This window comes from Rhipicephalus microplus, chromosome 3 (assembly GCF_043290135.1).
Source record: "Rhipicephalus microplus isolate Deutch F79 chromosome 3, USDA_Rmic, whole genome shotgun sequence".
NCBI classification, from domain to species: domain Eukaryota; kingdom Metazoa; phylum Arthropoda; class Arachnida; order Ixodida; family Ixodidae; genus Rhipicephalus; species Rhipicephalus microplus.
The window spans coordinates 150,786,943-150,931,121 of record NC_134702.1 but is presented as its reverse complement, the minus strand read 5'-3'; the positions used below and the strand labels follow the sequence as shown (position 1 = coordinate 150,931,121).

Sequence of the window (144,179 nt, the reverse complement as noted above, 5' to 3'; positions counted from 1 at the left end):
ATGCGAACAAAAGAGCACTCTGTGCAAGAAAAAACAAAATATTCTTCTTTTGACAAGGCAGCAATACAACTACAAAAAAAGAAATCTTTTCACTGGCAAGAGCCCCAAGTGACATGATTCGCTTCAAGGTGTGCTGTGAAAAGTATGGCTGTTCGAATGCTAATACATCAAAGTTTATTCACTTTTGTCAAGTTTGCCAGAGAACATAAGCGCGTGCCTCATCCAGATCTCCAAGTCTCAAGTTAGGGCCACTTTAACATACGTAGTGTATACTAAGCACCGTACTCAATGACTGCACAAGCCCGGCCGTGCTGGTCTTGTAGTTGCAGCACTTGACTGCTAAGCTGAAGGACGCAGGATGGAAGCGGGGCTGTGGCGGCTGCATTTTCAATTGAGGTAAAAATGTTTGATGCCCATGTGCTTAGGTTTAGGTACACGTGTTTGAAATTTGCGGAGCTACTACGGCGTCTCTAATAATCACATCGGCATTTCGGGACGTTAAACGCTCGATGATGTTATCAATGACTGCACACATAGTGCTGCATCCAGAAAGACTCATACAGCAGGCATGCAATGTGTAGCTGCTTTTTGAGCAAAATAATACATATGAAAGTGTTGCTCGACGAAGCGCCTGCGATACTGGCTCACCACATCGGTAGAGTTTCTCATTCAACTACCGTACAAACCCGAACAATCCCCAGCAGGGAAAAAAACAAAAAACGAGGATCCGTGCTGTAGTGTATTACTCGCTCCCTGATCAAATGGCTTGAGCTTTGATATGACATTTGTTACCTGTACCGGAATCATCGCCTCAAATTGCGTTTTCATCAATGAAAAATAATGATTCAGATTAACGACCTTGTCTGCATGAGGTCAACCTTGGAACAGAGCGAATAATGCAAGTTTTCTATACACGGTTTATACCGATGTATAGGAACAGCGTCGTTAAACTTTGTACCCTGAATAGTGGGGTATTCACAGGTAAAGCTTGTCTCTTCTCTTTCCAATTAAAAATTACTTTACCTCACAGTTCTGCTTGTCCGCGATAGCTAATACCAGAACAGCAGGCGGGTAACCTTGAGGATGAAAGACTTTTTGGCACTAATATGAGCTCACAATCAGCAAATCAACAACACACCCTTCGACATGATCACGCCTGAATTATTCGTAATATTTGCATGTTTTTCTAGTTAGTAAATTTTCAAAATATTCGGAAATTTAATGATCGTTTGTATTCAGAACAAACCGGCCTCGAGTCTCTCACACCCACCTTATAAAATAAGCTATTATTTCTTTACAACGTTTAGCTTTTCCGCGATCAATAACAAATCTCGCGTCGCGTTTTGTTTTATAACGAATTAAAGAGGTGATTACACCTTGCAAGTACTTCGTATCCATCGTAACAAACAACCAAGTAACAGTTATGTCCAACAGTTTTAAATGGTCGTGGTGATAATAGAATGTCTTGACTCCCTCGCTTTTTTCATCGCTCGCGCGACATGGTCGCTTGACCGGAAGTTATCGGCATTTAGTACTTCGGCTCATCGTGACTTTTCACAATAGCTTCATCGCGGGATGGAATGCCGCGCGAGACCGAATCGACGCTCTCGTTCTTGCTGAAGCCACGGTGCAGGTGCATTGAAGCACGCAGCCGCGTTCTGGTCAGCGGCGCAGTGCTCTTATGCGCCGCGTCCCAGGGCATCGAGGGATCCTTCAGAATGGCGGCTATTTCCTCGCAGCCTCTGGAAGCACGACTGCTAATTGCACGGGCGCCAGTCACTCCCGCGTCGCTCTCCTTGGCCTCCGCCGTAGATTCCGGCACCATCTGCACAGCCACACTGGCCCCGAGTGCTAGAAGCATCATGGCGACGTTCATGAGTGGCATCGTCGCCTGCAACGGATATGGGGGAACATATATGGAAGAAGGGCTGAAGAGGGAGCAAAAGGGTAGAACGTTGGGCAAGTTGGTGTGGCATAGTTTTAACCAAATGGGACCGCGAAACAACAGGCATGCAGAAAGAACGAGCGACAACATGAGCGTAGAACTGGCGCTGCTCGCGTCACTCGTCCTAGCTGCGCCCTTGTTTTTTTTGGCACTGCCGTTCACTTAAAGAGAAGAAACATTACATCATCCAGCCAGTCTTGGCAAATGAACGTTTCGTGAAGCCAACAGTGTAGGCCCAACACGGTACCTTTTGCGTCATGATCACATAAAAAATGAGATTTGCAGTGATTTTGAGGTTGGTCGTCCTGTAGTGTTTTAATCGAAGCTTGCCTGTTCTGTCCAGTTCGGTCTGCTCACGGAGGCTGTTTGATCAGGAGTACCTTTTAACACTTACTTTAACACTTACTTTAACACTTACTTTAACACTTACTTTAACACCAACTTTAACACTTACCCTTAATTTCCTCTTCGTATGCTTAGCAGACAACTTCGGTACACGCCATTCTCACCTGCACCGACATGAGGGCAGTGGCGAAGACGGCGCCCACGCGTCCAGACGCGTAGGACACCGTGAGTCCCGTACTGCGAACCGCGGTGGGGAAAGCCTCGGCCGTGTACAGGTAGTTGGCGCTCGTGGCTACGGCCGTGACGGCCCGAGCGAACACCTTCAGCAACACGTGACGCAGCCATTCGTGATCAGCCGTTGCCGGCACCACCACGAGCAGCGCCGAGGCCTCGAACACCAGTGCGAGCAGTGCGATGAAGGTGCGTCGTTGACCGTACCGAAGCATGCCTGTTTGTAGTTCGTCCAAACAATCGGCAATTGTGTTAGAAAGACGGAGAAGTAAGGTGCGGAGGGGGTATGTGTTAGCCAAGTACACGTTCGGTTTGCTACCCTGCGCAGGAAGAACTGATAAACTGGCAAGGCAAAGAGATTAAAATGTAAAGAAAGAAACGCGGGCGTACTTGGAGGAGCACATCCCCTCTACAGGCGGTCGCAGAGACCTGTTGACGATTGAGAATTTGTTGCAAACTCTGGAACCTGAATGAGTTACCAAAGAAGTGGAGAGAAAAAAAAACTGAGATCGATAACGTACGCATTGCTTTAAGTGCGTTGAAAAGTCCGTCCGCAGTCCAAAGGCTGTCATCGCTTCAGTTGAACAAGAGCATGCCGACATGAATCCTCTGTAGTTCATCAGTAGCAGAGCATTGAACGCCTCGTTTGGAGGTCACAAGTTCGGTCCCTGCCGGCGGCAAGTTGTTTTTAAAGACGATCTTTCTTGGGGACCTTCCACGCAAAAACTTTGGTCTGTCTCTCTGTCTGTCTGTGCATTTATCTGTTTGTGCACGGTTACCGCGAACCGGGTCTCTAAACAGTACCAGCCGATACCTCAAACGGCGGACCCCATCTGCAGCGCCCACCAATATTGCTCTAGCTTTAGCGCTCATACTTTTGCAATTGTCAATTAAAAAGCCATTATATCGCACGTCTGGGGCACCATAACGACACGTATATATTTTGCATGTACGTGTTTTACTAGAAAAAGCATACATAAGTAATTCTAAGGACCGTAGCGCTTATCACGCTGCGCTGACCATGCAACGCTTGCACGAAGAAGCGAGTGTTTCCAACTCTTTGCTAAGACGACACGGTGGTGGCACCTACCCGTCGCCTTGCGTTCTACAACTTATCACCTCTGAGACGGGCGTGCACGCTCGTCTCAGGTCCACGTGCTTTGTTTTCCAAAAAGAACTGCCAGATGGCACTGATGTCTCACGTGTGACGTGACTTGATGCGCTCGTTCGCCTCCACTGCACGCTCGAGGCACTCTAACGCAGCGCCTCCGGAATACCATTCACCGATTTTCTTGAGCAGAACATCAAATGAATGCTTTGTTCACTCTCTCCACACACAAGACTATCGTCTTTCGACATTTGCAGATTACATGCAGATACGGGGTCAATTTTTTCTTTCACTTTTTTTTTCACAATTACTTCACAAATACTTCAAATAATATTCCTCATACTTTCCTTGGCATCGCTGTCTACTAGTTTTGTTCTCAATATTGTTGTCTCTGAAAAAGAGAACGAGTCCCTAAACTTACACTTCTTTCCTTCATTCATAGCGAGGGGTTAGTTATGGCCAACTTTACGCCTTCAGGCAGTAGGCGAGAGATTATGGATTTGCTGCCAGCTCGTAACAAGAGCAGTTGCTACGTTAGACCAACGCCCTTCGGCTGCGAACTACCGGGACTATTCATGGAGGCCACAATAGGAAAACAAGGAGGTGCTAAGCGACCCGCATCAACCTAATGACTAACGTATAAATGACGGCGTTTATTTCCATGGTGCGACGGATCGTCATTTAGTGCTCAGTCAAAAAAAAACTTGAAAATAAATTCACAAAAGGTACGTCTGTTCAAATCATAAAGCTAGTTTTTGGAGCGAACACATCTATTGCAAGCAATCTTGCGAGCGTCGTTCATAACGCACAAAATTGAATTTAGCCCTTGCTGTCGTAAAAATCATCGTTAAAAGTGGACGCCTCAGGGCTCGGAGACGATGTTAAACGTTTATTACCAGCATAGGTGCAGGCGGTAAGAGGAGCAAGCGCCACCACGTAAGCCACGTCGTCCCAGCGCAGCCACGCGTCCGGGCCTCCATCGATGTCCTGGTCCGCCAGCTGTATGCCGTAGTAGCAAAACATAACGGTGAACCAGGCCAAGAATACGCACATGGCGCGTCGGTCGGACAAGAACTCGGCCACCATGCCACTGCTGGTGGCCGTCTTCTTGACCGCATTTGGGGACGCTTCAGATGTCGTTGTGACCTGACGAACGATCGCGTGGCGCCTCATCTCGGTCTTGAGCTTTTTGAAGAATCGCGTCGCCTTTTCGACAGCGAGACTGTTGCGGCGTGCTGCCACAAGCAAGGCCTCCTCGGCACGCTTGAGTCGCCACGTCGCTAAGAGCCATGATGGGGACTCCTGAGTTGGGAAGTATTTATTTTCAGTTAGATTTAGAAATAGAGTTAAATATAAGTTGATTGATTGATTTGATTGATTTATGGGGTAAACGTCCCAAAACTACCATATGAATATGAGAGACGCCGTAGTGAAGAACTCTGGAAATTTGAACCAACTGGGGTTCTTTACCGTGCTCCCAAATCTGAGCACACGGGCCTAGAGCATTTCCGCCTCCATAGAAAATGCAGCCACCGCAGCCATGATTCGATTCCGCGACCTGTGGCTCAGCAGTGAGGTATCTTAGCCACTAGACCACCGCGGTGGGGAGTTAAATATATGTTGTGAAGATGGAAAAGCGAATACTGCCTCAAATGATAGTTCAGATTCGAACTTCAAAGCTTGTGCCAGGAAAGACGTGCATTAGGCTTAAATAACCCCGTCAGTAGATGGTACACAAAACCTTCGAATCGTACAGCCGAATGCGGCTCGCGCAGTGCTCTGCATCAACTATTTTAGATTATGTGGGAATCTGTGTTACCCGCGAATACAGGGTTAAAACTGTCCCTTTGCTCAAGGGCTCTACTTTGCTGAAAGATGCGCGTTAGCAATGCTAAAGCTGTATGTACGTGTGAGGGTCGTGCATTGCCGATTACCAAAAAACACGCACAGGGGGGCTCCCCGTTTATACAGGGTGAACCAGTGGCCCCCACTTAACCTAAGGCCTTGGGCACATTCATACGCACCCCCATTTAGATTTTGTGTTAATTCTGAAAGACAGCATGTGCGAACACGGACGCAGAAAAGAAGCCAAGAGACCCCAAACCACATCTTTCTTGTATCAGTGTGCGAACACACTGTCCTTGAGGCTGAATACTTGTCAACTATAGCTCAGTTTTTTCTAATTCTAAGCTTTTGCGTTGCCTGTCACGCAGTGGAGTTAAGAACGTTACTTGCACGGCATCTACACTAGCTGAAACTGAGAAGGGCTACCTTTTTCACGCGTATTTGGGGGGATGCTTTCAATTGAAAGAAATCTAACAGAGTTGGGGTGGACAACACCCAGTACAACAAAAACAGCTGCTGTTGCTCTGCTACACAGCGCAAAGCAGGAGATTAAAAATTATTCATGGCGCCATCTGGGCTCGAAGCACTGATCCCGAGAAGTAAACCTAGACAGGGTAAAAACATTGCATTAGCACTTTGTAACACTTAGACATTCCGGCTGCCAATGACTAAGCATTCACGAGTTGCAGTGTGTAGAGATGCGCAAAATATATTAATCTTTTCTTCGTAGGGGCAGGCCCAGGCTTTTTTTATACAGGTTTTACTCGCTCGCAGTTCTGTCAGTAGAGTCGGGAGGCACGTGCGCACCTCCAGCAGGTAGTGAGAGTACATGAGCGAGATGGTGGGCATCAGTAGTAGCAGTTCGGTTGCCTGCCAGCTGAACTGAGCATCGGCAACGAGCTCGAGAACCACCGGCGTCAGCATGATCCCTGTTGCGGTGGCCAGCAGCGCATACGCGACTCGCCTGTCGGGGGCCGTCACTTCGTAGAGCAGGATGAAGCTCAGCACCTGTGTGTCGAGGAACAAGAGTCGGAAACGAAGTTACAGAGAGGACAGCGTTACATTTGGTTCGTAATTCCTTTTCAGAATGTGGGCTTAATAGTGCTGACAGAACGTACATTTCAGAAACTGTAGAAACTAACTACGGTATCGCAAGAAATAAGAAAACCAAAACACCAAGGACACAATTGGACTGGAACCCGAGTCCACTGCGTGCCAACCCAGTATTCCACTACTGAGTCACGCCGGTGCGTAGAGCTCGCTTTTAAACTGGCCTCAGGAAGGTTTTATATCGAAAAAGGAATCGCTTTAATATTACTAATTAAGTGTTTTTGAACTTCAAAGGAACTGCTAGGCGTGATACATGGCGAGTTGCGTAGCGAGTGGGTCGTCCAATGCTCCGACTCATTAGAAACGTTGTTCTTATTCACATATAAACTGTAGCGCATACCCACTTCAGCCATAATTCTTCGTCGTCAGCCACTTCATAAAAAGTTGCCCAAGCTTCTTAGCACGTAGGTATCGAAAGCCACGCTTCTCCGAATGACGCAGGATAGCATAGTGGATGGTGGCCTACTACGCCAAAATTATGATTATTTATAGCGTAGTGGGTACCCAGTAAGTAGTAGCAGTTACCCAAAGAGTGACAAGAAAAGGCTCTGAAAAGCCGCTCTTTCTGCTAGCGCTGTGGACGTGTGCGCTTTCTGCGTAGGCCTGGTGTTTTTTTTCACCGTGTAGGCTCTTTGGTTTAAATTTTGGTTTATTGCATGCGTCAATATAAAAGAGCGAGTGATTTTAACTGACTTTGAGAATCCATCGTGCACATACTAGGCGGCGTGCTGCGCTATAATGTTTGGTTCACGTGTTTTCAGGAGCCTCAACTGCCCATCCGTAGCGTTTTTCGACCACGCCTAAAATGTATTGCAGAGCCCATTTTGAGGCAGCGTTGGTAACTATTTTCTTGGCGCCTTTACTGTCTTAACAAGCGTGTTCTAGGTGAGATTGTGATGATTTCGGTATTTGTTACGTGGTATGCGATGAAATTTCTCGTAGTGTCTGAAATTAGTTTTAATGACACGAACCGTTGTCCACCATGGGACACCGTGATGCACCAAATGCCTAGGCGTGTACCGCCGCCGCTTACAATTGGTTTATATACCTGCGCAGCGCTGCTCGTGGCGGACACCACCATCCTGGATAGCACGAAGACGACGAAGCTGTGGGTCGCGCTGCACACGATGGCGGCGAGTATGAGGATGCTCACGGAGCCTGTGATGACGGGTTTGCGGCCTGCGCGGTCCGAGAGCAGGCCCACCAAGGGCACGCACAGCATGGCGCCGGTCATGTACGCCGCTGAGGAGAGTTGGACCAGGCGGCGCTGCTGGCACACGAGGTCCCACTCGCTCACGATGCTGCTGTTGCGGAACTCTGTCGCATACTCCCAACTATCGCATTCAACCGGGTGTCGAATGTAGTCGACTTGGTGATCCTGTGCAGAGGTGACAGGGTCATATGCCATTTGTCTCACCAATGGTTCGCGTAGAAGGATTTCAATGACGTGATTGCTTGTGTTTTTTTTCCGGATTCTGTGTGGTGTGGGCACGTTTCTGTGATAAAAAACTTGGACTTGGTGTGTAAGTGTCCTGGTATGTATTTATGTAGAACCTTCTGTTTGTTACTTAATATGCGATGTAGACTGTTGTGCAAGAGGAAAAGCCGGCGCCACACATTGGCACCAACCTCTCTTTATGTAAATTTATTGAAAAAATAAAGTAGAACGTACTTCGTTTGACTGACATAATAAAGAGGTAAACATTAGGCAAGCACATGCACCCCAAAAACACGACATGGTAAAGCCCGTAAAAGTAGTTGCATACAGCGAATGCACAGCTGAGCTGCTGCTGTAAGCATATGAGATAGAACTACTTTAGACGATGGATTCAATAAAGTGGCATGAAAAATCCTTTCAGACAAAAATCAGATCAACAGGTTGTACATCACTATTTTTATTTGTAACAGGAGCGTTCGATATGTATGTATGTATGTATGTATGTATGTATGTATGTATGTATGTATGTATGTATGTATGTATGTATGTATGTATGTATGTATGTATGTATGTATGTATGTATGTATGTATGTATGTATGTATGTATGTATGTATGTATGTATGTATGTATGTATGTATGTATGTATGTATGTATGTATGTATGTATGTATGTATGTATGTATGTATGTATGTTATATTTAGCAACCTAGCTACCTACTTAAACTCAGTTCATCTAAGACAGGCCGAACAACACTAAAAGGCACCGCTCACCCCTGGCAGCGGTGGGTCATAGACAGTGCATCGGCTGAAACTTCCGTCTGGTTGGACAGGTATGGCGACGTTCATCCAGAGCTGGACGGGCATATCTGCATGGGCGGCAGGCCGGGCACACCAGTGGTCTATGGGGCGGGCGATGGCGCGGTAGGCTAGTGAATGACACAGCAGCACTACGATAGAGAGCAGGCTACACGCCATGATTCGCCGTTGAAAAGCGCCGTCACCCAAGATGGCGTAGAGGGCCTTCTCGACGGCCTCCTTGGTGTCTTCTGCACGGTGGACGCTGGTCAGCACGGGTCCGGACTCAGTCAGTGCCTCGGGGATGACCACGTTAGGGGCGATCTCCCAGGTCATCGCTCTCGTGTTGGTGTCAATGCATGGCTCATGCCCACAGCAGAGATGTGTAACATGTGAGAAGATGAGAACTAAAACATACAGTAAACGTGAAAGAGATACAAACACAGAAGAAGAACACGGTGGTCGCGCTGTCATATACTGGTATATAGCTGATAATGGATACTGATACTTAACATTCGGCACCGCCGAGCAGCATAAGCATTTGCGCGTTTCAGTAAACTGATGGTATTACGACTATAAATAGCCATAGGTTGCTCTCGAAAAGGTGCGAAGTGGGGATTGGTAGTACCACACTGACGTGGAAGCTAAATTGCGAGTTAGAAATGTGAGGAACGTTCCCCCAGAAAAAAATAGCTGCGGTTACATGGATGAAACTAGAAAGATAAACCACGTCATGGTTGCCGTGCTTTAGTTATTAGATATAAATATACCTGGTCAATAATCAACATTTTAAAGTAGGTGTGCGTGCAGCATGCTTATAGGTTCAACAACAGAACTAAATAGTAATTAGACGTGATCTATGAAATCAAACATTCACAAAAGCAATTGTCAGTAATGAAGGCGCCATCAAGTGCTTTCTTTAGGTCTCCTCAGTAGAAGGTTAGACCAATGGCAACGACATAAAACTGAGGATTCAGGCTTAAGTATATACTGCTTCAGCGGTTGAAGCGCTATGCCTGATGTGTCGTTCACCAAGTTCACCTCGCACCCGTGCGGGCGGCATTGTTCCAGTGTAGCCGTTCACGGAGAGGCTCTTCAACCCACGCTTTGGTACGCTCTACCGCGACTCTAAACAGGCCGCAACTTTGTAACTGCACACCGCATGTTTAATACTTAAGTTGCTATTAAAAGTGTGTAGTACCTCACATATGTGAGCATTTTGCCTTGGAAGTGTCAATATTTAGTAGAGTAGGCCTCAGTATTCTCAATAAATGCTTCCTACTTGTCACACCTGAAATGAAAAGGGTTGCTGAGTCCGCTATGAGGAGGCAGTCACCGAGCAGATTCCAAGGGCTGACAAATTAGCTAATAAAAACGCACCCGTATGCATAGACAATTCAAGTATAGGTCCTTTTAGTTCGCCAACGAACGCCGGCTATGGTCCAAAGACCGAGGTAGGAACAAAAGTCTACAAAGCCAACAAAATGTATTCGGAATGAAGGCAGTTCGAGAGAGAGAAATGCGAAAAAAAAGGGAAGGCAGGGAGGAAGGCAGCACAAGTATTCCGCGAAATTGCACGCTCAGCAGGAACTCCGACCTTACGTACTCACAATATCACTTATATGGTTAAAACAATAGAAACAAACTTACCAAACTACAAATGCAATCTCATGTATTACAACCTATTAAAGAACATATATCCCTACCTTAATGTTCACCAAACGTGTCCAGTTCACAATTCTTCGGACGTGTCTCCAATCTTTCTTTTTCACCAAACACTCAAACGAACTACAGCGTTGATCGTCAGCGGTCATTATCTTCGATCTAAATAGTGCTTGCGCGGCGTCATGATTCGATTCTTCAAGATCACCTGACCACAATAATAAAACCATTCGAAGAACAAAGTTCTTCTATAATAGTGAGTGAGAATCTCTAGGAGATTGAATGCTGGTTACCCGCCACCACTCTGAAGAACTCTGCACTTTGGTCTTTCTAGTGGCAGCCTAGCAAGTGATGCTTAGGCAGTCTGGATATATGGCAAATGTGCGCCCGGAATGTGTTGACAGTTATGTAGGTCGTAATCGGGTGGTCTTTGGGAATGGTAATAGTTTCGACCGTGTTAGCACACCTAGGCAAGCCCAAGCATGTGCGAAGAACTTGGCCTTGAATGCTTTGCAGGAGCCGGATGTTGGTTTTTCCGACATGGAGAAGCACGGGTGTGCTATACCGAAAATACCCCAAGAAGAGCGCTCTGTACAGTTAGAGCATGGCTGACATGGTGTTCCCCAAGTTTTACCGGCGAGAAATTTCATTAGATGGGTGATAGAGCTGAGCCTCTTCTTCAAGAGCGCGATGTGCCGGAGTGGTGCCTGCTAAGACTCCCTGTACACCTTGAATTCCCGGCGATAACCAAAAAAGCTAGCCTGTCATCTGCAGCCCTCAAGAAGATCTCACTGGACCTTTTGCATACATCATATGAAAACCAAACTCATATCTATACGGACTGTTCAGTCTCAGGAAGTTCGACGGGCGCTTTTGTGATTCCATCTCGATCAATCAGCTGTATGTATCCTAAAGAGTGTATAGAAAAGGCTCTCAAAAGCCGTTATTCTAGATTTCGCTGTGATTATGCTGCACATTCCCCGTGGGCTTGGCGTTTTTTGTACTGTTGCTTCTAATAAAAGTTCTGGTGTCAAAAATGTATAGTTAACTGAAACATATTTTTGTATTTTAATACCTCGTCTTGAAAAAAATCTTGGTTTTCATATTGATCGAGGTTGTGGTATTACATTGATACGTAAACAGCGTGATATATGTCTAAGTCACAAGGGGATAGTAACAAGCACTGAGCAGACTGCTGAAGGTTGTACGTGTTGCGCGTAACAGTGAATGTTGAATGGACAAGCAGCTAGTCTAACAGCAATTTCCGAGGCACACAGACACAGAGCTTGCAAATCAAGTAAGCTCTGCTACTCGTTGTGATAAGTTCTAAAAACTTGGTGTTTTTACGGATGCTGACGTTTTATCAAAGCTTGGGAAACAATGCAGTTCTGCCATAATACATTGAAATAGTGTTGCAAGAAGCATGACTTTGGTACTTATATGTCAATGGCCTAGCGTACTATCTATGGCAACAAAAACTTCAAAATCCAATCAAAATTTGTTCTGGGTCCTTTCTGATTGCAGTGTTGCGCATGTTAACATTGAGTGCCAAAAAATCTAAAAAGCGTTGACACCATAATTGCAAATGCTAATAATAAGTTAGCATACTCATAGTCAATTGACTCATGCAGATTGATTAAACCATGAGTATGAGAACGACCCTCTGAGTAATATTTCTGGAGCTTGAGTCCAAGTGAATCTGGATCATGAAAATATTAGGGAGCTTGAGTTCGGTTAAACTCATTCTGTTGAAGAAAAATTGAGTGAAGCATTCGGTTGAAGAAAATTCTTAGTCCAAGCACAAAATATATTTATTGAGCCCACCGTAACACATCCGACCAAAAGACATCCAACCAGAACTAATGCCACGAGAGCACACCACACCGGTGTGGTCTTCCCACCAGAACGCCTTCCATTAGAACACACCAGAATGGGTCAGCTTATCCACCGGAACACAGTAGACCAGGCTGATCAGATCACACCAGTGTGTTCTGATGTCCACACCTGAGCACATCAGAACACACCAAACACCCTCTAGGGGATTTTAAAGACGATAGTCTTTCTTAGGGACCTTGGACGCGAAAATTTTGGTCTGTCTGTCTGTCTGTCTGTCTGTCTGTCTGTCTGTCTGTCTGTCTGTCTGTCTGTCTGTTTGTCTGTCTGTCTGTCTGTCTGTCTGTCTGTCTGTCTGTCTGTCTGTCTGTCTGTCTGTCTGTCTATCTGTATGTACAATTGTCTGTTTGTCCACTCGTAATGGCACCGGGTACTTGAAACAGCCCACCCCATCTGCAGCGCCCACCAATATTGGTCTAGCTTTAGCGCTCATACTTTTGCAATTGTCAATTAAAAAGCCATTATTGCGCACATCTGGGGCACCATAACGACACGTATATATTTTGCATGTACGTGTTTTACTACAAAAAGCATACGTAAGTAATTTTGAGGACCGTAGCGTTTATCACGCTGCGCTCTCCATGCAACGCTTGCAAGAAAAGGGGAGTATTTACAACGCTTTGCTAAGACGAAACCGTGGTGGCACATACCCGCCGCCTTGCGCCCTACACCTTATCACCTCTGAAACGGGCGTGCACACCCATCTCAGAGCCACGCGCTTCGTTTTCCAAGAATATTGCCAGATGGCGTTCATGTCCCACGTGTGACGTGACTTGATGCGTTCGTTCGCCTCCGCTGCACGCTAGAGGCACTCTAACGCAGTGCCTTCAGAATACCATTGACCGATTTTCTTGCGCAGGACATGAAAAAAGAGACAGAGCCCACGTACCGTGGGAAGCGATGATATGCGAAGCGCGAATGAGAAATATTGATATGTCACCTTAAAATCAGTACAACGTTACCAGGTGGAGGTAAATGATACCGTACATGGCTTCCGTGTCATGATAATCATGTTTGAATGTGTCGTTTACCTTCACTATCTTTTCACGTCACGTGATACCAAATTTAGTACATGTGGAGCTAGCGAAACGGCCACGAGCACACTATGAGCGTGGTATGTTGTCGTGTTCTTACATGACGAGCGTCTAATGATTATCATGTTTGCACCAGTCATATATTTCGTCACACACTGACGTCCCGTAACACCAAATTTGGTTCATGTGGAGCTAACAAAACGGCCGCGAGCTCATCTTGAATGGCGCAATGTACTCCAATGTAGCGTTGACGCACGCGCACGCTGGGCACAGCGACGCTACGTTAGCAAAACGCGAGCACTCTATAGTCTGACGCCAGGCGTGACCAGCGTGCGTTGGCGCGGCCCAACGGCAACCGGCGCGAAGTACGACATGCTGCAATTCGCGCCGATGCGGTACCCAGACAACACTGCGTCTCCCTCTTTTCGTGACGGAGGGACGCCGGACGCGCTGAAACGCGCAAGCGTCAAAGCAATGCAGCGCGGCGCGCGCCTGCGAGTATATGGCAGGACCGGCGCCTGGCGTGGCAACGCCAGCGTGACGCGACAAAATGAATGCCGGCGAGCACGCGCACCGCGTCACGTCGAACTGTATTAGCGCCTTGACTGTGGCATGTAGTCATGTTCTCACATGATACGCATCTCATGATTATCATATTTGCACCAGTCACATACATTTGTCATCCATTGACGTCACGTAATACCAAATTTGGCATATATTAAGGTAGCGAAACGGTCGTGAGCGCAACATAAGTGTGGCATATAGTCATGTTGTTACATGACACGCATATCTTAATTATCATGTTTAGATGTGTCATTTACCTACGTCGTCCGCTTGCGTTGCGTAATACCAAGTTTGGTACTTGTGAAGCTAGCGAAACGGCCGCGAGTGTACCATGAGCGTAACATGTAGTCATGTAGTTACATGACACGCATCTCATGTTTATTATGTTTGAGCCAGTATCATACCTTCGTCATCTATTCCCAACCGGTAATACCAGATTTGGTGTATGTGAAGCTGGCGAAACGGCCGCCAGCGCATCATGAGCGTGGCATGTAGTCATGTTGTTACATGACAAGCATCTCATGATTATCATGTTTGCACCTGTCACATACCGTCGTCATCCATTCACGTGTCGTAATACCAAATTTGGTACATGTGACGCTAGAAAAACGGCCGCCAACGCTTCATGAGCGTGGCATGTAATCATGTCGTTCCATGACACATTTGTCATGATTATCATGTTTGCACAAGTCACATACCTTAGTCATCCATTCACGTACCGTAATACCAAATTTGGTATATGTGATGCTAGCGAAACGGCCGCGAGCGCATCGTGAGCGTGGCACGTAATCATGTTATTACATGACACGCATGTCATGATTTTCATGTTAGCGTCTGTTATTGCGTTCGCCATGCAATCATGTCATACCATACCAGTTTTGCTACATTCCATGCGAACAAAACCACCGAAAGAACTGCAGGACTATGAAATGTAAATCATGACATTTATGACACACATGTCATGAGTTTCATGTTATGACTAGTCACGTAGGTTCTTCATACAGTCATGTTATGACATACCAAGTTTGGTATCGATACCATTATCGAAATGGCCAGGAGAGGTAAAAGTCGTAGGTGGCTAGATAGATAGATAGATAGATAGATAGATAGATAGATAGATAGATAGATAGATAGATAGATAGATAGATATGCTCAAAGTCACCGAAGCTCGCTAAGAAGTGGTTCGCGTTTAATAAATGTTTTTTCACTCTCTCCACACGCAAGACTATCGTCTTTCGATGGCATTTGCAGATTAACATGCAGATACGGGGCCAATAATTTTCAACTGGAAAACCTTCAAGAAAAGTGAATATCCAGCGAGCTAGATAAGTGGGCGACCCAGAGGACTGCATCACTGAGTAGAAAGCGCTGCTTAACGCCCTGAAGTAAAATAAACGTCTCTGTAACGCCTCGCCAGTGAAGAAAGAAGAAATTACCGCGAAATGTAATAATTGTAACAAATGCTAGGCTTAATAGCAATGATTACGATGTATTTACAGATCACACCGTAGTGTGTACTAATTTCCACCCCGTGGCGTTCTTTAATATTCACCTAAGTCTACAGCCAAGTATGTTCTTTGGATTTGGGTGCACGTTAAAGAACCCCAGGTGGTCAAAATTTCCGGAGCCCTCCACTACGGCGTCTCTCATAATCAAATGGTGGTTTTGGGACGTTAAACCCCACAAATCAATCAAGTATGTTCTTTGAATTTCAGCCCCTTCAGATCGGCACCTTCGTGAGCGGAAATGAAATCCACGCCTTTCAACTACTTTGACTCATAAAATTCACCGTGGACTCCTTTGATAGGCACGGGCGTCAGCGTAAGCGAAAGCACTACTAACTGTTTAGGCGATATGATAGTCTGCATATGGCCCAACACTTGTTTCGGAGCACAAAATCTTTTTTTCTTTCTATCGTAACAACAACAGAGCGTGAACAAAAAGGGGTCACTAGGGCAATCGATAGCAGTAGAGTGCTGCAAGGGCTTGCCAGTTCCCGACGTTATCGTTGGCAGAAATGCATAGAATCCTAATGCGAATCAGTTTCCAAATGGCAGCATGTGTGACTTATCTGCGATGTACGTTCCAGTGAAAAGGGATAAAAAACAAAGAAACAAAAAGGAATCACTCAGACAATACCTGCATTACTTATCTCTTCTGAAGCCGTTAACGTCATCAGCATTAAATTCCGGCGATAAGTGGGAGTGTACTTATGGCAGGTGGGCTCCTAATTGTGCTTTACGCAGCCTATCATGTCATCATGAAAGAATTGCGCAATTGCTATTGTCACTAGGATATAAAGGCGTCCGAAGAAATATTGCAGTTAGGTAAAAAGCCTTCGATAAAATCTATACGCAGCAAAGAGAGGTCTCTTCTTTCAAACACCAGTTCATACTGTGCCTGAGTAGTCCGACGTACGGTAAGTGGAACTCAAACTAAAAAATTGGCATCCGTGATTGCCTTGTCCGCATTATTGTGGCTTGTTCACTGAGCTCTGAGACAGAATAGCTTAAGAAAGTATTTGTTATTTAGTGGTACAATAAATCTAGGGTGTACCAGCCTGTTATATATGTTTGTTTATGCATATGGCAGTTCATGCTAAATAAGAGCATTACTGTGCGATATGCTCTTTGCATAAGTGTAAATACAACAATGCACAGTCGTTTGGTTTGTTTCCACGCTAGCGCTGCTTTCTGGGTTATACTGAGTAATTTTGCTGCATACCTAATCACATGATTTCTTTTTGTCAAGCTTATCAGGAACTGCATTGCCACTTGCTACGTAAGTTCCCAAGTAAAGGAATCGCTTTCGTAATGTTTGGTTTCGAACTAGCACCCATGTGTGCTCTGTTGTTCATTATCGGTGCAGTATAGTGCTTTGCCCTATTTCAGTATGTCCACTATTTTGAGCGCAAATATCTTCAAAGGACAAACTTCCGGCATCACATGTAACAATATCTGAAGATGCACAGTTGATCTTTATTTGATCTTTAAGCTCAACGAATATGTCATGTACAATGGTTTTAGTAGTTCCAGACAGACTTGTGTATGTTCGGACAACTCACGCTGCATTCGGGGCATTACCGGCGCGCTGACAAGTATGGGTTGCCCGAGAAAGTCAGTTTATATGCAATTTTTAAATTAGAGTGTCAATTGAACTACCCAAGGAATTTCACAATTTCATCGACAAAATAATGCGTCAGAATCAACACAGCGAGATTCACTGCAGCTGCAGGGTGTGAAATCGATACTGTTGATCGACGGACACCATGAGATACGGAATGTTGGAACAATACTAGCGTTGTAGGATCTGTGGCTTCTTTTCCGATAACTTATTTGTATGTCCACCAGGATCAATGGGACAAGATGACCACTCAATATTTATTTGATACGGCGGCACCCAGATCGACATAGCGATTTACGGAAAGCACAAGAGCATGTGATGATAATTGCAAAGTGTTGGATGTTTTTCCTGTTGTCAGGAAGACCAGGTAATCTATTCACCCAGCTAGTGGCAGTATACTTGTAAGACGAATACCTTTTTAAAGGACGTCTTGTTGGTAAGAAATACTGATAGTGCAAGTCATGACACATTATAGTCTGCGAAGGTGTAAATGTGCAATAAGCTTATGTAAAATAGTTGTAAAAGATATAGCGACCAACATTTGCCCAGTGGTGACCTTTCTGGCACAATGAACTTTACTGAGGTCATATCAGTGGAGTGCGAAATTCAGATAAAGGTGTAAGAGAGAAGGAGAGAGAGAGAAAAAAATACAGAGAAAACGCAGAATAGTGAAAAAGAAATAGATGAATAGTCAGCTTGAGATTACACAGCACAGTCCCGCACTGTTCTTTCACCAGCGCTCGGGAATCGCGGTGGTCTTAAGAAGCACAAGAGAGCTTTCGTGGTCTTCCGCGTATGCGAGACCACCGGCCAAGGTTCCAGGACCTTCTTTTCTGAGAGTTGTCGTGAATCCAGGTGACGGAGCTTGGCTTCTATAGTACGTCGTTGAGATTGGTACGATGTGCAGTGGCATACAATGTGTTCAAGCGTTTCCTCGCAGGCACTGTTTTGCATGCTGCTCTGCCGGCCAATCGAATGAGACAGGAATACGCATTCGTAAATGCCACGCCCAACCACAGTGACAAAGCAAAGTTTCATGGTGTCGTCAGAGCTCGAATGGCAGAAGTAGCCGATTCGGGTGACTTGAATACAGGTGCGCGTTGGACAAACCCTGCGTATTCCATTGTGCAAGCGTGATACGATGAGCAAGTAGTGATTGTAGAAGCCACGCAGCGTCCATTTTCAAGGGTGGTATGGGCGTCCGCCGCTCTTGTTCATCAGCCGATCGAGCACCTTCATCCGCGCGGTCATTGCCGACAATTCTGCAATGACTCGGCAGTCAATGAAAAACAATATCGTGTCCATCTTCGGGCGCTTGGTGATAGTCGTGCTTTATCTGATACTCTCATCGCTCGTGTAATCCGTGCCCTAAAGCAAACCGTAGTGTCTGTAAGGCTGACCTCGAGTCACAAAAGATGGCCCGTTGATGATGTTGCCGCTGAAGACTGTACATGACCGCATCTTGAAGCACTGTGAGTTCTGCTGCTTTCGGCGTCTTGATATGAGAGATCTTATATTGTAGCGATACGTTACCAGATAAAACATTCGATGCTCCTGTAAAGCTGTTAGTATTAGTGGAGCCATCGGTGCAAGCATGCGTGTGGTCGAAGTAGATTTCGTCCAACAAACACAAAGTCAACTGCTTTAGGTCTAGTGATCACATACGTGCCTTCTTAACGATTCCAGGAACCAGTAAGCGCAGGTCAGGTTTATGGAGGCACCACAATGCAGATGCTGTATGCATCGCAGGTTGGAAGCCAGACGGTAATAAGTCCGTGTCGTTTCGTCTAAATATCGCAGAATGAAGAATTAGCATACTCCGCGATAGCAAACTTGCTTAAACTATGTGATTGAAACCTTGATAAAAGCTCAATGAGCGCTCTCAGCGTCTCAACAATGGTATACTTTGTGACCCGCTCTTCTTGTGTGATCGCGATAGTTTCAACAGTCGATCAGCATCTTAGAAGGCCAAGACATGTCTGAGGTGCTCAGGTCTGAACGCTCTGTAGTGCACAGATGTTAGTCTTGCACGTGTTGGACAGGGAAGAAAGGCTGTACCTGAGAATTCTGAGAAAGAGGGTTGTATGAAGCTGCAGCATTGAGCACATGGAGGGGCCCCATGATCTCACGGCAATGAACCTAAATACACTCTCAATGCCAATGAGCTTTTTCTTCAGATATGCGACATGCGGACTGCAGATTTGGTCATGGTCTACGATGGCACCTAGCAGTTATAGGCTGCTCCTATATACAATTCACTGGTCAATGTACACGGGGTAGAAGGACAACGGTTTGCGTGTAAACGCCCCCGCTGCACATTTGTTTTTGCGGTTGTAGTCAAATGTTGCTAACAAAGGTATGCCAGTTTCAATGTCGCCGCCTTCTGTATTCTTGTGCTGACTTGAGGCCGTGTCACGCCGGACGCCCAGATGCAGATATCATCAGCGTAAAGAGAAAATTTGGTCAAGACTTTGTCATGTAGCTAAGAATGATAAATGTATATGTTAAGAACCTGAAACACGTTTTGTACCTGTGCTCGTAAGAGAATACTTAAGGCAGTCCTGACCCGGAGTACATTGTTAGAGAGGCCGGCTGGCTAGTGACAAAAGCAATGAAAACAAACGTTTTGTGCTTTCGCCCTCATAACACCAATCAAAAAGGGCTAGCTTGAAGCTGCTGTTAATCGAAACGCCATACGTCAAGCTTGCACGTTATGCATATGCATTTTGACCTGTTCAGTGTCCCAGAGAAGCCTACAGTTTACCCACCAGCTGTGGAAAACTTGCTGTGGCTTATTTTTTTTATAGAAGAAATAGTTGTGCGCCCGATGGTTCCATTGTCAAAGTGCAAGTTACGTGCATTATGCTAAGGCTGATCTTATACATAGTGACAGGAGCATTATCAATAAAGCAGAAAACTGCCCCCCCCCCCCCTTCTCAGACTGAAGACTGTGAAATGATATTATGTCTCTTATATGAGATATTTAGTAAAAAAACTCACTGTTTCTTTTCTAAACGCACTGTTTTCGTGATAAACGTACATTTCATTTACAGCAAGAGAAATCTTCTGCAGCCCCTTCAGCAGCCCACAGGGCCACTGGAAAGATGAGCCCTGTCGCAGTAGTATTCGCTATCTTGGCCGTCGCCTGCTCCAACATGAAGGCGTCGGCATGGACCAATCCTGATGGCTGCGGCCAGACGCCTATAGCCCCACAGCTTGAAAACCGCGAAGACAGGGTGGTGGACGGCCAGGAAGCCGTGCCCGGCAGCTGGCCTTGGCACGCGGGACTCCACAGCAGCCCTTTCTTTGAGAGCTACTACTTTTGCGGTGGTACCCTCATTTCGGACCGTCACGTTGTCACCGCCGCCCACTGCCTCGAGTGAGTGTAGCTGATAGCTGAAACTTTAATTTATGGAGTTTTTGGCTCGGAACCATGATGAAAATTACAACATTAAACACGCCATATAAAACAACTTAGGAGTGTGGCAGTTTGGGCTAGTTGGTACGACATGACAATAGTTATAGCGCGAGAACAGAACGACGACAAAGAGTCGTGTCCTTCTTGTCGCTTTGTCGTCGTTCTGTTCTCGCGCTATTACTATCGTCAAGAGAAAACAAGCTGACAGACATGAATCCAGGATCGTTTATACGTGCCACAAGAATTTCATTGTTATAAATGATAATTGCTATAAATGGGTTGCACGAAAAAAAAAGTAGTACAGGTTAGGCTGTCGGGCAAAAACTATAACATCGGATTTCATAGACAACAGACACTAGTGACAAGAATGGCAAAGCTGCTGATTTTTCAGACATGTTCTTGAATTCGGATGCTTTCGTGGCCCCTCCAAGCCCCATAGAGCCAATGTATGACAATGTCTTTAGCTTGTGATGATGAAATTCTCCGAAGTGTGAACTTTTTACTGGTGTTGCATGTTTTAACAGAAGCCACCACTGCACCGACACCATAGTGTACTTGAATAGATTGCTTTGTCGTTAAGCCGCGGTACTACGCGGCGAAGCATAATGCAAGTCCGATGGGACGCTGGGGTACGTTGAAGTTGTGACTGAAGTTCCACAATTTGAGTTTCTCGGTTTTTCTTCGTTCTTTTGAAGGCTTTCGCGTTCAGTTGCCTTAAATAATGAACACCCAATAGCTGGTATCCATCGTTATAACAGATAATGACACACGCAGGCATTGTTGTAAACGGGTTATTTCACCACAGAGAACATGCAAAAGTTCACGGTGCAGTGGCTTCTTAGCATTATAAAATAAAAGACGTACTGTTAAAAGGACTATCGTTATAAGTGAGTCTGACTTAGTGCAATGTGGCCGGTAATACTATTACTCGTACCACTACCATTGCTGCTACTGCTACCACTACTGCTACCACAGCTACTGCTGCTGCAACTACTTCTACTGTGGTGAAACACAGTCACTGATCAAGTCTGATATGAATCTAGCGTTTCGAAAAGCTATAAGGGTTCCTTGCTTACTAAATCAGTTAGCAAGTAACCCATATTCGGTTGTTCCGAAACGTTGGATCATCACCAGACATGGTCAGTGACCGTGTTTCATCACATCCAATGCCTGACCAGACATACCTTCATCGAACTCTCTACTACTACTACTACTACTACTACTACTACTACTACTACTACTACTACTAATAATAATAATAATAATAATAATAATAATAATAATAATAATAATAATATTAATAATAATAATAATAATAATAATATAACAATTTTTAGTACGTTTATAAAATTTCCATGTCGTCCCTGTTAAATCTCATTCTCCTAGCCGAGGTATCGGCGTACAGACCCGTAGCTTTCCATTGAACATTCCGAGTATGGTCAGAGCCCCAGTCTTCCAAAGAAGACTGAGGCATTTATACCTCAAAGGCAGATGCACCAACATACCAACAATGCACAATGAACGTGCTCTGCAAAATGACTTCATGAGCCGGGCGACCTGTGATGCCGTGTTCGGAGTGTTGCCGAGTGTGCGATCTTTTCAGTTCCCGAGGCGATCACCTGCGGTGCTTCGGTCACCTAGAAAGGGCTTCTGTGCACTCCTTAAGTTGTATTTGGCTGTGCATTTGTGATTTTATAAAGGGTGCTTGAGCGCAGTGCTGAATGTAATTAAAATGACCTAGTGCGAAAAAAAAGACGACGTAGCCTTATGCACGGAAAAAAAAATCTCATTTCCCTTTTGAATGTTCTTGCAATCTGGTTGTCTTCAGTCTTTTCAGTGAAGGGCTTGATGCGCAGGTTAGGACAAGTACGGAAATGCGCTTTGTTCAAATCCACTTGAAAAAACTCTACATTTACAAACTTTACAAAGAAGTGTATACCTAAGGGTTTGTTTTTCCGTGTTTTGACACAATAATAATGAGATCTAACAGACAATAATGCCAAGGAATGTATAGGGGAAGTTGTTAGAATTAATGTATTTAAATAAGAAGAAAGAAAAGTCGGTGAAAAAATAACTGGCCGTGAGCAGGAATCGAACCTACGACCTTCGAATAACGCGTTCGATGTTCTACCACTGAGACATCACGGTGGCTATCCACGCAGCACCTTTATTGGGTTTATATGGGAATTTAAAACGTGAAAGTGTCAATCAGCGCCACCTGTAGCCATGGCGGCGGGTGTGGAACACTCTTTTTATGAGCCTGTATGGCGTCACATGGCACGTGAACCTATTACGAGCTGGCAGCTGACCAATAGTTCCTCGTATACAACCTAACGGCACCAAGTCTGCCGGTACGAGACCCTCGTTAATGAATAAGGGAAAGAAGTGTATACATAAGGTCTCGTTTTTCAGTGTTTTGACACCATATTAATCAGATCTAACAGCCAATAATGCCAAGGATTGTACAGGGGAAGGTATTAGCTTGAACAGCAAACTAAGTATTCTTGATATTAGGTGAATTGATAATTCTCTCCCTGGTCACGTGTTGCAGGCACCATGCAGCCGCAAACACATTTGTTCACGTGGGCTCACACAGTCGCAGCAGCCGTGACGTCACAGAGCAGTACGTGGGTGCCGAGCACCTCTGCATGCACGTTGATCCAGAGGTCAGTGAGTTTCTAGGAGGCGCATTCTATTAGAAGTTTTTTCGTGTGCGCAGTCTCTCTGATGATATGATGATAATCTGTTTTTTCTTCTGTTACCTCGACTGTTCCACTGTGCTGGATTGTACTGAATTCGCTAGCAAATATAGCTATTTCCAAAAATCATATTGATCCAGCTGAAGCCTGCAAGAACTAACTGTGCATATCACGTTGCTCTTGGCGCGTTGTCATGCTTTGGCATTAAGCTTCGACAGCCACGTCGTGCCTTAGTGCATCGGCATATGTGTGCAAAACGTTTTTCTGAACAGACTCGCACTGAGGTGAGGCCTCAGAGCGAGTCTGTGTGTTATCTGTATTATGATATTCAGTCTGTACTCTTCACTTCAACTCTATGGGCCTCTGACTGTGTTCTGTGTTTGCGGTCAGTTATGGGGCACCGTAAGTGGTTGATTATCAGGTCTTACCTTTGGAGGGGCGTATACCTTGATCCGCTAGGAATTCTTTATTGTGCTAGCAATTATATGGACACTCTCGGCTGGATTTAGCCGCTGGCGTCGGCGTCGATGCCATGCACCGTATATGTATACTTATTTGTATATATGAAAACGCAAGAAGAAAATAATATTTAGAAAAAACACTTCCGCGCACGGAATCGAACGTGGGACCTGAACGTCGTGAATGCGAGGCGTTGACCACTGAGCCACCGAGAGGGTTTTTTTTGCTTTATTGCCTGTTTACAGGCGCATACATCAAACCACAAGCAGAACAAAAACAAGCAGTAACAGTCCGACAGAAATTTAAAATTCCTTAAGTGCTGCCAAGGGCTCCACCCTCGACAACCACTCAGGTAAAATCTCCTGAGTTTTCTGCAGTTCAACATACTTGGCCATACATTCACGGAAATACATTCGTGCAGGCCGTGCATCCTGATCGCGATAGAAACCCGCCATACGGGCCCGCCATAAACAGTGAAGTCCGCACAGCATAATCGAATCAAAAGGCATTCCCTCTTCGTCCACTATTGGCAGAAATCTTATACCATATGAATTTAAAGGTAATTCTTTCTGTAACGTCCTTTGAAGTACATCCCAAAAATATACTCCCTCCCAACAATGTAAGAAAACATGGTCAATATTTTCCGGTTTTTTACAGATAAGGCAATTTGTCCCCCAAGGTAAGTAAAAACCATGGTCTGCTTGAAATGTCCTGACTGATAATGTACCTGTGTGCAGCTTGAAAAAGAAAGACTTCGCGCCAGGAGCCACTTGCATTCTCTTCACTCGTTTTAGCACATCCTTCCCTTCACCTCCAGCATACATTGCACGGTACAGCGGTTCAGGTAAAACAACATCGCATACATCTTTGTACAACTTCTTCCGAGTCACTGAAAACAAATATTCATTGGAAAATCTAACAGATAAAAACCGCACACTTAGAATAACCTCTTTAGGATACCCGCGCACAGCACCGGTCATGTCATTCGTGCTAACCACATATCCAGGTAAAGCCCGCATCAGTCTCATTTGGCACACTGTACGTAAGAAAGGGTCCCTTGTGTAGCGAAAAAAAATGAACCTATTTACGACTTGGCGTATGAAAAGATGTGTTAAATCAAGCCCTCCGTGTTTGACTTTTCGAAACAGATTACTTTGACTGCATCTCTCCCAGTTCGAAGCCCACACGAACACTGCGAAAATGCGATGGAACTTCTGTATGTTTGCCCTTGAACAATGCAATACTTGCATCACATACCAAAGTTTTGGGGCAAAGAAAAGGTTACAGACAGTCGCCCTAGCAAACACTGACAGATGATTACCGTTGCATCTATTAGCTTTCGTCCGGATTTCTTTCGCTTGTTCTTGCCAGTAGTTCTCATCATCTTTATAAAATTCCAGTGGCACCCCTAAGTACTTGACAGGTGTGGTCACCCATTTAACATTGGCAAAATAGTCTGGTTTTGACGACCACTCTCCATGCCAGAAACCCAGACACTTTCCCCAGTTTACTAGACTGCCAGTTGCCTTGCCGAACCTTTTAACCACACTGATGGTAGTAGTAACAATATCTTGATCTATACAACAAACAGCCACATCGCCGGCATATGCCAAAATTTTAACTTCGTATTCTTGTAATTTAAAGCCACGAATGCAACTGTTTTGAGCTATTGCTAAGCACAACGATTCTATATATAAACTGAAAAGTAGGGGACTCAGGGGACAGCCCTGACGGACAGAACGCTTTATGTTAATTGTATCTCCTAGCGTTTTATTGATTACCAGTCGGGTTGTGCAGTTCCGGTATGCCATAGATACTCCATTTCTGATTACAAAACCTACAAAACCAACGTTGACATGGTCAAGAATGGCAAGCAGAAGGTTGTGGGAAACACAATCAAAAGCTTTCTCGAGATCAATCTGTAGAATGGCTACCCCTACTTGATTGGCATCGCTACACTCAAGCACGCAGCGCATCTTGTGTATATTAGTCACAATGGAGCGTCCCATAATTCCGCATGTTTGGTGAGGCCCTACCAATTCTTTGATTACCCCTTGAAGTCGCCGTGCTAGTACTTTCATTAAAATTTTGTAATCACAATTAGTTAGTGATATCAGTCTATACGAAGAAACTAATTTTAACTTCTCCGAGTGTTCTGTCTTGGGTATCAAAACTGTATGTGCTTCACTAAAGGACCTAGGGAGGCCATTAAGTTTATAAGCTTGATTGAAGACGTCTGCAAGTACTTGGGATAATTCATTTTTGAACTCCTTATAAAACGAAGCACTAAGCCCGTCCGGCCCTGGAGATTTACCAGGATTCATTTTTTCTATAGCCCTTTCTACTTTCGTTGGCGTTATAGATAGCCCTAAAGCTCATTTGGTGTTATCTGACAACTTCGGCATTCTGCTAAGGAACTCCTGCTTAAATGCCTCTGAATCAATGGGCGTGGCAGCGAAGAGTCCTTCGTAGTGTTTGCCAAACGCTCGTCCTATGCTCTCATTGTCTAAAACTTCAATACCGTTGACTTCAATGGCATCTATATGATTTCGTCTGGCATGACTCTTCTCTAATCCAAGTGCTCGCTTTGTCGGGCGATCATCCACAGTCATTGATGTTGCTCTGGCTCGCACTAGCGCTCCGCGATAGCGTTCCTCCTCATATACCTCTATCCTCTGTTTGATACTCCGCAAATCGTCACCATATACTCCAGGTTTTTCACATTCAAGAGCTGTTAGTCTCTCAAGTGTTCGTCTAAGCTCTTTCTCATTCTTCTTAGATTCAAAAGATAAAACGCTAGATCTCTCTATTGCTTTTATATTGATTCGCTGCTTGAATAGCTCCCATTCTTCTCCTATTTTGTCTATACACTCTATGTTAATATTACTATTTCATTATTAACTGATGCGCCAAACGACTCATTCCTTAAGAGGTTAGAGTTCATTTTCCACTGTTCCCAAGAAAAGGCGTTCCTTTGTTTTTTTGACCCGATATTGCATTTTACAAGACAGTGATCGGAGAAGGAAACAGGGACAACATTATAACTGCTACACTGGGATATCGCATCTGCAGTAAGGTAAAGTCGATCCAATCGGGCATTACTTGTGCCTTGAAAGTGGGTATACTTCACATCTCGGGAGCTATGCAAACACTCCGCTACATCTACTAATTCGTGTTCAATAATCACCTGTGCCAGGACATCACTTCTTCTATCTTTAACATTGCGCCTGCTTGATCTATCACTTTCATTCAAGACTCAGTTGAAATCACCAACCAATAAGATTTTCCTACCGGTACACATATGTTGTCGTAACTTGGAAAAAAACCCCGATCTTTCCTGGCCAATAGTTGGAGCATAAACACATATAATTCGCCATTCAGTGTCACAATAAACAATATCACACCGTACTACTCGGCCTGAAGAGCAAGAAAAGACATTTTCTATGACTAATCCTGGCAGTTTTCTAACAAAAAGAACACATCCCCCTGATTTGCCTATGGCCTGGCTCACAGTGGCAAAATACCGTGATGTAAACTTAAGCACCATGCTCCTAGTGTCCTCCTCGCCTTCAACTTTCGTCTCCTGCACTGCAAGCACATCCAGACTTTCTTCCAATAACAACCGGTAGACTTGGCTTTGCTTCTTATTTGAAGCCAAGCCTCTAACAATCAGCGTGGCGAAGCTAAATGATAGTTGAGGCGCCATTACAACCATGTGGAGGAGTTAGGCCCGGAGCATGGCGCTTACCTTGCACGTCTAGCGCTACGCTAGACGCCTCCAGGACTGTCCGACCGCCCGGTTTCACTGCACAGTAGAACTGAATTGTTCACAGCTTTCTTGTCCGTGGTGCCACCAGCTCTTGCTCTCATGCTGGTGCGTCTGCCAGTCGGCGTCTTTGCCGGTGGTTCTTCCACGCTACTTGCACTGTTCTTGTCTCCCGTCTTCACAGGTTCTTCCAATGGTCTTTTAATGGCTGAAACGGCACCGCTGGGCCAAGAGACGCGGCTGGCGTTGCACGTGTTTCCGTCTATCTTCATGTCGAAACCATCACTACAGGAGGCACCATCGGCAACTTGGCCTTGCTTCGACACATGGGCAGACGCTCCGGCTACTTCACAGCCTGCGTCTGTCACTGCATTGTCAGCTGTCTTGGTCGATACAGCTGCAGAACCTGGTCGAGTGTCCACAGGTGCCGGTGTAGATTCGTCTACTGATGTTGCAGATGTGCAGTTCGAATTTTCTGCGACTTGATCTCCGCAACCTTCAGCCGCGTCCTCTGCTTCTGTCACGTCCATAATGTGTTCCGACGCATCTTCGGCCTCCGCTGACGCGGTCACTGCGGCGTACGAACGGATGCATTCCGCGTCCCCATGCCCGAAACGCCGGCAGCGAGAGCACCGAGGCACCTTACACTCGCGACGCACATGTCCTGTTCCGCTGCAACGCAGGCATTGCATAGGCCGACCTGGGGCTACCACTAAGGCTAATTCACCGGCTACTTGTATCTGATGAGGCAGGTCCTCGACTTTCATACCGCTTTTCAGCTTAATGAAAACAGTGCGGGTCGTCGAATTCTTCTCATTCACTCCTTCCACACGCCAGCGTTCCCGGGTCACTTCTGTAACTTTCCCGAACGCTGCCAACGCCGTGCGGACATCTTCGTCCGAAACGCCGTGTAACAGCCAGTGAAGCCGCAGCCTCACCTTCTGCTCCTGAGGGTCGATAACGAGGCAGCGACGTCCCTTGACCTGGAGTTCTTTCAGATCAGTCAACCTCTTCGTCGCCTCCTGGCTGGTAAAGGTGACGGCCCACACATGGTTGATCTGGTAGGCGCCCAATGCAATTACGTCGGGAAGCAGACGCTCCTTGTCCAGGGCATCTCGGAAATCTTCGACCTTGAAAGGCCTCACTCGAATATCACCGTGCAAAAACACTGTGTTCAAAACAATACGTCCTGTTGGCAGATTCGGCAAGATGATCTCATAATCCTTGTCACTTTCGTCAGTAATCCTGTTTCCGCGGCCACCAAGGACCGCCTTTGCCGCTCCACGGGAGCCCATGATTCCTGCATCTGACGCGTGCGAGTGCCGGCGAAAGAAACCTGAGCCACCGAGAGGTACCTGCTAGGACGATTAAATGGCAAGCTGTTTATATCTAGCAATTACAGCTGTTGGCAGGCGTCAAGGGAGAGGGGTGTGTGGGTGGGGACTATCGTGTTTTCAGCATTATCAGAAAGATGGCGCAGTTGCGGTTCTCATCTCTCACGCGTACTTTAGCTTGCTGAGATGAGGCGAGTGGACGATCTTTTGCGCGTCCTTATTCTCCCGGTGAGGAGGATCATACGTCTTGGCTGGCCTCGGGCTTCACTTGGAACGATTCTGTTGTGGCCACTGGGTACACAAAGATCACTGAAATTCTCGCACAGCCTCCGTTTGCGAAAAGGGCGCGCTTTTCAGACACAGCGAAGTAACAACTGAGACGCTTATTCGCGTTCATGTGTACCTGTGAGTACGTTTCGCGCGTCATTTTTGCGTGAGAAACGCGGGGAACGTTTCGATCTGCTTGCCATTCTGCGCATGACCTTCCAATTTGTTGCTATCGAGTTCATCGATTCGTATTTGCGGCAAAGCTGCGACGTTCTTATTTTTTGTTAGTCAGCCTCCACCAGACGTACGACTTGGGAACCGTCTGCTGGAGGGATCCAAGGGTGGTGAGACCGCATTGTCTTTCAGAAAAATGGTGCCAAGTATACAATATGGGTCAACCTTGGCTCTTTTTACTTTATCTAGGGCCGACATTGAATCCAGGGTATCGTGTGGTGGCCATCCTACCCTTCTTTTCTTCCAGATTAGGATCTCGTACGTTTCTCGGTTGAGAGACAGACCACAGCTGTGTGGGCACAGCTCACGCTTGTCGTACACTTGTTGTGTAATAAATCTGAAATTTAACATCCCGAAAACGACGCTGTAATTATGGGAGATGCCGTAATGAAAGTCCCTGGAAATTTTAACGTCTTGCGAATTTGCGATTCTTTAGGGTGCACCTAAATCTAAGTACACGAACATCAAAAATTTTTGTGTTCATCGAAAATGCAGTCACCGTAACCGGGATTTGATCCAGTGACTTTCTAATTCGTGGTAGAGCGCCATAACCACTACACAGCTTCGCCGGGGCAACGCTTCTTCATTACTGGGAAGTGCACAAGTTGATAAGACACAAATAAGGGAATAAGACAGCGCTCATCTTGTTTCCTCTTTTGTGTTTTATCAACTTCTGTGCTACCTAATGATGAATAAGTTCCAACTCGCTTGCCTATCAGTCAAACTCTTTTTGTAGGACATCTTGTTGTTCTCCAATAAATCATATGTAAGTGCACAATGTCAGCTCATCTGCTCATCTGCCGTGTCGATACCATTCATGGTGTTTAAGAGGAACACTCTCCTCATCGTTCTATCGAACACAATTGAAGGGATTGCAGAAACTCTTGGGTGTGTCTTTTCGCGGTAACTTGTTCACAGGTCCTGAGATTCCCCACGCCTATGGTGGGCGTTAGATCTGTCAAAACTTGAAGACATAGATGTACGTCCGGTGCCAGCAGCTGGTGTGAGCTTGCACCTTTTTAGCATCCCCTTCATTAAATGTGTAGTCCAGTGTACCTTTTCCGTCTAGTCCTGGACTAGCACTCTTATTGGTGATGTTGAGCCTAACAGTGACTGGTTGCCGAAGCGGCCCAATGCCATCTTTGGCCTACTGATGATGCCTCAAGTTCAACATAGTGCTCCGTAGGTGAACTCCTTCATCCACGTAGGAAGCGAGACGAGTGTCCACCATGTGTTCGAAGTGTTCTCCAGTACACGACACCACTGAGATAAACTATAAGATCAACAATTCTGTACTGCGGATAAATTAGGAATTGCGAATCTATGACAACCTAAATGGTTCTGATACGTTATTTGAATGTTACGACATTGAAGAGTAATGTGCGTCACGGTGAAATGTCTTCGACAATTCGAGGAATGCTCGGTGAGGTTATATGTTATCGTTACGATAAAATATAGCTCTGTGGCAAATTCAAATAAACAACTTTCCAACGAAAGACTCTTCTAAAAAGCGTGAGTAGTCAACACGCGGCACCTTGATGTCAGCGCACGCAGGTGAGTGTGCATCCGACAGCACAGGGGGACAAATATTTCCAGGCCGCAACAGGTGCCTAAAAGAGCTTCCATGTAAAATAATACAAGAAGACATTTCTGACACAAATTAATGTCAGTGCCATTTCAAGAAATGTACACCGTTTATAAAAAGCAGCATACTCGTGAAAGTAGATCATGCTTCGTTGTTTGATGAGGCATGAACAGCAGTAACCACGGGGTACATAAGGCCTGGTCGGCTATGACGGTGTGGCCACCGCTTGCGGTGAAGCAAGACCACTATACCCGGGGACAACTTTTTGTTGCAATGATGGCATAGCTAAAGGCGCGGAGCTACAGCACATGTAGTCCTCCGTGAAGAAGTCCGGCTCTACTCGCTTTTCCAATGCCAGCCATGTTAGAATAATACCACTGCATAAAATTTGCTACGTCTTCTTACACAGCTATCTGTGAGGGAAATTAAACACAAGCTTCTTCGGCGAGTCCTCAGAATAGCTGGAGGGCGAGGAGCTGTAACCTAAAAACGAAATTATCATGTTGTCTGCGAGGTGACCTAAAACTTGCGACATCTACAGACGTGCAAAAACGTGAAATGGCACTTCATGAAGCAAGACAAATAATATTATCTCTTTGGTTTGTGCAGCGTTTCTTTATAAACAGCACCCCTTGGACAATGAGGTAATGTTATTTTTCACTATGTTCGCGCGGGAAACACAGACGCATTTGTGGAACTATGTTCTTCTGTGGTGGGAAATGCCCACTATGCTTTTATAGCTTTCTTTTATTGCCACAGCCAGTTGTCCCCAAGTACAACCGAGCTGCAATCGGTGGTGTGACCTCGTCATATACCCGGCTTCAAGTAAATATTCCGCTAAGGAAATACATGCTATTGCTTCGGTCGAGTGCTAGAAAACTTACCCCTTTCTCTATATGAACCCGCAGAAGGACATTGGAATCGTCAAGCTTACCAGCAGCGTGAACTTTACGCACACAGTTCGGCCAGCATGCCTGCCTGAGCCCGGGTCCGAACTGGCTGACGGCACGACGCTATTCGTTACCGGCTGGGGACAGACTGACGGTGAGCGTCTCTTCACGTAGTTTGACGTTGCGAACGCCTCGATCTCACAAAGCGAGCCTTTCTAGAATAACGTTCTGCAGGTAAACGTGAACACACTACGTTCCCAGGGAAACAGTGGTAGTCGCCACGCACGTCATGTGACACTGTGGCACCATGTTATTCAGGCGCAGCTTTTTTGTGTCGCATATGTTTTCAGTGGTGGCGTTAAATGCAGCGGACTCTGCGCCTAGTAGCGCATATAAGGCTCATTCGTTTCACCCGCACTTCATGAAATGGTTCACAGAGGTGCTGCATGCCTACATTCGTTTCACGAGTTTGAAAAAGTGCAGGTGTCGCGCAAGGCAAGTTAACAAATCCCCTGCACCTTCTCGCGAGGTAGTGACAAATCTGTGCAGCCCAAGATTGCGGCATATGCAGCATATGACACAGTCGATTGCATTCGTGTCTGTTTTAGTGGCGTCCAATAAGTACAACAGTGAATATTTTCTGGTTGTTGCTCATGTGACGCAAGGCAAGCGCGGTCGTATTTTACGAATCACAACCTCCACAACCTGTGAGACAGCGGCCAGTATCACGGCTTACACAGCATCTGCGCCATTGTACTCGTCTCGGCATCTCTTTGCTGCTGCACTTGCTGAAACAAAACTTGCACGAAGATGGTACCCAGACAGCACCGCCATGAACCAGTTCAGAAAGTGCAGCGTGAATTGAATGGACTTATATATATGCCGTCCTTGAAAGTGCATTGGTCATATGTGCAGTTCTATGGGCCGTTTTCCAATAATCGATTCCACCTAGATCTAGGACCTGTCAGCAATCAGCCGTTTCTCGTTTCTCAGTCTTATCTTTCATTGAGATGACTAAATTCACGTTATCACGTTTAATCGTTACTTGGATATGAACAAATGCATGACCATTGTTGACTGCAGCGACCGAAGCATTGCGCTACTAAACACGTGATTCAGGGTCTGACACCCGCCATGGAGGAAGAAAAAGGTTAGGACAGAGCATTGCGCAATGCGATGGAAAGAAAGAAAAAAATGCAAGAAAGGAAAAACTGAAAGAAATAAAGAAGTAAGTCAGTACCATCACCCCCAAGGGAACCCTGATGGAATGCGAAGCAGCAGAATGCGCACGGCGTTGACCCGGTTGAAAGGGACGTTGACGCGCGTGTTGGAAGAATGGTTTGAAGCGAAACTTGGTGTTGCGTTTGTTCAAGTAAACGTTTGTTTGAAACTCAAAGACATGGAAGGCGGGTTGGGTTTCATGTATCGTTCATCGCAGATGAACGACCCGAAAGAGTGTTTTCACTTGACTTGTGATAGAGTGTTGCGGGTGGTGGAGAAGGTGAAGCGACAGAAAAGTGTGTTGCGAGTGGGGGGAGGATCCGGCAGCTGCGGGCGTTGCGGCGAGCGTGCTGCTAGTTAGAGAGAGAGAGTGACATCAGCGCGCCCCTGCGAGGGAAGTGTACATGGTGAGCGTGATGTCAACGCGCAGCTGCCATGTGACCTACTTGGCGCCACTCCAACAGCTGCGGTGAGAGGAGCGCGTTATGGCGTGTTCTTGCAGACGCACGTACGCGCGGGCTTGCACGCATGAGTCAAAGAGCTGCTTCACGTCTAAAAGTATACGTGAGGCAGGCCCACACCATTTCCCTATTCCCCTGCCAGTGTCCTCGTCTTATGTGAGCCTCTACAAGATATGATTTGGGGAGGGGGTGAGCACCTCTACGCCGTTACATTCACTGTTTGCCGTACTTGAGCCACACTTCTTTTGCAGAGACGGATCCGTCATCACGAGCGGAGAGGCTGCAGCAGTTAATGACCAAGAGCATCGCCAACGAGCGCTGTGCCAAGGAATTTCACGAAGTACCGGATTACCTTCTTTGCGGCTCTTACGACTACGGCACACCGTGTCAGGTGCGATAGTGCAGATTCCCATTACATGCAGTTATCCTTCACATGCATCTCCTTTTGTCTTGTTTTGATACTTCAAAAGTTTTGCCATAGTAAAAGCTGGAATTACAATAACACTGTAATGAATAAAGTTGTTAAACCAGTTTTCTTGAACGTAAGCGGGGTGGCACCTCCCCGTCAATCTGCCGGACCAATTTAAAGTAAAAGTTTTCCTGCTTCTAAACTCGAAAATAAAGTGTACATGCCTCTAGTCAAAAAGAAGGCTACCAAAGCCTACGGCAACCTAAAATGCAAAATGAGGTGTACTAGGTGGGTCGCGGCCGGCTCAATTATAGAAGCCGCTTTATAGTAGCGCCATAATTTTTTGAATAATTTCGTTCTAGGCTACATGACGCAGGTGGCACTAAGTTGCTAAGAAAATGTACTAAACACGTATCTTTCATGGAAACACTCAATCTTCACAAGGTCCTATCCGGAACGGCTGCTTTTTTTGCCAATACACACATTTTATGTATCTCGAACTCACACGAGACATTATTACGATTGAATTAGTTCATGCATTGAGTTTAGGCTTTTGTCTTCAATTTAGCGATGCAAAATTATTGAGTGGTGCAATGGCAGGCGCGATTGCTCAGAAAAAAAGGCCAGAGTCTGAGCTTTTTCAAATACTAAATGGTTCAGGTCTAAAATGAAAAAAAGAGCGATATTGCAGTATCTCCCACTAAAAGGAACCATGTGTGGATGCCCAGCTGAGGGCGCTAACGCTTACACGGGTGGTGGTACTGGCGATAAATTTCATCGCAGTGTTGCGCAGGAGAGAAACCCGGGGTTGCGCGAAACACGCCGTGATGAACCAGTGTTTCCTGCTGGAGCCTGACAATTGCTGCTAATGTGAAAGGACAGGAAGGCGACTCCGATTCCACACAGAGAACTGCCGTCCGCTTTCAGTCACTGCGCACGCTGAGAATTTGTATTCGAAAATGCATAGGAGACATCTCCCACCAGCACTGCCTTGGAGGTCCAGATCCAGTGGCCAGTGAACGGTTGTTTAGCTTGAGCAGTCGTTTTTTTTTTTCAATAGAAAAACTCGATAGTAGACGCTGCCTGCATTAACTCTGCGAGGTGAGAGAGGGGAAGGGGACGTGCATGCGCGATAACGCAATGAGTGCGTAAACGCCGCGGCGACGGATGCCTAGAAAACGAATAGGGGAGAGCGTGCGTAGGCTAGCAGACGCTGCCTGGCTGCCTGTGTCCGCGTCACTATGCGATGGAGGGTAGAGCGAAGGAGAGGAGAAAGCGGGAGGGCACTCGCATGCGGAATGGGGGTGTTACCGCCGCTGGGAGGGATGCCTAGAGAAGAAAGAGGGGGACGCGAGCGTAACACAGAGCAGAGGGCGAGGAGCGTGCGTGCGCAGTAATGGTGGTTACGCCACACATCGGATTGAGTTCGATAATAAATAGCTTTACATTTAAAGGTCTGTCTACACATTCTGTCGCTGCTCGCTGTTACTGGGGGCTCTGTCTGCAGCTGCAATACGCACCGATTCGGACGCTTCTCTTAGCTTTCACGAAACGAACTATACGGTTCCTTGTTGCACGAGAGTTTTTATTGCGATAACAAAATAAATGTCCTAATATATTCAAAATTTTTTGGCCATCAGTGGCCCTTGCACCACAAAGCACAATTCTTCATTATCATCATTATATTTCTCTGTAGAGTGAGCTGTTGTGACAAGAGAATTGACCACAACAAACTGCTATTTAGGCGGGGGTGGCAATACTGGAAATAATACGATTGTGAAGCTCCGTGCTTCGAGTGATGAATGTCTATAAATAATGTTATGTATGCTTAATCGTTTGTAACGATTGTTGCCTCTCTATTCTCCTACGTAGGGTGACAGCGGGGGACCACTTGTGCGCAAGGGTGATGACGGTGCCTGGGTTCTCGAAGGAATCGTCCACAAGGGTGGCCAGCTGTGCAAGTCCTTTCATCACAGGGCCATGCGCTACATTAAGGTCTCGCACTTTGTCAACTGGATTGACGATTACATGGAAGCCGATGCCGAGGGGCGCGCCGATAGTTTCTGTGACATGGCACCAAACTTTAAGCTTGACAGGGGTGTCGAATGATTGGTCGCGAAACATCAGAGATGAACCTCATACACGATCCAATGAAAGAAGATACATCACAGCTCGATGGAAATATCTTGGATTGCTGCAAAGACTGCATTTGTACATAACTAAACAGTCATTTCGTACACAGTTTTCTTGATTTGTTTGTCCGCTTAGCTTGAATACACGGTAGCATGTCACGAAAGGCATACTATACCAACATTCATGCACCTCAACACCATCTCTCTAACGTCTTGCCTGGGCAAACTGTTCGAGCATGTCATCCTGGCCCGCCTCCTAACCTATCTTGATGACCATGTCCTATATCCGGACTCCATGTTCCACTTTCGTCTGCACTTGTCGACCCAGGTTGTCATGCTCCAGATCTCCGGGAATGTCTTCCACCTATCTCACCGAAAACGCACTCGAGCTACCATGAGTATAAGCGTAGCAGTTGTGAGTTTGCAGTGGCTGTACATATTGTTGGTGTAGATGCTTCAATATCTAGTTTCATTTCAGATTTACGTACCCCCGCAGGGGCGCCTGTGAAAGCAGGCGTTTGGTGTGTAGCGACACCACGGACCCGAGCTAACGGGGGAGTTTTTACTCCCTTCCACGCCTAGCCGTGCGTGGCTTTGCCGTGTCCGGGGAAAAGGGGATCCTGGGGGTTGAGCCGACGCTGGGTGATTGGACCTTTAAGGCCCGCCGGCAGAGGCAACACACCCCTTTGGCCCCGGCTTCACATAGACGGCACCCCTGGGCTGACCCACCCAGGGGAAATCGGCAGTCGCCTTTTCCTATCTCTCTCTCCCTACATCTTCATCTTTCTTACTTATTTAGCTTTCCTCTCTACTTCTCTCTTCTGTTTACTTCCAATTTTCTCGGCAGCAAGGGTTAACCCTGTGCAAATAGCCTACCTTGGCATAGGCGCATTGGGTTATAGCAGAGTTGTACGGCTGACGTCTGCAAGCTTTCAGCATCCGCAAACTTGCAGCGTCCCCTCGTTGGGCTCCGTGGTGGGTGGCAGCCAACGCTGCTGAACAATATACAATTAGCATGCACAAACCATTCCCTTTACTTAGTGATCGTGCCTCCTCAGAGCGGGTATGCACCCAAGATATCAATTTTTTTACCCAGCCAAGACAAATCTTTCCTCATTACCACTTTATCCACTGCGAAAAACTAACAAGCAAGCCAGAACTGTATCCCCCTTCGTAGTGGCTAGGTGCTTAACCGAAACTCTCGGTGCTGGGTACAAGGTTACCAAAATGGCCAGCGGAGATCTATTCCTTGAGATACGTGACAAAGACCAATTCGATAAACTGAACACCCTCACAACGTTTGGAGACACACCCATCAGTATTAAGCCACACAGGTCAATGAACTCATCTCGCTGGGTCGTATCGGACGCAGATTTGCTTGACCAGACCGAAGCTGAACTTCTGGAAGGATGGAAGAGCCAGAACATGACAAACGTACAGCGTATTAAGATAAGAAGAGATCAAAAGAAAATACCAACCAAACACTTAATACTGACCTTTGCTTCGAGCGATTTGCCGGAAACCATTCAGACTGGGTATACAAAGACATCCGTGAGGCCACATATTCCCAACCCCCGCCGTTGCTTTCAATGTCAGAGATATGGCCACGGCTCGCAAAGCTGTAGTGGCCGGAAAACTTGCGCTCTGTGTGGAGTCGTGGGCCATGCGTCCGACAACTGCGAAGCACCTGCACACTGTGTGAACTGTGGCGCTAATCATGCCGCATACTCACGTTCCTGTTCTTTCTGGAAAAAAACAAAACGAGATCATCACTTTAAAGATAAAAGAAAACATTACATTTAAAGAAGCAAGAAAAAGAGTCTCGCCATTTTATGGCCCCACATATGCCGATGCGGCGCGCCAGGGGGAAGTGTCGCACCAGCCTTCGCCACTCCTTCGGCCTGCACAGAGCGAGCCATTGGCTGTGGCGCTTGCCCCCAAGGCGGCAGTAGTTGAGTCTACTCCGCCTACTATTGAACAGAGACCAGAGACTCCAGGGTCCCCGGGTCTCAAGGCCTCACCTCACCAGGCGAGGCCCAAGCTTCGAAAAACCAGCTCGCATGAGCGGGCATCCAGTGCCTCCGAGGAGGCAATGGATACGGCGGCACCCCTGGTGCCAAAAGAGCGGCGCGGCTCTCTGGAGCGCGCCAAGAGAACTAAAAAGCTCATAACAGGGCCTGATGATAGCCCTGCTACTTGAGCTCGACCTTTCAGCTTAAACAAGTCACTCCCTTAACGTACACACAGCACTTCTTTACTTCCAATATGGAAACACAAATTATACATTGGAACGTCAGAGGACTGCTTAAAAACCTCGACGACGTCCAAGAGCTTTCATACAAACACTCACCTCAAGTGCTGTGTGTACAGGAAACACACCTAAAATCCTCCAATACAAATTTTTTACGTGCTTACGTCATGTACCGAAAGGACCGAGATGATGCTGTAACGTCATTCGGTGGCGTAGCCATAATTATTAACCAAGGAGTAGCGTGTACACATTTACCACTCCAGAAATCCCTTGAGGCGCTGGCTGTTTGAGCGGTACTTTTAAACAAACTCGTCACCATCTGCTCTTTGTATGCACCTCCCCACCACCGTCTTGAAAGACGTGAATTCCAGTCTTTAATAGACGAACTGCCTGAACCTTATTTGCTTCTTGGGGACCTAAATGCACATAGTGGACTGTGGGGCGATTCTCGCTGTGATGCATGAGGTCGCCTCATTGAACTGTTTCTCTTCTCTTCCGGTGCCTGTTTGTTGAATAGGAAAGAGCCAACATACTATAACGTTGCCAAGAAAACTTACTCGTCTATCGACCTCAACATCGTATCACCTTCACTCCTACCCCTACTGAAATGGAAAATCATAAATAATCTATATAGAAGTGACCATTTTCCTGTAGTGTTGAGTTCAAAAACAACATATGAATGTCCTCTACATGTTCCCAAATGGCTGATAAACAAAGCAGACTGGGAACAGTTCCACAACACTACACGTTTGAGTTGGACAGACATATGTAGGTTAAACATACATGAAGCTGTGCAGTACTTCACAGCTTTTCTAACTGACGCAGCAGCCAAGTGCATACCGCAAACATCTGGAATGCCCGGCAAACGACACGTCTCATGGTGGAACACAGAGTGTCGTAATGCGCGAAACAAACAGAACAGGGCATGGAGGTTGCTTCGGAACTCACCAACAGCCGAAAATCTCGATACCTTCAAGAAAATAAAGTCCCAAGGCAGGAGAACGCGTCGGCAGGCCAGAAAAGAAAGCTGGCAGAAGTGTTTGTAAGGGATCAATTTATACACAAAGGAAGCTAAAGTCTGGAAAATGGTTGGTAGGATAGCAGGAAAACAAGTACACAGACTTGCACTCGTAAACACTCAGGGTGATACCTTGGAAGATCAGGCAAACTTTCTCGGTGCACACTTTGAACGGGTATCCAGCTCGTCCCACTAATCTGACACTTTCCAAAAGTACAGAACAAGAATAGAAAAGCAGAAACTCGAACACAAATCCACTAGATACGAGGTATATAACCAAGCTTTCAATCTAGCTGAGCTCCGAACATCTCTAAACTCCAGCAGTACTTCTGCCCCAGGTTGTGACCGTGTGGTGGATGAAATGTTAAAAAACCTACCAGACGAAACACGAAAAACCTTACTTTGTTTGTACAATACTATCTGTTTTTCTGGCACTATCCCTACCTCCTGGAAAGAGGTTATTATTATTCCCCTTTTGAAAGAGGGCAAGGACCCTTCTTTAGCTTGAAGTTATAGGCCTATTGCACTTACAAGCTGCTTGTGCAAAGTCTTCGAAAAAATTATAAACTGCCGACTTGTTATTATCCTTGAAAGAAACAATTTGCTCGACCCATTTTAGTGCAAGTTTCGAGAAAAGAGATCGACCACAGATCACCTTGTTCGTATCGAGGCACAGATCAGAGACGCCTTCGTCCACAAACAATATTTTCTCTATGTGTTCCGCGATATCGAAAAGGCTTATCATACAACATGACGTTTTGGAATTCCAAGAGACCTGTCCCACCTTGGCGTGCGCGGAAGAATGTTTCACATAATCGAAAGTTACCTGTCAAACCGGACATTCCGTGTCCGTGTGGGCAGTGTTCTCTCCCGAACATTTGTCCAGGAAACAGGCGTGCCACAAGGTGGTGTACTTAGTTGCACACTTTTTATTATCAAAATGAATTCCTTGCTTTTGTCCATCCCCCGCAATATGTTCTATTGTACATATGTCGACGACGTTCAGCTTGGCTTCAAGTCATGCAACTTGGCAATGTGTGAGCGGCAGGTTCAGCTGGGTTTAAACAAGGTCTCCAAATGAGCAGATAAAAACGGATTTCGACTTAACCCACAAAAAACACGTGTGTCTTGTTCTTTCGAAAGAGAGGCATGCACTCGGAACCTGGCATTCGACTGAACGGGCAACGTCTGTCTGTCAAAGCCGAGCATAAATTCTTAGGCTTAATCTTGGAGAATAAGTTGACCTTCGTACCGCACATCAAGTATTTAAAAACAAAATGTTTAAAAGCCATGAATGTTATAAAAGTGTTGTCACGTACTGCTTGGGGTAGTGATAGGCAATGCCTCATGAATCTGTATCGAAGCCTCATTCACACCCGCTTAGATTATGGGGCCGTTGTTTTTCAGTCTGCAACTCAAAGTGCTTTGAAGATGCTGTACCCCGTGCACCATTTGGGCATCCGCCTTTCTACGGGTGCTTTTCGCACCAGCCCTGTAGAAAGCCTTTACGTTGAGTCAAATGAATGGTCGCTTCATCTACAGAGAACTTACATGTCCTTTGTATGTTTTCTTAAGGTGAAAGCAGACAAGAAGCACCCCTCATACTGTACTATTAATGATCTGTCGAGCTCCATTCTGTTTCAAAACAGGCCTTCGATGAGGCAGCCCTTCTCAGTTCGCCTGAAGGGTCTAGCTGAAGAAACTGGAGTGTCACTTGAACACAGTTTAATGGCTCCTGTAGCATACTCGCCACCATGGCAGTGGCAAACTATAGAGTGTGATGTGTCTTTCCTAGAAGTTAGAAAACATGAACCTATAGCCCATATCCGAACACACTTTCTGGAACTTCAACAAAAATACACACGTCCTGAGTTCTTTACAGATGCCTCCAAGTCTAACTCCTCTGTGTCCTACGCTGCTGTCGTCCCATCCTTTTCGGATGCTGGCCCTCTACATCCAGGCACAAGTATCTTCACAGCGGAAGCTTACGCGATACTTGTGGCAGCTAAACACATCAAACAAATACAAATACAAAAAGCAGTAATTTATACAGACTCCCTCAGTGTGGTAACGGCTCTGCACAGTCTTAAAAAACAAAAAAACCTGTCCTTGTCTCACTTTACTCCATTTTGTGCACACTCTACACACTCAAACAACATGTTGTAGTGTGTTGGGTGCCAGGGCACCGTGAGATCCAAGGCAACGTGAGGGCGGATCAGCTCGCTGCATCCGTCCACAAAAGCACTGCCCCTACACCCATATTAATCCCGGCCGTTGATCTTAAGCCGTCTGTCAAACGAAACCCCAGGAACTACTGGCAGAGCAAGGGGGATACACACACACAAAATAAACTACACATTATTAAGCCACACCTTGGTCATTGGCTGCCAGTATCAAAATCGCGTCATACGGAGGTAATACTAACGAGACTCAGGATAAGACACACATACACGACACACACCTATCTTTTGTCCAGTGGCGATCCACCATTGTGTGACAGATGTGGTGAAGCATTAACAGTCTTTCACATGTTAATTCAGTGCAAACACTTAGAAACTCTAAGAAAACAGCATTTTCTATTACCCTACCGACAACATATACCTTTACACCCTGCAATGTTCGTTGGTAGGAAACCGCTTTTTAGTCATAAATCATTGTTAACGTTTCTAAAAGAAATTCATAATTTTCATATCATATACCCGGGCATTCCGTAGCACGACCTCTCCAGAGAGGTTTTTGCTGCGGTGGCTACACAGGAAAGCACTTGCCTCACGGCCCTTGGACGTGAGGCAAGTGCTGTTCTAAAAAGTATGTCAATCGTATGAACAAGTGAGGTACTTGTGCTAATGCCATACATGTCCACCATCGTTTTTCATTATCACCAACTTTTGTCGCCTACTCACACCACACACACCTTTCACGGCATGGTCATGATTTTATTACTTGTATGTTTTTACCCGCCTTACTGCGAGGAATTTTATAGCCCCTATACAGCCGCAAATCACAATCATTGTCCACATTCTTTGTCCCATGAACTGGCGCTCTTTGGCCATTAAATGGCCCTTGCACCAGAAAACACCATATACCATCCTCATCATCAGATTCACGTACTGTGAACCATCAATTTCTTTAGAGCGACTCTTACGTGACAGACGGAACGAGAGGCTTTTGCGTTGGACTGGCATACGAGCAACAAAAACAAAACAAAAAACTAAATGCAGTGACAATTACCGTCAAAACAAACAAACAAAAACATGATGCACCTGCTCTTCACATTTGTGAGACTCGTACCAGCTAGTTCGATGTGCTAATGTGTTATGATTGCTAGTGTATGCAGGCATTCAGTAAAATGAAAGTTTATCGCATCTTGCTATACCTTTTATAACGCGAAAGCGCTAAAGAGGCATGTCGCAAAAACTTTGCTCTCGGCATTGTCCACGAGCCAGGGTTGGGCAACGATCAAGGTCGTGCCTGCTGAATTTTGTGCAGCGCTCACGAGAAAGACGATGGACGGAAGAAGCGCATGAAATAGGCGCTGCTTTAAACTGATGTGATTTTGGGAAAAGCAAGAAGAAAAGAAAGATGTCCATCTAGGTGTATTGGCAGACTGGCTGTCGACTCAATGGTCGTGGGTTCGTTCACAGCAGTGGCGGTCGCTTTTTGGTGGAGGTGAAATAATAAGAGTTTTCTGTACTGTGCAATGCCAGTGCATGCTGAAGAACAAAAAAGGGTCGGAATGTTCGGAGCCCTCAATTACAGTGCCCCTCAGTCATATCATGGTTTTGGGAGGTCAGATAGTAATTATAAAGAGCTGAAGAAGGGCCCAGGCAATAATCACATCATGAAGAACCTCAACACCAGCACACTATTCATTAAAAATTGATAACTGCGCCCACACTGACAAACACTGATGTTTTCATGTCATCATCCACTAACATCGTAATACACCTCTGCATGTGCTCAGCAGGCAGTCACACTCTTTGTCCCATAATGAAACTCATGGTTGGTCTGTTTTTAGAATGTAGGGCGTTTGAATAATCCCGCGTGCTAGCTGCACTTGGATAAGGTAACGGTGCTCGTCAGATGTGTCTAACACCAATAGTATTTGCAATGGTCTGCGAAATGCGAAGACCTAGTATCTGTCAGTGAAGGCTTGTGTTCACTAAGCCTCATGGTGATGCACCTTTCATTATGGCCTAAAACGGCACGGCCGCAGGAACGGGCAGTCTGGTATACAACGCCTACAGCACTGTCAGCTAAGTCATGGGCGTGTCTCCCGTGATAGATACACAAACGGACAGATGGTTATCTCGCTGAGTCGGCATAGAAATTATAACGCATATAAAAAACCTACACATGCATCATGTAATGCGAGCAGTTGCGCTAGATTATGGGAAGTGACGCAAGGGAAAAGGTAGAATTCCACCAGACGTCATACCACTTGAAACTCACTGCGAGGGGACGGTCTAGAGGCTTAGCAACAAGAAAGCGCTGTGGCATAATTGATCACCATAATCAGCCACAGTGACAAAGAGAAAGGGAGCGATAAATGTAAAGGAAAGGCAGGGAAGTCAATCAAGCTTGAGTCGATTGGCTACCCTGAACTTGGGGGGAAAGTTAATAATATGAAGAAAAGAGATAGAGAGAAAGTAAGAAGAGTAAGAAAGGAATGGATAAATAGTCAGCTCGGGACCACACAGTACGGTCTCCCGTTGTTTTGTCACCAGCACTCGTGAAGTCTGGTGTTCCTCAAGAAGCACAAGAGAGCTTTCGTGGCTTCGCGCGTGTGCGATATCATTGGTCAAGGTCCCAGTATCTTCCTTTCTGTAAGTGGTTGTGAATCCAGGAGACAGAGCCTGACTTCCATAGCATGTCGTTCAGACCAACGTTGAACTAGTATGATGGGCAGTGGCATAGAATGTGTTCAAGCGTCTCTTCGCGGGCGCAGATGGTGCATGCCGCTCTGCTGGCCGTTAGGTGCGCGTATTGCCATATGGACGCGTATTGGCTACTTCAGTACTTCGCGAAACGATTTATGAATAACTTTACTTTAGCGTCCGCGGAAGCTCTGCGGATGCATTCTGCCAGAAATTTCTAATGACCACGTGCGTCCGCAGAAATGCTGTGGGCACCCAAGGGAAACTATAATTATGCCGTAGTGGCATCTTCACAACCTCACTTGCAGTATGGTTTATATAAAAGTATATAAGCAGTATAATATATAAAGCATCCTATGCATCACAATTATTCTCCACTTGTTCAGCGCGTGAGTGCCATCTTAGAGACCAGATCCATTCACATAGATCAGTGAGAGTGCTATGAAGGCCACCATGACGACGGCGCCAATGCACATCACTCGAATCTAGGTGTGCATAACGCTGATATTGTGGCAGTCATTCAGGCCAGTTGCCGTCTACTGAAGCGTTCGCGTTGTCGAAGGAAGAGCTGAAGCAAAAAGTGCCTTTGTCTTCGACTCGCTCCTAAAGTTGGAATTTGAAGGGCACTTATCTGCTTGGTTGTAGGAGGCGTCACGCACAACTGGGGTTCTTGTCGTGCCTGTTTCGCGGATTACTTCGGACATTTTAGGGCCGAAGCTCCTTATAGCGGCACCTGTTTGTCCCTCGTAGTCGTATTAGTAGTAGTGTGTAACCAGTCTTACATTTTGACCTCCATGGTGGTGCCAGTGGCAGATTTCTTCTGTGCGTTGTTGAACAATAAAAAATTGGCAGCGTGCGTGTTACCTATAAGCCGAATTCTACTGTCTCTCATTCCCCCTTAGCAGCCATTGGCATGTAAATTGAGCACTATCTGACAACAAAGGGTTGCTACGTTATACTCGCTGGGCGTAACCTCCTAGGTTTTAGACAGGTTTAGCGAGCATTGGGCAGCAGTGCCATGAATACAGTGAACTACACACTAAACGAAAATGACCTGAAATAACCTCAAAAACTGGGTAAACCATTTGTCCTCTAGCGCACTACATCTCCTGGGTTTTTTTTTTTACCACCTCCTATCGAGGTAAAAATTTATTCTCGTGCTAGCTGAGTTTTTGAACGTAGGGAGAGTAGTAATTATTTACCCCAGTGAGGTTTTGAGCGAGTATAGAGAGAGTAAAGTTTTACTGCCTTCACAAGGTTTTTGAGGTGATTTCTGGGAGTTATTTCTGGTGGTAAAAAATAAAAACTGACGGGTGCATTCGCCCAGAGTCGACTAATTTATTAAATAGCAGAATTGAATGAATTTATTAAACGGCTGAATTGGTGACACAGATTTACATACAGACAAACACGCACACACAACAAATGCAGAATAATACACCACTCGAACAGACTGCACGCGTTGCTCAACTACACTATGACAATCCGGTATATATAGGCACGACTTTTTGACCGGCTCTGTAGGACCGGTAGGAGAGCTCTTTTTTTGCATTGATTAGTAACAACGGTTGAAGCTGCAAGCGTAAACGTAAGGTGGGCTGCAGGGAACTAAATGTCACACCGACCTTTTATTATAAATCTACCCAATCTCAACTTTTTGAGTATCCGATAGTTACTTGGCACACCGGGCTCATGGCCCCACGCGTGTTAGCACTGCTGATCCACAAGTCCATAAAGTATACATAAGTACGCACAAACCATGGTGGCTCAATGATTTTCATTGAGCGACGGTGCACAAACACAGCAGCAGCACGTATTCATCACAACGGGCGTAGAGGAGCGGTGCACGCCTGCACACAAGCTTCTTATCGACGGCGTACTAGGCTTTTTCGAGCAGCATGGCTATCCGATGAAACACGGCTGGCGATCACAGAACACATATCCTCTGCGAATTTCGTCGTCATTTCAGACACCAATGAACACGTGACCGCTATCTTACGGGGACGGGGCGGTGTATGCATACTTCCAACGAAAGACCACTGTCCGGGTTTTCTACGTGCTCACCGGCAGCCGCTTGCTGGTTCTGTCTGCCTCGTATTGGCTTCGCGCTACATGTTTGAGAACAGTTGGTGCATGAGGTGGGCAATTCGAGCAGCACATTACTCACGCAGACATCACCTGCTGTGTAACAAGATATATGCGATGCTTCTTTCACCTGCCCCGGCGACACACTCCCACTGGTCACTGGCGGCCGCGGCTCGGTGCCGACGACAGAGTGAAGCATTTCGCTTATTGCTTCTCCAGTAGGCAAGCACGGACGATGACACCAGATTGGTTTTGTTACCACAGGCAGATATTCGCGATTCGGCTGGGAAGCGAGATATCCGCGACGTGCAGGTTCGGAGGCGCTCGGAAGCGCACTGTCGTTTGACGATGTAGGAAACACGTGAGATCCATCAGCCCAACCAGACACACAGATACCGAGCTTCTTGCACCGTCTGTCTCCAAGGCACCACTGCCGAGCAAAAGCCAACAATTTGCGAAAATATGCAGGACAACTTTCCACAGCAGGTTTTCTTTCTTTTTTTTCTTCTTTTAAGATCCCCCTGTCTTTTTTTTTTGTTCACAGAATGCTGTTCTCGCTTGTTGTGCTTATGCTGCCCCCAGTTCCAGTGAAAGTGCGCTGACTCGAGGTCAGTCCTGAGGCACGTCGGTGCCAAAAAAAAAAAAAGATCTGTGGTCCTCGCGTACCTTTAGGATTCACTGAGAGCGTCACTATGGGGGTATGGGGCAAAAGCCCCATACCCCCATACCCCCATGCCCCCCATACCCCAATGCAGCTGCACCTTGCAGTCACGTGGTAATAAACTCTGCAACGCAGGTTAAAAATCACGTGATAGAAAACTTCCTACGTGGTAAAACTGGATTTTGTCATCCTTTTACTACTTGCCTGAGAGGTGGTGGTAAAACTATGTCATGTACCATCTTTTACTCCTACACGAGGTAGTAATTTTAAACGCAAGAGAGTTTTCAGAGGTCATGAGCCGCAAAAACCCCAAGCTCAGATAGCTTTTGCTTACAGTGTAGTATATACCATGAACTCGACGTGGTTAAAGGTGGGAAGTAGACACGAAGCGCAAGCCGTAAGAAAGTGTGCGTGTGCCTCCTCTTGTTCAGTCCTTGGAATTTACGCTGGACGGCGGCGCTTCTATATGAGGAATATATGATGAAAAGATGCGAGATTCTGGTACTTGGAGTGTTGAATAGGTGGACGAACGGACACACAGACAGATGCATGGATGGACGCACGGATGGCTGCACGGACGCATGAGCGGATGCATGAACGAACGCAGAGATGGACCGACAGATGGATGTGCGGACGCACGAACAGATGCACGCACGGACGGGTGGATGGACGCGTGGGTGGCCACACAGACGCACGCATGGACGGACGGAAGCAAGAATGATTGGACGGACGAATGCTTCGCCCCACTCTTCATCATTCACTCCGTGGATATGCTGCCATTTTTATCAGCGGGGATCTTCTCTGCGTGTCTGTTTTTCTTCTGAGAACTTAGGCTTTTTACAGAAGCTACAATTGTTTCTTTGGTCAAGAAAATGGCACCACCACCATGATTGTTAACTGATTTCCTCGGTAGCGTAACTTCATCGTGACCATTTCGGAAATCGATGTATTCGTTAAAGCCTCTCACGTTTATGTTCTTGCTTCGGAAATGTCTATCCTGCAATACCAATTACATCTAGCTTCGGAGCACGATATGATGAGTAAGTGAAATACTCTTCTTAATAGACATCTGTTCGCAGGACGGAGATATGAATGCTCGAATACTGTCCATCTTGCTCTTCAACCGATGAAGGTCCTTGGAGAGTCCACTCCATTTTCGTGTTAATGGCGATCGACGCTCTCTCATTAGACACCAAACAGACTTCGCTGTTATTTGAAATTGTTTTCCACAGTCGGCCCGACCAAATCGGAAGACTTACTCCGAGTTTGAGGTGACGCTTGGGAAAACAGAGTTATCCACCAACGATTTACCTTCTGCAATGATGGTTTCGTGAAGTTTATTCGTCTTTGAAAATTCAATTATGTCGCCGTAGATGAAATTAATGACTAATGCGTCTATCTGTACTAATTGCGGCAGTAATTGCAGAAATCAAAATAATCATTTTTAACCAAAAAAAATAGCCAGTAGAGTCAAACGGGCAAATTAAAGTTCTTCCTACGAATAATAGTCTGCAGCCAAATTGAAAATATTGAAAGGCGACCACTGGCAATCACCGCCGAGTGATGAAATCTGGCTAATTTAGCTGATGAAACTGAAACTGACACACCAAATGGTGCATCTACCATACACTTTGAAAACGCCCTTGATGAAAAGGTAATTGTTTTGAATTGTGTAAAAGCTTAAGTATTCTTAATTTCTTAATTACGGCCATAACGTTTTTGTACATATCGGAAAATGGTTTCTGCCAATGTAAAGAAAACGCCGCCGGTAGCATACAAGCGCCTACTTTCTGTAATTTTTAAATAATATTGGACATATTTCTTGAAACGCCCTGTATACAACACATGGACCTAATACGGGCCTCACTCAGGCCAGGGCCCAAGCCGAGCCCGGTCCGGGCCCAGGAAGTGCTCTAACTCCTTCAACGCGTCGAAAAAGTCGCCACAAACGCGTTGGGCGTGCGAGAAAAATGCTCATTCTCAAAGCCGCTATCTTACGGTCGGTACGGTTTTTTTTTCTGTGCAATAATTTCCATTCCAGCAAATATTTAAAACCTCCCTAAATTAGTCACGCTCTTAAGGTGTCACGCCGCTTTTTTTTTTACTTTGGTCACTACAGTGATAGGCTTCGATGACCACAAGAACATGTTTATTCATCGAGAAATAAGAATGCACGTTAGTCGTCGGGATAAAGATGTCTCACCAGGCTTCAACGTGAATGAATTTGTGTTAAACGGCACTATAGCTGTCAGACACCAATTATATAACTTCTGTTATATCTATGTAGAATAAACACCAAATAACTTCTGTAACGAAATGTTTTCCTGTCGGGTTGTACCGACTGCTTTGAGAGAGGTATCAACCATGTTTTTTTCATTATTTTCAGCCTTGAACACACTTCCATTTATTTCAAACTCGCATAAAGTTCAAAGGCATCATACAGAACTCTGCAGTATCTATTAAGTACCTCAATTTAATTCGCCTTCGTCACCGCTGCGTTTTCTTGTGTTGGCATGTACCGTTATCTTTCAAAAATGTCATCCCGCATTTATTGCTGCTTAGAAAATCTACCTGTATAGTTGGTCCTTTATTCATTTTTCTTGGTGCTTACTTTATTCATTATTCTTGGTTGGTACTTTAGGAAGTGGTATTCTGTGGAAACGGTATTCTGTAAAATCTACTTAACCACCTGTCCAACGATAATAGGTTGCGTTTATCGCAGTCTCTCATCAGGCTTGGCAGCAATGCATTCCCTGTATCAATACCTGCACCTTCACGCTCTAGCAAGTAGACTCAAGCTGGTTGGCGATTTGAACCTTCCCGATATCGACTGGCTCACCATGTACCATCAATCACCCTCGTCCAATATTATTATTGATACTATGCTGACATTTAACTTCTCTCAAATTGTTAAAGAGCCCACACGTGTACAGGGGTGTTCTTCAAGTGTGCTTGATCTAATTTTTATTAGTGACCAACTTCCCGCTGATAAAGCCACCATTGAACTAATAGATGACATATCCGATCACAAGATAGTATCATGCTCGATTCTCTTACATGAGCGCATCAGGCATTCTAACTCAATTGTGTCTTATCTCAACTTCTGCAATGCTGATGACACTAGTATACTGGACCTCTTATCACACGAACTTCGTTAATTCCAGCGCCTTGCCGGTCATCCGGATATTGATATGGAAACCTTGTGACAGAAATTAAAAGAAATTGAATCGTAGTGCATATCTCACTACGTACCAACTAAAACAAAGAGGAAAAGACAGTTCAATCTTGGATAAATTGAAACATTATTCATGCAAAACGTGAAGTAAAGCGCCTGGGAAAGTCTTCAAAACAAACATCAAATGCCTAATTACTAAGAACCTTATGGAAGCCATTAGTTCCATGAAGTCTCAATTTAAAGCAGCCAAAAACTACTACTTTTCTTGCACTTCACCCAACTTTATAAATGATGCACCTCAGAAGTTTTGGAACTATTTAAATCCAAAAAAAAAGATAGCAAATTATATCCAGATGAAAGCAGAGAACGAGCTAATTTGTTCAATAACTACTTTCATACAGTATTCAACCCAGACAACGACGTCCCACCGCCCCTCGAAATTCATAGCGCCAACCCCTTTGAACCTGTCCGCTTAAGCGAAGCAGGTATATTTGACGTTTTGATAGAAACAAAGGTTAGGAAACAGCCAGGCCCTGATAATATACCGAATCAGTTTCTCATCTGTTACGCCGAATGGATAACGAAATATCTGTTCATTCTATTTAGCATGTCCCTAACAAAATGCTCACTTCCAAATGACTAGAAAGTGGCAAGAGTCATACCAATTCACAAATCGGGTAGTGACATTGACGTCGCTAATTATCCCCGATATCCTTGACAAGAACTACTTGAAAAATACTAGAGCACATTATTCTTAAGCATATTACTACTTACCTTGAAAAAGAGCACATTTTTTGGCCATTTCAGCACGGGTTTTGCAAAGGCCTATCTAATGTTGCGCAACTCACTGAATTTATACATGAGCTGTCATCGGCCATCGACCATCAAAAGCAGATCGACCTTATTTCACTCGACTTTTCAAAAACATTCAACTGGGATTCGCATCAAAAGTTAATAATTAAACTGCTGGCGACAATAGGCAAAGTACCAATCACAATATGGATTAGGGCATATCTGACTGAGCGAACACAGTTCGTAAAAATAAACCAGCAAACATCGGAGCTATCAAAAGTTACATCAGGTGTACCGCAGGGCAGCGTCTTAGCCCCTATTCATTCGTTATATTTATTAACAATTTGCCCCAGTCTATTAGAACGAACATCAAGCTTTTCGCTAACGATTGTATCATTTTCAAAGAAATTGACTCTCCTTCTGATCATATTGCCCTTAGCAATGCCCTATTATCAGTATCTAATTGGTGCACGAAATTGCAGATGACCCTAAACGCAAAAAAAATAAGCTTTGTTAAGAATATCACGCAAACAACTGCTATCATATTTTTACTACACTACTGACGACACACCGCTAACTTCCCTAAAACAGCATGAGTACCTAGGACTAGTAATTACTAATGATCTTAGATGGGAGGCGCATGTTTACTATGTTACATCTTCAGCCTTCAAAAGAGTTTTTTTTCATAGAAAGGCCACTACGTTCCGCACCACCTCAAACATAACATTTAGCCTATAAAACCTTAATCCGCCCATTATTAGAATACGCCAACTTAGTCTGGTTCCTGGCAATAAAGAACCTAACTAAAAAGCTAGAAGGGGTACAAAGAAAAGCGGTTAGATTTACCTATAATAAATACAGTTTGCTCAACTCACCCTGTGAACTAATTGCAAGAGCCGGGCTATTAGCATTATGAAATCGCGCTAAAGTCGCACGCCTAAAAATGCTTTTCCAACTTATTCATAAGCAGGTAAACATCGACAGCTCGAGATTCATATCTACTTCAGAAACCAGACAGTCACGCCATAAACATTCACTGACTTTACAGGAATACCGTTTGAGCACCAACTGCTTCAAGTATTCCTTCTTCCCACAGTCAATTAGAGAATGAAATAGATTGCCCGCTTGTCTTACTAATACTAAAGATTTGAATACTTTCTTAACTTTACTTGAAAACCACATTCTTGACACTCATAGCTGAAATGACGTTTTTTTCTGTGCTTCTTCTCTCGCTTGTACAGTTCTTGGTTGCTTTTTGAATATGTCAGTGTTATCAGTGGATTACGTAGTATAGTATTTTCGTGTATATCTGCCAGACAGAGGTTGTGCTGTTATACTCTTCATGTATCATCATAGAATATCTGTAGTCGCGCATTTTCGCATGTGTGTGCAAGAGTATCTATTGCGTATTTGGTGATATATGTATTTTTTGAGTATTTTATTTGCCCTCCTGCAATAGCCCCCGACTTGCAGTATGTGAAAATAAATAATATAAATAAATAAAAATAAATAAATAAATAAATAAATAAATAAAATAAAGCGTTTTACTTTATTAGTACAATCCACATTTTTTTTTCTGATCGTCTGTCTTGTGCCTCAAGACATTTTTGACATCTTGTCATGGCTGTGTGTTATTTGCTATTTATCATGTCTTGTGAATGCATACAAGTGTTCGTGTAATAATGCGAAGAATGAATAATTTTGCTTACTAACTACAGGAACTTCTATCCTACATACAGCAGATTCATTTATTCACTGAAGTAAATTTTCCTGAATCTTAACTTCTTTCGGATCGATTTAGCTTCCATACATTGCCCTGCCACGGTGGTCTAGTGGCTAAGGTACACGGCTGCTGGCCCCCCGGTCGTGGGTTCAAATCCCGGCTGCGGCGGCTGCATTTCCGATGGAGAAGGAAATGTTGTAGGCCCGTGTGCTCATATTTGGGTGCACGTTAAAGAGCCCCAGGTGGTCAAAATTTCTGGAGCCCTCCACTACGGCGTCTCTCATAATCATATGGTGGTTTTGGGGCGTAAAACCCCCCTTATCGATCAATCAATCAGCTTCTATACATTTCAGATGCAGGAAATGGGGACTGAAGAAAACAAAACGAGCGAGTGCTAGGAAGTTTGAAGGGCAGGATTTTAATTTAAAGTAATAGAAATACATAAAGAAAGACGTTATAGAAAGACATTATAACGTCACTACATCACACCACGACGTGTGCAGCACATTTTCACGTTTCTGAAGCTCCTGAGGTTATGATTGGCTCGACTATTACTACATCACTCGGTGCATAACTCGCGTCGTAGGACACAGGGGCGTAATTCCTTGGGGAGCTTAAGAAAGACATAGAATTTTGCCATCCCGTTATATTTTTATTCGGGCCATTATCTCTGGAATGGCCGGTGGAAAATTATGAACCTTTCCAGGCCGCAGATATTGATATCCGGTGAGGTGATTCCACGATGTGCTATCGGTACGTCGACACGATGCGGGAGCGTGTGTTTGCACGTGAGATAGGTATGACGCGTGCGAGCGCAAGTCAGGGTATTTCCCGATGGTGACAAAACTTAGACGTACAAAAGGCACACTTGAGTCGTTGCACATTGGGAAAAGCACCAGGGTGTGAGAGCTCTATTTATCATAGCGTTTATAAACAATAAACTAGCACGGAAACAGTATGTTAGAAACGTCCGCGTGCATTTTTGCACCGTTGAAAGGCCCACGTGCCCGAGTGAAGGAAGGAAGGCGGCGGGGGAAAGGAAGATAGCCGTGGCCTTAATTGAGTGATGACTTGTCCGTGAGAAGGACGTTAAAGAGTGATGATTGAACAAGGATACATCGGTAGTGCTAGCAAAAACGAAGAAACGTAATTGCTTACTTTTTGTATCCATATATAGCATTTCACCTCTATACTAAATCATTCGCAGCCAGGCTAACATTTCGAGTTTTTAATTGACGTTTATCTCCCCCCCCTCTCTCTCTCTCTCTGTAAGGCATTGAATGAAGGTTGTTATCCGCTTGGCCTCGAAGTGCAACCTTCTGCTCGACATGCATTTTCTATGGCTAATCAGTGGCGGGCCCGATAAGGATTCGCATTACTGCTTCGTTGCGTCGGCCGATGAAAGAAGACACACATTGTAGTTTTCGAGCAGCCGGCCTCGCACCCTGCAACCTCGTCGCTATATTTCCCCCCAGCCTATACCCACGCGTGCTGTATTCGAATAGTCTATAAGTGCTCCGCGAAGTTCCCGTCTGTAGAAGCATTGGGCTCGATCGCTGCTAGCATGACTGTGCGCTTTCGCGCCGTCGTTAGCCTAGCGGCGACACTCTGGGCTCTTGGGGAAGTTCGGGCTGCACCTACCCTCGAACAGTGTGGTCGGCCGTCCATCGATCCTCTGCTGCAAGGCGAAGACAGGATCCTAGGCGGCAACGAAGCGGCTCCTGGAAGCTGGCCCTGGCAGGCCGGCTTTCTGCTGCACCACAACCTGCCCCTCGAACGCCACTTCTGCGCAGGCGCTTTGATTGACAGGCGCCACGTTATCACTGCCTCGCACTGCGTGCGGTAAGCTTCCGAAAGCAGTATTACTGATTTGCGTCTCTAAGCGAAGTCGTACAAGAAACCTTAATATATGAACATGACAGACTAAAGCATTCGTGCGCTTGCACGTTTTCTTATTTTGTGGTGCCGCTTTGCATGTAAGATTGTGTTCTTCATTCGTTTTGTTAAAATCGTTCTTAACTAATCGCGAAAATGTGCCAATACTTATCTCATTTCTTTTTCTTTGCATTTTTGTGGGGGTCATGTGCATAAACTCTCACTTGTAGCAGTTTAGCCATCAGGCATTTTTTCGCTGCCGGAACCACCAGTTCGGAAATAATTTAGGGATCGTAATTCAGTGTGCATTCGCAATTGGAGAATTTAGAGTCCCTCGTGCTGCACGGCAATTTTTTATTCACCATAAGTTTATCCCGGAAAACCTAAACCACTGAAATTAAATAAAATTAGTTGTATATAATTTTCGCTTGTATAGTTATTACAAATGAACACCGAGAAGACCCATATAACCAGTCCAGATCAGCGAAACTTATTATTCATAATGTGTACTCAAGCAAATTGTGGTTGGAAGACTTACGTTGAGTCAACAGTGTCATCCCATTCTATTTTCTGCCTTATACAGTGGCACTTCTTGCGTTTCAGAAGGGTCAGTTACTGCTACCGCAAAAACTGCAGTTTCTTCGTGGCATTTCTTTAAACTAGGCTTTGCAAGAATTTTTGGGTGTAAATGTTTCCTCAATAGAGATTTCTCAATAAAAACGCTTCACTGTCGGGTATAAGATGCTATGCTTATGTTGCACAGAAGCAGCCTTTGACAATTGTGCGATAGGCACCCGTATACGCTTTTAGATAAATGGCCTATATGTGACCCTTATCATGGACGTAACGTGTCGATAAGAAATGCATTCTCCGGATGGGAAGGCATAAAAGACTGCCCTCTATTATATTCTGATAGTGGTGTCCTACTTCATCAATAATTCAGGCTAACACGGTTATTAACGACGATGTTGTGCTCGAATATATGCCCTTGAAGCTCTTTTTTTGTTTTTTTTATTTTTGTCAGACAGCGTAGGATGTAACGTAAGGCATATACATTCAAAGAAATTCAGAAAGGTGGATTCAAATTTGAAAGCGAAGTACTCACATTACATAGCAGATTCAGAAAGATGTATTCCAATTATCATCTCTTGTGAAGTCACAAGTACCGCATTTTATCAAAAACACATAGCGCGGTTATCTTTTTAAACCACCGCTGCTGCAATATGATGATGTGGCTTATACATGTTAATCAAAATTATGCTTAGCAGAATTTCTTAAAGACAAGGTCTCCGGAGGTCAATGAAGTTCGCTTTGTACGTGCGTTGTGCTGTCAGGAAAGAATGCAAGATGCATGATAGTGAGGCTTACGGGTATTCAATGAACATAATTTGCATAAACAAGGTTCTAAATTTTTCAGTAGAGGGCAGTCGCAATTCTGCATGCAATATCAATTTCATAGTTTGCGGGTTTGATCCCGATCGGGGCGGTCGCATTTCAATGGAATTCAATAGGTAGAGGCCCGTCTACTGCGTTGTCCGTGCCCGTTAAAAAACCCTAGATGGTCAAATTATCCGGAGCCGTCATGACGCGGCTCCTGTTTGGGGCATTAAATGCTACTGTGTAGCGTTTCCTCACTCAAGAGGGGGGCACGCCGTGAGTCCCACCCATTGACACACAATAGAGAGCGGAGGCACTGCGATAAACCTTGGCATCCTTCCTCTCTTGAAAGAGAACCCTGTGGACGCTTACGCATTTCACTACCAAACAGGGAAATAAAAGGGTGCGCGACAGGCTTTGCTCGTGTCGTCAGCCGTTCTGCGCAACATAACTTGTGTATTTCGCAGAGCTAAAGTGACTGGGGAGAAGTTGTCCACACTGTGCCGCCGCCACCACGCGGTATGCATCGATGCAATGCCACAGTGCGCAACAATGTAGGCTGGTGTATAGGTTGCTGAAAAAGCTCGCGCCCCTCTTTGTGGGGCTACCTGCGATGTGCAAAACTGGACGCTGCGGCCAGGCAGTAAGAAAGGAATTTAGTTCTTATTGGCTGCAGTATGCTCCGAGTCACCTCTTCAATGACGTCAATGTTACTCCACCTCCCCTTTAAAGAGTCAAAACTGAACTGCGAGAACGTTTCGACGAACTGTGTTCGCGTACATATAAACACATTCGTTGCGATGTTGAAAAGCGCGAAACTGGTTCGTCTGATTGGCCGTATTGTTAGACAAGGGGTGGATAAAATTCTGGTTATGCGACATCCTTATTATTCGCTTCACCTTGCCTGTAAAATAAAGAAAAAACACTAGAACACATTAAAAAAACGTCACTATTTTTTGATGAAAAAAAAGTGAACGCTTGGCCGTTCTTAGACATTCAGAAGTTACAGCGAGATGAAATATGGGCACAATAATATTATTACTGTGACAAACTTGTAGGTTACAGCGAAGTTAAACTCCGCAGTAAAGTGTCGAAATGGTATGAAGAGCAAGGAGGAGGGGCAGAAATAATGGAGCTACGCATTTTTATGTTTAGAACGTGCAACCACGAAGCTAGGCATTTTATTTCGAAGTATGTACGCCTCAGTGGCAAGGGCGCTCGACTGCTGACCGAGAAGTCGCTAGTTCAATCCAGGCCGTGGCGGTCACATTTTCGATGCAGGCAAAATGATGGAGGCCCATATACTGTGCGATGTAAGTACACGTTAAGGAACACCAGATGGTTAAAATTTGCTGAGCCCTCCGATACGGCGTCTCTCATAGCCTTTATGTGGTTATGGGACCTAAAACGCCGCATATTATCATTTTATTATTCTGAAGTATGAAAACGTTCGCTGCTTCTGAGGTAGAATGACACAAGCGTTGCCATTGAGCAAACACGACTGAGCAAAAGATATTGCACTGCTTTTCTCACCGAAATAGCGCGAGCTGCAACATTAACCATGCGCAGATCTGCCGATGTTGCGGAGGCAGCACAGTGAGTGACCAGTCATCTCGGCTAGCTTGTTCAGTGCCAGAGCTGCACAACTCTTGCCTTATAAAGTGCGTGTGCCGCGTAGTCTACATAAAACACTGTGCCTTATTTAGCGTGAATGCGTCATTGCTGCAATGAAATCAGTACAAAGCAGTATTCACTAAAAACTAAATTTGCTTTTACTTAGCCATCGGTAACACCGGGAAAGAACAAACTGTAAGAAATTTGGTACGCTCACTGATGGAACAGACCTTCTTGAGTAGTATGCACACAGCAAGTTAGTGACGTTGGGTTACTAGCCAGTGCCTAATGGGTTTATTTTGAGGTGGTTTTACTGAATTTAGTCGAAATAATGTGTAAAAAAAAGGCTAACGAGAAATCCACATGTTTACGTTTATGAGAAATTTGATAGATCTGCCTTTCTTCGAGCCCATTCATTTTCATCCAATTGGGATAACCTGATGTACGATATGTGACCGACCTAAGCAAAAAAAAAGATCTAGTGTCAAGAAACCGTAAGAAATGAAATAAAACATGAAAAATTCACAATAAAAAGTATAGAATGAATGGTTTCCAAGTTTAAAGACTATCATTGAAAAAAAAACTTTAGTGCGTCAGCCAGTATGCAAAAAAAGATTAAGAATTGCAACATTGCCTTCATTGCACCTAATTACAGTAATAGAATCATGCCCGAGTATTGTGTACTTCCCATGTTTAGTGTGCTGCCCTTAAGGAATCAAAATATTTAAATAGAAGTTCCCTGGATCCCGTACTTATGCTATCATATAGCGTAGGCTAAGAGAGAACCCAACGCACTGACCTACGTGAGCCGTGTTATACAAATGCATGTCACTATGACCCTGTAATAAAAAAAAATGAGCTCTCTAACGGAAGAGCAGATGATGCCCCTGAGTGCCTTCAATGTTTGTTTTTTTTTTTCATATGAAGGCTACGTATACTTGATCCGTATTCAGTTCCAGAAATTCATGTAGGTGGGATTCTTGAAGCATGCATATTTTGAAATATCCAGGGCATATTCGTTACCAAAATATTAAACATCAGTCGTAGATTCATCGACCTTTATGAACGTTGCCACACCGAGCATTAGATACCTATGGTTGAAACACTCTCAAATACTTTGTTGTAAGGTCTCCTCCGCCGTGTGATGTGCTTGTCGTTGTCTTATTGCCTGTCCTTCAACCACCGAATTTCGGGAACTCTTCGAACATTGCAACCATGTTTGTATCATTACGGCATTACCGAGTCGGCTCAACAAGTTTCATAGGTTGCTAAATAAGTGTCAATATAATTTTCTTGCGCACTCGAGTTTCAATTTTTCGGGCATTCCAGTCCCGGTGATACCAGTACGTTGTCAAGCTTTCCACATGCACCGCCATAAAGAACGTAACGAATGCAGAAACGTACGCGGTGACTCGAGAAGTGAAGAAATAACTAAAGACAAGCTCTCTCTGTTTCTGCATCACAGGTACTTCCCATCAGTGGTCCATCCACTGATTCGTATTCACCTGGGATCTCACCAAAGGGAAACCACCGACACAACAGAAGAGGTGTTTGCTATAGGGCACATCTGTGAGCACAGGGCTTCGTACAAGACATACGTAAGTGCACACTAACGCATCCCAGCATGGGGCGCGAAATTTGTACGCAGCTACTCAAGTGCTTTGTAACTGACGTTCTGTGAGGATGCATAACTCGACGTATTGGTGCCAAGACACTGGTAGGCAGACTGTGGTACGCGTATTTATCCGTGCCTCTCTTAGGGTGTTGTCGTAATCGCGCATTTTACCCCAGTGCAAGCTATATTCTGTTTTTATTTGAATAGGACATAAAGAAAGGAGTTGTTGTCACCGCTACTTGGCGACGGGTAAAACTTTTTTTCTTGATTGTTGAAAATGAAGAATTAACAAAACAAAATAGCATATGTACATATAGAGTCCTACATAGGTGGGTACACAAGTTCTCATATGGGCAGAACAAAAACGTAGCCGCCGCTCACTTCAAACTATATTTCGTGCAGTATAGTGGTAACAAACATTTCTTTTTTCGAGAAGACATTGCATGCAGCAATTTCATTACTTTTACGATTCATTTTAGATGGCTATTGGAGTATTATTTTATTCAACCAAATGTTCACTCGGGATCAAGCGTATGCAGTTCCTGTTCGAGTCGCCGTCTGTGTGAGTCGTGTTTCGGACAGTCGAGCAGCTGGTGATAGATATCCTCGTTGTCGTGGTCGCATGAACATGCTGATGATGTTGCACGCTGAATGCGAAATAGGAAGTGCTTGTGTAAGCAGTTCCGAGTTACTTAAGCGATGTTGTTGTTGTGGTGAGTGCGAATTGTTAGTCACGTTGAAGTTTAAGGCTTATTTCGACAGAGACACCTAGAAGGTATTGGCGTAGGTATAGGCAGGGTGTAAACATTTCGCGAAATAATTGCAATTTTGTGTCCATATATTCACTTTCCCTTAAAAACACACGCATGGGCATAAAAAGTAAATGGTGGCTTAATGTTCCTGAAAATAAAAATATTTATGCCTGTGCCCCTGCTGGCAAGTCTTCATGGCTGAAGCTTACGCCATCCCGATGAGAGACAAAGAACTACAACTATTCGCTTTAAGTAAGCAGTGGATAAAAGACTTCAGTTCATTCCACTCTGTGAAAGTAGGTGCTTAGTGCAGCTGAAGTAAACACAAATTTGTTTTGATGTTTGGTAAGGAATGTGTAAGCGTGCACGTTTATTGCCATTCTCGGCCTTAAGCAGACTGCTGTTTTAGGGCGGGATGGTCATGACATCTTTTCACTATCTTTCATGCACATTATTAGTGGCCACATAGTATGGTGAAACATATGCTTGAGATGAAAGATTCGTGACTGCTGGATTTTAACGGCGGAGCTGTTTAAGACCGAGTAAAATTTCTTGAGATCCGTCGCCCTCACCTTCTAGCCCAGCTGTGAGAGCGAACAAATCTTAAGATTACTGGGCCTGTTTTTTTTTGCCGTTACCACCGAAACCATGTTTCAGACACCGGAATAGTATGATTGTTGAACGTCCATTGGCACGATTTCTTTAGGTATAGCTATATTTCACGTCCAAATAATGAATAGAACTTACTGCCGGATTCACTGGTTTTCTTTTCTTCCATTACTGCATTCTTCAACGAGCTTCATAACTTTGCCTATAACGAGCCTTTCAACATTTTCAACCAACAATTATTGATTTCCCGCTGGGTTCACGACAAGTGCATTTGTGCTTTTGTGTTTTTTTTTCTCTTTTTTTTACTCTTTGCATATCTCTGAAGCAAGCAGTGGTATTGAAATCAGCTTGACATTTATATCGTGTGCATGTTTCTCACGGAACTGTATCTGACTGTTAATAGATTCATGTAATGACCCTTCCAGGTTTAACCGTATTAACAAACAAACAAACAAGCAATTGACAAACAAACAAGGCATGTGTAAAGCTAAGTTGGTGAGAGGGAACCCTATAGTAGTGACTTCGGCCAGGTAGGGGAAAGGTAGTGACGTGGAGAGGGTCCAATTGGGTAGAGGGATGGACAACACAGATGAAGCTGTGCCGGTATCGAATATAGGGGTATGAAAAAAATGGGCTCGCTGAAAACTACGCTCGAACTCCTGGGAATCTCGCCAATTCGTTATAAAATGTTCGACTATGACCGGATTACAACTGACGCCACCAGTTCAACTGCTTTGTCTGCCTTTGTGACGTTATGTCAGCTGAACCTGCGCACAATTTTTCTTGTGTGTAGAAGTCGCCATGTCAGCTTTATTTGTTGACGTACAGACTGCTTTTCTTTTACCGCCCCAAAAGCGGTGGCGCTTGTTTGAAGATGCAAACGTTTCATCGTCATCATCATCAGCCTGACTACGCCCACTGCAGGACAAAGGCCTCTTCAATGTTCCACCAATCAACTTGGTCATGTGCTTGCTGCTGCCACTTTATACACGCAAACCTCTTAATCTCATCTGCCAACTTTCTGTCTCACCTTCGTGCGTTTGCCTTCCCTGAGAATCCGGTCAGTTACCCTTAACGACCACCGGTTATCCCGCCTACGCGCTACGTGTCCGGCCCATGTCAATTTCTTTTTCTTGATTTCAACTATGATTTCCTTAACTCCGGTTTGTTCCCTGACCCACTTTGCTCTCTCCTTGTCTCTTAAAGTTACACTTATCATTTTCTATTCCATCCCTCGCTGCGTCGTTCTCAATTTTAAGCTCAACCCTCTTTGTAAGCCTCCAGGTTTCTGCTCCGTAGGTAAGTAATGGTAAGATGCAACAGTTATATACCTTCATCTTGAGGGATAGTGGTGATCTGCCAGTCATGATTTGAGAGTGCTTGTCAAAAGTGCTCCGCTCCATTTTTATTCTTCTAGTTACTCCAATCTCGTGGTTACACTTTGAGGTTATTGCCTCTTCTAAGTAGACATATTCCTTAACAACTTCCAGCGCCTCTCCACGTATCAACAGGTGCTCTTTTCTGCTGAGATTGTTGCACATTACTTTAGTTTTGAGCATATTAATTTGCAGACCTCCTGTTCTGCTTTCCGTGTCCAGTTCAGTAATCATGAACTGTAATTTGTCTCCTCAGTTACTCATCAAGGCAACGTCATTAGCGAATCATAGGTTACTGAGATACTCTCCACTAACTCGTATCCCTAACTCTTCCAAATATAGGGTCCTGAAAGCCTCTTGTAAACACGTGGTTAATAGCATTGGAAAGATCGTGTCTGCCTGCCTTACACCTTTCATTATTGGAATTCTTTTGCTTTCTTTATGAAGAACTATGGTGGCTGTGGATCCCCTGTAGATTTCTTCCAGTATGTTGATGTAGGGTTCTTCGATGCCTTGATTCAGTTGTGCCTGCATTACTGCTGATGTCTCGACTAAGTCAAACGCCTTCTCGTAATCTATAAAAGCTACGTATAGGAGTTGGTTCTATTCATCGCATTTATCTATTACCTGATTGATGGTAGGAATATGGTCTATTAAGGAGCAGCCGGTATGAAATCCTGCTTGGTCCTTTGGCTGATTGCACTCCAATATCGTCTTAGTTCTATTAGCTATTATTTTTTAAATAGTTCGTAGAGAACGGAGAGTAAGCTGATCGGCCTGTAATTTTTGAAGTCCTTGACGTCTCCTTTCTTATGGATTAAGATGATGTTGGCATTCTTCCAAGATTTTGGTATCCCCCCCCGTCAAGAGACACTTTGTATGTAAGGTGGTTTATTTTTCCGACACAATTTCTCTATCTTTCAGGAGGTCCGTTGTTACTTTACCCTCACCAGCGGTTTCGCCTCTTTGGATTTCTTCTAGGGCTTTCCTTACTTTTCCTGTTGTTGCTGGTAGGATGTCGAATTCTCTTGGATTGTTATAGTTTCTCCCAATGCCATCCTGGTTCTTTTGACTTCTGTAAAGCTCTCTGTAGAACTCCTCCGCCATCTTCACTATCCCATCCATATTGCTTGTGACATTGCTTTCCTTGTTTCTCAATGCATACATCTGATTTTTATCTACGCACAAGTCTGCCTTCACAGCTTTTAGGCTTCTGCCGCTTTTTACATCCTGCTGAATTCTTTCTATGTTAAACTCCTAATGTCGGCTACTTTACGCCTATTGGTTAACTTCGAAAGCTCCATTAGCTCTATTTGTCGGTTGAATTTGAGGCTTTATTAGTTTGTCGTCCCTTTATGAAAATTGTTTTGTCTCCTGAGATAGTTTTCAAGTTTCCCGTCTAGTGAATGAACCTCCAGCTTCAATTGCCCACTCTTTGATGGTACTGGTGATATTATTGTTCATTGCATCAACGCTAACACCGGTTATCTCATTTAGTGCATGAAATCAATTCTGAAGCAAAAGTTTGACTTCCTGTAGTTTTCTTATCACCACAAGTTCAATAGTTGGCTTCTTGCGTATCAGTTTTTGTCCTTGCTTTTTTTTTAAATCTAGGTGTATACGAGTTCTTACCATTCTATTTTCACTGCATCTAATCTTGCCAACTACTTCTACATCCTGTACAATGTCTCAGTGTGCACACGGAATGAAGTCAATTTCATCTTTAGTTTCGTCATTAGGACTTCGCAACGTCCACTTACGGCTAGCCCGTTTTCTGAAGACGGTGTTCATAATCTGTAAATTATTGGGTTCTGCAAACTCTACTTATAACTCCCCTCTGGCATTTCTAGAGCTAATGCCAATTTCCCCCACTGCACGGTCTCCGGCCTGTTTCTTGCCAACTTTGGCATTAAAGCCGCCCATAAGGATAGTGTACTGTGTCTTTACTTTATTAATGGCTGACTCTACATCTTCTAAAAGCGATCATCATGAACAAAGTGATCATCATGGCTCGATGTATAGGCGCATAGGCCTGTACCACCTTCAATTTATACCTTTTGTTAAACTTAATTATGATACTTGCACCCTCTCACTAATGCTGTAGCATTCTTCTATGTTGCCAGCGATATTCTTCTGTATGAGAAACCCCACTCCTTGTTTTCTTCTTTCAATTAATCCACTGAAGCATAGGACGTGTCCATTCTTCAGCAGTGTATAAGCCTCACTTGTCCTCCTAACTTCGCTTAGTCCTATTACATCCCATTTAACACCCTCTAATTCCTTGAATAGCACAGCTAGACTAGCCTCACTATATAGCGTTCTAGTGTTGAAGGTAGCCATGTTCAGATTCCAATGGTGGCCTGTCTGTACCCAGGGATTCTTAGCACCGTCCGCCGCGTCAAGGTCTGACTGCCGCCTTGTACAGTTGCTTCGCAGCTGCTGGGGACTGAGGGCCAAGGGTTAATTGCTGTGTTCATGGGAGGTTGTGGCCAGGTACTGCACCAGGGTGACCTATCCTGCTCTGGTGCGGGAGTGCATTACCAGTAGAAGTCGCCAGTAAGGTCGCACCCCATATCTCTTTTTTTCCTTCTTTTTTGAACGATTTCTTCCTCACTCATTTTATGTAGATATACAATTGGGAATGGTTCAACATCTTTATTCGAACTGAATTTTGTCATGGCATGCTCGGCTGCAGCGCTATCTCTAAGTAGATGGTCTGTTGCTCTTTATTAGCAATGTAGAAAACCACCTAACCGCCTATAAGATCTCAACTTCACCTGGCTCGTAGCTCGCTTCACCGTTTTTTCCTAGTTGTTTGAAAATATAATTTCTCTACAAAAATAAAAAAAACATCCTGTGTGCTTCCGAACTTCTGACCTTGAAAGCTTGTGCCAGATTGGTGCTTTGGATGACCCTCCTTCTCACGTGTTTGTTCTCTTTTAACTTCTTCGTGTCACGCTCGATATTGACATTGTGATATTGATATTGATATTGACATTTCAAGGTGTCCACACTGTCGGAGTTTTGCTGAGCGGTCGCACTCCTACTTGGATGTTTCATGTAAACTGACCAGTTGCGTGCTCCTGTTTTCCGACAAATCGGCTACTTCCATGTGATTCTTACATTGAGCGTAATAGTCGCGGGTGGTTGGAGTGCATGAAAATTAAACGCGGACAGTTTCTAGCTGCTAAAGAATAGACAGGCAATGCCTTTGAGGCTGTATGCTAATTTGCTGATGTTTAAGGGTAGTAAATAAAAAAACACTCTGGTAAATAGACATAGATGAAGACAGTGTCCCTGAAACGGGAGTCAGCTATACGTATTAGTAATTACATCAATGGTTAGCCTAATAACGTAAAATAATAAAGAAGGTAAGGAGCAAATTATTTTTAGTTCTGGACAAACATTTACCGGATGATTAATGCATATGTCAAAAATTTGCGGGTACTGATGCCGTGTTCCAGTCATTTGCATCTTAATGAATGATCTTTCGTTATTCGAGATATATCGTAGTAGGTATTCCGTTTTTATCTACACACTTGAGTACTCACTATTCCCTTGTAGCTGAGACGAAGCATTTAGCTGAGACACATGACAATGTGATTTCGTTGAATGGGCCACAAAACAATACTACTATCACTGCACTTCAGAATGCGTCTTTTAATGGTCAGTTACTTTCTTGTATAAACGCTAGAGGACGCGGAAAAGTAGATACGTAAGTGCCGAAATGAATGTGAAAATAATATTTTAAAGTGAACATGTTTTGTCTAGGACGGATGCCGGGGGCTTTTCACCACCGTTGAGTTAAGTCACTAAAATTAGGAGCATGATCGCCGAGTGTCAACGTATAATATGTATGGCGCAGAGGATAAAACTTTATTTTTATACGGGAGTCCGGGGTGAATCCCGGGGTTGACCTCTTGTAGAGCCTTGCTGGCCTGTTGGCTCGTCGGGCCTGCTTTAGGGTTGACCCACAGTATGCTCCCCATTGCCAGCTCAGAAAGCCGTGCCTTCCAAAATCAAGAGCATCCACTTGGCTTTTCTGCGCAGAACGACATCGCCATTATCAAGCTCGAAAAGGACGTTTCCTTGAACGAGTTTATCCAGCCAGTCTGCCTGCCAGAATACTCCCTAAATGACACCTTGCCCGAAAACACCGAGTTGTACGCTACAGGCTGGGGCAAAATTGACCGTGAGTACACAGCAAGGAGGTTTAACCTCCTTGAATTTTTTTAAACCTCCTTGACATACAGTCATGAAAACGTTATGCGTTGTACAGAACGGCATGCTTCATGGCAAATGTACATGCTTTACCTATTTACAGAGTCGTCAGAAAAATAGCAAAGCTGACTAAGCGACAATGTAGTTGATGTCTCACGTGCAAAGTTAATTCTTAGTTAGGCATCACAAATACGGCGTTACAACGTTTCGATACTCCTACTGAAGAAGGTTCCATAAACACGACACAATTTTGTTACCTTGTACATGCAATTATTAAAGGATTCTCAAACACTTTATCAGCATGGTCTTGAAAAACGCTGCCGATCCGTAGTCAATGATCCGGAGAACACGTGAACCAAGCAATATAACTGAGCAGGCAGCCTCAAGATTACAAATTCAGCCAAAAATCACTCACTCTTCTCAAATAATGATCCCATAATTCAAAACGACTGCGCCATCAGCCCAAAGTCAGAGGCTATCGGCTGATTTGAGTGCCGTGAGCTGCACTGCATGGTACCAAGGCAACCGCGGGATGCCGCGATGTTCCCACGCTCTCTCGCGAAGCCACGCGTTCGAAGGAAAAAAATAAAGTGGTTAAAGGCATGAAGCGTGCAGACAAATGAACGTAGATTCTTGCCCTCATCTCGTACCACCTTCCCCCTTCCCGAATACATATAGATTCCAACGGGCTCATTGATGCGGCGTAAGGAAAAGAACTAGAGGGCGAAGAAAGTCAGGGATGTAAACCAGTACAGAAAGACCGATATTCTATCTATACGCTGGCGAAAGAAATAGAGGAGTTTTGAATGTGGAAAAAGAGAGGGCAGAGGTGCTTGAAGCTTGTCAGAATGGCGGTATTATTTGACTGATTCTAAAATATTTTTTTGAGGAAGTCGATTATTGAAGCAGTATAATCGTTTATTATAGACGAATGGTGGTAGCCCGTTGAGTTGCTGCAGAAATCCTTTAAGGAGACTTTGCGGAAGTAGTTGTATTGTGCATGTAATTTATCAATTATTTTCTTTGTAATGATCTCACAGGAATGAAAAAAATATAGCATTGGCACGTGCAGCGTGTTAGTAAGCTTAATCTACTTAACCGTGCATGGTGCCTGCAGGAGACGAGGATGGGGACCTGGCCGACGTTCTGCGCCAGCTAGAGACACGGACATTGAGCACCGAAGAGTGCCAGAAGAGACTCACGGTCAAGCTGCTCGACACCTTAATCTGCACTGAGCACGTCATGGGCTCCACATGCCACGTAAGATTAACCCAGGATCTAAGAGTCATTGGTCCTCTTAGATTAATGGGGCATGACACTCTGATATAAAACTGCGTGGAAAACGTCAATATGTAAGCATCAAGAGTCGTGCTTTTGCACCTTTAAATGCTCCTGACAGAATTCTCCCGGTTTTTCGACATTCCCATTTAGTTTGTGTAAAAGGCCAGTTTCCCAGTTTTTGTATAAAGGCGAAATAAGACCATATAGCTTTCTCCAAGCTTCGTGTGACTGCATACATATTTAAACTGAAGTTGGCTCTGCATCTTATAGCTATAGACGCGTTGAGAAGCCACATACACGAATCATTCGTGCATGCTGTTCACTGCATGCCCGGCGGACAAGTGGCCGTCATATTTATCAAATATTTTTCAACGTCTGTAATCTCACATCACGTTTGAACGTTGTAGGGTGACAGCGGAGGGCCCCTGGTACGTCGAGACAAGAACGGCACGTGGTTCTTGGAAGGCGTCATCTCGGGCGGCCCGCGAGTGTGCGGTGACACGAAAACGCCCATGCGAGCGACGCGGGTGTCCCGCTTTGTGCGCTGGATCGAAGAGTACCGGCGACGCGACGCCGCAGGAACGCTCGAAGACTTCTGCAAACCCAAGGACGTCAAAACGTCGGCGGAACCATCCGCGTGAGATCTGCCATCTTCGCAAGTATTATTAAAGTGCATTTTCTCCTAAACACTGTTTCCAGAGTGGCTTACTGTCTTAGTTGTAGGTTTAATTGGTGACCGGATAATATAGTTAACCGTTACCATCACCCCAATTACGATGCAATGATAGTTATTTGATGCCTAGCATTGCAGCCTGGATACATGCATGTGGCACTTTGAAAAGAGAAACGTAGTCCCCTATATATAGGAGTGATCGAAGGAGTAATGCTATCTATTCTATGATATCGCACGATATAGTTTAAAATATAACAACACACTCAGTAGTAATGCCGCCAATGAACGTAGCGGACTGTGTAAGCTATTTCATTTTTGCTTTGCAGTTAACTTATTTTTAGGCAAGATTACTCAACCAACTGAGAAAAAATGTGTAGTGATAAATTTTGAAATCTATCTAGAAAACTTTGGATTATACAGCTTCAACCTAGTGCAACACTGCTGTGAGCGTGCAGGCAATAAAGCACAATTAAATCCTTCACACGCACTAGGGTAATTGTGTTAACAAAAAAAATGTTTCTCGCTTTCTGTATTCTGTATTAAAAACACTGGCCAATAAATCCCCTGCTCCCCCAGTTCCATGAATGTGTGTTGTACACGGTAAAACACATTTGTATTAATAATAACACATACATGGTCATTGTATCAATACGCAATAACGACAACTATGGTGGGAACAAGTAGCCTCTTTTCTAGTGCTATGGGAAACTTCTGGTACTTTTCTCTTTAGCGCTGGTGCACGTGCTCGGTGAATGGAACAAAAATATAAGGTGTTCAAAGTTAGGTTTTCATATGATTTTGCTTAAAATGGAGGTCCGAGAGCAGCATCAAAACAACCTTTGCAGATAACTTGTATCTACAAGGGGGACACAAAGCAAGACAATAAATATAGCGTTCAGTGGATCAAATAACTAAGGCTTCATGATTACCTTTTCAGTGACCGCAACGGCCGGGCATATTCGTATTGAAAAGTTGGAGGCAGTGACACTTCTACGCAGTAAAACTTGAAAGAATTCTCCTACCATGTCGATGATCCAAGATATCCAATGGCAAAATTTATTTCTGCTTTGCATGACTACGCACGAAACACAGGGAGAACTAGGGCGAAGCTCCTCCCCGATGGGCCGCAGCAGTTAAGTGCGTCATTTAGTGCAATAACGGGTCGAAGGCAAGGCAAACATGACAACGGTTGCCCTTTTACTACGGCCTCGCGATAGCAATGTAATGAGTGTTCGTCACATCGGGGAGGAGCATTGTGCCAATCTTCACCGCCTTGCATGCGTAATCAGGCACTGCAGAATTAAAATTTGCCATGGAACATCTCCGAGTGCATACATTCTAGAAAAGTTCTTCAACGTGGTACTGCGTAGAAGCGCAACTGCCTCCAATTTTTCAGTGTAATATGCCCGCTTCCCGGATTCACTGAAAGGTTGAATATTGAATTTTAGTTAATTGCGGCTGTGACAGTCAATATTATTGTCTCACTTTGTGGCCCCTTGAATGCATAAGCTATCTCCAAAGGTGGTTTTCAGGCTACTCCAAGTGCTGAATTTTACTAAAACGATATAGCCTAACTTTGAACACCCGATATATATAGATAAACAAAAGGCGCAAATGTCTCAGAAGGTAAATAGTCATTGAGGTACTGCACATCTAGTCATGCCAAATTAATTATAATTTCGCTGATATCGCTCTGGGTGCTCGAGAAACACGCATTTCGTCACAAATGTGCGAAATCATTTTTGTCGCTCAGTGAAAAAAGGCTACACGCGTCTGCAACTCTCAAGGGGTATTATAGAAGCACCATTCACCTTGGACCTATCAGCTATGATTTGACAGCTTCGTTGCGGCTAATTTGGCAATCAATAGAATTAGTGTTATAGAAGGCAAAGACATTGTGAACACTAGTGTTGTATTTTAGAATTTCACGCTGAAACTTGAGAAAGTGAATGCAAGAGTATTATATCATTGAAATTTGCTCTTGGCATTCTGTAAGGGACGGTTAACGTCAAGTGTAATTGTTATTTTCGCGCTGAAACCTCAGCCACTCAATATCACTTCGATATCATTGAATGTGCGCCTTAAATTAGGTTAATGATGGTTATCTTCTGGAGTTTTTTGTTAGATGACCCAACGCTTCAGCTCTCACGGTAGCATCCAATCGTTACATGCAAGTGCAGAGGGAAGTGCAACGAAGGTTTACCATATCTGTTAACTATTTACTGCTTTGATCAATTACGGGTTTAACAATAATAAGGAAGACAAGAGTACGTTTTCTGGCTAACATAGAAGCAGAATAATATTAACCAGAAACAGTAGGCAGTAGTATAACAACTTACGCGTCCTTCCTGTTCTCTAAATGCACGTTCAAAGTTCCCACACAAATGCACGTGACAAATGCTTTTGTTGTGTCAGCGCGCATCCTCGTCCGTCTGGCCTTGATCACCGCGATCTGTCAAATCCCGGCGGCATTGAAACATGTCAAAGGTCAAAAGGTGCACTCCTGAAAAATTTGACCGATGTCGTGTACAAAAAAGAAAAAAAATATGTAGAAATCATTCCCATTGGCCAATAACAAAAGTGACACTTACAAAAGTTTTGACGCGTCAGCGTCACCTGAACTGGAAAGGTCGCTGCTCCGGGGCCCGCAGCCTTAAATACCCTTTCCGCTTCGGCAGATCTAACCGCACGCTACTCTCACGAGCGGCGCAGACTCGGAAGTCAACGGCTCACTCACGCGTTGCACTGACACAGGCGCGGCCGGCGATCGGTTCGGTCGGCGATTAATTAAACGCGTCGATGCGCGCCGGGATGAGGGATGTGGCCGGCAGATCCGCGCGACACGTATTTGGGTCAATGCGCGCAATGGCGGCTCCTCGCGCTCCCGTTACGACGCTGCGGGAAGCGCGTCGTTTTGTGCACGTGTTGTTTCTTCGTTGGTGTCTACGTTAACTCATTCGCACGAACGACGCGCGAACAGATGAGACGAGTCCTTGGACAGCGCGGACGAGGTTAGGGCCGAGCCCATCGTGGGTGTCTGCTACGACGCAAGGTAAGTAAACTAACCTTCGGGCCTGTCGACCTTGTTAGCTACCTGGGACCCTTTAGTGCTTCGGCCATATAAAGGACACCAAGAACATGGAGGAACGAAGTGAAAATAAGAGGGCTCACTTCGCTTCTTTAGATGAAGTATTAATCTACTTGACGGTTAGTTTTTATTAGTATTGTATCAAGCTTATCAAAGACACCTAGAGGGTCTCTTATATAAGTACTTTGCACTCAAAGAAGTTGGTGAAGCGGTACTTTTGGATACCGAGTATTGCCGTCGGACAGAATGATAAATCAGAGGAAGCTGCTAACGGCACAAGTTATTCTTTCGTTGACCAACGCAGTGTCATTTGCACATAACCAGGAAAGAATAAAAAAAATGTTAGGTGGACTGTCCTTGATTGTGGTTTTTCTGTTCTGACAATAATTCTTTACGCACCTTAACCAAGCAACTTCAGCGGGTTTGTCTAAAGAAACCCGTGCTCTTCCGCGCACACAAGCTTCATCATATCGACGCCTTTCTTAGACGTCGTCACGCGCGTGTATAGTGACGACCCGTGACAATAATGACACTCTACCGCCTATGGCCTGGTTTGGCTTCGAAAACACTCTTTGGCCTTCCGTAACTGGAGGGAAGCTAGCGTCCTTTGAGACCGCGGCGACATAGTGGAGAACCATAGAATATGTTTGTCGTGGTTATTGTCTCTGTGGTTCACACAAGCTTTCGCTAATTGCGGATCGCCTCATTAGCGAACTGTTTTCCAAGAACACAACTCTGAAGTATTGCCCCGCAACAGGGTCATCATGACTGACATCGGTCAAGCCAAAATTGCATTTTTTCTACAACCAGTTCATCAAACTTCATACTCATCCCCTTTCTGTTTCGAGAACAGGGAAGGGGTACTGAACACGTGGCCCACGCACCTTTCGCTTGCGGCATGCGACGCGCGCTTGAAACTCTCCGTGTGAGATGTTCTAATAAATTTGGGACTGCTTGTGTTATTGATTTGTGGTTTCCGCAGTATTTTTCCAGCTGTTGTGAATAGAACGCTCCATTCACGTAAGCTACCCAGACGGGTATGGTCTTATAATGTTGTGGTCACCTTGTCTTGTAAGTGAACCACCAAACAGGAAGTGCAAACTTCGGAATCAGCGTAGATATGTATTGATTGTGAAGAACAGTATTGACATGTTTCTGGGTACTTGACCCATACATAAAAACTACTTAATATATAAAGTATGTGAAAAGCCTGGAAAGTTGCTACGTTATAGCAGGCAGCCATACTCTCCACCTCCTCCGCTTACCACTTCTCCACTATCCCGGACATTTGTGGTACTAAACTTCGTCACCATGGCTCGGTATAGCTGATGTGATTTTGAGACTCCTTTTCTTGATCACCAAACAAGACGCCCGAGTACAGGCGTAGATATAACCAATTTTCATATCTTATATTTTTTTCTCTTTATGAAATGAGCTGAGGACATTAACAATTGCAAGGTTGCTAGTCGCACTGTGAATGGTTTTCAACTTGAATTCATGCTGCATCTCCTGGTTGCAATTTACAAATTCGAAAGATGTAAACGCCAAATAATTTGTGTTGCATCTAGAAGTTGTGTATGTATTGATGATTTGTAGGGTTCAACGTCCCAAAACCACCATATGATTTTGAGAGACGCCGTAGCGGAGGGCTCCGAAAATTTCGACCACCTGTGGTTCTCTAACGTGCGCCCAAATCTGAGCACACGGGCCTACAACATTTCCGCCTCCATCGAAAATGCAGCCGCCGCAAAGTTGTGTATGTGAAAGGTGTATGTTGATCGTTTCTACAAACATATTTTTCTGCACATTTGAGATCTCTGTGTTTGCGACATTCACAGTTATGATGAAAAAAAGACAAATAAAAGGTTTGCAAGAGAGATGGGACGCACTGGCACTATTTTCGAGGAAATGTCAGGCTCGCGAAAGCTCGCCCATCTTTACGAAAAAAAATTGCCCGCAGCTTCCCTCGGGGGAACACTGAGGAGGATGCGGAGCATATAATTGGTTAACGGGGTGTTAAAGTGCGACTTACTTGGGTCGATGGCTAAATTGGTTAACGTGGTTGTGAAATGGGGTGTTAAATTGCGACTTACTTGGGTCGATGGCTAAATTGGTTAACGTGGTTGTAGGAGGGGGTGTTAAATGAGTGAACACGTACACACGTATGCGAAAGGACGGCGCTGGTCAAAGGGACGTCGATCATTGTGTTTGTGGATTCGTTGGAATTCATTTCACCGCGACCTTCGACGTCGACGCGCCGTACAAACCAACCGACGAGCGGCAACTGAGCGAGCGAGCGCCGACCTTGAGTATATATACAGCGCGACGGCGCATGCACTGTCAGCTGTTGAATATTCTCGAAGGAGAAGCGCGCGCGCGGCACAGATGGCGACGGCGCGACGGCGCATGCGCTGTCAGCTGTCGAATGTTCTCGAAGGAGAAGCGCGCGCGGCACAGATGGTGGGCGACGGCGCGACGGCGCATGCGCGCGCGTCAGCTGTCGAATGTTCGAGAAGCGGTGCGGACGGCGCGGACGGCGCGGACGGCGCACTACAAGGCGCGAGTATAAGATGCTTCCGCATCTAAAACACGCACTCATATCAATTAAACATGTTGTTGAACAGAATGACGCAGCACAGTTGTGAACTCAGAGCATGTGATTATTTAACAGCTTCGAAATTCAACATTTTCCCAACGGTCATAAGATGAAACTATTGTGTTTTTAAAGAACTAACTGATTCTTGAAAAATTAAGGAAAAATAATCAGCGCGTAAACTTGCTCACTGCACAATAGGATCCAGACGTCTCTAATTATTTCTTAATATGCTTGTAAAATCTTGTTGTGGCTGAGCATGCATCCAGAAACTTCTTGTATTCAGAAGCATCCTCAGCGCGTAGTTTGTAAATTGTGTGTGTAAATGATGCACTTTTTTTTCCCGCGTGGTACATTACGGAGTGTCCTATCAAATCATGTGTTTCCGTCGAAGCACCACTGATTTACTTCAATAGCTTTCAAACTAAATAATACTTGTGCACAACATTTCAACGGAATGAGCCGACCCGCCCAACTGAAGGGGTGCAGAAAGTAGCATAATGACGATAGGGTTGAGTGCGCCACCTCCAATGAATAGTGTCCCCGCAACTCCGTAAGCCTTTGTGGCGTTTAACTGGGACCGCTAATAGCTCTCCCATAGTAGAGCGAGTATATAGGGCTCTAAAGCTGACAGCTGTCCCACACAGAAAGAAAAAAGTTAAGAGCGGACACTCCAATACAGCCCGTTTGCCCAATTGACTCTAGTGCACCTGGTGGTTGGTGACAGTAACTGACCTGCGCTTCCTCTTTTGTTTTCATTGGCGTGAATTTTAGATTACTGTGCGCAACTGACGTTTGGCTATGGCGAATGTTAATAATTTAGGCCACTTTCTACAGCCCAAATGGCATGGATATTGTTTGCCGTTTTGATTTAGCGATTCCCTACTTTGTGTACCTCAAAATTGTTCGCGTGAATTGAAGTTATAACGTAATTTTTAGTTCGACTTAATTTTAATAGAAAGAGGTGCAGGTAATTACGTCCTTGACAGCTGGACGCTACAGGCGTCACAAAGCTTTCTGTGGTGCTTTTCCGATGCCTCCTTCTGCGGCGGACGACATAGAGCTCTTGGAAGCGTTGCTTGCAATCCTTGTTCGCTGTGTGCTGAGGCCCCTCGAAGAGGGCACACTTGGGCAAGCACTCGTGGTCTTCTTCAGGAAATGCGTTGCTGCATCCCCTGCAAATTATGTTCTTCGGGGCCAGGCACACGTTGGCGTGGTGACCCACCCAGCCACACACGTAGCAAAATTCCGTCTAGCGTCTGTAGAGCGTACAGCGAAGCAGGCTGGCGCCACCCATGACAAGATTCGTCACTTTGAGTCCATCAAACAGAACAGTGATTGTAGTAGCGTCCTTGATGCGTTTCACTTCGAGAGATTTCGGGTTCCTCGGCTGGACGATCAATTCACGCAGCTGGTTGTGGTCAAAGTTGAGGTCGACGTCCCGCAATATATCTGTTTGCATGTGTTACTCGGCGCCGCGAAAATCGAGTTGACATCATATTGGATGGACCGTACGAGTAAAGCTTCTTATCTCGCATAAGCACGGGCATTCTTATCCTTCAGCGTACTAACGACAACGATGTATCGAACCACGTTGGTGCAAACGATGTCCTCTTCCGTCTCGGTCGGAGCGAGGCGAGCAGCCATGGCGAGACCTGGGTCACCTTAATCTGGCTGATCTTCCGGACACCAATCCCACCCCTGGGGCGAACAATGATCCCAAAATGCTCTGTCGGTAGGTGGGGGAGCCTAGGGCCCGCGGTGAGGTGTTTCTTGACCAATCCGGCGGCGGGAGTGCGGGACACGCCGCGTCCGTTGCCGCGTTGTGTCGAACTTGCATCGACGCTGACTCCATGCTGGCTTTGTGACTTGCGCTTCGCAAAAGCCATTGTCTACCCGGATTCTAGGTACTCTTTGAGGGTGTTGTCCTCCCTCTCAACCGTCACTTGCATGGACTTATTTGGGAGTAGCGAGCACACGGTGCACCGTTCTAGAGTTAGGCCGACGCGTCAAACAACCTTGCCTGAGCGTCGGAATAAAAAGTCCCGAAAAATGACAAAATACCACCCGCCGGCACAAACTTGGTATCGGCGTGGTACTCTGAAAGAACTGCGTTCAGTAACGGGAAAGTTCACTGCAGATGAAACGCGTTTCCGATCGAAAACATTTATAGGAGCGAGAGCCGATTTTCGCGCGTCTGCGCTAGTCCACGTGTAGAAGCTGTTTATGGCAGGGCAGCTTAACAAAAATAACCACGCAAGGTGTGCAAACTAAATTGTTTTTATGTATAAAAACATGCCAAATATGGGCGTATAAATATTATTTTGTAAACGAACAATTTCGTTGGAAGGACGATAACTTTTCTTTTGTTTTACGCTCTTGCGTCCTTTGGTTTTTGATGAGAGCCCCAGATTGTTACGTAGTCATCAAGAACTTCCTTAGGTCAGATTTCGCGAAGTTCCCGCTCTTCACTTTTTTCTTTCTCTATGGCCATTCTTTAGTTGCGTGCATGCAGTTTTCAAAAGAGTTCATAATTTATTCTTAAGATATATAAAATGAGTTTGAAAATTTAACTGTTGAGTCCATCCCAGGACAGCTTATGGTCCGCCCATTGTACAGTGCGTATTGCACTCTAAGGCGTTTATATTTTAATTTAAACACGACATGTTCACAGAAGGGATGAATACTACGCTTTCAAAGAACCTTTTAATGTTATCAATGTTTCCGAAAGCACATACACCCACTTGCTTTGCTGGTGGACGTTGATGAGGATATGTAGGGTTGATTGACATAAAACTGGCATATGATTATGAGAGACGCCGAAGGGGAGGGCTCCCAAAATTTCGACAACCTGGGATTCTTTACCATGCACTCAAAATTGAGCACACGAATCTACAGCATATTTTTCTCCGTTGCATATGCAGCTGCCACAGGCAGGATTTGATCCCACGACCTGTGGATCTGCAGCCGACTACCTTATCCACTAGACCACGGCGGCAGGGTTTGGTGGTGTACGTGTAGTACGGTATAAGTGAAACGTAGGGACAGTTACACACGGCTATCCATATAGTAGTCTTTCATGGCTCTGAATAGCGCACTCCTCACTCTAAACGCCAATATACTGACGTCACCTCCGCGGTCTATGAGATGTCATTGTGTTCTTGGCGGGTGCTCGGTACAAAACACTTTGTGTGTAAAAGAAAAAAAAAGAACATTTGAACTGGAATGGGTCGTTATAGAGCGGCGTCATCATAGTTGGCGCAATCGACAGAGAAAACGTGGAAGAAAGAGAGCGAAAAAGAAACATGGTTGATTCCTCCGTCATAGGAATCCATATAGCACGAAAGTAAAACGTGTCCTTTCAGAAATAGGTGAGCGTTAAAATAGCTGAAAAAAATTGCACTTTCCTTTTGAAAATATGCCAAATTCGACGGATACTTTGCAACGATTCGTCCTGCAGACGCTTATCACGGCGACCATGGTCATTATCCATTAACCGCTGACCTAGAGCACTGTGGGAGAGAAAGTGGGAGATATAAAAGGTGCGTTTCTACAACCTTCACGAAATGTGACCCTGGTGCAATGGAGAGCTGGCGCTGCTGATGTCGCTGAACGAGTGGTCAAGTGCTTGGCTTCTGGTGATAGAACTTTTCCTTTTAAACCTCATTGTGTGCATTTCCGACGTAATTTTCGAAACGGAAATGCATCACCGATATCTTGGTGGATCGCAGCACAAAACACTTTCGTGTTTGTAGACAGACTGCCACAAATGGTTTTCCACCACGAGAACCGTCGAGCGCCCTGTTAGCTTCTGCATTGCCTCGTGCGTGTTCGTGGTTCTTGTGAGAGTCCGAGAGATCTCTCACGCTCGGGCACGAGAAAGTGGATTGAGTTGTGAGATTGGGTAGAATATGTGCGTCAGTCGTAGGAACAGTGTGTGTTGACCACCCAAGCACACACTTGGGGCGCTCTATAGTCCAACGGTGCGTTCGCATGACTCAGTGGTGGTGGAACATAGTGACGCCTCGTTCGCCGCTTTTCGTGGACTGGAATACCAAGAATTATACATTCGTATAGCCGCACCTTGAAACATGCGCATTTGCCCAACTCATTGTGGAAATCAGAACGACTATAAAGCTGAGCTCAGAATCAGGCAGCATCGTAATTGTTCATAATTTTTTGTTGCTTTAATCAACGAATTACCAAGATGCGCGATGCACAGCGTTACATGTCAGTATCAAAGATATATTAGTAACAATATATAGACATTTTTTTCATAAACTTTTGCTCTCGACGGAGCGAAAGTGCTATCGTCAAAATGAAAGCCGTTATAATGTTCTTTACTAACACTTCAATTTGAATATTACACTGTTATGCATATAAAGTTAATGTCTTGTAATAAATGTAACAATGGCCATATGCTTATTATTGAGACGCGAAGCACCTTGAGCATACTTTAAAGCAGAGGTTTCCTTTTAAATTGTGATTTTAATGATCTCCTTTATGTCGAGAAATCTGTTTGCCTCACATTGCTTTTCCATGCGAGACTGAAATTTCAACCAGTCCACTCTCTGAACGCTATCACGTATCTTAGCATGGGACAATCTTTCGATTTTGACGTAAGTAGGAATGTGGTCACTTCCATGCGTTTCTATGTCTGGAAACCACTCAGCATGCCTGACGAAGCCTCGTGAGACAAAGGCCAGGTCAAGGCAGCTGCTATACCTTGAACCACGTAGGAACGTTGGACTGCCGTCATTTAGCAAGAAAATTTCCTTGTCGGAAGCGAAGGACACCAACTTTCTCCATTTAACATTGGTCTTCGAACTTCCCCAGATTGTATGATGAGCGTTGAAGTCGCCAATTATAATGCATGGGTGAGAAGTTGCAGACAGGATGCCTTGTAGTCTTGCATCGTCGAAATGGCTTGACGGAGAGAGGTAGGCCATGACGGCAAGTCTCTTCTTCACTGTTATACTTATATATTGATTGTCGTCGTAGGGTGACACCGGATGATGAATGTAGGTGAGGTCGCGGCGAATAAACATCAGAACTTTGCTATTGTCCGCAGTTGTCGACGACATGAATGACTCATAACCAGAAAGTCTGATTTCGTTCTGCAAATTTGGCTCACAGATGACAATGATAGGGAACTTATTGGTGTACACGAACCGACGGAATTTGGTGATACGAGATCTCAGTCCCCGGGCATTCTATTGAATAATCGCTGCCTTTTGGACCTCTTCTCTGAAAGACAGTGGCTGGTGAGTCATTATATACACAAACGCGGCGAGTACTGGACTCGAAGCGTCCAGTAATTGCAATGCACTTCTTGCTGACGCTGAGTGCATGTTGCCTAACAACAAGCGAATGGCGTTAATTAGGGTCGCAAAATAGCTATCACTTGCTGGTATGTGTCCCGCAAGTCCTCCTTTGCAGCAACTTGCTCTGCAGAAGACGGTTTCTGCTGAGGCTCTTCTGCGCGTTATGTACGCGTAAGTGGCGGCCACTTTTCTGTATAGACTGGTCTGCTCTTTGCTGTTTTCTAACGTCTGTGTTTGCCATGCTGGAAACTACAGCTGGCGATCTTGCCGGATGCATCGACGTATTGCCTGAATTTCACGCTGTCCGACGTGAAGACTTTCGATGGCGACGTCGTCTTCGCGGGATTTTTCAGCAGCTTCTTTGTGGGTTAAGCTGTCTCGTATCATTTGCTTCAGAATAGAACATTCTTTCTTTATGTGCGGACATTCTTTCAAAGAAGTCTTGTGAGCACCCTGACAGTTAAGACACTTCAGTGTGGCTGCGCTACGGTTGTCTTCCGCGTGTGGTTCGGCGCACCGGGGTCACGCTGTGGAGCTCCTGCAAACACACTTTACATGGCCGATCTTCTGACACTTGAAACACTGCACGGGTTCAGGAATAAACAGTCGAACATGCTGACAAAAGTGGCCAACCTTCACGTACGCGGGAAGACAGCCACCTTTGAACGTTACTCTCACACAGCGTGTGTCACCAAGCCGTCCAACGCTGACAATGACGTTGTCTTGACTCGCTGGTTTTATAAGTATTGGAAGGTCTGCGTATGGGATTTCCGTGTTAATATCGTAAAAGACTCCTGTTGTGGTCACATCATCGGCTGTTATGATGGACCTAACTGCAATGTTTCCCTGTTGTGTTATTTATTGCAGCGTGCTCAGCGCACTCGGCAGCAGCACATCGACAGCCAGGATGTTTCTTCTTGTACTTAACCATACGTCTTTGATCTTGTTGGGCAGTGTTCTCAAAATAGAGCGAAAGCGCTTGCCTGTTCAGAACACGCAGACTTTCGGTAGCGTTCTTTGGCACGAACAGGATGGAATGGGGCTATCACTGAGCGCCGTTTTCACGGTGGCTGTATTTGACACCGACGATGGATTGACGATCCGTCGCTTGGCCTTGTGGTGCAGGAGAAGTTTAAAGACGTCGTCTGAGGACTCGTCGCAAGATGCGGGGGTACAGCTCAGTGTCATCGCTCTCGCTGGATGTGTTTCCTCACTTCCTCGAGGTAATCGCCGCGGTTGAACCGAAGTCGGACGTCACCTCGTGAGGTTGTACATCGATTACCGCAACGTACGGGGCATCGCACCCCACAACTGCAGCGAAAAGCCCTGAAAAGGACTTAGACGAGCGAGATGTCTTGTGTTGTCTTGTCACCTAGGAGGTCTTGGCTTATACCCACAAGGGGGATCGGCCACACTGTCATCATCATCATCATCATCAGCCTGGCTACGTCCACTGCAGGACAAAGGCCTCTCCCATGTTCCGCCAGTTAACCCGGTCCTGTGCTTGCTGTTGCCAATTTATACCCGCAAACTTCTTAATCTCATCTGCCCACCTAACCTTCTGTCTCCCCCTACCCCGCTTCCCTTCTCTGGGAATCCAGTTGGTGACCCTTAATGACCAGCGGTTATCCTGTCTACGTGCTACATGCCCGGCCCATGTCCATTTCCTCTTCTTTATTGCAGCTATAATATCCTTAACTCCCGTCTGTCCCCTAATCCACTCTGCTCTCTTCTTGTCTCTTAAGGTTACACCTGCCATTTTTCTTTCCATTGCTCGCTGCGTCGTCCTCAATTTAAGTTGAACCCTTTTTGTGAGTCTCCAGGTTTCTGCTCCGTAGCTAAGTACCGGCAAGATACAGCTGTTATATACCTTCCTCTTGAGGGACAGTGGCAATCTACTTGTGCCTGCCGAATGTGCTCCACCCCATTCTTATTCTTCTAGTTACTTCAATCTCGTGGTTAGGCTCTGCGGTTATTACCTGCCCTAAGTAGACATAGTCTTTTACAACTTCAAGTGCACTATTACCTATCGCAAAGCGCTGCTCCTTTCCGAGGTTGTTGTACATTATTTTCGTTTTCTGCAAATTAATTTCAAGACCCACCTTTCTGCTCTCCTTGTCTGACTCCGTAATCATGAGATGCAATTCGTCCCCTGAGTTACTCAGCAATGCAATGTCATCGGCGAAGCGCAGGTTACTGAGGTACTCTCCATTAACTCTTATCCCTAACTGTTTTCATTCTAGGCTTCTGAAAACGTTCTGTAAGCACGCAGTGAATAGCATTGGGGAGATTGTGTCCCCCTGCCTTACACCCTTCTTTATTGGTATTCTGTTGCTTTCTTTATGAAGCACTATGGTAGCAGTTGATCCCCTGTAGATTTCTTCCAGAATGTTTATATATATTTCATCTACGCCCTGATTCCGCAGTGTCTGCATGACGGCTGATATTTCTACTCAATCAAACGCCTTCTCATAATCTATGAAGGCTATGTATAGTGGTTGGTTATACTCTGAGCATTTCTCTGTTACCTTATTGATAGTATGAATGTGGTCAATTGTTGAGTAGCCTGTTCTCAATCCTGCTTGTTCCTTTGGTTGATTGAATTCTAATCTTTTCTTTACTCTGCTAGCAATCACTTTTGTAAATAGCTTGTATACTACAGAGAGCAAGCTGATCGGCCTGTAATTCTTCAAGTCCTTGTCATCTCCTTTCTTATGTATTAAGATGATGTTAGCGTTCTTCCAAGACTCTGGTACTTTTCCCGTCAGGAGACACCTCGTAAATAGAGTGGCTAGTTTTTCTAACACAATCTGTCCTCCATCTTTCAGCAGATCTGATGTTACCCGATCCTCACCAGCAGCTTTGCCTCTGTGCATGCTCTCCAAAGCTTTTCTGACTTCTTCTATCATTACCGGTGGGGTGTCGTCTGGGTTACTGCTAGTTCTTATAGTACTAAGGTCGTGGTTGTCTCGGCTACTGTACAGATCTCTGTAAAGCTCCTCCGCTATTTTAACTATCCTATCCATATTGGTAGTTATTTTGCCTTCTTTGTCCCTTAGTGCATACATCCGCCTTTTGCCTATCCCAAGTTTCCTCTTCACTGCTTTGACGCTTCCTCCGTTTTTCAGAGCGTGCTCAATTCTCTTCATGTTATACCTTCTTACATCGCATACTTTACGTCTATCAATCAACTTCGAAAGCTCTGCCAGTTCTATTTTGTCTGTTGTACTTGACACTTTCATGATTTGACGCTTCCAAATTAGGTTCTTCGTTTCCTGGGAAAGCTTGCCGGTGTCCTGTCTAGCTACCCTGCCTCCAACTTTGCACACTCCGTGATGATACTCGTCAGATTATCATTCATTGTATCTACGCTAAGGTTGGTTTCCTCGCTAAGAGCAGAGTACCTATTCTGCAGTGACGCTCTGAATTCCTGTACTTTCCCTCTCAGTGCTAGCTCATTGATTGGCTTTTTGCGTATCAGTTTCTGTCGTTCCTTCTTCAAGTCTAGGCGGATTCGAGCCCGTACCATTCTATGGTAACTGCATCTTACCTTGCCAACCACTTCCACATCCTGCACGACTCCTAGGTGTGCAGTCATTATAAAGTCTATTTTGTTCTTATTTACGCCATTAGGGCTCCTCCATGTCCACTTGCGGTTATCTCGTTTTCGGTAGAAGGTATTCAAAATACGCAGATTATTGCGTTCTGCGAATTCTACTAGTAGCTCTCCTCTGGCGTTTCTAGTGCCGATGCCATAATCTCCTACTGCCTGGTCTCCAGCCTGCTTCTTCCCTACCTTTGCATTAAAGTCGCCCATTACTATAGTATACTGTGTTTTCACCTTACTCATTGCCGATTGCACGTCTTCATAGAAGCTTTCAACTGAAGCGTCATCATGGCTGGATGTAGGCGCGTAAGCCTGTACTACCTTCATTTTGTATCTTTTATTCAGTTTAATTACAATGCCTACCACCCTTTCATTAATGCTATAGTAATCCTCTGTGTTGCCAGCTATTTTTCTCTATGTTGCCAGCTATGCCACACTGTACCTTATATTAAATATCTTTTTTTACAACGTTTGCTAAAAAAGGAGAGAAATTAGATAAGAACATAAAAAGTCTTCCTTTGAAAAAACGTGAAAAAGTGAAGAAGAATTCGATAAACCAGAATATAGAACAAATTAACAAGAATGAGGAAGGGGGACAAAGAATTGGATATATCTGGCAGTACCACCAGCAGCGTATCCTTCTGGTTGCCTGAATGAATTTATGTAGCGCTGACTGAATAGCACTGCGGCCCACACCCAATTGACTGGCTCCAAACGATAATAGGGTGGATGTATTGACTGGCAATCCGAGCATACCAATCGGTCTTTCAAGAAATATTCAGCGCAGTGAGGCGAAGTGGCGGCATGTGAGAAGAATGTGACCTATTGTTTTCGGTTCATTGCCAACTGCACATAGGTTAGTTAATGAAAAGCATGATTTGTGGAGATAAAAATTTAACCGAGGAACTCTACAGCGAAAGCTTGTGAGGGTCACCTCACATTGATGGGAAAGGCATTTTGCGGTGTTCCATGTGAATCGCAAGTGCCGAAATGCTTCAGATTGTAAGAGCGATGTTTCATTGATTTTCAAGATTAACAAGCGTTTGAATCGTTCGGCAGTAATAAAATGCAACTGTGGAGCTACTAGCACCAACGGGAAATTTAAAGATGCCGAAGCGAGCGAATCAGCAATTTCATTTAGTACAATTTCAGTGTGCCTGGGAACCCAAATAAACTGAACTTCTGATACGCTATGCGGTACCAGAGACCAAAATAACCTGAGAAGAGGAGACTGCTTTGCGGACGTTAGGTGTGTACATACAGACAAAGCATCCGAAATAATAATAGCTTTTCATTGCTGATTATTTAGTTTTTGAAAAGCCAATGTGATTGCCAGGAATTCTGCGAAATAAACTGATGTGAAGTCAGGCAATCGGAGCGCAAAAGACCAATTAAGCTCATGAGAAAAAATACCTACTCCAGCCGCCTGAAGATTTTGTGTTGCATCCGTCGAAATTACTACGTAATTGGGAAAATGACTGAAATGGTCTTGAAGGAGGCTCTCCAGAAGATGCTTTGGAAGTAACTTGACACTTTTCGGGAACATATCATCGAAAATTAAGTCAACTGGCACCGAGCATAGGGTTTGGAGAGTTAAATGCTGGAGGGAAACGTGAAGATTTGATAACAGAAACTCGACGAAAATGACTTGGGGTCTTGATAACGAAACCACGGGCACTGAAAGAAAGAAACTGGATGTTTGATAAAAACTGTCTGTGAACAGAAGAGGGGCGCATCGTAAAGTTTTAAAAATGTTTGCACACTAAGCTGTTGAAATCTAGCATCAAGTGGAATGATTCGAGCTTCCAAATAAAGCACGCTATTCGCGACACACCTAGGTAGCCCTAGACACAGCCGCAGAGCTTGCCTTTCTAGCAATATAAGAGGTCTTAATTTGTATTCGGCACTTCCAGAAAACAGAACGCAACCAAACTCCTGAATTGGGCGTACGTAAAGTTTGTATATCATGAGTAACGTATCCCTGCGCATTCCTGAATTCTTATTGCAAAACCGGTGTAGCAATCTCAGGGCGCTTTCTGTTTACGGGTGTTTGATTCTATTTGTTGCTGCCAATTTAAATTGTCCACTTAAACAATGCCAAGATATTTTAGTGCTGTTACTTGTGGAATCGGAACATTTCGATAATGCAGTGAAAGAAATACGGGAACGAATAGAGAGAATGTTCTACAAATAATCACTTCGTCTTTCTCCTTCCGGCCTTTCAGAGCCTTTTTAAAACACTCATTGGGTAACTACTGCAAGCACACCTGCTTCATACCCACTAGGACATTAATGACAATTTTTTTTGGTAGTAAGCCAGCATTCCTATTCTATTTTCGTCATTCTTCTGAGAAGCGTGGTATCTGCTAAACACTTGCAAGGAATTTCGTGCCAATTATTCATGCAGTGGCTCATGACGATGAGGAACTACGGCTGAAGTGGGTATGCACCACAGTTAATAGGCGAACAAGAACAAGCTTTTTTAATGGGTTGGAGCATTGGACGGCCAACTCGTTATACGCGTGATCATTCTCGTTATCTGGGCCGCCGATCCAGACAGTAGTCTGATTGTGTGCTCCGCCCTCTTGTTGGATTGAATCCACATTCCCAGAAGCCTTAATGTCAGTACTTCCGCTATACGTTCCCCGGTCTGTGTGACTGTTAGTTTCACCCTATTGTTTTGTCTGGGCCTGCGCACTCTGAGTAATTCCAACCTTTCAGGAGAACGTGGCAGTGCTCTTGATTTTGTGTACTCTTCCACACAATTGTCAGCCACCTGTAGTCTCACTTTCTTGAATCCCAGCTAGCCCTTTGTCGTCCACATGGTGACGTCATCGGCGTACATTGCATTCCGGATGCCATCTATAGCGTTCGGTTTCTCTGCCAGCTTGGCCATTACAATGTTCAGTACTATTTCGCTCTTTTCCTGCAAATTTATTTACTCTGCCATCTGAGGGCCTCCTGTTAACACTGGAGTTGTAGAAAAGGAGCTACAAATATACACACAAATATACACACATGGCAATGTCCCATGAAAAGCAATGCTGCTGGTGGAGTGAGCGAGTCCGGATACAACAAATTCGCTCATGTATGCAGGTTCTTCTGGCACTTTATGCGAGCTTGGGTTGAGTTTTCGACGACGCCTGTTCATGCGTCTTCATGCAGTGCTTAATTAAAGCTGTACAGTGCGGCGAGTACACAAACGCGTCGAGCACAAGTTACTGAAAAAGACACTACAGTATACGGCTGCGAATGGGACCAAGAGAAGAATCAGCGCATGTTTCTCTCTGCCTATGCTTATTAGTACTTCGTGTGCCCGCTTTTCTCTTCCACTTCCCGTTCTTCCGGCAGGCTATAACAGTTCCTAACAACGAGTTGACTTTTGTATGTGCATTTTAAAATCATCTTTTTGATTCTTTCAACTCTGAATCTCACTCTCTCCATTTCTCCCACTTAGTCGCTACCAGCTGCAGGTGCCACAAAAGTGAGCGGCGGGTCACCGGAACTTGTTGCGTATAACTCAGAGCGAATTTTCCATGTGCACCAGTCAGTCGAGATGACGCTCACATGGCGAACATGTGGCAGCCGCACCTGTCGAGCACACTTTTTTTTCGCCATGTGTTCTTCACTCTACAACCGCTTCATCGCCGCCGGCTGCTGTGACTTCAGCTGATTTAACTGGATGCGGCTGGCAGGGGAGGAGCTATGTTGGGCCTGACCTCGTTATTCCGTAAGCATGGCGCAATTGGTTGATAGATTCTATGCCTTGGTGGATCAATATACATTTATATATATGTATGCTTTGGTTGTGAACAAACACGCGCATATATAGATGCAGAAGTACAAGGAGCTGTTCTTGGCAATGGTTTGAAATAGCTGTCAACATGCTTATTGTCCGTATGGTTCTCAAATCTCGAAGTTTGTGCCGACTGAATGACCACGAAAGAGCTAAGTATATCGAGCAGGCTGCTTTCAATATCAAAAAACAATGTGAATGTTATATGTTGTGGCTTTTCCGCTGTTTCATACATATAGAATGAGTAACATGGGGACCGCAAGCTTCGAGAGAAAAAAAAAAGCAACATGTGAACTGCGTTGAACTCTCGGATTCTACGATAAACGATTCGCTACTTTATTGCTTGACTGCCTTTATTTAAGTATGACTTTGTGCTCATCAAATACAAAAAGACGCGTATGTTCCAGTCTCGCATACTGAATACTAAGTAATACAAAAAGTTGCGTCTACATAGACCGTTTCCTGAGCTCATGTTTTCAGTATAACACGGTAGAGGTTGCTTGTATCAAATAAATTTAGTTGGTTGCGGTTTGTCAAATTTGCACTTGTTCGTTTACTTGGAACACTCCTCTCTCGATTCGTTGAACTTCAATCAAATGTAGCGCATTTCTTTCAGACGTATAGCGTGTATTGACGCACCGTCTTTAAAAAGCGACACAAATAGCATTAGGCTCAGATTGGAGATGATATTTCCTCTGAGTGGTTGACAAATGTCGGCTTAATTGGAATATATTGAATTTCGTAGTGCTCTGCGATGGCCGCGTTGTGGGGAACTTCCTCTCACGGGGTTACCAGAGTTTTATGTCCGTATAAGGAGTGTGTGAAAGGGAAAATAATTGTTTCATGTGCAACTAAGTGCCGGCCTGCTTTAATATGAAAGGCCAATGTTGAGAAATGGAAATATTCACGAATTCAAAGACCATTGTGCGACACATATGCAGTCCAATGCACACAATTTCATTTATTCAGTTCAGAAGTTGCTTCCTAAGAACGCAGTGGAGTCATGCGTTGCCAACAATCTGGATTACGTTTCACCAAGCTCTGAAGTAGACCAAAGTGCTTTCTAAGACACACTAATGTTATCATGGCATAGACAAGCATCGTTAGAATAATTTTATTGCACTACATGTGAAACTATACAGAAAAGGCACTTGTTGTTCACTCTATACCTCGCTTAGTTTTTAGCGTGGAGTTTCTTAAGCCCTGAGCGGCATTATGCAAAGAATATCTATACGTCCTCGTGCTCTGACAACGCGTAATAAAAATACGGCAGATCGCACATACCTTCAGAATCGATTCTTGGGTGTAAAACAGTGCAAAAGTATTTCGCGCTGTTTTTACACCCGAGTGTGAACCACCAACTAGCCCAACTTACGCTTCTAAAACATTTTATATTTCAGGAAACGATGTCATGCGAAGTATGCGGATAGAATGTGGTTTTGTTGTCATTTTGTTTTAATGACCGAAGCGCTATGAAATGGCGCAAAAGATATGTATAAATGCATGCACCGACATGCGTTAAGCAGCCACATATTATTTATATAAGCAGTAGCTTATAGTTGCGTAGATGCCAACAGCAACATGGATATTAGCCACGCCAGAAGCGGTAAGCTGATATGAAGCGCTGGTGCTCGCGAGGATTGTAGCCATCGATATTGCTACATAAATCAACTTGAGCTGGTGGTGCGTAACTCAAGTTGACGTTAACTGATGTGACGGCTGTATCATAAGAGTACATATGCAATGTTTATAAAATAGGATAGCCAGCACAGCGACAACATTTGACATTTACCGAACATGCAGGTCTATTTGAAAAGTACTTCTGAGACCTGGCGTTTTGGGCTGTGTGATAGAATAGTTGATTACCACGCAGAATGCCCGGAGTTCAAGTCCTGCTGGGACCTAAACATTGACGCATTGCTTCGTCGAGTTAACGCTGCTGATGCCTGTTTTTTTTTAAACGGCCATGGGTTAAAATTACCAATGTCTGTTCTCGTCGTTCCTGGGTAGATGTAAACTGTTGATCACCTGTGGCCCGCAAACCTGTCGCACATACCCACCCATGAGTATGTGTCACACGGTATTTTGACAATGTCTATGTGATGACCAGCTAGTTATGTTTGCCAAATAATGTTAACCTCTCATACTAATTTTGGTTTACATCATGCATAAAGAGGTCAACACGAGAACACGCGGATGTAGGCGGCTAGGTAGATAGATAGAGAGACGCTCAAAGCCCCACCGCGGTGGTCTAGTGGCTAAGGTACTCGGCTGCTGACCCGCAGGCCGCGGGATCGAATCCCGGCTGCGGCGGCTGCACTTCCAATGGAGGTGGAAATGTTGTAGGCCCATGTGCTCAGAGTTGGGCGCACGTTAAAGAACTCCAGGTGGTCAAAATTTCCGGAGCCCTCCACTACGGCGTCCCTCATAATGGTGGTTTTGGAACGTTAAACCCCACAAATCAATCAAAATCAGAGAGACGCTCAAATCGTCTGCCGCGCGCAAATAATTGCTTCGCACTCAATTTAAAACAAAAACAAAATGCAGAGGCTGTGTCTCGTATCACATTCACACGTGGGGGCCGCTTTTTCGTCGATGGTAATGTCAAAGGTACCACCCTACCATCGCATAAAGTTATTCGCAGTCACCGATAGTCCGTTCAAGCAACCTTCATGTGTCAGCAGTCTTTGATATTTTTTTTTAACTTACATTTGCGGGCGCCATAAAGCTTGCGTGTTAGGCGGCAAGCAGGTGTTATATTTTTTTTATTTAGCGCTCTTCCAAAAAAAATTGGAAAAATATTAGGCAGCGCAGTCACGTGAATAAGCATTAAAATTTTATTGTTTTTTGATAATCGCTACAAACTTTTTGTGAAAGTTTTTCTCTAGAGCCAGAATTTCAAAAGTTTATTAGGCAATTTTGGTTAATTGCTAAACTTGGCTGACCAGAAAATCATTCTGACGTGCATTTGGCTCAGAATAATACAGTGCTACCCAAAGAGGCGCAGCGCTAACGATTATTTATTCTCACTTGGTTATTTTTAGCTGATGCATCCTGTGAAAAAGGGTCTATAAATACTAAAGGGTGTAAATTCAGCATTTTTCGAACGTAGGTTTGCCCTGCCCTACAGATATCTTGTATACCAATGCATCTCCGAGCATATGTATGTATAGGGCTCAGGAAATGCTTCTAAACTATTTCACCTTGATATTCAAGCGAATTTTCTCATGGCCCAACCACTGAAAAACGTTAATTTGACGTCCGGCTACAGTACTGATTCTGGTGACTTCAAGCAGCAATCTGACAAGCTATGATGGCATCAGGCACTGATGTCATCATAATGGCTGCTTGTGCATTATCAAAACATGCAAAATAGGCACTTAGGTGCCACCAAAAGAACCATGGTGCGGAGCAGCTGTGTAAACGTCCCATTATTTCGGGCGAGTACGCGACGAGAAGTACATATCGTTTTTTTTTTACGCCAGGCTACAATAGGAACAGAAAGCTTTCGAGAACATACTCTAGTTACTTTTTCCGGGTGCTTTCAGGCTTATGAGCTAATAGATTTTGTAGGCTTTTGGGGGTTTGGGCTTTTAATTCACGCAAAATGTACTGAAAATTTTCGTGCAAGCACTCCTTTAAAGCAGGTAGTATACGCTTATTGTTTAAAATGCTCAGTGATCAGAGCTCGCATATGCAGGTATATGTCTTCAGGTGTGATGATAAATCTCGCGTTGCGCGTTCCCAGCGTCTCATCTTACGATGATATGGTGATGTCGTCTGCTGATCTGAGCACCACCTAATAAAGTACTACTCCTGTCTTTTCAGACCGGGTGAAAAGAAAAGTAAACCTCGGAAAAAAGGCAGCTGCTTGGGTATCCAAGCTTGCCTGATAAAAAAAAAGCGCACACCAACCACATTAATAAATGGACAACGCGGCCTTCGAAGGCAGTGGTGCAGCTTTGCACGAGCCTGTAGTCCGACGACGGGCTCTGATACAAAGAAGCTTGCGCCTGCAGCCAGAGGAGCAGCGGTTCCTGGATGCGGTGCGGGATGGCGACATACTCGGATTGAGATCCGTGATTCAGGTAAGGGAGACATATGCTCATTTAGAGAGAGGCTAAAGTGGACTATGATACTGTTACAAAACTATTGCAAAAAAAATGGGCATTACTTTTAGCAACGTCATAAATGTCATACCATTGTCTGCAAAGAAATTTGCTAATTGAACACGTTGGAGATATTTAGATCTGCATCTCCCATGGAATTCAGAGTAGAGCCACGCAAGCCCAGGAAGACGACAGCAATTCATAATGGTCTGCCATGCTTGTGAAAGCAGTGCCGCCATTAGCCAAATTAGAAATGTCCCAAAAGTCGCATCAATTAGGGATTGTAAAGTATTAATTCCGGCTTAATTCAGCAGTTATTAACGGAAAGACTTAGACGCTCCTACTCTTTTGCAGGTAAATTCCTCACTACACACTGACAATAAATTTGCTGAGTCCACCAGCCATATATATCTCTGTAAGCATTTTGAGGGGGGGGGGGGGCGGGGATGCGTGGTTATATGAAAGCCGATGCGTTGTTAAGAATGAACCACTATTACACCAGTTTTCTTTTCCCCCGCCTGCGCTCACGAGTGAGCGCCGTTGCTTTGTTTATGTCGAAGCTATCTATGCGCTTTAGTCCACCGGAGTTTAACGAGCTATATCTTGAAAGCATGAATGGGTAGCGAAATGTTTATACCACTTTGTTATTACCTGTTTTGCTAAGTTATAGTAAACATTTTACAATGTTTAACCAATTTGTCTGTAAACAAGAAATGTGTTGTGCCAATACTCTTGTGGGACGCGAGCACAGGCAAGGAGTAAAACACGGCTAATACGCACCTCTCGCGTCAGATGGACGGCCTGTGATATTCAGATCAGCGGTATGCTTGATAGCGCGAGAGATCGGCTGTCTGGCGGCCATCCGGATGTGTTCCTTTCGTTCAGGTAGAGTAGGGCTGACAATAAGAAGTTCGTCTACGCAGACGTGGCCGAAGTACTGACCACGTAAGACCCCATCCATGAACCTCTAAAATCTTCACCCGGCGTTTCCGAGTCCGAATGCCATGCGAAGTAATACGAACAGGCCAAAAGGTGTTGCTGTGGCGATATTTGGGACATCTTCTGGTGCCACTGTTATCAGGCAGTATACTCTAACGAATTCCACCTTGGAGAATATTGTAGTGCCATGTAAGTTCGTAGGGATGTCATGAATGTGAGGTACAGGGTTGCGGTCATGTACCGTTGCTCGGCTTAGGGAATGTAATCTACACATGGCCGCCAGTAATATAACATCGGCGTAGGAACCATGTTTAGTGCGGACGCCCATCAGCCTAATGACGACTGATACACAACTCGACCATGTGATAGAACGCTTGGTAAGCCCGGCAGACAGCTGAGAGCTGAGCCTCGACTTGTATAAACCAATCCTCGGGCTCTGTGGGCCGAAATGGGGCAGCTTCAATTGGACAACAGACAGAGCAGGCACATCGGAGTCACTTCACTCGTTTATTTTGGGTCAGCACTCTAGGACGCAAGCGCAGGCAAGGAGTAATTCACCAAAAAGCCATGAATCCCAAATAATAACTGTATTTTAGGGGCGAAGCTCCTAAAGCCGTAGGTCTGTCCATGCATATCTTTTGTGACCGCTTTGTAACCACCTAGTTGCATGACTCACTCAGCAGGTGGCACTAGTGTGAGTTACAGACAGACAAACAGACAGACAGACAGACAGACAGAGAGACAGACAGACAGACAGACATACAGACAGACAGACAGACAGACAGACAGACAGACGGACGGACGGACGGACGGACGGACGGACGGATGGACGGATTGAGGCATGGATGGACGCATGGATGGACGTATGGATGGACGCACGGATCGGTGGAGGGACGGACGCAAGGATGGATGTACATCATAGCCAATGACTGCATCGTGCAACACATGCTTTCCAAATACGCACTCAGATGTACCTATATGCAACCTGCCACGATTCGAGGGACGTGTGAAAACTTTGTGTTTGCAAACTTCCCACTCCAGCCAGTACAAGAACCTCTCTCGCTTCAATTCACAGACCATAAAGCCGTAATAATGAAGGTACCTCGCAATCCAGCTGCCATGAAACGAAGAAATTAGAAGAACAAATGAAGAAACGAAACAGCAAACCAACAAGAATAAAAAAAAAATGCCAGGCCTGCACAGAACGTGCGGCCCAGTCACAGCGAAAGCTAGAAGAGCGGCCTTTGAGAGCCTTTTATAGACACTCTTTGGGTAACTACTACAAGCACCCTTCTTGGTACCCACTGCGCCTTAAATAGTCATAATTTTTTCATAGTAGCCCAGCATTCACTATGATATCATTTGTCATTCTTTGGAGAAGCGTTTTATCCACTGCACACTTGTTAGGAATTTCGTGCAATTTTTCATGCAGTGCCTGACGACGATGAACAATTATGAGTGAAGTGGATATGCGCCACAGCTAATAGGTGATCAAGAACTAGTATTCTAATGGGTTGAAGCATTGGACGACCCCCTAATTAAGCAATTCACATTGCGTGACGCCTGGCTGTTTCTTTGATGTTCTAAAGTATTTTATTACTCATATTAACGCGATTCCTTTCTGGACATCAAGCCTGCCTAAGGCCAGTTTAGAAATGAGTTACAAGCACTGGTGTGGCTCAGTGGTAGAATACTGGCCTGGCACGCAAAGGACCTGCATTTCAACTCCATTGTGTCATTGGTGTTACTTTATTTGCTGCGTTTTTTAGGGGCAAACCTCCTTACGCTGTGGGTCGTGCGTCCCATGTTTGTAATGTGTAGTAGTAGCCACCTCTCGTTTAGTGCTTAGAACGTCCGATGGATGGCGGTACTTGTATATGATGAATATATGATGAAAAAATGCGAGATGGCGGTAGGAGTGTCCTCTAGACAGGCGGTCGGGCGCACAAACGGTCGCACGGATGGATGGTGATACGGACGGATTCACGAATGGACGGATGGACGTACGATTAAAGAATGAATGGACGCATGGACAGTAACACGGACGGTAACACGGACGGGTGCACGAACAAACTGATGGACGCTTCGCCCCACTCATCGTCATTCACTCAGTAGATATGCTGTGATTTTTTTACTAGCAGGTGCAGCCTGCGTCGGCATTGCGAGGTGAGATTGAAGGAGGGGAGCGACAGCTTTGCTGGTGTCTTCCTGGGCTGGCACGAGACCTGAGACGCGAGCATACACTGTGGGGGTACGGACGGCGCCTCCACGGAGGCCGAAGCGTGACATCGTCTGCCGAAGGCATGCTGGGCATTTAATAATCGAACGAAGCTCTGCCGCCATTGGGAGCACATGCATTTATGCTAAAATCAACGGTTCAGGTATAGCTTTTTTTAAAGGGCCACTCAATGTGGAACATGTTGCCACAAAAGTTTTGCGATTCGGTTTATTACGAACTGAGAAAACAGTTTTTTTTTTTTTAAGCGGCGCGAAACGACCCATTTGATTCATTTTCGTGGCGCGTAAAATTCACCCATTTCCGTGGCGCGTAGAGTTGCAAATTTTGGCAGACGTGATCGTGAACGCCTCTTCTAAGCACTGCACTTGTTAGCTCAAAATTGTCAAACCTGGTGAGTGGCCGAGCTGACAAGCACAATGCTCAGATGGGGCGTTCACGATCACGTCTGCAAACTTTGCAACGCTACGCGCAACGAAAATGGGTCACATTTCAAGATGAACGCTGCTCCCTGTTCCTCTTGCGGGCGTGCGCCCTGAGAATGTGGACATGACGTGTGCGTATGAATGGAACTACGTACATGGCAATGCAGTAACATTGGTCTTCTACGTAGATGACTATGATCTGACGTTGCCTACAGTGGTACGTGACATGGCGAAAATTATTTAACACGACTTGCGTAGTTTATGTATTTGTTGTTTGAAGAGAATAATAGATAAATAATGAGATGCAATAAATGATTGGGAGCGTTTTTTTCTTCATTTTTTTCCGCCGTGAACTGCAAAGAGATGAGGGGCTAACGTGCCGACGTTTCGCATGCGTTCGTGTCCCCGCGGTCAGCGCATCGAGCATACGACAGCCGTGGAACGCTCCTACGCGTTCGCGCACTGATTGTGCTGATCTATTCTACCACGTCTAAGCCAGTGTTTTGAAACCATTCCGCAGAAGTAGGCAGTAGACCTCAAACCAACGACGTTCAAAAAAAAAATTGGCAGATCCCACGTACAGTGGGAATCGATGATATGCGAAGCATGAATAAGAATTGTTGCCATGTCACTTCAAAATCAGCACAACGTTATGAGCTAGAGGTAAACCATGCCTTACATGAATTCTGTGTCATGATTATCTTGTTTGGATGTGTCGTTCACCTTTGTCATCTATTCGCGTCACGTGATACCAAATTTAGTATATGTGGAGCTAGCGAAACGGCCGTGAGCACGCTGTGAGCGTGGTATGTTGTCATGTTCTTACATGACACGCGTGTCGGGGTTATCATGTTTGCGCCAGTCATTATTTTGTCATTCATTGATGTCACGTAACACCCGATTTGGTATATGTGCAGCTAGAAAAGCGGCTGCAAGCGCCTCATGAAGGCCCAATATACTCCTGTGTAGCATTGACGCACGCGCACGCTGGGCACAGTGACGCTACATTAGTTAATAAAACGTGAGCACCCCATAGTCTCACGTCAGGCGCGACCAGCGTACGTCGCCACGGCCCGACGGCAACCAGCACGAAATGCGACATGCTACATTTCGCGCCGGTGCGTTACCCAGACAACACTGGTTCTCCCTAGTTTCGTGACGGAGGGATGCCGGAGGCGCTGAAACGCGCATGCGGCAAAGCAACGAAGTGCGCCGCGCGCCTGCGAGTAGGTGGCAGGACCGGCACCTGGCTTCGCAATGCCGGCGTGACGCGACGAAATGAACGCCGGCGAGCAGGCGCCCCGCGTCACGTCGAAATGTATTGGCTCCTTGCTGTGGCATGTAGTGATGTTCTTATTTAACACGCATCTCATGATTATCATGCTTGCACCAGTCACATACATATGTCATCCATTGACGTCACGTAATACCAAATTTGGCATATGTGAAGCTAGCGAAACGGCCGCGAGCTTATCATGAGAGTAGCATGTAGTCATGTTGTTACATAACACGCATGTCATGATTATTATGTTTGGATGTATCATTTACCTATGTCGTCCGTTCACGTCGTGTAATACCGAGTTTGGTACATGTGAACCTAGAGAAATGGCCGTGAGCGCATCATGAGCGTAGCATGTTGTCGTGTTGTTACATGACACGCATCTTATGTTTATCATAATTGTACCAGTACCACATCTTCGTCATTAATTCCCGTCCTGTAATACCAAATTTGGTATAAGTGAAGCTAGCGAAGCGTCCGCCAGCGCATCATGAGCATGGCATGTAGTCATGTTGTTACATGACACGCATCTCATGATTATCATATTTTTACAAGTCGCATACCTTTGTCATCTATTCACGTACTGTAATAGCAAATTTGGTACATGTGACGCTATAGCGAAACGGCCGCGAGCGCATCGTGAGCGTGGCATGTTGTCGTGTTGTTACATAACGCGCATGTCATTATTTTCATGTTAGGGTCTGTTGTTTGCGTTTGCCATGCAATCATGTCATACTATACCAGTTTTGTAACATGCCATGTGAACGAAACCACCGCAAGAGCTGCAGGACCATGAAATGTTAATCATGACATTCATGACATCCGTGTCATGATTTTCATGTTGTGACAAGTAAAATTTGTTTTTCATGCTGTCATGGCATGCCATACCAAGTTTGGTATCGATATCATTATCAAAACGGCCAGGAGAGCTAAAAGATGGGCGGCTAGATATATAGATACGCTCAATGTCGCCGAAGTTCGCTAAGAAATGCTTCGCATTTAAAAAAAAGAAAAAAAAAGAACGCTTCTCACGTGCACGCGGGTTGGACTTGTTCGGACACGTAAGGCGCACGTGACTTCTCGGTCGGATTCCAGAGAGGGTAAGGAAGAGATTAGGCTTCCGAAGGCTACGCGAAGGAGCGGCAAGGGTTTTAAGCTCGCCTCCTGTCATACTCCTTCAGCGCCGCTTCAAAAAAAAAAAAACAGTTTTCTCATTTTGTTAAAAAAACCGATTCACATAATTTTTGTGGCAAAATGTTTCTCATCGGATACCCAAAAACTTCCATGGTCTAACTAAAATTTGGTATGTGGCCTTGTGAGTGGCCCTTGAAGTGCCGAAAGCGTGATGGGGCACCTGTCAATTTGGAATGAACCCTTTCGGAGTCTGCAGGCCAGTCACGTCTGATTCAACAACGCAAAAGATACGTGTGACAAATGGTGCATTCTAGAATGTATAGGTGATCGTCACTAGAGAAAGTTTTGAAATTTTGGGTATAAAGTTCTGCGCCGCAAATAGAGAGCCATCGTTTTCATTGTACTTGATTTACAATTATGTTTTTCTCGCTATATTATTTCTGCAATAATCTTTCAATTTCCTAGAGACGTTATGGATGTTGTGCTAAGCTAGATATTCACACATTTTTTCGGAAATTCTGGAGTTATCTTGTGTATCGCCATTGCTCAGAAGCCTTCGCTAGCTGTTTATTGTGCCTGTTATACAGACGCTTGTCGCTTAGCTTTGTTGCGTCCCATGAGAGAATAAACTTTTTCTAAACACAGCTGTGAGACGTACGGGATGGCTTTATGCTCTCCCATAGTAGAGTACATCGTACTTTAAATCGTTAATAACTTCGCGGCCGCTGGACTCAACGAGTGATTGGCCCTCCTAGGAGACAGGACAAACTGTTCACATATGTGGTGCAATAGGCATACACACTGACTAAAAAGAGCTGCGTGGCTGACATTGCCCCATTTCAAAGTTTTTGATATTTGCCGTTATAAGGGCACGCAGAAGGTAAATGCCAGCGCGCTCTCCCATGTATCGCGACCGTGCACAATCAGCTGAGAGATGCAAGGCGTGAGAGGCGCGCATCGCGTTCCGTATTTACTAACGCCGTCTCAAGGTTGCTTTTTTTGTGAAGCATTCTTTAGCGAACTTCGGCGACTTTGAGCGTATCTATCTATCTATCTATCTATCTATCTATCTATCTATCTATCTATCTATCTATCTATCTATCTATCTATCTATCTATCTATCTATCTATCTATCTATCTATCTAGCCGCCTATGACATTTAGCTCTCCAGGCCGTTTCGATATTGGTATCGATACCGAACTTAGTATGGCAAACCATGACTGTATGAAGAACATATTTCACTAGTCATACCATTAAAATCATGACATGAATATCATGATTTACATTTCATGGTGATGCAGCTTTTGCGGCGGTTTTGTTCGCATGACATGTTGCAAAACTGGTACGGTATGGGATGATTGCATGGGGAACACAAGCGACAGGCTCTAACATGGAAATCAAGACATCCGTGTCATGTAATAACATGACTACATGCCACGCTCATGATGCGCTCGCGGCCGTTAGCGCGTTTCAGCGCGTCCGGCATCCCTCTGTTACGAAAAGAGGGAGACGCTGTGTTGTCTGGGTAACGCATTGGTGCTGAACGTCGCATTTCGCGCCTGTTGCCGTCGGGTCGCGCGGACGAACGCTGGTCGCACCTGGCGTCAGACTATAGAGTGCTCGCTTTTTGCTAACGTAGCGCCGTTGTGCCCAGCGTTTACGCGCGTCAACGCTACATTGGAGTATATTGGGCCCATCATGATGTGCTCGCGGCCGTTTTGCTTGCGCCACATATACCAAATTTCGGGTTGCATGACGTCAATGGATGACGAAATATATGACTTGTGCTAAATTGATGATCCCGACACGCGTGTCATGTAACAACTTTACAACACACCACGCTCATAGCGTGCTCACAGCCGTTTCGCTAGCTCCACATATATTAAATTTCGTATCACGTGACGTGAATAGACGACGAAGGTAAACGAGGCATCCAATCATGATAACCATGACACGGATGTCATATACGATATAATTTCCCTCCACCTCGTAAACTTGTACTGATTTTGATGGACATATCAATGTTTCTCAATTGTGCTTCGCATATCATCGATTGTGACTGTACGTGGGATCTGCCAATTTTTTAGCCGCTAAACTACGTATTGTGGCGCTGCAGACAGAATGAAAAAAATGGCAGCATATCCACGGGGTTAATGATGGATAGTGGGGCGAAGCATCCGACCGTCCATTCATTCTTGCTTCCATCCGTCCATGCGTCCGTCTGTGTGACCATCCGTGCGTCCAGCCACCCGTCCGTGCGTGCGTCTGTTCATGCGTCCACGCGTCCATCCGTGCGTCCATCCCTGCATTCTTTCATGCATCCACCCCTGCGACTGTCCATGCGTCCATCCATCCGTGCAGCCATCCGTGCGTCCGTCCATGCATCTGTCTGTGTGTCCATTCGTTCATCTAGTCAACACTCCAAGTACCACCATATCGCATCTTTTCATCATATATTCTGCGTATAGAAGCATCGCCATCCAGCGGACATTCCAAGGTTTAAGCGAGAAGTGGCACACGCACACTTTCTTATGGCTTGCGCTTCTTGTCTACTTCCCACCTCTAACCACCTCGAGTTCATGGTATATACTAGTTCACTGTATTCATGACACTGCGGCCCAACGCTCGCTAAACCTTTCTAAAACCAAGGAGGTTACGCCCAGCAAGTGTAACGTAGCAACCCTTTCTTGTCAGATTGTGCTCAATGTACATGCCAATGGCTGCTATTGGAGATTGAGAGACAGGAGAATTCGGTTTTTAGTAAACGCGCACGCTGCGAACTTTTTATTGCTCAACAGCGCACAGAAGAAATCTCCCACCGGCACCACCTTGCAGGTCAAAGCGTAAGACATATTACTTACTACGACGAGGGAGGATTGGGGGCCGCTTTTAGAAGCTTCGCCCCTAATACTCTCCTAGAGAGTGCCTATAGGTGCCTCCTAATAACGATTCATATTAAAAAAAATTACGTGCAGATACGAAACGCGTTATTTACAGCCTACTGTCCCGCGTAGAAATGCGTGTGAAAGCTTTTTTTTTCTGGGAGGAGTGGTGGCGCCAGAATGGGCGCGAGGTAAACAAGGCCCGTCCCGCCGTTTCAGCAGCAAGCAATGGGCCGCACCTTCTTTTAGAGGCGAGGCTCCTGAAGACTTGGGTTGGTCGTCGCCAATGTATGTAGTACCAAGGAGGTTTAAAAGAGAACCTCCTTGTGTAGTGCGTAGTGGTAGCCCCTTCGTTGCAGCATTCACCACTAAGTGATAGTTGTTGGTCGCATAAACCAATGCAGATGTTATAAAACAAATAGCGTCCGTGTAGGTATATGATGAACAAGCAAAAGAAAATGGTATACTTACACTAGGGGGCGCTTTCATTTCAGGGGCGGTGCTTCTTATGCAGTTGGTGGTGCGTCTGTGATGTATGTAGTAGTAGTAGTAGTAGTAGTAGTAGTAGTAGTAGTAGTAGTAGTAGTAGGTAGCCAGCTCTCGTTTAGTCCTTGAAATGTCCGCTGGATGGCGGTACTTGGAGTGTTCACTAGATGGACAGACGGATGGACACATAGACGAATGCAGGGAAGGACTCAAAGATAAATGGATGAATGCATAGACGGAAGGACGGATTGATGGACGCACGGAGGGACGGACAGGCGTGTGGACGGGCGCACGGATGGATGCATGGACCGAAAGATGGACGCACGAACGAATGCAGGGGTGGAGGCACGAACGGATGGATGGATGCACGGTCGGACGGACGCATGGACAGACGCATGGAAGGACGAATGGATGGAGGCACAGGTCCACGAACCCACGAACGGACACACGCACGGTCACACGGACGGACGCACTGATGAAGGAAAGCGCGGACGAACTGATGGATGCTTCGCCCCACTCATCATCATTGAGTCCATAGATATGCTGTGATTTTTTTTAATCCAGTGGCCGTGACAACTTTTTCTAAACACATTGGCGTGCCTTGGGTTATTAATCATTTTTGTCAACAGGTACTCATCGATTATAAGGCCCTCAAGACGGCTTTAAGCTCTCCCATAGTAGACTACCAAGTACTCTAAATTCTTAATAACTTTTTTCTAAACACATGGGCATTCCTTCGGTCCTTAGTAATTTTTGAGAACAGGTCGTCACCAAGTATGAGGCCGTCGAGACGGCTATGAGCTCTCCCGTAGTAGAGCATCAAGTGCTCTAAAGCAATAACCACTTTCTCTAAACACATTGGCTTGCCTTGAGTCCTTAATAATTTGTTCAAGAGGTTCTCATTAAGGGCGAGACCCTCAAGACGGCTATATGCTCTTCCGTAGAAGAGTATAAAGTACTCTAAGTCGTTAACCAATTTTTATAAACACACGATGTACTTCGTCTTGTGCCGGGATGCTGGTGATGGGACGGCTTAGTGCTCTCCAATAGCAGGGTACATCATACTCTTAATCGTGGAACATTGTTTATGAACAATGTTTGTGCTACGGTCGCTGGCATACAGCTCATTATGGCAACCAATCTAAAGTGTTCACCTTTAGTTTTCATTCGCGTGGTCTTATCGTTGTGTATGAGTGTGCTGCCAAGAGTCGTCGGGGTCTCGCAATTCAAGTTGACGTTTTCTGGTGAGTTATGCAAACACGTCATTAATTTCGCACCAAGTTTCTTGCCTTCGCCCCTTTCTATAACTAGAAATAATTCGCTCTCTTACCTTCTCATCTACTATTCTATGTGCTTAGGCTAACCATAGATGTAATTACTAGAACGTCTATTTGACTCCCGACTGAGGGCCGCTGTTTACTTCTATATCTATTCACCAAAGTTTTAATTACTGCTCTAAAGCGTAAAATCTGGCGAGCAGATAATTTTTTCGTGGTATGCTTCAATGTACTGCATGCCGCGTCAATTAGCACCTCAACTTAACTCACTGTGGGCTTGTAAGCGCAATAGTATTGCGCAGCGTGCCACCACACCAATTCTAATACTTCGTATTTAAAACATGAAAAAAGTGCTCGTTCTGTCCTTGGAGATGGGTCACCAACTACGTAGCGAGCGTGTCCGACACGTATTGGCCGTATTTATTAAAGGCATGCTAGGGACTTTCGGAGGTCGCGTGTTGCATCATTCAAATACTGCGCTGTACACGAAACAGAAGTGCACTTTCCTAAATTTGTGGAATTACGCCTTCAGGTCAGGGCGCATAGGAACTTAGGATTTCGGCGGTAAGTGCAATCGACCGCAATGTATCGTCCTGCTGCACAATTTGGGCAACGAAAGCCTGAAGGAAGCCCTTTACTCGTGGAATAACATCGCTTGCGCTAGACGAGTGTGGAAAGCGTGGTAATAGGAAATCCGTGTGACACCATAGCCGAATACTGGAAACTTTCCGGGATGGCTCACAGTTACACAGCGTAGTGCAAAGCCTCCTTGTCTTCACTCTAGCAGACTTGTTCCATAAGGTTCTTACTATATGAACTGTGTGTACCATTGAACAACGCAGGCGCATCCCTTGCTGGACGTGAACTGCTGCGACATGCGTGGTCTACGAGCACTCGAGGTGGCCGCTCAGAACGGCGACGTCGAGCTGAGCGTCGAGCTGCTCAGGCTACGCGCCCTGGACGCGGACCACGTGCAGAGCGCCCTGCTGGTGGCCATACAACGCGGAGACATACGCCTCACACAAATACTGCTCGACGGGTGTGTACGGTAGAAGTGCTACAAGCTGAGCGCAAGTATTGACATGATTTCATACGGTGACACGCATCTGCATGCGTGGTATGTTCTCAACTGCCACGAAAGGGACAGATCATTGAAAAAATATGAACTATTCGCAATAAATGAAACCCGAACAGCGGCAGACCACACGGTGGCTCTACAGAAGTTGTGCGATCACCTTGGTGATGGTATAGTGTACACTGTCCAGTCCGCACCATTGACAGGTTCATGCATCCTGTTCGGCAGTTCTGCACGTACATGAGTCCCTGGCTATGGTGATAGGTGGACGGCGTGCAATGTACCATCGCGAAGGCTTGCCACTGTTCGGGTTTTATTTCACGCGGATAGTACGCGCATGGTTTCACAATACAAGCGGTCATCGTTTGCATAATTAAGGGGTCGGTAACTTGCGGCCCCCAGCAGGACATCTGAACCCCCTCCCCCTTAAACATGCACCATCGAAATACAAAGCGTATACAGAGTATACAGCACCAAAATTTTCGTTGAAAGAGTTTTCTTGCTTCTATTCTATAGTTTGGTGATTAAGAACCCTGTGGTATGCGTGCTGAAAATAAGCATCATTTCTATTCCGGTTTTGTATATCGTTATGATCCATTCGCCGAATGGATCATAACCCTTTGCTTGCAAAGACACCATAACGATTTGCCCTGTGGCCGTGTCGGCTTCACGCCACTTGGTCTTGTGCCCCAAAAGCTTGGCGGCTCTTGGCCAAAATAATTTAAGCTCATGCGTAAACATCTAACAGCTTTTAGCGTGCCAGCCTACCGGAGAGGTGTGTGGCTGCAGCAACTAAGTACTTCGTAAATGTCGGTTATTCAGTGGCGTCATTGATCCATTCGTGCTGGTAAAATGATTATTGCAAGAAAAAATTGATGTAGCTTGCTCAAGGTCAAGCAAGCTGGGTTCTCAGTAGGACTGGTGAGCATTTAAACTATCATGGCTTAATTAGAGTTTTACTTTCTGACTTTGATCATTTCCACACCTATAATGTGCATGATTTTCCTTCCTTTCATTTTTTGTGCTTCATTTTTTCTCTCACCTTTCCTTTCTTTCTATGTATTTCTTTATCTGTAGTCGGTCTTTAGACTTTTATCGTTCCCTCTTTTTTTCTCCCTCTCACCACTCATTCTTCCCACCTGCATTGCTTCCACCCTGCCCTCACGTCTTTCCTCTTCATCGTAACTTTTCTTTTCCTTCCCTTTGCTGTACTGTACTACACTACGTTGTATTTGATTATATTAAAAGATATGCTATACTTTACACAAAATACTCCAGGGCACTATTCTGTGATCTGCTAGCGTGACGGGTTATCCTAATTGTTACGACGCTCGATTTCCTACAATGTTCATGCGGGATCGAATCTCACCTCGCCTAAATTTCTTGTCTTTCTGCGTCATTCTTTCTTGCTCTCGCCGTGCTAGTTCTCTCACCCATAAGAGTGATTACATCGCAAGGCGGAGCGATCGGCGCACATGTTCTGAGAGCTTGGCACAAAACGACAACGATAAGACCAGCAGTTTCTCCGTTTACGAACACAGCCGATGAGCAAGGCTCCTTAAGCAAGGGACGCAAACGACTGCGTACCTGATCGCGCTGATGGCTTTCATGAAGGTGGTAAGGCTGGGCAGCGTTTTTAGAAGCAGTACCGTTTTGTAGTTCCGCTCACGAGCCAGCATGCGTGGTTGACGCGTTAAATTATGGCGCTAAGGCTCCATTTTGCTTCACTTGCTGCGGCTGGCGGGATCGGATGCGGCAGTGCACCATTGCTTTAAATGAAGCGTTGCCCAAACTAATCGCGGAGGCGAGGTACCCTCAAACGCAAAAGTTTTCGGGATGTGCAGTGCGTGACGGAGCGCCGGAAAGCTGCATTGCTGCCCCGCTACCATGACGTGCAACATGCTGTTCAGCATGCCGGCCACGGCTTCCGAGATTTGATCCAGCAGTGGCGCGTTGTCCTAATGTGCCGCTGCTGATCACCGATGCCGCGTATGGTAGCCTCGACTCCACGCCGATGTACAGCAGCTGGCGCAGCAATGCAGTGATCCGCCGCTCCGCCACGCGCTGCACATCCCACAGGCTTTCGCTGTTTCCAGTACATACCGCACCGAGACGATCCCTCACGCGAGGAATAGCCGCTTGTGACGCATTGCGAGTATCTCCGTGTGGAGCCCTCGAATAAGGGCTTTACCCAGGAAACCTTCGTATGTCGTTTCAATAAATGTGTATTCCTCATCCATGCTCTCTTTTTCAGCCCTGCGTGCTTGATTTGCGAACGCGTGAGGCATTAAACTAAGATAGGACTGCAGCGCTGCCAGTTCTTGCGTCGGCCGTCCTGTCCACTTCAGAGAGCAAGGGTGTACTGCAAAATTGGCTTGGCTCAAGAAATGCTGGAGGGGTGGGGGGTGACTGGTCATGCATGAAGAGAAAAATCACAGCATATTCACGGATTGCATGATGATGAGTGGGGCGAAGCATCCGTCCGTGCGTCCACGCTTCCGTCCGTCCGTGCGTCCATCTGCGAAACCGTCTATGCGTCCGTCCGTGCGCCAGTTTATCTGTGCGTCCATCTGTCCACCCGCGCGTTCGTTCATGCGTCCACCCATCCACGCGTCCGTCCGCCCGTCTGTTCATTCATGCGTCTACAACAACAACTACTACTACTACTACTACTACTACTACTACTACTACTACTACTACTACTACTACTACTCTACTACTACTACTACACACGTCGCGGACGCACGACGCATTGCATATGGAGCTTCGCACCTAAAAAGCAAGGAGGGTGCAATAAGTCACACAAGGGAAGCCCACCGTGTTGCCCCAACACATGGTCAAAATCTCAGAGAGTGCGGTATGTATGTGTAGTATCGGTGGTGATTCCTTTTCGAAACACCTGCATGAGCCGGCAGGTCTGCGCCGAACGAGCACTCTTCGATTAAAAGCTACCGCGCGCCACACTCTGATGTCTCGGCAAGTTCAGTATACTTGCGTGATCTAACCGGGAGAGCTCACGTTTTCGGCCGACGCTGCAGGTTTCAGAACGACTTTGCTTGCCACAGCTGGCTGCCTGACATCATGCTCTCTCCTTTTTATTTCCTCCTTCGGAGTACTGACTGATAGGGCAGGGAGCTTTGACGGCAAAGGTGGAGTCCAGGCCTAAGAAGGTTCACTACTAATAAAACGATGAAAAGATCTTGAGCCGGTTCACGGTGATGACAGTGCTCTGTCTATGACACAAGGCAAATGTTGACCATAACAGCCCTGCTGTAAGAAGTCCATGAGACCTACACATCTACTTTTTCAGCTGATGTAACCAGCATTGGTTGACGATGCCGGCGACAGCCATATTACAATCGAATAAAATTCTAAACTGCCAAAAGAATACACTAAAAAAACAAATGAGGAGTGGTATAGAGCAAGAAATGGTCAGCTTACTGTGAAGCGTGCCACTAAATGGAGCGGCCTGGGGCGGCAATTTCGACTCGTGAGCAAACCAATTTAATTAGCAATAACTATGGCCCGTATTCAAAAACCAACCTCAGTTTTACCTCACGTTTTCCTCAACTTCCTGTACTTTCTACATGCGTTTTAAAGGCACAAAAATGGTAACTGGGTGTAAGATAAGGACAAGAATAGTTTATGAATACTTGTCCAATTTGTTTATCATGTGCAATAGATGTTTAAAACCGATAAGAAAAACTCGAGGCAAGGTTGATGTTGGTTTGTGAATGCGGGCGTATGTACTCGTAGAGCTTATGTAAGAGCAGCACCGACATGTCAAGGCAAGCACGTTGTTTGGGGCTGGGCGGGGCTCAAGGTACGAGGTTATGCGAATTGATGCACACTTTTTTGTACTGATAACGTTGTTTGTTTACACAATAGTAACTGGTTTTGCTCCACGGCGGTGCGTCGTATTTGGTCCAGTATAACACTCGAAAAAACAATCATAAGAAATAACAAATGCTTGCAAATGCCTTCATGGAACACCACGGAGATCATGATTTCCAAATTACTCATACATCGTGCGTCATTCAATACATCTAGATTTTTGTGCAGCGCAGCCCTTTGGCATGAGCACTCTGTGTGTTGTTGAGTTTCCTGCGCTCCATAAAGTTGAGTCATAACAGTAGTGTCGTGTTCAGCGCAGGTTATCAAAGACAACTGCAGGGAAAGTAGGCTGATTCAAAGGTGTGTCGTGGAGAGTTGCGCAACGATGTTTTGCCATTGCGCCTTACGCGCAGGTGCTCGTGCAATACACAGCGGCGGCTTAAAGCACGTCTGTCAGCATGATGCATGTTAGCTCGCGCTGGTGGCTTATGTTTACGGGAAAAATATTGCCGCCACAGGGACGATGAACAAATCTCGCACTTGGCTCATTACCATTAGCACAGATGATTTGCTGCTTGTAAAAATTCTGCTGTCATTCCACCCATATGAAAGCCATTTTTTCAACTATGCTGGCTTTCTGAAAAATAAACGAGCGACCACTGATTTGATTGATTGATATGTGGGGTTTAACGTCCCAAAATCACCATATGATTATGAGAGACGCCGTAGTGAAGGGCTCCGGAAATTTCGACCACCTGGGGTTCTTTAACGTGCACCCAAATCTGAGCACACGGGCCTACAACATTTCCGCCTCCATCGGAAATGCAGCCGCCGCAGCCGGGATTCGAACCCGCGACCTGCGGGTCAGCAGCCGAGTACCTTAGCCACTAGACCACCACGGCGGTGCAACGAGCGACCACTGCAAGGCGTTTATTTCAAAACATTTCGGATATATGAATTTCACCATGTTCACGTTTTCTCCATCTGTAGCCGCTTTTTGCACTGCTGACAACATTCCGTTTTATACGCTTCTAATTGGCAATCAGTTTGGACGCACCCTATGGTATACTCTCTTCAAAATTGAAATATACGATCGTATTGTCGCGAAGGCAATGTCCCGCAGAAAGCTTTTTTTTTTCAACTACTGCTGGAGTTCTTTCTTTGTCAGATGTTCTTGTTAGAGGCGCTATTTTACGACTTTTCTTGAAGAGGGAGCCTCGAGGAAGAATGAGAGTCGAAGAGAGAAAGCTGCATCCAGTCGGTCACTGTGCGTCCCGCGCCCAAAACGAGCGAGCCACCGCTTGGGCCCTCCGGGGCGACCGAGGACCGAAATTCAAGCTCTTGTTTGTGCGTCAGGGCTGTTTTAGAGAATGTGCCCGTTGTCTGAAACCGCTCCACTTTTGTTGCATAGCAAGATTCACCCGACCATGTAAACTCGTGTTGGGATTGGTTAGTCTCGGCTTGCCTGATTGGTCCGTATAAGCCGTTTTTCAATTGGTGCAAAACAGTGGTCTTCCGCGCGGTCCGCACACCCGTGGATGCTAGAAAACCCCATTTAAGCACTGACTAGGGCTCTTTTTGGGGTGGCCCCACCGTGGTGGTCTAGTGGCTAAGGTACTCGGCTGCTGCCCCGCAGGTCGCGGGATGAAATCCCGGCTGCGGCGGCTGATTCCGATGGAGGCGGAAATGCTGTAGGCCCATGTGCTCAGATTTCGGTGCACGTTAAAGAACCCCAGGTGGTCGAAATTTCCGGAGCCCTCCACTACGGCGTCTCTCATAATCATATGGTGGTTTTGGGATGTTAAACCCCACATACCAATCGAATCTTTTTGGGGTGAGTTGGACTAGGGGTCAAGAGCGCATCTCACCACCGGAGACCAGTTATGCAAACCGAGGGATATGCCATCATTTTCTATGTTTGGCATTTGTGACTCAGTGCATTGTGTACATTTATTTTGCAGTAGATAAATGAACCCCCAAAGTGTGCTCCCTTAAATCATGGTGTGAACTTGTCATCACTTGTCTGTGTGGAACTGCTCTCACACTTCTTTGTCTCAATGGTCTTCAGATGCATCTAGCTTAAGCAATGCCGACGTTTCGCTACAGCATGTATTTAGAAACTGCAAAGTTCATAGTAAAAATACTAATATTAGTATTACTAAAAGTTGTGCAATTGAAAATATTAGCATTGCTTTAAAGAAGGAAGAAATAAATTGTTGCCGGATGCCAATAATTTGAGCTAACGCTTTATAAATTTGTTCAGTACAACGCGCAAGACTGTCTGAGGCGCCGCTTCGGTTGTGCTCGAAACCTTAAGTAATCCTCAAATCAAGACATCGCTTTTCAGAGCTAGAGGATGATCAGTCCGTATAAACTTTTTTTTTTCAGAGCACATGGACCATGCACTGTGCCAGTGGGCAACATGACACCACTCATGGCAGCTGCTATCGCAGGCGACCTTGAGATCACCAAATTGCTCCTGGATAGAGGCCATACCATTCAAAAACCGCATGAACCTGGATGTGAGTTGAAATGTGCAGAATGAACTGAAATGGCTTGATAGGAATTACATATGCAAGGGGTGTTGGATGTGTCTAAGATTACGAGAGTACAAGTTATCTCCGGTATCATCATTGAGGGGGCGGGGGATCGAAGCGGGGGTGCGTTGCCGCTTTTTTTGCTTTCATTTTCTTCTCTGTTGTCATGAGCTCGGCCTTCGGTTTTGGCTCCAGCGCAGTGCGAGTCGATGTGCGGGTGTCAGAGTCATTTTAAGAATAATACACCACATGAGTAACACCTCTCCTTATATCTTGCTGAAATGCGCGTATGATATTGAAATTTAAAGTAGCGCAACGTTAAGAGTTTCACTCCTAAAAGTAGCCAAAAAGAAATTTAAAATCAGCTAAAATAAAGTGGCCGTCATTTGATGACTGGCCACAGTGGTATAGTTTCCAAGTGATTAGCCTCCAGCGAGCTTCACGTATACCGCAGCGCGTCTCGCAAGGCCATTGCCACAGCAGCCGTTGGAGAAGCTCGGGTGTTCCTTTACTACTCATAACAAGCATGTTTGCGGAGTAGTTAAAGCAGCGCCTAAAGGCTCACCTATGCTGAGTGATGCAGCATAGAATAAATATTTTTACTCCTTAGGTTTTGAAGCTTGAGCGGTTGGAGGTGTCAGCCCAGGGGCCAATTTAATGCTGCTATCAGGCCGACATTGTCAGTCTTCGCTGGTCGTCCAGGGCTGTGCTGGAAAGAGCAACATACCACTAAGAAAGGAGTAGATTCGGCATTTTAGGTTGACTGGTAGCTTTAGGGCTTGCCCACATGAAAGGGTAAACTTTGGTGGACATATACAATGGCGACGTCGGTCACGATACTTCCCTGAGTAAAAATTGTAGCAGAGTGCCAGGTTTGGGAATGTATCGGTCTGGAGCTGGCCCCAAGCAGCCACATCTGTTTAGTATATTTGTATGAGTGGTGTAATGGCCATTGTTTGTAGGCACTGTGAAGGGAACTGTAGTAGGTAGTACACAAGGGATTTACAGAGAAGCCTTCGTGATAGTTCATTATCCTTACATAAAATGTAGGCCATTGACAAAGCAATCGGGCTGAATAGAGCGCCATTATTTGTATGTTTACACTGCTGGTAGACGACGCACCACATACTGTCACTGCTGAAGCGTTCGCACTGTCGTTTGTGGCTTCCTGAAAGCGGTCATATGTAAACACTACGAATACTATGAATATCATCAATATTAGCGTGTAAAAGGTATTGCATCTACTTATTTATTGAGGTATCTCTGGAGTTGTGCTACCTTACGTGCATGTTCGCATAATCGCACCAATAAAACCACGTATGCGCCGACATTAAAAAAACAAAAGTCACACAGCGTCAGTGCTAAAGCACAAGAAAAGAAATACACAAAACGTGATGATAGCTTCAGCATTCCATAATAAGAACTAAAAACTGGCAAGTGGTCGAATATCCTACAAAATGCAAAAAAGTTAACACTGCGATAAAAAGAAGAGTAGATGTCCTACTATTCTTCGTAGGTGTTCTTAATACAATTAAAATGTCACTAGAAAGGCGCGTGGTAAAGAGACTACGACTTTTATTGCAGTGAAATATTCTAACCAAATGAATACAACACTTAATTAGGCCAGGGATAGCATACGGACAACGGGACATAAAGACATTTTTTTAAAAATGACAACAGGGATAAGAACTACACGACCCTCGTAGCGGGTGTCGACTGTCGTGTCCTTGTCCCCGCTATCCCTTTGAAAAGTGTGGTACTTCACCATATAGTATAATGATCAGTCAAACACTTGCCCACATATCTACTTTATTGTCTTCCTTTCGTTAGGAGAAAGGATTCCTTGTTCCGAGAAACGTTGACAAGAAAGGAAAGCAGGTGAACATTATGGCATGGTCCTTGAAAAAAAAACCTCTAAAGCCTGTGTCCTAGCATGTTCCTCCACAATCATGTGTTCATGATTCTTACATGGCGATATAGAAATCATTTCGTCGGTTGCAGGTCGTTGTGCCGAGTCCTGTCGTGAGCAGGCTGCCCGCCATGGTGAGCGGTTGTCTCAGTCGCAGTTAAGGCGCAACGCCTTCCGTGCTCTGAGCAGCCCCGTGCACATCCTGCTCACGTCTGACGACCCCGTGCTCACCGCGTTCACGCTCAGCCGAGAGCTTCGCGAACTGGCACAGAGCGTGCCCGAGTTCCAGGTATGTGGTTCGAGAAGATGTGCTGAATGCGTTATTGAAGACTATGTGTATACGTTGCAGATCAAACTTGAGCTTTCCTAGTTGGCGTTAGTTTGCTATTGCGTTATGAGAGTGTTCGGTGCCAACCATATGACAGACCTACAGTGACCTGCCGAGCTTTGGAGATGCAGCGGCAACATAAAACCTATTATATATGTAAAATGAAAAGGACCGAAAAACAGAGTTGTGAAGGTTGTGAGTTACACTTGGAAACAGAAGCAGACGACACAGAGTGGGATGAAATAAAAAGGAAAAGGCAAAGCAGGAAAATGAGGAAAGGCTGGGAGCGAAAAGAGAAAAACGCAGACACTGTCACTAGCGGATGTGTTCGCCCTTCAGTTCTTCCATTGTCTGGGCAGGCTTACGTAATCTCGCATTTAACAAAAATGCGCACGGCTAATTTAGTATGCCGATGCGACGATGTTATTTTCGGGCATCGGCCTGCTCTACCCCTTCCAATATAAACTGAGAAAGACTGGTCCGTATCACAACCCGTTTATTTTAAAGGTTACAGTTTAGACAAAACTGGCTGTCGTGATTGCGGAAGTACATTCGAAATGTTCGGGACTATCTGCTTGGTACATGTACATGACATGGTCACAGCAATGACCTTATCATCGTGTCTTCAGTTTTGATATGCCGCAAGTGAAAGTGTTGGATCTTAGTAAGTATAGCCAATACAGTGGAGCAGAATGGTATATTTGAATTGTACGTGCGCGGTGTGTCACTTTAGGCATCTAGCTCGTGCATGTTTGGCACGTCGCGTTCACCCCATCTCTTTCTTTTATGCTTAGGCCAAAAGCATTTTTGTGTATTTCGCTGTTGCTTATAAAAAGCTAAAAATACATCGTATTTCTCCCGGTGGCTGCTTACTGCACCCTCTTTCTTTTCTTGGTGGTTTTGTAATGTCAGTATATGTGAATATGTAGGACTAATAATGACTATTCTCGTGCTATTTTCAGACAATCGTCCTAAAATAAAAACAAGATGATCTTTTCTACTACGCACAAAATGATATATTGTAGATTATGAAAGCGAAAGAAAGTAAAATAATTTCTTATAAATTATAGGCGTCCACAACGGCTTCATCACAACCAGAATAACAGCAACGACGGCTAGGTAATTATTTATTTCAACATGTCATAAACAGGAGAGCATTGCAGCCTACAGACGCCGTTTACAGTGTATTGCACTAATGATTAAAGTAGCTGCAGCAATGCATGCTTTACACAAGCATATAGAAAAGATCGCGGTGAATTTATCAGCACGGTCTTTCAAAGAAACTTTTTGTTACCATCCTTGCGCGCTCACACGCTCGTTATTTCGGGAACAATGAATGGTGCATTAGAAAACTTCGCTAAGCCATTTATTACGATTGTATATTTCATTGATTGATTGATTGATTGATTGATTGATTGATTGCTATGTGGAATTGAACGTCCCAAAACCACCATATGATTACGAGAGATGCCGTAGTGGAGGGCTCCGGAAATTTAGACCAGCTGGGGTTCTTTACGGTGCACCCAGATCTGAGCGTACGGGCCTACAGCATTTTCTCCTCCATCGGAAATGCAGCCACCGCAGCTGAAATTCGATCCCGCTACCTGCAGGTCAGCAGCCGAGTACCTTAGCCAGTAGACCGCCGTGGCTGGCAAATTTATTACGATGATATAGCGCACGATTACGTATGAAAGGAAGACAACGTAAATGTGCGCTAACTTCCAACTTCACCGGTTCAGAACTGACGTAGTCGTTTAGAAAGCCGCTTCCAAGAAGCACTTTGACAGGAGTCACAGGACACTAATCCTAATGATTCATTCAAATCATCTGTATGCTTCTGGTGACCTTCTTATAATCAACAACCATATGGAATGTACTTGCGACGTATGGCCGATGCTGCGCAACATGGAGTTGGACGCAATGTTCATGGCGTGCACGTGGGACATCAAAGCAGCAGGCCATTAGACTGCTTTCATAACATACGCCAGTGCGTGCTTCTTTAATTCATGCTGGAAGCTGAACTGTGCGACTAAACATCTTTTTATGACATCGCACAAGCTAATACAACAAAAAAATGAACGCAATTCACACTAATGTTATGGCGAAATAGATATGCGTTCCACGAAGTTACTAAGCGAAATAGTACAGAATCGCTTCATCATTTGATCGTCATGCAAGTCGAGCATCGCAAAAACGAAACTGCGAATATTGTGACTCGACTTGACTCAAATATTACCTTGCACCTGTGACGCATGCTTTGTTCGTGGTATAAGTCCCTTATGGAGTCGAACAGGCATGTTTAATTTGAAGCAGCTTTTTAGGTTTGCGTTAACTCGTCTTGAATTACTATGACAATTTATTTTCATATAGCCCGGACAATTAGTTACCATATAGCATCTCGAAACTCTCAAGTAGAATCAGAATTACTGGGATCTTTTTCATGAATGAAAAAAAAAGTAGGATGCTCAATTGCAATGAGCTGGCCGCCTACATGAACAACGAATGTCAGGCTAACATCAGTCTGTCAATGCATAAAGGGAAATGTAGAATGATGCAGCACGTTTCATGGCAGTCCATTATCGCAGGACTTGAAGACATTGTCATGAGTAGACCCATCACATGACGTCATATTGTGCACTTTAGAATGATTGACTGAAAGAAAAGGAAGACTGAATCGCCCATAGGTCATCACAGGCTTATATAAAAAGCGGCTTCAGTTTTCTATTGCTTCTTTTTTCTGCTCATGAGTATCATAAATGTAACCACTTGTTCTCTGGTGTTCATTAGCTTTGAACTGGCTGAGTGATCGTGTTGAGGTTAAAGTGCCGGAAAAAATTGTGACTAATTAGCAAGCAGCAAGCCAGGGGTCCTCTATAGAACTGTACTGGCTGGCTCCTTAGGACCTTAATAAAAGTATCTTGTCCGTCTTGAGGACTGGACATGACAGGCTAGCCTTTTAGGGGCGAAGCTGCTTATAGTGTGAGTCGTTCGCTTTTCTCTAGTAGTAGTAGTAGTATTAGTAGTAGTAACTTTAGTTGTAAGTAGCCACTTCTCGTTAGATATAAGAATTGCCCACCAAATGATGTTTTGTGTATACTATATATCATTGGAAATATCACTAGGTGGCGTTAGTGGTTTTCGTAGTGGACGATTTCGTATTGTTGACGGACGGATGTACAGACAGACAGACAGACAGACAGACAGGCAGGCAGGCAGGCAGGAAGGAAGGCAGACAGACAGGCAGGCAGGCAGGCAGGCAGGCAGGCAGGCTGGCAGGCAGGCAGGCAGGCAGGCAGGTGGATGGACGACGGACGGACGGACGTACGGACGGACGGACGGACGGACGGACGGACGGACGGACAGACAGACAGACGGACGGACAGACAGACAGACAGACAGACAGACAGACAGACAGACAGACAAACTAACGGACAGGCAGGCAGATACACGAACTAACGGACGAACGGATGGATGGACCAGTGCCTCCTCTATTTTATTAATGCCTGCCAGATGCGCCTGATCGTGCTGTTGACCACCATCTCCTCTAGCCCTTTGCTGCTCTCGCCCATCACCTGGCCTTCGCCTGTGCTCTGAGCTTATGAGGTTGAGAGCCAGCCCTTTATGCATTGCCTCACGGGAAGCGTCTTGAATTTCTCGTTATCACGATGACGGCGGTCACGCTGGCTCTTTAAATCGTACGATATTTTCAGATAGCGTGTCGATGTTCTTGGCGCTATGGCGACAACCGACGGGGACGCGTAACGGCGACACCGTTGGGAGTTGGCATCACTAGCACTGTGAGGTGGAGGTGGCAATGCTTCCAGCCACAAAGAAAAAGAATTAAGGAAAAAAATAGGACAGACATCTGATATAGGAGAAAGACAAACGTCTATCGCGTTCCCGTGAAAAAGTGCTCGAAATCACGTTTTATTCATGAAGCCCTATTTCTCTTGTGGCGTCGCATCACGGACCACTCTTTGGACAAGGCGGACTGATGGCTCCTGTTGAAGAGCGCGCGTTTGTATTGCATTGAAAGAAATAAAGGAGGCGTTGGGCGGACAAACAAACAGACAGACAGACAGATGGACGATCAGACAGAGAGATATATGGATAAACGCACGGACGGACGGGTGGACAGGGCATATGAACGCAAAAATGAGCAGTCTGACAGACAAATGAACGGGTGGACGGACGGACGCTTCAACCTACTCATCATCATTCACTTCGTGGATATGCTGTGACTTTTTTAAGTCCCCGCCACTTCAAGGTGCACAGGGGTTTTTGCAGGCGCCACTTCTGGCATAGAGGTATGGCTGCGGGTGAGAACATCCAAGAGATGGAATGCTGGTTAGCCGCAACAACGCTGGAGAACTCTGCCTTCGCGATCTTTCTTGTGGCAGATCTCATTTGTCCTTTTGCATATATCGTATGCAAACCAAACTAGTATTTTATGGACGGGAAGTTAGACAGGCGCCATTGTGGTTCCATCTGTATGAATGACCGTGAATTTCGAGACCTCATATGTCACGACATCTACGGGCTCCGACCTTCAAGCTTCAATGAAACTTGTTACGCCAGAATCCCCTGGTAAGTGGGCTATATTCTGTGACTCCAAGGCGGCCCTTCAATGTTCGCGAAGTCTACGACGCGGGAACTACCACCAGTTGGTGTCCTAAATCAATGAAATCAGTCATCGCGTCACTTACCAAGGTCATGACATGTTCTTTCAATGGCTGCTGGGTCACTGTGGGATCAGTGGTTAACACCTCACCGATAACGCTGCCCGATGTCCCCACGACGGAGTGCTCACCCTGCTCAGACTTCTGTCAATGGTCGACGCTGCATGAGAACTTTTCCACATCGCTCCTAATGCCACAACTCTGCACTGAAATCTTCCGGTGAGCTTCACTCGACGCCCACAGAACCTCGGTTCAATACTCCAATTACATCTGCCATCAAAGACATCGCGGCGTGACGCTACAATGCTGTGTCGGTTGTAGGTTGGCGTTGTTTTTACCAATTCAATGAGTTATTACACATTATGGCTCACTCTTCTTACTTTGATAACTGCAATCGTGTAGAAACTCTTGAACATGTCCTGTACCATTGTCCCGACCTTGAAGAAGATCACCAGCCTCTCCAGTATGCCTTAAGGAGACTTGATGATTAACACTTTACTTTGGAGAAGATCTTCGTTGCATGCCCTTCAAGTACATCAGCCTGGAAAATGCACATGGGCCCTTGTAGAATACTTTAAGGCAACATCACTCAGCGACCATGCACTGTGTGTGTGGTATGTGTGTGGGGTGAATGATCCATCTCCTGCTCTCTCTCTTTCTTTGTATATTTTACTTTCTATTTCCCTCTCCGCCTCTGTAGGGTAGCAAACTATACTTAGTCTAGGTAACTTGCTTACCCTTCTGATATTCTTTCTCTCTCTCGCTTTTTCTTTCTCTGTGTCTGTCTGCTACATTTGAACAATAACTGAGCAGGCAAATTTAGAGTATCACGCATAAGATGCAATGATTTCTGTGTATGTTTGGCCCGTTCTTGCAAAGACAGGGACAGTGGTTACTCAACGCTCAGGTGCTGTGGCTATGGTGCTCAGCTGCTGAGTTGAGCATAGCAGCTCGGTCGCGGCTGCGGCCGTTGAATTTTCGTTAAAACTAAATGCTAAATGCCCGTTCAATCGGACATATGTGCACGCTGAAAAAGCCAACGAGGTCAAAATTTGCGCAGCCTTACTCGTATGCGGGCCTCTTAACCATATGATGATTTAGACACAGAACCCCAGTGATTGTTATAAAAACGGTGATTAACTCTTGGTTTTGACTTGCGAGTATTGTGTGCGCTGAATTCGAGAAAAAAGACTATATGCGTCCACATTTGAGTCACTATAATAACGCGCTGGCCTCTTCCATATTCGCGCAACAGCACTGGCAAAATTTGAAAAAACCCACCATTTACGTTGTCTAAAAGAGGGAGCTTATTAACGAGTACGCTAGAAAGAGTGACCACACGAAAAACGTAACCAACTTCGCACATGTACACTCCAAGTGACGTAGAACGAGTTAATAAGCGAGAGTCTTTCACAATTCATTGGAATGACGGGTGGCTTCGAAGCTTAATGGTCATGCAGCTTTTTTCGTTGTGTTGAAATATTCTTTTTTCAAATTCCAAGATATTTATTTTTAACGTTCAATGCTCATAATATTTCGAGAAAAAGTTCCCACTATGTTAATTTTTAATTACGTGGAGCTTCAGCCGACTGAGTTGGAAGACGTCGCTTGGCATGAAGCTGTCGCTGAGCCGCAGCGAAGCTCTGTCCACCACAGTGACACGTCACAGATTCTGCTTGTGTGAGCATTTCATTTAGCGGTGCCTGCTTCCCGGCGCATCAGAATGACCACTACGGTGTTATATCTTCTATTGATTTGCAGATTATTCCAAGTGGTAAAACCTGCGAAGAATTCATTGGAAGCTGTAGATCACAAGCCTAATGGGTTTCTTGTTCTGGTGTTTGTACGCAGAATGAGTACGAGGAAATGGCCGAGCAGTGTTCGCGCTTTGCGGCTGCCATCCTGGGTGCTTGCAAAAACACCGAGGAAGTGGAGACGGTACTCTCACAACCGGAAGGTTTTCCGACAAATAGACCTTTCCGCTTTCCCCGGCTCTCTCTGGCAATCCTGCTCGACCAGAAGAACGTGAGTATAGGCGAGACCTTGTTGTGGTGCTCCGCTACTACAGAGGAGAGAACGACACACACCTTAAGGAGCTTCGCCGATAAGAAATGCTTAAGAGCACTCTATATCGTCGCTTAGCTCTCCCTTCAAAACGTTATTGATCGCAACAGGTGACAAAACAAAGGAAATAACATTAGGAACGTGACAAAAGTTTATTTCTCAGGATGCCGTGGGCCACTTCTGAAACGTTCCCGGGCTGGGTGCGGCCCGCGGGCTGCGAAAATTTTTGTTGAGAATAGCACTAAGTGACTTAGAGAGGAAAATGTCCTTGTACCAGAGCGTCCCGGGCAATAAAAAACATTAGGCACGTTGCTAAACACCGTTTCCAAGAGGTGTACTAGGGGAAGTCCGTATGAACTAAAAACTCTTGCCTATATTGCACACCATCTGGCAAAAAAGGGAAGCGCGTGCAGTGGTTCACTGACTTCTGTACGAGATAGGTGTCCCATAAAAAAATATCCTTTTTCTTTTAAAGCATATTTCGGAGCCATACTGTCTACAATGCACTGCATCTGTGCGCGACGACATATATTTGTATTAGAATCTGTTAAATTGTTGTGCAAAGTAAACGGCAGCTTTAGAATTTCTCTTTACGCTCCCTTTGCCACTGCGTGGCTTTTAGTGATACCTCGCACTTCATGACAGAAGCCTTTGGCATTTGCTTCGAACATTATTGCCTGCAAGCTTCAGTTGCATGTTGATATGAAATAACACACTGTGCCAGTATATTAAGAATTCCACACCTAATATACCTTGTAGCACCTACTACCTAATAACTCGATACCAACCTAGAAAATATCTTTTAAGTAATTGTTGTACGCTGTGGTAGTTAAGATGTTACGGTGATCGCCTGTTAATCTCAAGGTTGCTGTTTCTATACCGGTCTTGGCAGTCATATTTCGATGGGGGAAAATGCTCAAAGCTTTTGTTCTCTGCAACGTCAGTGTGCTCTAAAGAGAACCTGGTGGTAGAAATTTTCAGTGTACGTTCTAAAAGTAGCGCTTCATAATCATGTGATTGTTTCGCACGTAAAACCTCTGATAACACCATAAACAGCTACTGCTTCCACTATGCATTTAGGCCCACTGACTCACATTTGCAATCGTCACGGTGTGGTGTTTAATTCGTAATTGCAGAGTTATTTAAAGTGCATAATGTTCTGTCTCGCTGCTGGTTCGGATTTTGTAACGACCCTGTAAACACGTTGTCTAACGGATCATTGATGGGATAAGTAGGTTGCTATTGCTTGTAGACAAGAGGGCGCCACATAATCGCTGTCATTAGCAAATATTTGCCTTGTTCTAAGATTTAGAGGCACCGCTATTTCGGTATTTCCGGCTCTGCTATTTTATATATATCTCTCTCGAGTACGTTCAGTTCAGCAGCAAAATGCGCTTCTGATAAACATCAATACGCGTTAGTATATTGACAACATTCTGTCCTTTTCTTTTCTCCATATTACACGTGCATGTAAGCGTATTTTTTGTTGCCTTCTTTTTATTCCAGTTCGTGGGGCACGCGAACTGCCAGCAAGTCCTACGTTCCCTGTGGTACAAAGGTCTCCCAGGCTGGCCGGCATGGTCCCCAGCTCGAAAGGCCGCTCACGTCGCAGGCCAAGCGCTAGCCACTCCTTTCTTGGGTGTCGCGTACATCTTCACGCCAGAGCCAATGCGCGTGCTGAAGCCCCTGCGGGTGCCGCTGAATCGCTTCGTTCACAGCTGCACTTCGTACGCAACCTTCCTGGTGCTCTTGACCATCTCACTTTTCTATGGTCGGCGTGACAGCCTCAAGCTGCGCGTGCTCTGGTCCGAGATTCTCGTCGGTGTCTGGGTAGTCGGCTACGTGTGGGAGCTGGCGCTCAGTGCTTGGGCACTGGGTCCTCGCGTGTTTCTCAGTTCCTTGTGGGCCTTGTACGATGTATGTATGTTCGGCCTGTTTTTAGTAGCCGAGATACTCTGGTTCATCGTTTTCGTCTCTGCCCGAACGCTCCAAGAGAGCATCGACCGTTCCCAGTGGCCGTGGTACCACCCGTACCTCATTGGTGAGTTAAACTTTCGTGTCAACTATAAACCCGCGCTTTGTGCGCGTCTTATTATGGTTTAATCACATATTATTATGCTCTACCCACCGTGAATCAAATGTATTACATGCCTTATAGCAACTCCGTATCTCTAAGGTCTCAAAACCAATGTTCTGTTCTCACTACCTTATGAGATAGCAACGTTTCTTATAACAGTGAGCTTGCTCGTTACCTAAGTGCAGAAACGTTGCAATGATGACGCTTCTGGTAGAAATAGAACGTTGTAACACACTGTTAACACAATTGCCTTGCATTATTATTTTGAAGATCGTTATCGGATGCAATTAGAAAATATCACGTGCAGTAGGAAAAAAAGTTGGAAACGACATGGTGCGGAGTCACTTTTTGTCTGAAGCTTACCAATTTTAAAGGACTAATCAGCCGGTTTGATTTTGCGTCTGATCCGACGTGTGACGTACCCAAACTGGAAGTACACGCACACGAGAAGAAAAATATTGCCGAAAACGTATGCTGCGACAATAACCATGTTAAAAGAAAATCAAAAATACACGTTCGTCTTGCATGATACAGCACATGTCATAGCACAGATGTGTACGTGACGTTGTACAGCTGTCTCATGCACAATGTTACTGACTGTGCTATATCGTGTGCGGCGCATGTGCGTTTATGTCTACTTCTTTTACTGTTTCATTTCGAGTAGAAGTTTTCATTTGCCAGTACGAGCGTGTGTTAGCGTGAAATTTCCTACTTGGTGCATACGTCTGTCTAGGCTAGATTCATCCATTTTCTGGAGTACTGATGTTCGGAAACACACAAACCATTACGCTTTCTCGGCATCTTTCATTGTACCTCTAAATTGTCTTAGCCAACACGGGAAGCATTTGTTGAACGTTCAATGTCGAGATTAACATGAAGACACCTGAAGTAATGTGAAAGGTTTTTTTACAGCGCACGCCCTGTAAACGAACATTTCGGAATCCACAACGTAAAAGACAACAGACTTACATTCTGTTAGATATTGAATGGCAGCTAATAGGCTGGTGCTTTGGCTTGTGTGGGACGCTAGTGACGTTTTCCGACTTTCCGGTATCTGGACACAAAGTTCACGTAAGCGGTGCGAACAACCTGTCACAAGAAACAATGACATGTTTTTCAAATATTCTGGAAGTTGTGTGATCGTTTCTTATGACTATCATCTCAGGCAGGTCGCACCGTCCACGTAAACTTTGTTTTTTGCTGAGATGCCCACAAGTCAGAAAACGTGAACACCACTCAGTCGTGGAAAGCTTGTGTGGATTGAAAGAGACCTTGTGAAATGACTCTCATTGATCAGGAGGTAAAGTTTGCTTTTCATAGTTTTAGTGTTGTTATTAAATTTTTGTTGTATATAGCCGAACTCGTGTTGCCACCGGGAAAAGTTCAGATTACACTATTCGCTACGTACTGTACACGTGAGGCAATGGCTGCAGTCGCCTTTCTAATTGAATACCTTGCGTTGTCAGAGCTCCTTGCCTAACAGCAATAACGATTATACCAGTAGGTTTCACTGATGTAGACTCTGTATATTTTGCGCATCATGACTTGCGTCACTACGCGAACTTGGACTATCTATCTGGTTGATATTTTTATTACGCGGATCTGATTCATGCTCGCAGGTGAGTCCCTCTACGCCATCGCCACAGTGCTCGCCTTTTGCCGGCTGCTACTGTGGTGCCAGATCCTGCAGACGTTCGGACCTCTGACCGTGTCGCTGCTCTACATGCTTCGTGACGTGGTTCGTTTTATGCTGCTGCTGGGTATCGTCTATTTCGGCTTCGCAGTCGGCATGAGCTCCATCTACAAGAACTACGCCGGAAATGAGGCCACGCTCTCTAATGGAACGACATTGCATCAACCCCCAAACTTTACAAGGTACAAAAAAATAACAAGCAAGTAAATCTTGCACCCCCTCATGTTTTCCATAGACCCCTTTTACGAGTGCAGTTCATGTACTCATTCGTTAGATCTCGTAGTCACCAGTGACCTGCAGATATTACTATAAGAAAAGAGGCAGGCTGGTTGGTTCACCTACTTTCCGGCGAGTGGCAATGAAGATGCGCATTGCGATAAATACCTATTAGGTGTATGCGAATTCGAATTTGCCACTTTCTCTAATTTAGCTATCCACATATGTAGTTTAAAAAAGTATAACGAATACAAACATTTCGGAAATGTGGCTATTTAACAATCAGGATGTTCTGTGTTCTATTGCGCGAATGTTTCTACCGTGGCAGATATAAAATGATTTTTGATTCGTTCATATAGCCGACTGAAATAATATTTGTTGGATGTTTCACCTTTCCGTAGTTGTAGATCAAGTGGAATAAAAATCTACTCGTTTCATGGCTCATAGCTGCCTTTTTAGTGCTTATTTCACACTTGCAATTTCAGTAAGCATAAATCTCGACAAAGGTGCTTTCATTCTATTAGAATTTTACACTATCCACTGAGGAATCACTCAAGCTCGTTTCATTCATGTAGTAAGTGCGCAACGAGGTTTTTAGAATTGATAAGCACACTTACAAAAGGTATATTCACTGCGCATATGATGTTACGTATTTTCTTACATTCAGAAAAGACAATATTCCTGAAAAAATTATGCAATGAAAGGCTAGGCGCACAATCTGCAACATGTAGGAGATTTTTATTCGTATTTTGTCTCTGCTTAAGTGCTACCTTTAATGCCAGTCCATGCAATAAGCCCTTCTTGGCGGCGGTGTCTCACAAACCGGGGCAAAAATAGCGAAAAGCACAATGAAACGAATCTTTAGAAAAGTCAGCCTGGGGTTATCAGCTGTAAACCGATTGCTAAAATAGCCATGTGTACAGCTTACGGGTGCACCCTCTTTCACACACAGTCTCGGCCGTGCACTCAAGTATCTCTTCTGGGCCCTCTATGAGCTTGGAACACCTGAGATCGCTGACATTGTCGTCTCCGGAGACGCGACGCGCCCGGGAGGCAAGATCGTGACGCACAACTTCACCGAGTTCGTCGGATACGCCCTCTGGGGCCTCTACCACATCATTTCTGTGATTGTGCTACTCAACGTGCTCATAGCCATGATGACCGACAGTTTCCAAAGGGTCCAGGTGGGTCTTCACTTGAGTTGCCCGATCCGACCGAGCGCCCAAGCAAATATTCTTCACAAGAGAAGCCAAAAAAGTGGCGTGACTTTAACAAAGAAGCCGAAAAAAAAGCGGAAACAATAAACTTTTTCAGTTCTTAGAAATATTCTAGCTAGAGTAAAAATGCCACTCAAATATAAAGGGTTGTGGAAGAAATCAGCTAATTACGTTGTACAGAGTACAACTATGAACTAAAGCACATAATTACTTTTTGACATCGCATCCAGGGTATACTTTTTCACATCGCATCCAGTCGAGTGCATGGTTACCATGGCATGTTCGAAATCACTTGTTGGTTCCCCGACTTACGATTGTCTTCAACACTCAGCTACAGAAATTCATTGACAAACGTTATATTAGCGAACGACAAAGATGCTATTGGTAAACGTGATGGTCACTAAAACAAGTATATTTTCTATGAAAATGCATTAAGCGGGCAAAATAACGCGACAAGTGACTGAAAAAATCTGAAAGCGACCCTGCGAAAAGACAAGGCCACATCAAAAAGTCAAAGTCAATGTTAATTCACCAAAAAATTCTGGATAGCCATGAAGGCTAAAAGCCGCTCTGTAGGCCGCTTGACGAAGACCGTTATATTTGCAACATACGACGTTTGCAATACAAATGGGCATATGAGGTCATACTTAAACATATGCAAGTAATACTGCAAGAGTTGAAGTTAAGATAATATCAACTGAAAGAAATAGCATGCAACGTTCGCAGTAAAATGCGCACTGAAAGGCATAGTACATCTTGAAAACGGTATTATACTAAAGTATATGTAAATTCGCGCTAATTAAATTCGCTTATTGTAGCAGCAACTGGTGATTCTGTGCCTCTTCACTGCTTGAATAGATGATTGCATGTGAAGGGAACTTTTTTTTTCAAAATTTTATGCGTGTTACTTACAACTAGATGGTAACATCAAACAGTGGTTCCTGATTTATTCATTTTTGCTGACATCGATTTTTAATATTATTTCACAGCTTATGGAAGAGCCTGAAGTCACTATGTTGATGAGAATTTTTGTGCTCCCTAAAGCTGCATGGGGCCTATTCACCATCAGAGCCACGCGATACTACACTTTATGCAAGAAAAACTTGGGACGTACTGAACTTTATTTATTCCGCCACTGTGGATTACATGAACACAAAAAATTCATAAAATAGAAAGTCGACATTATAGTTGAAAATAATTTTTTTCAGTATGTGGCCCCTGATACCAAAATGAACCTTGTACCTTCAATCATTGGGTGCCAGAACAACTCACGTTTAAGTTGCATTGTGCAGCTCGTGCCGTGCCGTGACGTGATGTGAGCCCGCTCACTCAATGTCGGAGTGCTTTCCGTGTGTTGTTTTCTTGTGAAATCTCCAAAGCAAAATTGTTTCTGCTCACTAAATTCAAGTAAAGTTAATTTTGACTTTGGATGCTGCGTTAGACGCCGTGCAGCTCTGTCATTAGAAGTATGAATGGGAAGTGCAATAAAGCAGCTGTTACAGTCACTACTGTCAAAAGTATATGCATTTTTTATCTTTGAGCTAGACAAAACACCGTTATGAAAGAATATCCGTAGCTCTCATAGTACTAAGACCTCAACTCGACTGAGAAACAGACCCTCGTGTTCCAATATTTTCTGCAGGATGGTTTGAAACCCTTATCGCTATAGGCGCATATTGCGCGTGCAACTGCACATCAGTCACCAGGCACATTTGTCTTGTTGGCGAACAAGTTATAGATACTTATGCGCCATTGTACAAATCCTGCGCAGCACATAAACAAACCGAAAAACGTCGCACCACTTGAAGATTGTCATTTTCAAGGTCTAATTTGTTCCACTCAGCTGCCGGCGTAGTCCAGTGGTGACATCACTGTAATACAAATCTCGTGATCTCGCGTCAAATACCGACCATGGCGACTTCTTTCCTTCAGAAGCGTAATGCTCGTGTGTATGCGTTTGGTCACGGCTCACACAGGCGCAAGTGGTCCCAGGTATTCTGAAGTGCTGTAGTCCCCAATGCGATGCTTTTCCTAGCCAAATCATTGTTCCCACATGTAATTCACCATAATTTCATCACTTCAAGTTTTCTGTAAGGTCATCTTTTTCTTGGCAAATAGCAAGCTGGACAGTAGAAACGGTGGACAGTTCTTTTGATGAGCTGAAAATACACTTATTTTTCACCAAACGTCATTTGCGTTTGTACAGTAATATTTCAATATTTCTTCGTTATATGTGTACTTGTAATATATGTCTGAGTTGTTTTTTGTCGAAAAAGATATTGCTTTTCACATGCACAAGTGCGTCACGTTCCTGTTGCCTTACCAATCTAGCATCACAGCTGATTGCGCCATGAATAGGAACTGATTCGGCTATTTTAGAACTCATAGATATGTTGTGTGCTGACCCAGAAGGTGCTCATCGTCACTTTATAGATAGAAGTCAGACGTCTGATACAGCTTTCTTATTCACGTACGGTGTGCTATTTCTAGCGGAGCTGAGTTAAAAACCACATAAGAAATTTTAGCTCATTTAAATTTATAGCATGGAAAGTTGGGCCAGTTAGTTTGAGTAGATTCTTCGAAATATTTCGGTACGCGAGAAGACGAATGCCGTAAATCTCTTTTCACTCTTCGTTTTAACGCAATAGCGTTAGAGAGCTCGTGCCGCAGAAAACCCGCTGCCGGCGGAAAACATATCATGCCTTTCCAGAGGCGTTGATCAACCAAACAGCAAAGGATAGATAACGCGCTGCTATCTGTGAGGCATTGTGATACTCTTTATGGCCTCCAAGATGGCGAGCGCACGGCGTGTATCTTGGAGGCCATGCGACTCTTACTTTAGATCAAAAACCTGTAAGTACCATTCGTGTACGCATACGATCTACTGTGTGCGTGTATGTGTGCGTGCGCGTGCGTGTATGTAACACAACATATTAATAAGTATGCACTTAGCGGTTAAAGGGCGCTACAGGGACAGGATTTCCCTCTCGCGTTGAACGCCTAAAGGCGAAGCTTAAGAGCCCCTAATTTTTCTCCTATATCGTGTGCGCGCCAAAATGTTTTCAAGAAGGTCTTTTAAATGTGTGGGCCACCCGAAAAAAATATTATGGCAAACCACTTCAGTGGGCGCACCCTTGTTATTGTTATGACGGCAGACTTATTAGGCTGAAACGAATAAAGAGATATTATAATTATATTTACACAAAAGAGCCTTTGTTACTGATTGACGAATCGATCACTGTTCGTGGGTTCTGTATACCACCTTTATTGATAGGTACAACTAAACATTCAAGGTTTTTGTTGCAATACAGTTAATATCTAAGCCGTTGACAAAAAATTCCGCCATATCCACGAAGTGAATGATGATGAGTGGGCGAAGCTCCGGAGGTAAACCTGGTAAACCATGAATCCTCTGTACATTTTGCCCACTCGATTTTATTACATCGCTCCCCCTAGCGTACGTCGCCGCACTAAATCGAACGATTGCCTTCAACCAATGACACGCGCCATATGTGACATCATTCCTATTTTATAAGATCTCGCGTCTTCCATCAACTACAAGTACCGCTTTCTAGTTTATAACATCTTGCATCTTTTCATCATCAGCTACAAGTACCACCATCTAGTAAACACTACAAGAACTAAACGAGAGGTGGCTACATACAGGAGACGGTACCGCCATCTAGTGAACACTGCAAGAACTAAACTAGAGGTGGCTACATGGATGGATGGATGGATGCTATGAGCGTCCCCTTTATAACGGGGTGGTGACAAGTATGCCACCAGGCTCGACAAAAAAAAAACCTTTTTTCTTTTTTGATGTTGGCCTAATGCCTCTACTTCGATAAATTCTATCTTAATGGAAAAAAAAGGTAAATTTTCAGCTTAAGTTCTCTGCCATTTACGGCACACTGTCCATATTTTATTTTTCCAATATTTATTTTTGTCCTTTCTCTCTAATTTTCTGCCACCAATACTCTAACCGTCTCTTACTTATTTCAATCGCGGGTGTGTTCAGCTTTCCATTGTTGTCCCTAAAACCCAAGGCTTCCTGTTGGCTCGTGCCCAAACGTACATCTGGGTGGATATCTCCACATTCAATCAGAACATGCTCCGCCGTTTCCTTATCTTTCCCGCAGCATGTGCATTGTTCTTCTTCTTTACTGAATCTTGCTTTATAACTACGCGTTCTAAGGCAACCCGATCTCGCTTCAAACAGTAAAGCGCTTCCCCTTGAATTATCCTAAAATGCCTCCCTCCTTATTTCATTTTTGCCGTTTCGGTAGTTACTCAAAGCCGGTTTTTTCTCCATAGCTGCCATCCAGTAAATCCTCTCCGCCTCCCTGACTTTTCCCTTAACGCTCTTTGTTGACATATGGCTTACAATACCAGCCGTATATTTACTAGTGAGTCTTCTAGTTCTTTTTCTCCACTGTGTGTCCACGCTCTTCCTATACAAATAACGGAACACCTTCTCTGCCCATCTACTCTCCTTCATATTTCTTAGCCTTTCTTCGAACCTTATTTTGCTCTGCCCTTCCCTCGCCTCAAAACCTGCCCACCCCATATCGCCCTTTACAGCCTCGTTTGTCGTCTTCCCGTGAGCACCCAACGCGAGGCGTCTCACAGTCCTTTGATTTACATCCATTCCCGATTGCACCTCTGCCCTCATGCACACCACTGAGTTCCCAAAAGTAAGCCCTGGAACCATTACACCCTTCCACAGACCTCGAAGCACCTCATACCTATTGTATCCCCGCAACGCTCTGTGCTTCATTATTGCCGCATTCCTCTTTCCTTTTGCTGCCGTGGCTTTTTCCTGTACCTCCATGTATCTATCACTCTCATTTACCCATACTCCAAGGTACTTGTATTCGCTTACCCTCGGTATTTCTTGGCCTTGTATGGACACCGTCTGATCACAGGGATCATTGAATACCATCAATCCACACTTCGTTACACTGAATCCTAGTCCAAGAGCTTCACCTTCCCTTCCGCATATATTCGCCAGCTGCTGTATATCATCTCGACTGTCCGCAAATAAGACGATATCGTCCGCATAAAATAAACCTGGAAGCTTCTGCTCAATCATCATGCCGCCCTGTTTGTGTGACAGATTAAAACCAATGTTGCTACCTTCTAGCGCTTTTTCCATACTCACCATGTACAGCATGAATAACAGCGGGGACAAAGGACATCCCTGTCTCAGACCCTTGCTAACCTCAACGTTCTCTTTGCTACGCATTCCTTCCCACTCTATGCAAACTGTATTTTCTCGGTATATCTCCCTCAAAAGCTGTATACAGTCGTCGCCCATGCCCATTCCTTTCAATATATCCCACAAAATTTCCTGATTAACGTTGTCGTATGCCCCAGTGATGTCTAGAAAAGCCACGTACAAGGGCCTATTCTCTATTTTAGATATTTCTATACACTGAGTGAGAACAAACAGGTTATCGTCTAACCGCCTGTCGACTCGAAATCCGTTCTGAAGTTCTCCCAAAATATCGTTATGTTCGGCCCATGTTTCTATTTTCATTTTTACTGCTTGCATCGCCAACCTGTATAGTACCGATGTAATGGTTAGTGGTCTATACGAGCGAATCTTGTCCTTTTCTCCCTTGCCTTTATAGATTAAGTTCATTCTACTTTGTCGCCAACTGTCCGGTATTTGTCCGTCCTTTAAGCTTTTTTCTACTGCTTTTAACAATGCTTCTTTAGTGTTATGTCCTAGTTCGTTAATGAGGCTAACGGGAATCCCATCTAAACCCGCGGCAGTGCGCTTTGGAATTTTTCCTTCGGCCTTTTTCCAGTTGAAATTATCAAGTACTAGCTCTTCCTCTGTTGCTTTCTCCGCCACACTTTTACTCACCGGGGAGATCCCCTGGACGCTCTTTTGAAACGAATCGGCTGTTACCTTTTGGATGTAACCTAGCGCTTCGTACCCTTCCAATTGATTTCCTCCTTCATCTAGAATATGTTGTTGCGTTGTGACAGACTTCCTACCTAGCGCCTTTATGTGGCTCCAAAAAATCCTAGGCGCGGCCTCCTTTTTTTCGTGTATCTCTGTCATCCAGCGTTCACTTTCACCTTTAATTTTTGCCTCTACCAATTTCTGTACAAGGGATTTTTTCTCTAAATATATTTCCCATATTTTTTTGACTTCGTCCTGCGGCCGCTTCTCCTTTTTTGCCTTTCTATGCTCCCGTGATGCTTCGCGTCGCTTCTCGATCGCCTCCCGGATTTCCTTGTTCCACCAACTTTTTGGCTTCCTTTTTCCTTTCCAGCAAACAGTTTTCTTCTCTTTCCCTATCTCCTTCGTCATTAGATGTAACAGCTCACTATACTCCCAGTCCTTGCCTGGTATTTCGCCTACTTCTTCCTCGACTCTTGCGGCTATATTTATTATTTGTTTGTCATTTAAATACGAGCTGCCAGACTTTGTTTCCATGCTCATATTTTCAGTTTCGTATCCCATTTGTAATGTTATTCGTTTATGATCACTACCCAAGCTGTTAATGCCTTCCTCGTCTATCCTCATTTCTGTCAGTTTGTGGTAAATTCCTTCAGTCATGAGACAATAATCAATACTTGAATGCCTGTTTCCGACTTCCCATGTGATCTGGCCGTCACATTTAGGCCCCGTGTTAACTATCTCCAGACTATGTTGCTCGCAAAGATCTAGTAATAACTTCCCATTGGTGTCTGCATATCCGTCAAGGTCATGTATGTGGGCATTCATGTCCCCTAGAAGGATGATTTCGGCCCCATTACCAAATTCCTTAATATCCGCACTCATGCAATCCACTATCTCCTGATTCTTTTCTCTGCAGTTATTCCCCGTCCACAAGTAGGCTACCCCTAGCCACGTTTCCTTTCCACCTACTGTGCCCAGAACCCAGAGGTGCTCTGAACACGTCTGTTTCACTCTAACCCATTTGGCTCCGCGATGAATAAGCATTCCTACACCCCCACCTTTCTTTTCCGATATGGTCCTGTTACACCCTTCCCAAACATAATTTTCAATATGTGGTGGCTCTTCCAAGTCTCTAAGGTGTGTTTCTGTAACCGCATACACGCCTATCTGTTCTTTGTTTAACTGCTCCTCAATCTCTAACCATTTTGCCTTCTTTCTGCCACCCTGTATGTTTATGTAACTAATTGCAACACGCGCCTTTTTCCTTTTTCTTTTACCTTTTTTCTGGTTTTTCGCAATTCTACCTGTCAAAGCGTCCTCCTGGTTATTTTCCCTGTTACAAGCTACCCCGGACTCCGAAGGGCCCGTGAGCCCCCCAAAAAAGCTACTGCGCGTCCTGCCAGTCGCCAGCCCACCTCGTGTCCAAGCCTCTTATCGAAATGAATCTTGTCTCTTTGGAATCCACCCCACCTGTGCACTTCCCTGTTTAAATCCACTACCTCGAAACCCTTCTCTCGACTAATTCGCCATATCTCTTTGTTTGCGTCGACAACCGCTCTTTGCAGGTTGACGTTGCGTACTGGTACTTCCGGTACTGTGCATACTACAATTTGCACCTGGGGGGACACGGCGCGCATGTCATCCACCCCTTTCGCCAAGGTCGTCGCTAGTCCTGACGTTTCTTTTTTCAGGACGTCATTTAGCCCTCCCGCAATTACAACGAGGTTACGATTGTTAGCTTTAGCTGCGAGTTGTTCACCCGCTTGACTCATTACTGTCCCCAGCGTTTGTCCTGGGAACGTCCCTATCGCAACTCTCTTGTCGCCTTTCACCCTTTCTTTGATTGCCGCTGCGCATCGGACTAAATTTGAGTCACCGGCGATGATGACCTGTTCAGACATTCCTTCTGAAACCTGCACCTGGCTGCTGACTAGGTGACTAGCGTGAGTCACGGCTGCTGGTTTGCTCCCTCCCTCCCTCAAAACTACTTCCCGGTAGCTGGGCCCTGTGGCCAATGTATCTGCCTTTGTCATGCCTGTTTCCTTCATCTCTCCCGCACGGGGGGTCGTCGCCATAATGCTTCCGCCGTCACCTGCGTCTTCGTTCCCTTTCACGACCTTCGATAGGCCCTTCTCGGCTGACCGGAGCCTTTCTTCCATGGCTGACGTTTTCTCTCGCTCCTTCGCCAATGCATTCTCCAGCTCTGCGATTTTCTCCATGAGCCCACTCTGGACCGCCATCATATTTTTCATTTTCTCCTCGAACTCGCACTGTCTACACTTGGCGTCATCTTCTGCTTTCTCCTCCGCACTAACTTCCACCTTCCAACCTACCCCGCACTCTGAACACTTTACGGTCTTTTTGACCATGGCTATCTCAGTTTACCGATGCCCACGTGTTAGAAAACTGTACTAAAATACACTGGTCTAAGCCAAAAAGAACCACAATAATAAATAAATACTCTACACTTCACAGCACCTGCGCATGCACGTGGTCGGTCTACGCGCAGACCTCAGCCACGTGGTGGCTGGAGAAAAAAAGACACAGTACAAAATACTAAAAAAAACGTACACCGTAATAGACCTAATCAAGCTTTACGCTAGCGCCTTACGTTCTCATAACGCTACAGACAGAGGCAAGCTGGAAACATGCAAAAACACTTATCTGTAGCTGTCATTCCGGAGCTCTCCAAAAACACGTCCGACCTCTACCACACTCACTCACTCAGTCGTCAGGGGACGGTACATACAGGGGACGGTACCACCATCTAGTGAACACTGCAAGAACTAAACTAGAGGTGGCTACATACAGGCTACAGAGGACGCACAGCCCACGCCCTAAGGAGCTTCGCCCCTAAAATAACAGCAGTACTTTCACGCAGGGCAATGCCTATACAGAGTGGATATTCGCCCGGTCATCGCAATGGATCTCGTACTTGGATATCAACGCTGGCGCACCGCCTCCTCTCAACTTGTTTCCGACAGCGAGGTGCTTGCGCCTGTGCTACAAGATGCACTTTGCCAAGAAAGGAATGCGCAAGGGGATTACCACGTCCAGTCGGGTGCGTTACACTTGTTACCTTAACAACGCAAAGAGAGCTGGCCGGTGTATGGACAGGTGGTGCTTTTTTTAAAGGGAAATGCAGCCCTTACTTGTTTCTTGAACTGAATCTACAATATCTTGAAAGAGTATCCCGTGCTCAGGGTGTGCGGTACGCGTAATCATACTTGTGCATACGTCATACGCTGGCAACGTTTTCACTTTGCGTTTCCGGCTGCTATTCATTGATTTCGTGTAGATCGCAACATGGTTCTTATCAATTTAAGTTAGCTGGATATGAATGCTGTCCTGAATCATGAGTTGTGCGCTTGTACAAAGCCAAGTACCCAAGAATTGGGCACACAATTTTCGCACTAAAAAGTCTGCAAAATTTATAAGGAATAGAATTTCTTAAGAAATAGACTTGTAATGGCAACAGTGTTTACACGATTTTTCCAGACGTCGCTGAACCTGTAATATCATCAATGTCGGGTAAAACAAATCAAAAGGTGCAATTTCTTGCATTGAATACAACTGCATGAATATCAAAAAATTAAATATTCCAGTTAATACTAGTATTCTACACTTCACGCGTTTTGTGTTGGGTTAATCTGTGAACTATATAATTTGGGTGATATAGATTGCCTAATAAAAAGGTTCGCAAAATTAGAAACAACACCTTGAGACTATGACGTGTTATTTGGTCGTGTTTTGCAATCTTGACATCGGCCCTGCAGCAAGGAATGATTTTTTTTTGCAATTCCAAGTGGGGACACATGTCCTCACTGAGGAAAAAATATTATCTGCTGCTTTTTTTTGTCAGCCGTGACTTGCCCTGTGTATCAACATTTTACATATGTTAACTCGTTTCTGAATATTCTTACGTAGACTCCTTGAAGAGTCGAGGTGGGCACGATTGTCTGTTAGACATTTAACGTGTACCATTAACGAGAGTTATGTATGTGTCCAAATTCGCAAAGACTCAAGACAAACAGCAGGATGTAATCTATTTTCCTAGTACAGGGTGTACATGAATGACACCGTGCCTGCTTAACGAAAGGCTCTCGACGCTTGAAAACAATGCAACACCCGGCGGTATGGCTGCAAATGAAAATGATTCACGGTGACGCGCAAGCAGCTTTCCAGATTTCAAATGCAAGCTAATTGGTGTTTACTGTATGGCGGCTGACTCTCATTCTTTGACTTGTAGCGTTCATCGTGCTTCCACGACTGGGAGTTCGACGACGCCTGTGGTACAGGTCGGCGCCTTTCTTACCAGGTATGTAGGAGCATTTTTTACGGTGGTGTTGCCAGTCTTTACTTTAGACTACATGCAAAGATTAGCGAACATGACTCTTTGAACATATCGGGGACTTACAAAATAAATTTAACAATAATCGAAGTGCACCAGGGTTGTAAGAAAGTTTGATCGATGCATGCACCGTATCAAGTACCCGTATCTGGTTCTCATTAATTATTAAATATTGTATGAACCGGGTTAAAGTTTGACCCATTTTGTTTAAACTTAAAAGCTGATGCTGCGGTCCCTAGTTTCGGCAAATCCCACGTAATTTGGGATTTGCTTTCACATGAAGCATGCAGTGGCAAGCAAGCGATGGTAGAAACTTAGTGAGTGACATGTTAGGAAATGTCAATACAGAGATGTTAAAACATCGTGTGCATAGACATATGTTGAACAGTCACATTTGATTTCTATAACCAGTAGTTTAAGAGTTGCGTAATGATGACAACAGCGACTTGGATGTCACCAACACCAGAAGTGGTAAGCTGATACGTACCACTTATACTTGCGAGGAAGATAGCCGTGAAAAGCGCTCTGTGGCTTTGGCTGATGACACTTAACTAGAATGGACTTTAACCCGATGTGACGCCTGCATCACAGGAGTACACAACATGTAATCTTCATTAACGTGATAGCGTTAAAAAGCTCGTTTCGCAGAAGTTCTGGCATCGGTGCCTATGTTGGCGTACTTGGTTGTTAGCCAAAAATCATCGTCTTATGCATGACCAAAATTGAAAACGCTGCAAATAAAATAAATGAAAAAAATTCCGTGTCAGGGTGGAGACAGCACTAGAGACATTTGGGTCCGAGTGGGGATTAAACCCGGGTGGTTTGCATGGCAAGTGCATGTTGACTACATGGCCACTCACAAGTCTGCTTTTGAATAGAGTGAAAAGAACTTCCTGTTTTTGTAAATGCAGGGAAGGTAGTTCATTCTTTACAAACAAGCGCGTCTTGTGTGCGCGCTTCACAGTTCAACTTGAAGTATTGAAGTAATATTGCATGGTACAAGCGCCCAATGCCAGTGAGCGTCCGCACATATGATGATCATTATGAATTCGTGGTTTAAAGCCGGTCACCCACTACGAAAGGTACACACGCTGCTGCACCTATTCCCTTAGGGCACTGTAGCGAGTGCATGGCAAGTTTGTAAATGTTTCATTCACTAAGTGCTTGAAGTACGCACTAAAAACAGGACGTCTTTATCGCTTTCAACTCCTAAAGGTGAAACCTTAAGGTGTGCTAATCTTTTTACACGCCTGCAACTTCGAAATTTTTAATTAGATAACCAACACTATGGCCGCACTATTGACTTTTCAGTAACATTGCATTGGCATAGGTTCTTCCCGAATTAGTTCAGGGACCTGGCGTGCATGGCTTTGAGGAATACCGGATTGGGACGCAGAATGCTTAAGTTTGATTTCTTATGTGAAGCTGATATTTATTCTTTGCATTCTTCGTGTCAACGTTTCCTATGTCAGTTCATTTAACGCACTCGCACTTGCATTACCAGTGTATGTTCTCATTGTTCCTGAGTTGATAAAAAGAGTCAATCACTTGTGGCGCACACCCATATCTTGTGGCCTATGGATTACGAGTTTGTGCAACATGCGTCTGAAAGAAAGGGTTTACAAAGTACGCGGCGGGATTTTCACGTTATTCATGTCAAGACCACTTACACATATCCTGCAAACAATCTTACACTGCCGTGCTATTTTTTGGTTGACCACAAGTTACCGAGCGGTCTCAATAGCAAACAGACGTAAGCAGCTAGCTAGCTAGCTAAACACACAGACAGACAGACAGACAGACAGACAGACAGACAGACAGACAGACAGACAGACAGGCAGACAGACAGGCAGACAGGCAGACAGACAGACAGACGAACGAACGAACGGACGGACGGACGAACGGACGGACGGACAGACAGACAGACAGACAAACGGGCGGACGGGCGGACAGATAGATAGATAGATAGATAGATAGATAGATAGATAGATAGATAGATAGATAGATAGATAGATAGATAGATAGATAGATAGATAGATAGATAGATAGATAGATAGATAGATATACTCAAGGTTATTACAGCTCATGAAAAATACCTCGAACTTTAAAAGGTGGGAGTGAGCCAGAATTATGAAGTGCCTCACCATTTTTCTTTAAACACGCAACACCAGTCACCCCTCATAATTTAATGAAGTCGAACCACTTTCATGCTAAATAATTAACATAGGTAATCGCAGCTGCTAAACAGGTGATTATCGTTATGCGTTTTAGAGTGCCCCACAATGAACTTTTGCGCCGGGGACACATCGCTAACGAGAAATTTCTCTGATCTGATTTGGATCACCCTTATGAAACGAACAGTGTGCTATCAACAGTGTGGAATTTCCCGCATCACCCTTTTCCTTCGTGATGGTTTCTTGCAGGACCTGGTCGTCGCACTGAGCAGGCGATATCTTCAGCTGCGAGACATCGCTGACCGCGAACTGTATGACGTGAACAGGTCATCGTCTCGCACGAATAGCCGCATTGAGACGGCGCTGTATGTGGACAGTGCGGAGCTGCGTCGCCAATCAGTCATGCTGAGGAATCCGTCCAGGACCAGGCGCCCATAGACGAAGAAGAACCTCACATTCGCAATGCGCAAGTCTTACTGAAACCTGCCATTTAAGACCAGGCCTGCAAGTACCGCACCTGCACAGTTCATCGACAATTAACTAGGTCACTCATGAGACTGTCGGAGCGTATCGCCATGGAGCAAAAGAATTTATTCCACCATGCATATCGCCACGGAAATCGGTGCACAGGGTTGCCGTTGCCTAGATCATGAAGGGATCAAAAACTCAAGCTGAAGGTCTCCAAAAGCAAAAATTTCGTTTATTTTTATGGCAAAATGTCTAGCCAAATAGAACAGCAGTGGTTTTATAGAGATCAAAGTCTACTATTAAATAATGAAAAATATACCTTTCCATACGCGAAAACAGAATAACAGCAAAATTTCGCTTGTTTTTAGGTTAGAGGTAACTCAAAATGCATGATAAATTAATAAAGCTTCCGTATTCATGCACATAGCTCCTGTGCAAAGATGTTTTCACCAGATAAAGAGTAATGATTTAAACAATGAAGCCGATCAGATAATAAATTAGTGCTCTCTTGAAGCCGGAGGCTCATTTTGGTTAGCAGGACTAGCATTACATCATCCGAGCTTCATGTAGTGAAACGTGCTCGAAGACGACAAGTGTCGCCTGATTTTGCAATAGATCTTTGTTTTCGTCGATTTTACACATGAGCACAAAGTGTGCTTCAGCATTTGAAACTGGCGCGCGGTGTCACGTGGATAGCGGGCCACGTAAGCAGCGTGTACGCACTCACCAACATGCTTGTAAACTTGTCACTGCATATTTGGAGGTGCGACGCGTCTTGGGTAGGGATGTCTGCATGCACATTAGCCTGCTGACCGGGCAAGAACATGCGTGCGTATAGGCCGGCACGGCAGAAAACTTTGAAAGCATTAAGTAGTACGTCGTCATTAGTTCTTGCTGCTTTATCTGCAAACTGGCCGCTAAATCCTCCAGTTCGGAATTTTGAACTAGCTGGAAAGTAGGTAGCCATGGAGCCTAAGGAAAATTTTCATCGCCAGCAAGGGTCTTAAAAGTTCCAATTTGGTGCAAGCTAGCCACCAATGGCGATTATCAACGAGCAGACGTGACCATCACGGTGGCGTCCGCATGAAGCTCTCACGACTCTCGCTTCTCAACGGCGAACTAAAATGACACTACTAGATACCAACATGGCGGCCAATGTTGTTGCAACATACAGCGGACAATGGCGGAGGGAATTTCAACACAGAACAGATGTTGTCCTAATACTGGCCCGCTCAGAGCGAGGGTGTGAAGGGTTACATTGTTTTTTTACATTTAAAGCCTGGTGTCAGCCGGAACGGTGATGTGCTTTCTTTACGGCATGTACAACATAGCGGACGTCAGATAGAGGGTCATTGATGGGCACGCTTCAGCTGCAAGGTCTGGACAAGGCGACCGGAGTCGTATTTCTCAGCGTTCATAAATATTCTTTGCGCTATGATGGTACTTCTGCTATATTCTCTCCACCTTCACCATCTCCTCAGTTAAGTGCAGTGAACTAAAGAGAAAGAATAAATACTTTTTTTGTTCAAAGTATTTGAGAAGTGTCTGCAATTCATGAAATGCCATGGTGCATGTTTGTGCGGATGCGTGATCTATTAGGACAGCTCACTTACAAAAGAGACAAAAAGACGGCGAAAAAGTATTATCGAGGCGGGAATTCCTTTAAATTTTTTTCATAAAGTAAGAGCACACACATGCACGTAGTGTCATTTCCAGCGTTCCCATTTTGTGTCTTATAAGCGTAATTTTGATTCGTGCACTTCCATGCAAACGACCGTCAACATTAGTGGCGACATTTTGAGCGCGGGTACCTCAGGCACTTGTTCATAGCAGTCGTTATACTAATTGAAACAATGTCGGGTTTCCAGAATGGTGTGCATCATTCGAATTAAAAAAAAACAGTACACGGATGTCGACCGACCAATTAATAAGAGCCGTATGACAAGGTACAGCCGCGAAATGAAACATTGTGCCCATACGCGATGTGAACTGTTCAGTGTGACGTCATCCGCGCGCTAGGCTGTTACGGGAAATGGACCAAACTCCGCCTGCTTCTTTGTCCTTGCTTTTGTGTACCCTTAGCTGCAAAGCATTCCTTAGCGAACTTTGGTGACTTTGAGCGTATCTATCTATCTATCTATCTATCTATCTATCTATCTATCTATCTATCTATCTATCTATCTATCTATCTATCTATCTATCTATCTATCTATCTATCTATCTATCTATCTATCTATCTATCTGCCTACGGCATTTAGCTCTCCTGGCCGTTTAGATAATGGTATCGATACCAAACTTGGTATGGCATAGGATGACTGTATGAAGAACGTACTTGACTAGTCATAACATGAAATCGTCATGTAGATGTCATGAATGTCATGATTGACATTTCATGGTCCTGCAGCTCTTCCAGTGGTTTCGGTCACATGGCATGTTGCGAAACTGGTATGGTATGACATGAGTGCTTGGCGAACACAAGCGAAAGACCCTAACACGAAAATCATGACATGTGTGTCATGTAACAACATGAGTACATGCCACGCTCATGACGCGCTCGCGGCCGTTTCGCTAGCTTCACACGTACCAAACTCGGTATCACGAGACGCGAACGGATGACATCGGTAAATATCACATACAAACATGATTATCATGACATGCCTGTCATGTAAGAACATGACTACATGCCACACTCATGATGCGTTCACGGCCATTTAGCTAGCTTTACACATGCCAAATTTGGTATTATTTGGCATTCATTTCGATGCGTCACGCCGGCGTTGCGATGCCAGGCGCCGGTCCTGCCATATACTCGCCGGCGCGCGCCGTACAGCGTTGCTTTGACGCATGTGCATTTCAGCGCGTCCGGCGTCCCCCCGTCACGAAAAGAGGGAGACGCAGTGTTGTCGGGGGTAACGCATCAGTGCAAAATGCAGCATGTCGCATTTGGCACCAGTCATGCCGATGGACGCTGGTCGCACCGGTCACGCCTGGCGTTAGACTCTAGAGTGCTCGCGTTTTGCTTAGGCAGCGTCGCTGTGTCCAGCGCGTGTGTGCGTCAACGCTACATTAGAATATAATGGGCCCTTCATGATGCGCTCGCGGCCGTTTTGCTTGCTCAACATATACAAAATTTGGTTTTAAGTGACGTCATTGGGTGACGAAAGTATATGACTGGTGCAGACATTATAATCCTGACACGCGTGTCATGTAAGAACATGAAAACATACCACGCTCATAGCGTGCTCGCGAGTGTTTCACTAGCTCCACATGTGCTAAATTTGGTATCACGTGACGTGAATAAATCACAAAAGTAAATGACACATTCAAACATGATAATCTTGACACGGAACTCATGTACGGCATCTTTTACCTCCCCCTCGTAACGTTGCGGATTTTAAAATGACATATCAACCTTTCTCATTTGTGCTTTGCATATCATCGATTCCCACTGTACGTGGGATCTGCCAATTTTTAAAGACAAAATTCTTAAATGCCTCATTACTAATTGACCATGGGTGTGAGAGGAGTAAACATGAGCAATGCCAAAAGTTATCATCTGACGGCGTGACCCTGGCCTGGAAGTTTATCTTGTTGTACACTGGCATATCAGTTTTCTAGCTTCATGCAGGGCACCATTAGTTTCTTTTTTTGATGACTAAACACCTATCTGCTGTATGACCGTCATACTTGGATAGCAGAATCAAAGCTATCACGCCAAGGCTTGAATGGCGTGCTGTTAGGTTATTTAGGGGGAATTATCGCTGCCGATAGTGGTTGTGTTGATAGACGGGTTGCGGAACAGAAGCACGTGGCTACGGCTCCTGATGAGCGAGCCGAGTTAAAAAGTGCAAAATTAAAAACATTTGCGAGTGACTGTAATTCTCCCAACAGGGTGCATAACGTTGGTAAAAGTGGTGACAAAATGGCGAAGTATGTTGTGTAATTTTATCAATCAACTGTTGTAAAAAATGGACTTAGCTTCACTGTAACTTATCCAAAAGACCAAAGCCATCTATAGAATTCATGCGCACTTGAACTCCTGCAGGTACGTGTCATACCTGATAATTCATGAATGAATTTTGGCCACCACATTACTTGTTAAACGAGGTGTGTACTGAATGAAGAAATAGAAACGATCATGATCGTTCGTGGCGATATCATTTGTGAGAGTTGATATTTCGTACACAAAGTAAATAAAGAAATATCAGTTGGTCCTCGTTAAATTTTTTTTCTTCTTATCTCGATTTCCTTATGAATGCCTAATGCGTGGACATCATGCATTTGAGCACCACCGTGGTGTGTATTGTGTCACCTCAGCGTTATGGCCAGATATTGGTGTGGATAGAAGCGGTGTAATCTTGAACTTGGTGGTCTATTTTCTTGCGTCCAGGCAGCACTGAAGGGCCAACAGGGACGCTGCGAGGAGGCTTTCGCACTGCTCAAACGGTAGACCTTGTCGTAGGAGACACTGCTGTCGCTAAATACGCCTGCTTCGAATTAGGTCGAGGTGGGCAAGGTACTTTCATGGGAGCCGCGCGTATACGTGGGCCGACAACCAAGCCGAGCTGCATTTACTCAGAAACATAGACGCAAATAAAAATGACAGTGGTTCCAGAGAGGAAGTTTCAGAAAGTGCAATAAACTACGAAGAGGTGACACAATGCGCTCTAGCATGAGTTCATCGTTACGCATACCGTAGGATGGATGGTCGGAAAAATTTTTGTTGTAGGTCGCGAAGTGTGCAACTGTGTGCACAGGGCCGTCTGGACAGCCAAAATGAGCCCCGACATCATGGATTTAAACAGCAGATTTTGTCCGTGCCTTGTAACGAAGGGGGGGGGGGGGGGGGCGGGAGGAGTTCAGAAAGAGCCGCTATTTTGTTTCACTCTCTGGAATCATGACGCTTTGAATTCTTTGCAGTAGTGTGTGTGTGTGTGTGAGCTTCATGAGCGTTTAATTTCTGCCGAAAGCGTCTATATTCGTCGACGAGCCTCATGATACGCAAAGTTTGTCAAATATAGTTGTTAGAAGGCTGCACAGATATTATGAAAAAAGTGGGCAAGAGAACGGAAATTCTGTACATCACTGAACAATTGTTTGCTTAGGGCAAGGCAATAATATTGATGTAAAATTCATATGAGAAAATTAACATACATTTCGTCCTGTTTTTATCATTTGATCTAAGCAGAAAAGCCATTAGGTACGAGTCTCAACTTACCAATAATCGTATAGGTTCCCAAAATGTTAGCCGGAAAGAGGCCATTCTGGGGTGAATCCAAGATATGGCGACGCTGCGAACACGAGCACCAGCTTCAGTGTGTTCAAGTAGCCGTTCTCTCCACCTGCGAAAAACGTGACCGTGCATACAGCCGGGAAGCCATGTACCTGAAGCATGAGAATAAAACGAACTTACAGTACAGTGAAGCTAACAACCGCGATGAGGGTCTGCACACGGGTCAATTTGTCGGACAATATTGGTGTAACCATGCAGATTCCCGCAGATAGAACCGACGCTAAACCAGGTGACCAGTAGTATGCAAGCTCTTTCCGGAGACAGTTCTTTGTCACGGGCGTAGTGTACGACGGTGCCGCAAAACAAAAGCATGACTTTATTCATTCATATACTTCAGTGCACTGCATATTGTGGGCTTCAAGTCTAACACCAATCGCAGAGTTGCCAGTGGTGGCTACTTTTCGCCAAATTGGCGAATTTGAGAGGCCCCTTGCAACCAAAAATTATGAATGGCGACATGGTAAGTTTTGACGAAATTTAACTTCTGCCTCGGCTGAGTTATTCCTTGTGTGCTTATGTCCTCAAATCGAATGAATAACATTTTTTTCTAATTTTTGAAGATTTAGAACCTCCAGTGGAAGGCACACATTACACGCAATTGAGTATGCTTGTTCTGTTCTTCTTGTGTATCGCCTCAATTCACCCCAATTCTGTAGGCATTGACGCTCTGATGCACCGCTAGCAACCTCCCAGCCAAATTTATGTCAATGGACTGCTTCACGTGCCGCGAGGCGGTAGTGTTACACTAAGTTTTTTTATGTGATTTAACAGGTTTCAGCTTCTTGAAAGTTCGCTTTTGAAGAGGCTGGGTGACAGTTATGCTGCGTGTTCCAACCACAGCACACACTTTCTTGAATAGCTTGTCGAGTTATCTACTGCTGTAATGTCCCAATTCGGTATGTAGAGTTTAAATTTGCTATCAACACGCTTTTTGGGTCAGTCAAAAAATAGAGTTCTTTAGGCAGCATTCAGAAGCTTCAGAAGCTGCACTGGCGCTAATGTGTTTGAAAACTTATTTTTGTTGTTTTGTAAATTAAGTTATTCGATTATCGGGCACACCATCTGACTGCAGTAACATTTTCCAAGTCTGCAGGAGGGCTACGCACGCCGTCCCCATGTTGTTTTAGCAGCTGTCGCACCCTGTATTTACTACAAATCAAACCATCACAAACGTTTATTATGTGACGCTAGCATTTAGAAACGATGGTGCAGCATGCATGCCCTTTTTCTGTGTCCCCGTGGTGAAGCGGCTGATGTGACTGGCATTGAAAAACTTCAAGATGATTGGGAAGTCGCGCTGTAATTTTTATGACTACACTAGCCAAAATATGTACAGTGGTGACTTTTTTGGCGAAATTTGAAGAAAAATGGCGACTTTTGGCGACTTTTTGCTCGTGATTTGGTGATTTTTACTCGAACGTCAGTGGCAACCCTGACCAATAGTGAACTTAAAACCGCTTCGCGTAAATATAGGAAATAAATCTCAAAAGCATTGCTTGCGAGGTGTATACTCGAGAACTGAATACAGCAGATGAAGGCACACTGTGATCGATAGTTATCGGTCATCATAGAAGAATTTAACCATTCCTGAAATTTCCTGAAATATCACGAAGGTTCTCTCCCTACCTTTGGCTCAAAATGACAGGCTAAAATTCCCCTAAAAAGGAAAAATTCTCTGCACGGAACATCACTGCGCGATAAGGCTAACCTAGGTGTGGCTAATCTAGGTGAAACGTGGAAAAACACAAACGATCAAACGCGCGGACATTGCAGAAACACTGTTCACAGAGCCGCCATCAATGGCATGCAAGGCCATTATTGAAGGCCTTCCCGAAGGTCATACGTACATGGAATGAATAGAACGCGTTCACGTGATACGTGCGCAATTTCGCGAGCGGAAAGCGCTGCTTTAGGCAGTGAGCCATCGATAACAATGACGCCAAACTCACCCCAGCAACGCCACGCATGTCCCTTGAGCGAATTGTTCGCTCAGAGGTGGTACAATCGGCGTTTCCTCTGCGTTGAGTGGACGGCGTTCGAAACGTGTGCATTTCCAGGAAGTTCCAAATTTCAGTAAGGACACCTATTGTTTTCACTTTTCTAAAGGAAGTGTTATTGCAGTTTCTATTAGAAAGCATTGGAGTGATATTCGATTCAGTTCTCTAATATTCATCATATTCGAGGTTTAATGTCTCAAAACCACAGTATGATAATGAAAGACGCCGCAGTGGAGGGGTCCGAAAATTTAGACCACCTGGCGTTTATTAATGTGCACCACCTAAATCTAAGCACATCGACCTCATAACATTTTCGTCTTCATCGAAAATGCAGCCACGGCAGCCGGAATTCGATCCCGTGAGATGCAGGTCAGCAGCCGAGTACCTTACTAGACCATCGTGGTGGCGCTTTGGTTTAGTTCTCCTAAATATCACTGCATTGATTGCAGTTTTGCTGGCTCGTGTCACCGGGTCGACTACTTAAGTACTACTTTTAGGTATTCCTCAAGATTAGATTGTTCATTCTCGATGTGGCTTGTTTGCGACACTAAATAAGGTGAAATATAAGCGCCCTTTTGGTGATAAAAACGGAAGACTGAACCTAAATACAGCTCTAGGCACTCCCATGCCAATTTCACATGCTCGTTGAGAAGCATGAAAGATGTTTAAGAAGAGCCTCGAGTACATGCAAAACTTGTTCAGTGCACGCTCAGCACAGCCCCTGAGCGCGCTTGCATACAGATATCCAACCTATGAAAACAGCAATAGCCTATATTTCTTTTGTTTCTGCACCATTAATTTAGGTTAAACTAATCATTAGTAGGTTGGTTGAACACCGGAAACTAATCATTAGGTTGGTTGAACACCGGAAAATGACTCTTATTAGTATTATATTGTGGGCGATATGATACCCGATAACCGGAAAAACTAAGAAACATAAAGAAAAGGCATGTGCTTTCCTCGTCTTCTCGATTTTTTAGCTTATGTATTCAGTTGACCTGTACGGAGGATATGAATAAAACCAGTAGCACTTGTAATGATAAGTGTTACGCTCGCATGGTGTTCCGACAGCATACAAGTGCGATAGGTGGCGTGAGGCAGTGCACAGACGGACTTCTGTTTTCGGCCGGCTGCTAAATAAAGTTGTTAGGCTACTGTGTGCAGCTGCGTCACAGTTGTAGTGCAACGGGTAGCTTAAAATTACAGGCGTGTTCGTTTGATAGTTATAATCA

General features: G+C 45.0%; 4 protein-coding genes across 5 annotated transcripts in view; all 4 read left to right on the top strand.

Annotated features, from left to right (window-relative positions):
• The first annotated feature begins 20,149 nt into the window (after positions 1-20,149).
• On the top strand, positions 20,150-36,073 carry LOC142803970 (chymotrypsinogen A-like). The gene is made up of 5 exons (XM_075890365.1): positions 20,150-20,472; positions 23,063-23,177; positions 31,764-31,899; positions 33,679-33,818; positions 35,709-36,073. Exons 1-5 carry the CDS (start codon positions 20,198-20,200, stop codon positions 35,943-35,945), a joined length of 903 nt encoding a protein of 300 aa, XP_075746480.1. The 5' UTR covers positions 20,150-20,197; the 3' UTR covers positions 35,946-36,073.
• Positions 36,074-53,917: 17,844 nt separating this feature from the next.
• LOC119170481 (chymotrypsinogen A-like) lies at positions 53,918-67,957 on the top strand. The gene is made up of 5 exons (XM_075888521.1): positions 53,918-54,392; positions 58,882-59,014; positions 65,819-65,960; positions 67,107-67,249; positions 67,678-67,957. Exons 1-5 carry the CDS (start codon positions 54,115-54,117, stop codon positions 67,909-67,911), a joined length of 930 nt encoding a protein of 309 aa, XP_075744636.1. The 5' UTR covers positions 53,918-54,114; the 3' UTR covers positions 67,912-67,957.
• Positions 67,958-90,277: 22,320 nt separating this feature from the next.
• LOC142803002 (short transient receptor potential channel 3-like) lies at positions 90,278-135,627 on the top strand. Its single transcript, XM_075888099.1, has 11 exons — positions 90,278-90,439; positions 101,961-102,157; positions 108,416-108,549; positions 110,566-110,762; positions 117,332-117,505; positions 119,051-119,585; positions 121,241-121,496; positions 122,483-122,714; positions 131,546-131,725; positions 132,914-132,982; positions 135,439-135,627. Exons 1-11 carry the CDS (start codon positions 90,278-90,280, stop codon positions 135,625-135,627), a joined length of 2,325 nt encoding a protein of 774 aa, XP_075744214.1.
• Positions 135,628-142,884: 7,257 nt separating this feature from the next.
• The window catches only part of LOC119170488 (monocarboxylate transporter 14), a 41,038-nt gene continuing 39,743 nt past the window's right edge, over positions 142,885-144,179 (top strand). The window contains exon 1 of one of the 2 annotated variants that reach the window (XM_075888519.1): positions 142,885-143,023. The gene's annotated coding sequence lies outside the window, so the exon portion shown is untranslated. The remainder of the gene's footprint in view (positions 143,024-144,179) is intronic. The other variant, XM_037421690.2, reaches the window with a different exon arrangement.

Bases quoted from the DNA above. Each gene is read 5' to 3' on its own strand.
- LOC142803970 (XM_075890365.1), top strand. From the start codon at position 20,198: ATGAGCCCTGTCGCAGTAGTATTCGCTATCTTGGCCGTCGCCTGCTCC. The intron at 31,900-33,678 runs GTGAGCGTCTCT...CTTCTTTTGCAG, and splicing joins CGGCTGGGGACAGACTGACG to AGACGGATCCGTCATCACGA. The intron at 33,819-35,708 runs GTGCGATAGTGC...TCTCCTACGTAG, and splicing joins ACTACGGCACACCGTGTCAG to GGTGACAGCGGGGGACCACT.
- LOC142803002 (XM_075888099.1), top strand. From the start codon at position 90,278: ATGGACAACGCGGCCTTCGAAGGCAGTGGTGCAGCTTTGCACGAGCCT. The intron at 110,763-117,331 runs GTATGTGGTTCG...GTTTGTACGCAG, and splicing joins AGAGCGTGCCCGAGTTCCAG to AATGAGTACGAGGAAATGGC. The intron at 131,726-132,913 runs GTGCGTTACACT...TTTGACTTGTAG, and splicing joins GGATTACCACGTCCAGTCGG to CGTTCATCGTGCTTCCACGA.
- LOC119170481 (XM_075888521.1), top strand. From the start codon at position 54,115: ATGACTGTGCGCTTTCGCGCCGTCGTTAGCCTAGCGGCGACACTCTGG. The intron at 59,015-65,818 runs GTAAGTGCACAC...TTTTCTGCGCAG, and splicing joins GGGCTTCGTACAAGACATAC to AACGACATCGCCATTATCAA. The intron at 65,961-67,106 runs GTGAGTACACAG...TGGTGCCTGCAG, and splicing joins AGGCTGGGGCAAAATTGACC to GAGACGAGGATGGGGACCTG.